Source organism: Ziziphus jujuba, chromosome 5 (assembly GCF_031755915.1).
Source record: "Ziziphus jujuba cultivar Dongzao chromosome 5, ASM3175591v1".
NCBI classification, from domain to species: Eukaryota; Viridiplantae; Streptophyta; class Magnoliopsida; order Rosales; family Rhamnaceae; genus Ziziphus; species Ziziphus jujuba.
The window spans coordinates 2,551,850-2,691,712 of NC_083383.1; the positions used below are offsets into that span (position 1 = coordinate 2,551,850).

At 36.0% G+C, this 139,863-nt stretch overlaps 19 protein-coding genes and 1 pseudogene across 31 annotated transcripts; 12 read left to right on the top strand and 8 right to left on the bottom strand.

Annotated features, from left to right (window-relative positions):
* Positions 1-11,214: 11,214 nt before the first annotated feature.
* LOC107420901 (patatin-like protein 2) lies at positions 11,215-13,560 on the bottom strand. The gene is made up of 7 exons (XM_048476028.2): positions 13,232-13,560; positions 12,964-13,145; positions 12,636-12,840; positions 12,361-12,522; positions 11,959-12,261; positions 11,604-11,779; positions 11,215-11,472 (listed from the first exon to the last, which is right to left on the bottom strand). Exons 1-7 carry the CDS (start codon positions 13,361-13,363, stop codon positions 11,367-11,369), a joined length of 1,266 nt encoding a protein of 421 aa, XP_048331985.1. The 5' UTR covers positions 13,364-13,560; the 3' UTR covers positions 11,215-11,366.
* A 4,148-nt stretch (positions 13,561-17,708) lies between these two features.
* On the top strand, positions 17,709-20,723 carry LOC107420890 (patatin-like protein 2). Its single transcript, XM_016029956.4, has 7 exons — positions 17,709-18,243; positions 18,398-18,579; positions 18,737-18,926; positions 19,055-19,216; positions 19,553-19,855; positions 20,033-20,205; positions 20,323-20,723. The coding sequence occupies exons 1-7, from the start codon at positions 18,106-18,108 to the stop codon at positions 20,390-20,392; spliced, it is 1,218 nt and encodes a 405-aa protein (XP_015885442.2). The 5' UTR covers positions 17,709-18,105; the 3' UTR covers positions 20,393-20,723.
* Positions 20,724-23,374: 2,651 nt separating this feature from the next.
* On the bottom strand, positions 23,375-28,804 carry LOC125423093 (patatin-like protein 2). 2 transcript variants are annotated; one of them, XM_060816920.1, is made up of 7 exons: positions 28,673-28,804; positions 25,339-25,464; positions 25,036-25,220; positions 24,710-24,899; positions 24,429-24,590; positions 23,826-24,301; positions 23,375-23,722 (listed from the first exon to the last, which is right to left on the bottom strand). In XM_060816920.1, the coding sequence occupies exons 3-7, from the start codon at positions 25,137-25,139 to the stop codon at positions 23,632-23,634; spliced, it is 1,023 nt and encodes a 340-aa protein (XP_060672903.1). In that variant the 5' UTR covers positions 25,140-25,220; positions 25,339-25,464; positions 28,673-28,804; the 3' UTR covers positions 23,375-23,631. The 2 variants fall into 2 exon arrangements, with proteins under 2 accessions (XP_060672903.1, XP_048332404.2); XM_048476447.2 differs by lacking the exon at positions 28,673-28,804 and having other exon boundaries at positions 25,339-25,609.
* On the top strand, positions 26,967-29,688 carry LOC107420897 (patatin-like protein 2). Its single transcript, XM_060816921.1, is given in 8 exon segments — positions 26,967-27,227; positions 27,382-27,563; positions 27,758-27,947; positions 28,083-28,244; positions 28,528-28,830; positions 29,007-29,019; positions 29,022-29,178; positions 29,296-29,688. Coding segments are annotated over 8 exon segments (1,215 nt in total). The 5' UTR covers positions 26,967-27,089; the 3' UTR covers positions 29,366-29,688.
* A 5,815-nt stretch (positions 29,689-35,503) lies between these two features.
* LOC107408274 (patatin-like protein 2) lies at positions 35,504-37,739 on the bottom strand. The gene is made up of 6 exons (XM_016015652.4): positions 37,477-37,739; positions 37,175-37,359; positions 36,849-37,038; positions 36,568-36,729; positions 35,968-36,443; positions 35,504-35,852 (listed from the first exon to the last, which is right to left on the bottom strand). The coding sequence occupies exons 1-6, from the start codon at positions 37,606-37,608 to the stop codon at positions 35,762-35,764; spliced, it is 1,236 nt and encodes a 411-aa protein (XP_015871138.3). The 5' UTR covers positions 37,609-37,739; the 3' UTR covers positions 35,504-35,761.
* Positions 37,740-42,773: 5,034 nt separating this feature from the next.
* Positions 42,774-45,448, top strand: LOC107420882 (26S proteasome non-ATPase regulatory subunit 14 homolog). Its single transcript, XM_016029942.4, has 6 exons — positions 42,774-43,028; positions 43,336-43,513; positions 43,681-43,762; positions 44,065-44,241; positions 44,322-44,489; positions 45,133-45,448. Exons 1-6 carry the CDS (start codon positions 42,887-42,889, stop codon positions 45,322-45,324), a joined length of 939 nt encoding a protein of 312 aa, XP_015885428.1. The 5' UTR covers positions 42,774-42,886; the 3' UTR covers positions 45,325-45,448.
* A 1,193-nt stretch (positions 45,449-46,641) lies between these two features.
* Positions 46,642-48,077, bottom strand: LOC107420886 (probable carboxylesterase 2). The gene has a single exon (XM_016029950.4). It carries the CDS (start codon positions 47,816-47,818, stop codon positions 46,838-46,840), a length of 981 nt encoding a protein of 326 aa, XP_015885436.2. The 5' UTR covers positions 47,819-48,077; the 3' UTR covers positions 46,642-46,837.
* A 1,713-nt stretch (positions 48,078-49,790) lies between these two features.
* Positions 49,791-51,178, bottom strand: LOC107420888 (probable carboxylesterase 2). The gene has a single exon (XM_016029953.4). The coding sequence runs from the start codon at positions 50,917-50,919 to the stop codon at positions 49,936-49,938; it is 984 nt and encodes a 327-aa protein (XP_015885439.3). The 5' UTR covers positions 50,920-51,178; the 3' UTR covers positions 49,791-49,935.
* Positions 51,179-52,000: 822 nt separating this feature from the next.
* LOC107420938 (succinate dehydrogenase subunit 5, mitochondrial) lies at positions 52,001-54,338 on the top strand. Its single transcript, XM_016030030.4, has 4 exons — positions 52,001-52,318; positions 53,141-53,451; positions 53,535-53,720; positions 54,028-54,338. The coding sequence occupies exons 1-4, from the start codon at positions 52,144-52,146 to the stop codon at positions 54,082-54,084; spliced, it is 729 nt and encodes a 242-aa protein (XP_015885516.3). The 5' UTR covers positions 52,001-52,143; the 3' UTR covers positions 54,085-54,338.
* Positions 54,339-55,126: 788 nt separating this feature from the next.
* On the bottom strand, positions 55,127-56,218 carry LOC107420939 (uncharacterized). Its single transcript, XM_016030031.4, has 2 exons — positions 55,924-56,218; positions 55,127-55,781 (listed from the first exon to the last, which is right to left on the bottom strand). Exons 1-2 carry the CDS (start codon positions 56,089-56,091, stop codon positions 55,347-55,349), a joined length of 603 nt encoding a protein of 200 aa, XP_015885517.2. The 5' UTR covers positions 56,092-56,218; the 3' UTR covers positions 55,127-55,346.
* Positions 56,219-56,981: 763 nt separating this feature from the next.
* On the bottom strand, positions 56,982-58,641 carry LOC107420894 (uncharacterized). Its single transcript, XM_060817408.1, has 2 exons — positions 58,179-58,641; positions 56,982-57,759 (listed from the first exon to the last, which is right to left on the bottom strand). The coding sequence occupies exons 1-2, from the start codon at positions 58,245-58,247 to the stop codon at positions 57,490-57,492; spliced, it is 339 nt and encodes a 112-aa protein (XP_060673391.1). The 5' UTR covers positions 58,248-58,641; the 3' UTR covers positions 56,982-57,489.
* Positions 58,642-60,070: 1,429 nt separating this feature from the next.
* On the bottom strand, positions 60,071-64,050 carry LOC107420931 (uncharacterized). The gene is made up of 7 exons (XM_016030015.4): positions 63,351-64,050; positions 62,988-63,076; positions 62,738-62,876; positions 61,555-61,650; positions 61,285-61,407; positions 60,805-61,067; positions 60,071-60,662 (listed from the first exon to the last, which is right to left on the bottom strand). Exons 1-7 carry the CDS (start codon positions 63,511-63,513, stop codon positions 60,552-60,554), a joined length of 984 nt encoding a protein of 327 aa, XP_015885501.1. The 5' UTR covers positions 63,514-64,050; the 3' UTR covers positions 60,071-60,551.
* A 1,361-nt stretch (positions 64,051-65,411) lies between these two features.
* Positions 65,412-68,085, top strand: LOC107420877 (origin of replication complex subunit 2). Its single transcript, XM_048475375.2, has 6 exons — positions 65,412-65,707; positions 65,811-65,917; positions 66,366-66,498; positions 66,791-67,085; positions 67,367-67,594; positions 67,707-68,085. The coding sequence occupies exons 1-6, from the start codon at positions 65,576-65,578 to the stop codon at positions 67,904-67,906; spliced, it is 1,095 nt and encodes a 364-aa protein (XP_048331332.2). The 5' UTR covers positions 65,412-65,575; the 3' UTR covers positions 67,907-68,085.
* Positions 68,086-70,408: 2,323 nt separating this feature from the next.
* On the top strand, positions 70,409-74,779 carry LOC107420926 (uncharacterized). Its single transcript, XM_016030000.4, has 7 exons — positions 70,409-70,846; positions 71,953-72,010; positions 72,302-72,382; positions 72,482-72,517; positions 72,972-73,211; positions 73,329-73,470; positions 73,897-74,779. The coding sequence occupies exons 1-7, from the start codon at positions 70,668-70,670 to the stop codon at positions 74,385-74,387; spliced, it is 1,227 nt and encodes a 408-aa protein (XP_015885486.3). The 5' UTR covers positions 70,409-70,667; the 3' UTR covers positions 74,388-74,779.
* Positions 74,780-75,046: 267 nt separating this feature from the next.
* LOC107420927 (uncharacterized) lies at positions 75,047-77,521 on the top strand. Of its 2 annotated transcripts, XM_016030002.4 has the most exons (5): positions 75,053-75,629; positions 75,848-75,976; positions 76,099-76,263; positions 76,676-76,981; positions 77,100-77,521. In XM_016030002.4, the coding sequence occupies exons 1-5, from the start codon at positions 75,345-75,347 to the stop codon at positions 77,238-77,240; spliced, it is 1,026 nt and encodes a 341-aa protein (XP_015885488.2). In that variant the 5' UTR covers positions 75,053-75,344; the 3' UTR covers positions 77,241-77,521. The 2 variants fall into 2 exon arrangements, with proteins under 2 accessions (XP_048331333.2, XP_015885488.2); XM_048475376.2 differs by lacking the exon at positions 75,848-75,976 and having other exon boundaries at positions 75,047-75,629.
* A 359-nt stretch (positions 77,522-77,880) lies between these two features.
* Positions 77,881-80,616, top strand: LOC107420903 (B3 domain-containing protein At5g42700). 2 transcript variants are annotated; one of them, XM_025074623.3, is made up of 7 exons: positions 77,881-78,385; positions 78,487-78,585; positions 78,688-78,719; positions 78,836-78,998; positions 79,462-79,668; positions 79,846-79,936; positions 80,441-80,616. In XM_025074623.3, the coding sequence occupies exons 1-6, from the start codon at positions 78,245-78,247 to the stop codon at positions 79,891-79,893; spliced, it is 690 nt and encodes a 229-aa protein (XP_024930391.2). In that variant the 5' UTR covers positions 77,881-78,244; the 3' UTR covers positions 79,894-79,936; positions 80,441-80,616. The 2 variants fall into 2 exon arrangements, with proteins under 2 accessions (XP_024930391.2, XP_015885454.2); XM_016029968.4 differs by having other exon boundaries at positions 77,912-78,385; positions 80,444-80,615.
* Positions 80,617-82,992: 2,376 nt separating this feature from the next.
* On the top strand, positions 82,993-88,805 carry LOC107420934 (probable protein phosphatase 2C 12). Of its 6 annotated transcripts, none has more exons than XM_016030027.4 (11): positions 82,993-83,259; positions 83,608-83,647; positions 83,819-84,113; positions 84,804-84,975; positions 85,698-85,851; positions 85,934-85,997; positions 86,347-86,454; positions 87,137-87,262; positions 87,393-87,628; positions 87,853-87,953; positions 88,050-88,805. In XM_016030027.4, exons 3-11 carry the CDS (start codon positions 83,916-83,918, stop codon positions 88,097-88,099), a joined length of 1,209 nt encoding a protein of 402 aa, XP_015885513.3. In that variant the 5' UTR covers positions 82,993-83,259; positions 83,608-83,647; positions 83,819-83,915; the 3' UTR covers positions 88,100-88,805. The 6 variants fall into 6 exon arrangements, with proteins under 6 accessions (XP_015885513.3, XP_024930176.3, XP_015885510.3 ...); XM_025074408.3 differs by having other exon boundaries at positions 82,997-83,259; positions 88,046-88,805; XM_016030024.4 differs by having other exon boundaries at positions 83,004-83,259; positions 83,571-83,647; positions 87,751-87,953.
* A 2,912-nt stretch (positions 88,806-91,717) lies between these two features.
* On the top strand, positions 91,718-93,153 carry LOC107420895 (BRI1 kinase inhibitor 1). Its single transcript, XM_016029961.4, has one exon. The coding sequence runs from the start codon at positions 91,923-91,925 to the stop codon at positions 92,997-92,999; it is 1,077 nt and encodes a 358-aa protein (XP_015885447.2). The 5' UTR covers positions 91,718-91,922; the 3' UTR covers positions 93,000-93,153.
* Positions 93,154-97,391: 4,238 nt separating this feature from the next.
* On the top strand, positions 97,392-104,690 carry LOC107420928 (phosphatidate phosphatase PAH2). Of its 5 annotated transcripts, none has more exons than XM_016030003.4 (13): positions 97,392-97,547; positions 98,132-99,617; positions 99,859-100,774; positions 101,389-101,708; positions 101,834-101,907; positions 102,371-102,455; positions 102,907-102,993; positions 103,090-103,162; positions 103,291-103,334; positions 103,685-103,813; positions 103,926-104,024; positions 104,115-104,251; positions 104,385-104,690. In XM_016030003.4, exons 2-12 carry the CDS (start codon positions 98,340-98,342, stop codon positions 104,169-104,171), a joined length of 3,162 nt encoding a protein of 1,053 aa, XP_015885489.3. In that variant the 5' UTR covers positions 97,392-97,547; positions 98,132-98,339; the 3' UTR covers positions 104,172-104,251; positions 104,385-104,690. The 5 variants fall into 5 exon arrangements, with proteins under 5 accessions (XP_015885489.3, XP_015885490.3, XP_024930422.3 ...); XM_016030004.4 differs by having other exon boundaries at positions 97,426-97,547; positions 98,048-99,617; XM_025074654.3 differs by lacking the exon at positions 97,392-97,547 and having other exon boundaries at positions 97,571-99,617; positions 104,382-104,690.
* A 20,051-nt stretch (positions 104,691-124,741) lies between these two features.
* Positions 124,742-129,136, top strand: LOC125422865 (thiol-disulfide oxidoreductase LTO1-like; annotated as a pseudogene).
* The last annotated feature ends 10,727 nt before the right edge of the window (positions 129,137-139,863 follow it).

Consider the following 139,863-nt stretch of genomic DNA (forward strand, 5'->3'; position numbering starts at 1 on the left):
AGATCGATGCAAACCAAATAAAAAACCCACATCCAATGCCTACCACTACCATGTTTAATGTGGTCATAAGAAGCATGATTGATTCCATTAAAAGCAACCTTGAAAGCTTTAAGCAGAGGAGTCTAAATACGTAGTATACTCCAGGGCTTCTTGAAATAACCCTTTGATCTTCTCTGTTTAGTTTGTTGTCTAAACATTGTAACTTGGTCATGGTAAAGAAGCCAGACAAACCCAAAAAAACAAAGCTCCAACTCATGGAAACCCCATCACCATATTCAACATTGATGGAGGTGGAATAAGAGGGATTATTCCGATTAGAATTGGCTTCTTAGAGTCTGAGGTACAGGTTACTTAACAACAGCTTACCAATTTCCAGTTTCTTTTCGAATCATAGACTTCCTGTCTTTTAACCAATGGTTTTATATATAGATTAGTAATTTTTGAGGTGGTGCGTGCAGAAATTGTTAGAAATTTTTAAATTTATATTAGTGAATTTTTCATTTTTAAATAGAAATTTTAAAAGGTGTCTTTTCACAATTTAGAAGTTGCTTCATTTTACATTACTAAAAAAATCAGTGTGTATTAAAACTAAGTATCATACAAAATTATACTATATATATATATTCGAAATCGATAAAACTTTATTCAATAGCTATATATAAAATATAAAATTAATAAGAAAGATTAAAAAGTTACATATGAAACTAAATATAAATAAGTTAAAAATTACATGTGAAAGTCAATATATATACAATATAGAGAGATTATAGAAAAAAAATTAGAAAGTAAATCGAGTCTAGAATTAAATTCTATTTTTTTAATACCACCATTGGTCCTGGACACTTAATTTGAGTCCTTACAGACGGAGATGTATACATAAATTAGGGTATACACTTGACGTTTCCCCCCAAAAAAATAAATAAAATAAAAAAATAAAAAACTAAAGGAATTCCTATAAAAACAAAGCTAGATCTTATCAAGTAGCAGATATATACGACATTCTCATATTTTAATGTAGTGGATGTTTGTTTTCTCGTACAAAATTAGTGTATATATATATGGTGGAAATATATTGCAAGTGGTGGGCATCTTTGAATTGAATTTAATTTATTAACACCAGGATACCTCGATCTGACGTGTTATTCTTCTACCAGTCAATCTAATTAGATTGTGACTTCTATCAACGAGTCCACATGGTCACGAGTGTATGACCCTTTGAAGCTTTTTGCTTTCAACCCTGTCAACCAAACACATGCCCAGCTGTATATTTAGTAGGGATGTCAATAGCCGGAATGTCAGGATCCGTTCAAGATCTCTTACCGGAATTTTAAACAAGTTCTGATGCTAGAAAAATCCTACCAAACTTTTCAATGGAAAATCCGGCAGAACCTCTCCTAAGGGTTGGACTTACCACAAATTTCCTGTACTGAAAACACATTTCTATATACATCCCCTTATTCCTCCCACATTACTACAATTTAATTCCACAAATTTACAGCATTCCAAAATAATAATAGGAAATTAATACAGTATTTGATAAAATGTGTCCAATGCAGTATACAGAGCATTATGCAAGTAAATATGAAATTAATATAATGTTAGATAAAGAAGCAATACAAGATGGAGAGGAAAAAGGGAAGAAATACTTCTTGGACTTTCGGCAATAAACTGAGACGTCGAGTTCGCCCCCGGACAATTAACGTCGACTAACCTGGACCTAAGGGAATGAAATTTAAAAATATGAGATGCTAATCATCTCAGTGAGTAACTCAATCTACTATACAATTATAATAGTAATAATAATTATAGTACACTTGATTAATTAATAATAAATAAATAAATAAATAATAATTAGTCGGAAATAATATTTTCTCTCAAAATCCTCACAATTCACTCCGTTGGAAAAGTTCTCCTTTTAAAACATTTTCGCAAAACTCAATATTTTATGCCCCAAAAATCAAGGAATAATTAGTCAAATAAAATACAAGAATTTAAGGATCCAAATTTATAATGGAAATATAGAATAAGACATCATTGGAAAAAATAAATAAAATCATAAATAAACTTGTATTAAAGAAATTTGGCATAAAAACCAAAATAAACCCAATATATAAATTATAAAATTTATTAATTAAATCAATAAAAAAAAAACAAAGAAACATTTTAAACCAATTTAAACATCTATATAAAACGAATGATAAAAATATAATAGAATTTATCTTAAAATACCAAATCGATTTAAATGATAAAATTAAGGCAAATAACTTTTAAACATTAACAAGAATAGGTAATAAATTCATGATAACAATTTCATAAAATTTGTGTAAAACTTTAAATTTAAATAAATAATAAAAACACATTAAATATATTCTTAATTTAAATACAATTTCAAATATTTATTTTGAAATCCATGTTCTGAAAATCATTTGATGCACCCACCATATACCAGTGGTGCCAACGGTACCCAGCGTCCCAAGATACCGCTAGATAGGAGGTTATAGAGAGAAATCGGCATACAGTCACGTGGCGTTCCACTGCGCCGCTGCAAACAGGCATCCTGGCCATGGAGGGGCGGCCTATCCTCATCCAATGGAAACCACAGGACAACCCATAAATCATCTGCATGCTACTCACACCCACTTGCGCGCTAATCATATCCATGTACGCATCAATCACATCCATATACACAAAACACCAGTACATGTATGGTGCATCTAAAAACTCATAAATCATAAATCAATATTTTTCAAAATCTCAAAATTTCATAAATATCATCGGGTTTATTCCATCCAATTAAACCCATAATTTTCCACATTCTCTTTTAAATCATCATTATAAATACATCAAGTTTAAATTCATCAATTTGAATATACAAAATTTTCAATGGCATAAGGTCAAACCATTAATATTTCAATGCATAAATATTTTTGAAACATAATAATTTAAATCCATATTTTTCTCAAATTCTCAAACATCAATTTAAATCAATAATATGAAAACCATATAAATTTCATATATAATTAATTCATATAATTGTGCACAATAATTGAATAATAACCCTAGCAATAATTAAAACAAATCAAAACCACAATTTCTTTAAATTCCCAAATATATTCTTTTGGCACCAAAACATATATTAAAAACATTATAAATTGGCAATACAATTCTAGATAGAAATTCTCATAATATCGAACATATAAACATATTTTGGAAATATTCAATTATGAAATATTCCAACAAATTAACTTACTAATTAATAATTCCAATTTCAATTTCATAAAATTTTTTAGATCAAAATATTTTTTAATATATAAATATTTTGAATCACTCAATTGGGCATCAAATTTCCACATATAAATTCACTAAATATTTGACACATAAAATATAAATTTCAAATATTCAGTTCACACAAAATATTCACAATTTTAATTCTCGAAATTAATTTGAAGGTGGATCACTCACCTCGAGCACACAATTAACCCAAGATCCTCTATGAAATCAATTCTACGATGCACACGTGCTCCTAGAACAACAATAATGCACAACTCAGATAAATTAATATTTTATTCGGATAAATAATACCCGGTACCCGGGGGGTTTAACATAAACGTTAACCAAAATTTGAGAGTAGTATACTGAATCGAAGCTTATGGAACGAGGATCGCATTATCGGCCTTCATTGACCTCAATTCTGCTAGTGGTGGTCGGAATTTGCCCGGGAAGTACCGGCCGAACTTCACCTCCTCATAACTCGCAAATCACTTCGAATTTAAACAATTGGAGATCATATTGAACTCAGAGGACCCAAAATAGGGGAAAAGAGGTGGAAAATTGGACTGGGCTAGCCGGAAACGGCGAGAATCGAGGGAAAACTCAAACCCACCGCCGCCGACTTCACCGGCCCGATCTGGGCATGTCCGGCGGTGTTTAGACGGGAAATTTGGAAGGTGGCATCACCGGGGAATGGGCTTCTTCCCTGGCCAGCGCGTGTGGTCGTCCGGTGACCGGAATTTGAGAAACGGCAAGGACCCAAGGGGAGGAAAAGGAAAGGAAAAGAAAGAAGAAGAAGAAGAAGAAAGGCTCGGGGGGGCTGGGGGGTTCTTTTTCCCACGTGGGGTAAGGAAAAAAAAAAAAGAAAAGAAAAGAAAAAGAAAAAGAAAAGAAAAGAAAATAAAAGAAAATAATTAAATAATATTAAAATAATATTACCGTATAGAATAATAATAAAATAATATGGTATTTAATCATGGTTGACATGTGGCATCTCACTGTTGTGACACATGGCACACTGTTGTCAGGACCCGTCCAGAATTCCTTCCCCGGAACCCTAGACAGCCCTGATCCCAGGGAAACCCTACCGAACCTTCCAACGGAAAATCCGGCAGAGCCTCCCCTAAGGGATTTACTTACCACAAAATTCCCTGCACTGAAAACACACTTCTAAAATTATCCCCTTATTCCTCCCACAGTACTACAAATCGATTCCACAAATTGCAGCACTTAAAAAAATAAATACAGTAATCCAGTGCAAAATAAATACAACAAGAGTGAAAGAAATATTACAACTGCAATAAAAGAATAATAGGGTACTGCCGAACTAAAACAGCAAGGAAGATCAAGTCCGCTCCGAGTGAACACCGACAACCTGGTACCTAGAGGAACGGAATTTAAGAGTGTGAGATGCTAATCATCTCAGTGAGCGACCCTACTACTATACCATATAATATCACAGTAATAAGTATAAATAATAATTATTTGGAAATAATATTTTCTCTCAAAACCCTTACAATTCTCTCAGTTGGAAAGGTTCCCCTTTTAAAACAATTTCACAAAACCCTTTATCCATATTCCCCGAAAACCAAGACATCAATTAAATACCAGAAGCGGTAACAATTATATTTTTAATTCCAATTCAGTTTCCAAACATTTTATTTTTAAAACACAGTTCTGAAAATCATTTGATGCACCCACTATATACCAGTGGCGCCAACAGTACCCAGCGTCCCAAGGTACCGCCAGACAGGAGGTTATAGAAAGAAACCGGCATACGGTCGCGTGGCGTCCCACTGCGCCGCTGCTAACCTGGTGTCCCGGCCATGGGGGGTGGCCGCCCTCTCCGATGGCATGCACAGGACACCCTCATAATATCAACCGCGCGCTACTCACACCCACCTGCGCGCTAATCACAACCGTGTGCACACTAACCATATCACATATACCATATCACATAATCAGAACACCAGTACGTGCACGGTGCATCTAAAAATTATAAAATCCATAAATTTAAATCATAAAACAAATTTCACATTTTTCATAAGCATAGCGGGCATAATCCATCCGCTTGAACCGGGAATTTTCCCACAATTTCTTTGTAATCAATGCCATAAATTCCATGATTTTCAAATCCACCAACTCCCAAATCCATCAATTCAAATATCCACATTTTTTCCAAGCATAAATAATTTCTCGAAATATCATAATCAAATCCCATAATATTTTATGGGCATATTTCATAAAAATTGAAATCACCAACATAACCAAATATTTTCCTTGAAATATTTGAAAATCGAATCGTGCCCAATTTACCATTAAAACCACACCAATTTCAAAATCCTCAAAACCATAAAATAATTCCACATGGCATAAATTGGTGAAATACACATTTTCTTAAATCCGATAAATTCACAAATAATTCCACAATAATTCAAATAAATATTTGGCACATAGAAATTAAATTCCAATTATTTAAATCACACATTATATATTCACCAATTAAATTCCCAAAATTAATTTGAAGGTGGGTCACTCACCTGGAGCACGCAATTAACCCATGATCCACTACGGGATCAATTCTACGACTCACCGGTGCTCCTAGAACAAAATTCACAGACAGTCAAATAAATTAATATTTTATTCGGGTAAATAATACCCGGTACCCGGGGGGTCAAAACACAAACGATATCTAGAATTTACGAGTTATATACCGAATCGAAGCTCGAGTGATGCTAATCACAGATCCGGTCTTAATTTTCGATGATCGTACCCGACGGAGTTTGAATTTCGTCGGGAAGCTTTTCGGGTTTCGGCTCCGCAATTCTCCCAAACCGTCGCGAATTGGCGGAAACGGAAGTCGGATTTGGGTTCAGGAGGTCGAACACTGCGGACTGGAGCTGGCCGGAATTTTCGGGTACTCGCCGGAACAGTATTTTCCGGCGGTGGCCGTTTGCTGTGAAATTTTGCAGATTTGTAGATCGTGAGGAGAGCAATCCAACGGGACCGACGGTGAGCAAAACGGAGGTCGGACGGCGGAGAAATCACCGTTTGAAGATTTTCGACCCCTCGCCGGAAAACGCTCCGATCCCGGCGCGTCGGTGGTCCGATGGCCGTGATTTTTGGTGGGTAGGCCGGACTTGAGGAGAGGATGATGGGTGTATGGCGCGTGTACTGTATATCGGCCGGAATAGTGCCGATTCGCGGTGGCCGGCGGTGGAGGGGGAAAAATCGCCGCCAAACTTCGGACGTCCGATCCGGGCGCGTCCGGCGGCCGTTCGCCTTGAAATTTGGAGGTTTTGCCGGAAATGAGGTGGGCAATCTGGCTGGCCGGCGCGTGTACAGTAACTAGGCCGGAAAAACATGAAAATGACCGGCGGGTCCTCTCTCTTTCTTTCTCTCTCCTCTCTCTCTTTCTCTCTCTTCTCTCTCTTTCTCTCTCTTCCCCGAGAGTTTTTTCAAAATTAAAACCCTGCATGACACTGTTCATGCCACGTGGACCACTCAGAATCTGACACGTGGCATTTCACTGTTCAATAACCCAAAAACATTAAAATAATACGGTATCCGGTAAACTTCAAACGTCCATAACTTTTTAACCGGATGTCCGTTTTGAGCGTGCCGCTAGTCTGTGAACTCGTATCGACGAGCACTTCACAACCATGCATGAGTCAAAGCTCAATTCCCCATAAACAAAAAGTCAACTCCGGCACCCCTTGGACAGTTTGGACCGCAACTTGTTTCGTCCATAACTTTCAAACCGTAGCTCCATTTTCGACGTGCTACCAGTTTACGAACTCGTGGCATCGTGCACTTTGCCACGGTACCCTAGTCAACTCAAAATTCTCACCGAGTCAAAATTCTCACCGAGTCAAAATTCTCCCCCTTCGGTCAACGGTCAACGGTCAACCTCGGTCAACGTGCACGGATTCCGGTGCGATTTGGGACGGGGTGTTACACTGTTCACATATTTAGAAATAATATTAAAATAATACTGTATTTGAAAAATTCTACAGGTCCATAACTTTTAAATCACATGTCCAAATCGGACGTACCGCTAGTCCGTGAACTCGTATCGACAAGTACATCACAACCATGCATGAGTCAAAGCTTAACTTTGCATGAACAAAAAGTCAACTCCGGCACCCCTTGGACAGTTTGGACCTCGACTTGTTTTGCTCATAACTTTCAAACATAGCTCCGTTTTTTATGTGCTACTAGTCTATGAATTCGTGAAAATGTGTACTTTTTAACGGTACCTCGGTCAATGTGAAATTCCATCAGGAATAAAAAGTCAACATTTGACCCCTTCTCGGTCAACTTTGGTCAAATTTTTGAAATTCCGATATACTTCGGGACGGGATGTTACATGGGATGAGGCCGATTTTTAAAATTTCATCCTCATTTCCGTAGAAAATTTTTCATCCCATCCTCATAGTTTTTTCCCTTTTTTTAAAAGCTGGGCAGGACAGGACGGTTTTCCCTCTTTTTTTTTTTTTTTTTTTTTATAATTGATATAATTTTTTTTGAAAAATTTATATGAATTTTTTTTAATAAATAAAATGTAAATAAAGTGATTAAAATGCAATAAAAGTACAATAAAATACATTAAGGTTCAAATTTACAATTATAATAAAATATATCATTAAAAAATACGATAGTCTAAATATATAAAACATATAAATAAAAAAAAAGTAAATATATACGGGCCAATTTGGGGCCAGATTCTTTATTCCTAGGTCCCGGCCGATCCTGATTTGGGCCTTATTGATTTATCCCGAACCTGTCATGTAACACCCCGTCTCGAACCATGTCGGAAATTTTTGCACGTTGACCGAGGTTGACTGTTGACTGTTGACCGAAGGGGTCAAAAGTTGACTTTTTGACCCGGTTGGAATTCTAGGTTGATTGAGGTACCGTTACAAAGTACACGTTGGCACGAGTTCGTAGATTGGTAGCACGTTGAAAACGGAGCTATGGTTTGAAAGTTATGAGCAAAACAAGTTGAGGTCCAAACTGTCCAAGGGGTGCCGGGATTGATTTTTTATTCATGCAAGGTTGAGCGTTGACTCATGCATGGTTGTGAAGTGCTCGTCGATACGAGTCCGTAGACTAGCGGCATGTCCGATTTGGACATCTGGTTTGAAAGTTATGGACCTGTAGAGTATTTCAAATACCGTATTATTTTAATATTATTTTTAAAACGCGTAACGATGTGCCACGTGTGACTTACTGAAGGTGACCATGTGTCACCATGGTGAAATGCCACATGTCAACCATGTGTAAAATCAAATTATTTTTATTATTATTTTAAATAATAATATTATTATTTGATTATTTAATTATTTTTATTTTTATTTCTTTTATTTTCCTTTTTCTTTTCTTTTTCTTTTCTTTTCCCCACGTGGGAAAACACCATTTCTTTCTTTTTTTTCTTTTTTCCTTTTTTTCCTTCTTCTTCCCCGAGCTCAACCAAAACACGCACAGTTGCTTTCGTTCTCCCACCGGCCGTCCCTCTCTCTCTCCTTGCTGCACTTTTTCCGGCCACCCATACAGTACACGCGCCGGCCACCATCCAAGCCCATCACCTCGCGACCTCGGCCACCAAATTTCCCGGTCAGCCGTCGCCGGACGCGCCCAGATCGGGCCGGCGAAGTTGCGGCGGCGAGGTGAAATTTTTCCGGCAATTCTCGCCGTTTCCAACCAACCCAGCCCGTCCCATACCTCTATCCTACCATTTTCGACCCCTATGAGTCCATTTCCGGGGTTAGTTTGCCCAAAATCCCCACCGTTTGGAAGATCCATCAAGTTTAAAACCGGTCGAAGCTTCCCGACCAAATTCCGGCCACCTCCGGCGGAATTGGGGTCGATGGAGACCGGATTGGTAATCCTCATCGCTCAAGCTTCGATTCGGTATATCATTCGCCTATTTTGGTTAAAGTTTGTGTTTGACCCCCCGGGTACCGGGTATTATTTACCTGATTAAAATATTAATTTATTTGATTGTCTGTGAATTTTGTTCTAGGAGCACCGGTGAGTCGTAGAATTGATCCCGTAGTGGATCATGGTTTAATTGGGTGCTCCAGGTGAGTGACCCACCTTTAAAAATATTTTTGGGATAATTAATTGTATTTATGTGGTATTAATTTGATATCTGTAATTGGTGCTCATGTGGCGTGTTTTAAATACAATCGGGAAAAATATTATTTTATATATATATTTACCCATTGGTGTTAAATGAAATTTTGGGGTCATTAAGAAATTCCCGATTATTATTTTATTGTGATTAAATGGTATTTGTTACACATGAGCAAGTATTTTCAGTAATTAATTGCGTCTGGATTTTATATCATTTTTGGACAATTAATTATGTTTAAATTGGTATTTAAATTATGCTCATGTGGTGTGATTTAATTGTGGTTTTATTTATTCATTATGCATGAGCAAAGTATGTTTCGGTATTAATTGTACGTGATTTTCAGTATTAATTTTTCAGGCATAATTGGGTTAAATATTTTACGAAAATATTTGGTTAAATTTTATAAATTATGCCCGCGGTATTTTTATGGTTGCATCTCGTACTTCGAGGAAATTATGGTTTGTTGGTTATCAATGTTTCGTATTGGGTTATTGAATAAAAATATGTGGGATGGTAAGTGTGAGAATTTAATGTATTTCCCACGGTGGTTTTTGGAAAGACGGTACGGTTGGTTATTATTGTTTATTTTTAGACGCACTCATACAGTATTGGTGTTCTGGTGTATAGTGTATGGACACGTGGTAGCACGCGGTTATTATGTGGTTTAGTGTGCGGTTATTACTTCACCCGTGAGTTGCCATTGGACCGTGGGCAGGCAAGGTTATTGTTGTGCACAGCCGCCCCCCTCCTTGGCCGGGTTGATGGTTTTAGCAGCGGTACTGTCGGGACGCCGAAGTGACCGTTGCAGGTTTCTCTCTTTAACCCCCCCGCCAGTCGGTGCTCAGGACGCTGGGTATCGGAGGGCATCACCGGTATATGGTGTGGTGCGTCGGTGTAAATTGCAAATAAAGTTTAAAATCCCAAAGGTGTTCAAAAATTATTTATTATAATTTATTGCAGTTTATTTATATTTGGGGTATTTATTTATTTATTTATTTATTTGTTTATTTGTTGTTTATTAATTTGTTTGGTTCCTTGGTTTTTGGGAAGTACGTACAAGGATTTTGTGAAAATGTTTTAAAAGGGGAACTTTTCCAACGGAGTGACTAGTGAGGGTTTTGAGAGAAATTATTACTTCAATTGTTTATTTATTTATTTATTTAATTGTTCGGTACTGGTTAGTTAAATTCCTTTATTTTTATATTATTAATATTAAAGGTGTACAGTAGATAAGGTCACTCACTGAGATGATTAGCATCTCACACTCTTAAATTCCGTTCCCCTAGGTTCAGGTTGGAGACGTTGATTGTCCGGGGCGAGCCCAACGTCTCAGTTCGTTGCCGAAGGTTCAAGAAGTTTTTCTTCCCTTTTTCCTCTCTATCCTATATTGTTTTCTTATCTGTCATTTTATAAATTTCACATGTTTCTGTATAATGCTCGGTATACTATATTGGACGTGTAGTTGTTTTTATGCACTGGGTTGCTACTGTTGTTTTATTTTGAAGTGCAGCAATTTGTGGAACCAATTTGTAGTTTGTGGGAGGAATAAGGGGATGTTTTTAGAAGTGTGTTTTCAGTGCAGGTAATTTGTGGTAAGTAAATCCCTTAGGGGAGGCTCTGCCAGATTTTCCGTTGAAGGGTCCGGTAGGGTTTCCCTGGGATCAGAGTTTGTCTAGAGTTCAGGGGAAAGAATTCTGGACGGGTCCTGACATGTCATGCGGCCTTGATTTTTTGGGGAAACGAGACAGTGCACGGCGATTTTTGGGATATATTACCATTTCTAATTGTTAGTTCAAGACCATAAATTAAATCTATAATAAATTTCTCATAGAAGGACAAAGAAATATTCAAGAACGACGTTTTAACTAAATTAAATTACATAAGAAAAATAAATAATTGGCATCCCTTTTTGGAAGCACAACACAAATTAATGATTGTCTTTTTTGGGGATTAACTATTAAACGGAATCAATGGTGTCCAGTTTGGGAGTTGCAGATTTTGATTTTCCATATGGTGATCTAGCTTCGCGAGCCCTTCTCTCTTTGCAAAGTATGTTAGCAAATCTGCATATATATATATATATATATATATAACATAGATATATTATAATAAGAGAAATTAAAGGAGAAAACTTTAAAGTATAATATAAACAAATTATATTTAATACGAATTAGCATATTAAAAACAGCAATACCTTACGAGAGCCTCTTCATTTGTATCTTCGTGACAAGGCTCATAAATACCAGTCTCTAAGTTCACCATTGACACTGGTTTCTTCAACAATTTATGTCCAACTTCTACGAGATTGTTCAAATTTTCAGTAGTAGAAATATCCACCGAAGGGAGTGTTGTTCCATCGAGTGTATCATCCTGCATATAAATATATATATATATATATATATATGTACAGACAATTTTTTTTTTTAATTTCAAAAATCAAATTTATAAGATAAAAATTAAAGCCAGAGTTAGGTAAGTTACAAAATTATCCACACCATTAAGCATATTAAAACATATATATGGATATATACAAATATATATAAATTAACCTGAATTCGAAGGTAATATTTATGGGAGTGGAGAGCTTGAAAGACGGTAGAAAGGTGGAAATCAACGAGGTCACTACTAGCTTGAGTAAATATATCCACCAAGGGATTGGAATTGTGGGCGTGCAACCATCCCAAAAAACCCCACTTTGCAGCTTCATGAGCACTGTACTTCTGCTCTGATTTTGGTGATCCACATCCCAACGACACTACCAGAAACCGACCGTATTCCGTTGGCTTTATTGGAAAGAAGTCAGGATTCCCCCTGTGGATTTCCTTCGACACTTCGTTCATAGCAACCAAAGCCTGAAAATTAACGTTAATTAGTTTTATTTCATTATATATAAATATATATATATATATATATATATATGGCCAAATTAATTTTAATTTAATTAAAAGTACCGGGTTATTGGCAACAACACCTCCATCAATGAGATGGAATTGTCTGACACGGCCATCGGGAGTGGTGGTTTCAAACTGGTGAGCTGGAAGATATGTTGGCGCTGCTGAAGTTCCTATGCATATATCTGAGAGCAAAGCGTCTAGGCTGGGGTTCCTTCTCACCTAAACATACATATATAATTCAATTACTAGCTAGGCGCAACTTTAAAAAAATACATATATATATATGTATTAATAAGAAAGTTATATATATATTTATATATATATATATGTACCTCATAGCTGGAGAAGATAGTTGGGTGGAGTAGTTTGATGTCAAAAGTTGGGATCACAACTTTGGTCAATGTCTGGTTAAGTCGTAGATCTCCTAATTTTTCCTCGAGTACTTTACGTAAATACTTTCCATCATATTTGGGACCTGTTAGGGCTTTAATCGTTTGGGCTGCGCTAGCAAACGGAAGGATGCCGCTCAAACAACTTCTTTATATATATATATATATATATATATATACATACATATTAAAAGTCAGAAAACATATACGCATAGGCAAATGACAATGACAAACTTAATATTCAGCCAATCACAAACATATTATCCATCACCTATCTTGAGGGAATATTTTAGGACAGTGTTGAAGATAGAAGCTGTTGATATCTTTGGCAGCAAACAGCGGGCGATTATTTTCGTCAGGGGCAGTAAGCATGGCTGTTACAAGTCCACCTGTGCTGGTCCCGGCTATCACATCGAAGTAATCTGCAATTCTTGCTTCCTCGCCATCCAGTTTCTACGTCAATTTGCATGTAATTAACTCAAACATACAAATTTCAAATATATACAAATAATTCTTAAGGAGAAATTTCAAGCTAATACCTGGAGCTCAGATTCCAAGAACGCAAGAATAGTTCCTGGAATAATTCCTCTGACTCCACCACCATCAATGCTAAGAATAGTGATGAGGTTTCCATATGTTGGAGACTGTAAGAAAGATCTTGCTCTATTCATGCTAGTTAGCCTATATTCAATTGCAACAAACTCAAAGGGCAAAACTAATTGAAGTGCTGGAAGGAAGGTAGGATGGAATTAAAATGATGAGAGAAACTTATATAAGATTTTTATAAGCACCTAAAAAAGTATAAGAGGCGGAGACGGAATGAAGTACTCCAAGAATGTTCTTAACTTGTTCTGCTATATCATAAATAATCAAAGCTTGTAATGTTTTTATCATCGAAATGGATTTAATTAACAATTGGTTTGACTTTTATGCTTGTTATATCTTTATATGTGCATTTACAACGACAGCTCATTTCCACAACTGATCGTCTAATATTTTCGTATCATGATAGCTTAAAAGATACGACCTAACAGTATATATCTGAATAGAAATGTAGAAAAATCAGACCTTTCCTGGGTGGGTTTCAATTAACTTGAAATCTGATATGCAAGTTGCTAGCCGGAAATTTCGAATTATTATGCACAAGTTGTTGGAATTTCACTTGTTAGGTAATTTAGGTTTATCTATACACATTAATATTACTCGGGGAATACTTCTAAGTATAAAGTTTTCTAATCAATAAATCTTAGCAAATGCTAATTAAGGTTCTTACATTCCATTTAAAATTTTAGATTTGAACTCAAATATTAATTATCCATTTATATCATTGATTCAAAAGAATTTTGGCTGTTGTTCAATTAGCCTAAATATATATTTATAGAGACTAATTTAGGAATTTACTAAGATCTTTGATCTTTAATTTCTCTCATTAATTCTTTGACTTTTAATTTGTGGACCATTGTTAATGGAATTCTATCTAATCTTTTAGCAAATGATTCCTTGTTTATTCCTACCAAACGGTTCGTTAGTGGGGGTGTTTGTCTTGGCTGATATATCTGCCAGCCCTTCGTTGCCCTTACCCTTGCAGGTTGTATTGACTTTCCAACTAATCTCCGATACCTTGTTATATCTTTATCCCTAAATGCAAAAGTGTCTTTGGACGCTCAGAATTATAGTTAATTAAAAAATAAAATACTAAAATTGTATGAGTTCTCTCAATTAATCTTCTCGCATTAATTTAATTTTATATTACAATAATATTTATTTTCTCAATATATTGTCCCGATGCCCAAACAAATTCATAGCACTAAGTTTTTTTTTTTTTTTTTTTTTGAAATAATCACAGGTCTTCCTCTGGATCTTCGTATACTAGCTGCTATATCCATAAATTTTCAGTATATTAAACACTTTTCAAACTTTTTTCATTTTTGCACTTTACTTCCTAATATATTTTTTGTTTTTATGTAAAAGTCCTCTAAACTTCATAAATGATGTAAGTTATACATACTTATTATTATTATTTATTTTCTAAAATTCATAATCCTTATTTGCGTTCGTTTGAAGGCGTTTCTTTTAATGTGAGGGGATATACTGGGAGCGCCTGAAAGAAAAAATTAGTGCGAGTGATTAGAAATTTAGAACCTTACAACATGCAATTTTTGAATGCCTCCAAACAATTAAAATAAAGGATTATTTTGAATATTTTTTGACTGTGAAAAACAAATTAATAATCAAAATAATTTTCTCTTGCTAGTGTCCTCTGTACATCATCATACGGTCAGCATGGTTATCTCCAGTTTTTATTTATTTATTTATTTTTTTGCCTCCAGCGTGGTTATCTGGTTAATTAGCACCAGAGTTTGGAGTAGATTACTTTCTTTCAGTTTCACTTCATGTAATCTTTCGTTTATTCGGTATTTATTATATATATATATATATATATAGTTGTACTATTATTGTAAATATACAGATCAAACTACATATAATCTAGATTATATAATCTATAATAATATATGAAATGGAATAATATATTTCACAAATTAGCATGCACTCATACAATAATGTTATATGTATATATTAACGTTTCATCCATAATACAATTGAATAACATAAATTATCCAACATCATCTTATAAAATATTATTTTATATATATAATTATGCTCTAATGAATATATATAAACGCTCAGGTTATTGTTTACATGTACGTTAGATTGTATGTAATTTATGGACGTTGCTTGTACGTTTGCTGTAATAAAATTATGTATATTAGCTTTCCAATTATTATTAAAGACTTATGCTGATAATAAAAAAAACAAGACAATTATTATATATAAATATATATATATGATCCGTACGTGCATAAAATGATTATCCAGGATTGAAAGTCAGCAATATGATGATGACTTGACCTTTTCGAAGTGACATATTTTTTTCTAAATAATTCAAGTAACATCCTTTCAGCAAAAAAAAAAAAAAAAAAAAAAAAAAAAAAAAAAAATTCAAGTAACATCCGCCCGGCTACCCATTTATTTTAAAATATTTATGTAATCTATTAAACACACTTATAGTGTACCTTTCCTGTTTAAAGTGAGTATTTGAATTTGTGACGCAATTTTATCTTTTTTCCTTTTATTGATTGTATATTCTTCCTTCTTAATATTATACACATTATTAGAAAGTTGCCTTTTTAAAAAAAAAAAAAAAAATAGTTTCTGCTATATTTGGATAAAACACACCAAAAAATTAGTGAAAACGACCTTGCGTGCATATGCTACCATTCAAATGTAGCCCAAAATGACATCGTCATTTTCGATTTATTCGCAAACGCTGCCAATTCAATTCCTTTTACCACCTAATCACAATAAACGTCATTATTAATTTCTATCTTTGGTTTATCTAAGAGTTCCATTAAACTAATAACAATAAGAAAAAGTTTTATTTAAGAAGAGTATTGATCACTTGAAACACTCAACATTATTAGCTTCTCAAACACTCCAAAAGCTCAACACCGGTCCTGTTCCGTTGGATTATATATATATATATATAGCCGGATGATCAGGTTACTTCTTCAAGAGATAAATAATAATATGAATCAACCTGACCAATAATATGCTCATTCACTTTGCTGACCAAAAAAAGTTTTAAACACAATGACTATAAACGTTACGATATGTCTAAGAAATATGTATTAATCTTTCAAACTTTATTTCATGGGATTAATCCTCACATGGTAAACGTGTTCACCACCATGCTTATGGATATATCATATACTGCTTTTTTCGGCCGGTGGGACTTTCTGACCCTTGGCTGCAAAACCTTTTAGCTAGTGGTGGAAAAACACATATAAGTTGGCTTATAGTACTGGAATTGGATTGTATACCATAGGCTCTGAAACATATAATAATTCTCAATCCCAGATACGTGCCCGCCACCCTCTCTACCTTTTTTCACAAGCTAATGCTTACAATTATAATAATTAATTACTTTAATTTAATAATACTAGACTAGAGTTCTGCATTAATCTTTTTTAGGAATACAAAATGAGGATATCAAGTAATGTAACAAAAAATCTTATCTGTCAACAATAAACAAGCTTTGCTTATGAGAGAAAATATAATTCGTCAAAAATAAATTGGGAGCATATATATCTATAGTTTATAATTGTATATTAATTACTTGGAATTGTAAACATGCTATTTCCATGGGGCATATTTCAAGCTAAGGTTGTAATATATATCATATCTTTTAGCAAAAAAAAAAAAAATATATATATATATATATATATATCATGCATCATGAAGTCGTTAATTTGCAGTGCATACAATACATCGAATCAATGGTACTATACCATTGAATTTTCAATTTCTCACCAACAACTCAAAATTTGAAAACTACAGTTTATAAATCTAGGTATTAACATTGCCCTAATATTTGACCAAACAGTGAAAATTTGGAACTTGTATGCAATCATATCCTCTGGTTCCTCTCCTTGACCAATTGTATTCTTTTTTTCTTTTTGTTCATAAAACGCCGCTTTTTACGAACAAAATTTAAGACGTTTAATAATTTTTTATGTAATTCTTCCATGATTTTTTCAAAAGAAAAAAAGAAGAAAGATTAAAATTAGAAATCCAATCACGTCTCCTTCAATGCATGTATCCCATTAATAAACATTTGATTATTAATAATTTAATCAAGTAAATAACATCTTGATAAGACTTTCCAATACACAAAAACTAAGGAGGTTTGGTCTAATTAGCGAGCCATGGTAATGCGATTGTTGGTCTAAGTGGATTCACCTAATTAGTCCTACCTACAATTCTACAAAGCTGGAGTCTCAACTACAATTCTAACAGATACTGTTTGCGCTTGGGACGATTCAAATCCTGTATGAAAGGTCATATATAATATCCTTGTCCTAGTAATTAACAGGCACTATTACTTTTCTTTTTGGTAATAAGAGGTACTATAACTTTTGGTGATAACATAATATTAAAGATTCGCACGTACGGAAATTATATATTGAACTTTTCAACGTTTAACAAGAATGTTGAATGTGCAGTCCAACTTGAACAATGTCCCGGAAACAACATACAAATAAGTTTGGTCAACCCGATCTGAATGATCAAAAGACGACATTCTTCCTAGCTAGCTAGTTTAATTGTTTAAAGAAGTTTGCCTTATGCCTTGTTGGAATTTTGAAGATGCAATCACGATCGAGAAGTCTATAAATACCCCCATATACTTGAAGAGAAACACAAAGTTGAGAAACTCTCTATTTTACATCAAAGATAGCTGTGAAAACGTTTTGATATATACAGAGTCTCTTAAAAGCCTCCCTCCCTTTGCTCTCTCTATATATCTAGATCAACACCCTAGCTCCATTAATTAATTTATTGCCAAATATCAGTTATGGCCTCTGAAGGAACCAATGTTCAGTTACAGCCTCCAACCTATGGAAATTTAATCACCATTCTCAGCATTGATGGGGGTGGCATAAGAGGGCTTATTCCTGGCACTATCCTCGCCTTCTTAGAGTCTGAGCTTCAGGTGGAGTATATAATATACATCAACGCCAAAATTAATATATTTTGAATAGATGTTTGCCATCAGTCTTATATTTCTCCCCAATAGATGTTCTAATTTGATATTGATAAGTTAGTAATTAGTGTAGAAAATTTTGCTTTGCTTTTTTATGTTACAGAAACTGGACGGTGAGAACGCAAGACTCGCTGACTATTTTGACGTGATTTCTGGAACAAGCACCGGTGGTCTTGTCACTGCCATGCTAACTGCTCCAAACGAAAAGAATCGCCCTTTGTTCGCTGCCAAGGATATTAAGGACTTTTACCTTAATCATGGCCCTAAAATTTTTCCCCAAAATAGGTAACTTTATATATATATATATATATATATAAATATGTATGTATATGCCTTAATGTTAATTAAATACCAATCTCGATTAATCTCTACAAATAAATAAAATGTCTAGTAAGAATTTAACTCCTTTTTTTTTTCTTTTTTTTTTTTTTGTAAATAACAGGTGTCCATTATTCCCTCACATGACCAAGATCATAAAAGCTTTAGGTGGACCTAAATACGATGGCAAATATCTGCATCAAATTGTCAAGGAAAAACTAGGCAATACAAAACTACACGAGACTCTGACTAACACTGTCATTCCTGCATTTGACATCAAGCGTCTGCAACCAACAATATTTTCCACCTATGAGGTACTTCATCATTCTTAATTAATTCTTCTCTTTCACCTTCCTATAAAAGTAATATTAATTACATGTTGTTAATGATCACCATCTATATATATATACGTATGATAAATTTCTTTCTTTTGTGAGTACAGTTAAAAAAAAATCCTTCAATGGATGCCCTACTTTCAGACATATGCATTTCAACCTCCGCAGCACCAACTTATTTTCCAGCTCATTACTTCGAAACTGAGGATGTTCATGGGAGCGTCAGACAATTTAATCTTATAGATGGAGGTGTTACTGCAAACAATCCGGTATATATATATATATATATATAGAAAACATAAATATATTGATGATGTCCAAAATATATATATATATATAGTTTTAATTTATTAGGAAAATAGTTTCCACTTTATATTAGACACATAATAATGTAACAAGTGAAATATTTAAAATTATTATTTTTCTAACTAGAATTTTAATTATTAATTGATGTGGCATTCTAAATACTAGGTGGTAATACTTTTATATTCCCAATAGAACATTATATATATATATATATATATATATATATATATATATATTATATTTTGAATTTATAAAAAATATTAAATACTTGTTTTTTCCAACATTTTTTTTTTCTCCAGACTCTAGTTGCTATGAGTGAAGTGACAAAGGAGATAATCAAAGGGAGTCAAGATTTCTTTCCCTTTTCACCATTGGACTACACACGATTTCTAGTTATATCGTTAGGAACTGGTTCATCAAAAGATGAAATGAAATATAAAGCACCTGAAGCTGCTAAGTGGGGGATTTTGAGTTGGTTAACACACGGCGGTTCCACACCTATTATTGATGTGTTTTCCCAAGGAAGTGCCGACATGGTCGATCTTCATCTTTCTGTGGTTTTCCAAGCCCTAAACTCTGAAAAGAATTATCTCCGAATTACGGTACTTTATTAGCCACTAATTTTAAGATAAAATTTAAAATTAATGTCCATAAATTTGACTTTTATTCCTCAATATTATTTCATTATAAAAAAAAAATATATACACCTATTATTAATATAGACATGTATTCATTTAAATAATATTGGGTAGTGGAAATTAATATTTAGTAAAATGCAGGACGATACATTGAGTGGAGATGTATCCTCAGTGGATGTAGCGACAAATAAGAATTTGGAACAACTTGTGAAAGTTGGTGAAGGGCTATTGAAGAAACCAGTTTCAAGGGTTAATTTGGAAACTGGACGCTTCGAGGCTGCTAATCACGAGACTAATGAAGAGGCTCTTAGAAGGTTCCAAATAACATATATTACCTTTATCTAATTTTATTTTATATGGTAATATATGCTTAACATAATTAAATATATAATGAAAATTATTAATTAACCTTGTGATTACTAATTTTGCAGATTTGCGAAAATCCTCTCAGATGAGAAGCGGCTTCGTGATATGAAATCACCCCATGGAAAAAAATTATAAATGCTTGCTTCAGTTTCCAAAGGATATATATATATATATATTGTCAAAGACTTGTGATTCTTTAGATATTTTGTCAAAGACTTTTGAATCTTTCGAAATAATAGTATCTATATTGCGTTTTGGTCGTGTTCTAATTAGTTGAGGTGGAGGGCTAGCAATCAATTCAATCCACCATTAGTTTGAATATTCGTTATTGTTTTCACTGTATTCAAATAAATCCCCAGCTGTATAATGTACAATTAATATAACAATTTAAGTGATCACTAAGACCATTCTCATATTACAAATATATGTTGTGCAAAACATTTTATTGAAATGGCTCATTCATATATCTGTTGGGGGTGAATCCATGACAAAAATGTCCTTTTAAGTTGATATTGACTCTTTCACCAAATATATCCACAACGAGCTTCAATTAAAATAATCAAGATACCGAAATAGGAGAAGTCCATTAAAATAAGAAGAAAAATGCAGAACACGGTCTGTAAAAGACATACCATGACGCATGTATGTTGTCATCTCCGAGCTAAAGACTTAACTAGAAAAGTATAGTATTACACAAAATTCAACCTTTGAATAACCTTTTTCAAAAGGAATTTAATTATTTAGGACTAGTTTTCCTATCTACAGTTAACTTGTATTAGATTATATTATTTTAAATATAATTTAATCATGTTTAAGTTTAATTCAATTTGATTGGATTATAATTAAATAATTTAAATTAATCAAATCAAATCCTATATAAAAAATGCGTGCTTACTTGTGCAAACTAAAAAGACGATCATTTGTTTTATTTCCATATTGGACATTGTCATAGTTTTTTATATGACTTAGTCAATTTGGTCCATTTGAATTGTCAATCTAGACCCTAAACGTGACTGCTATCCTTAAGTCAACTTAGTTTGCAAAATTAACTATATATATGTTCGAAAACCAAAGCAAGAATTTTGTATTTAAAAAAAAAAAATTGCATATATGTCATTACTGAAAGATACAGGAAATTGAGACAATTTCAAGATTAATTTTCAGGGCCTCATAACTAGTGTACAGAAAGCCTCCATGCATTTTGACGGAACTTCTCGTATTTTAAAAAGAGAAAAAAAAAATGCAAATTGAATAATTAATGTGTGTGGATTTGCATTAATTGGACAATGATCTGTGTGTATTAAGCACTGGAAGGAATGAATATTGAGCATTGACGTGTTTGTGTTTTGATGTTTGAACCCAAGAAATAAACTTCCCTGACTCGAAGAGTAAAATTACATAACAAATTCGGTTGTGTATATATAGGAAGCTCTACACATATAATTTTTTTTTTTTGCTACAGCTTTTTCTTTTTAGCTACAATATTAATATTTAATAATAAATCATTCCGTACATTACAAACGCACGGCTTTGGGGGGCTTTTTTCTCTGGCTAGCTAACCCCTAGCCTTGCATTGCCTTAATGAAATTACCTAATTAGTCTTACCTACAATTCTCGTCAAATCTCATGTGGTATATTACTAATTGTTGGCCTAATTAGAGGCCAAGCCGCAGCCGCACCAATTATCTTTGCACTCCACATTCAATGTTCTAAAGTTTCATCAAATTGGTAATCAACATTAATATAGAGTGATTCAGTAATTTGAATGGAAAAGAAAGAAAGAATGATATACATATAATTGATAGAGATCTCCTGTTTAACTAATAATAAAATATCATTCTATTTGGAAAAATAATTACTTTTTCATTCGGTTTATTTTATTTTTTTAATAAACATATCAAATGGGATGACATAATATTAATAATGGATAAGATGAAAAAATCGGATGAACTTATAATCGTACTCTTTTTTTTTTTTTTTTTCCATTCTAATTTTTTCTGAACTTTTTCTTTCCTTATTCTTCTTCTTCTTCCTTTTTTTTTTTGGGGTAGATATGAGTTTACTATTTTTCATAGTAAATGTGAGTTTGCGTTGCAAGAATATTAGAAGGGAAGACTCGATCATTTTTCTAATTTTTTTTTAAAAAAAAAAATATATATATATATATATATATATATATGTATATGTATATCATAATAGGAAGACTCGGTCAAAGGAATATGCTAGAGGGCCCTCATTTAGGCAACTGTAAATAATAAGAATAATAGTAAATAAATAATAAAGATGCAAGCAATCCTCGCCGCCGATCCAAAGTAGAAGAAAGGGATAATTATGCAAAATGTAAACCATTTTATAAATCTGGCATTTACAACTAAAGATGTTGCTTTCATATTATTAGAAATATCCATCCCAAAATGTCTCCTAATCATAATATTAGACACAGCAAAATTTAAACTATTGTTTGATATATCCAGCATCACATGACAAAAATACCACTTAAAAAGATTTTTGCTATGTCTCTCATGGAATACCTTAGAAGCAGTGGCCACCTTTCCAATACCAAGAGAACAATGGTTTAATGCAAACCCAATGAAATACATATATATATATATATATATATATATATATATATATATTGTTATGACTTTTAGTTTCTAAAAGTTCAAAGAAACTAAAAAGTTTAAACCGAGTTTTTATTTGCAAAATCAGTAATTAAGTTTTAATTTTTTTAGCTGATTCCCATTTAATATTAGAAGAACTGAATACAATTACGTAGGAAAAATATGTAGATTTTTCGCATATTTGACAATTTGGTCAAATTTCATTAGAAAGATGACTTAGACTTAGATCTTAGACCATTAATTTGCATATATATATATATATATATAGAGGAAAAGTTATACTAGACAATTTGATTAGATTGTGATGGCAACCAACAAGTCAAAACGGCTAGTAAGTTTTGTCTTTTAGATATTTTAGTACTATTCCAGGCCGAATGATCGGGTCAACTCACCACACGTTTCCAATCGCATAGTTCTGAATGTAAAAGAAATTAAATAAATAAACCATTGGGTACTAATTACAAATAAATACGACAATTAATTGCTCAAAAAAAAATGATAGGGGAAAGAAGAACAAATTTATTAGAGCTATATATTACAACAGATCGCTTTTACCAATGATCCATAAAAGAATACAAATATTTTTTTAATAAATAAAAGAATACAGATATGAACCAAAAGATATGTCATTAACTAGCTAGAACATCTAAAACAGATATATTGAACGGCATATGTGTAATTAGAAGGTATTTGATTATTACCAATTAAATGAAATTAACTAAAATATTATCACTATAAGAGGAGCTATTTAAATTATATGACTCTGGCAGTGACGGAAATGTTTGCGGTACTTGGTGATCTGGCTTCACGAGTCCTTCTCTCCCTAGAAAGTATTCCCGCTAACCTGCATACATCAAAATGAAGTAATTATCAACTTCTAAGCATTTTTTATATAACAATATGATATTATAAAAAAAAAATATATATATATATATATATATATATACCTTCTAAGAGCTTCTTCATTTGTATCCTTATGAGAAGGCTCACAGACACCGGTCTCCAAATTCACCATTGAAACAGGTTTCTTCAACAAATTCTCCCCAACTTCCACAAGACTGTCCAAGTTTTTCTTGGTGGCAATATCCACCGAAGATACTTTCCCACTCAGCGTGTCGTCCTGAATTCGAAGGTAATGCTTATCGGAGTGCAGGACTTGAAACACGGTGGAGAGGTGGAAATCAACCATGTCGCTACTTGCATGTGTAAATATATCCACCAATGGAGTGGAGTTGTGGCTGTGCAACCACCCCAATATACCCCACCTGGCTGCTTCGTTTGCATCGTACTTCTCATCTGCTTTTGGCGTACCAGTTCCCAACGATATTACCAGAAACCGACCGTACTCTGTTGGCTTGATTAGGAAAAAGTCCGGATTTCCCTGGTGGATTTCTCTGCTCACTTCATTCATTGCTACCAAAGCCTGAAATATACATATATATATATATATATATATATATAAATTAATATTTCTCCAATTAATCAAAAAAAAACAATCGATGAAACGGAATAACTCTCTCATATTTAATTAATTAATCATACGTAATTACCGGGTTGTTAGCGACAACACCACCGTCAATGAGATGGAACTCTCTGACTTTGCCATCAGGGGTTGTGGTTTCAAATTGGTGTGCTGGAAGATAGGTTGGAGCAGCTGAAGTTCCAATGCAGATATCTGAGAGTAAGGCATCCATGCTGGGGTTCTTTTTCACCTACACATTAAAAAACCAGTAGGAAATAAAAGTTAGTTATGTCAAGGAGACAATTAATTATTAAACCTCATCATAGTAGTAGTATTTGAGAGAATACTTATATATGCATGTGTATATACCTCATAGCTGGAGAAAATGGTTGGCTGGAGGCGTTTGACATCAAAAGTTGGGATGACAACGTTTGTGAGAGTCTCATGAAGCCGTCTGTCTCCTAATTTTTCCTTAACCAGTTTGTGTAAATATTTGCCATCATATTTGGGTCCTGTTAGAGCTTTAATCACCTCTGCGGCTCCACTAGCAAGTGGAAAGCTGATTGCATGAAGTAAAAAATAAATAAATAAAAATAATAATAATAAAAACGTTGGTGGTGTTAATAGAGCCATTAAAAAAATAAAAATAAAAAGCATACATGAGAATAGATGTGGAAAATTCCATCTATACCCACCTTTCTTGAGGAAAGATCTTAGGGCAGTGCTCGAGGTAGAAATCCTTGATATCTTTGGCGGCGAACAGAGGACGATTGTTTTCATGATCTGGGACTGTGAGCATGGCGGTCACAAGGCCACCAGTGCTAGTCCCAGTTATCACATCAAAGTAATCAGCAATTCTTGCTTGTTCACCATCCAGCTTCTGCATGTTCATGAAGCCATTCACACTTAAAATTGATGTTCATGAAACAACAAAAAAAATAATAATAAAAATAAAAAAAGAAAAAAAGAAAAACTAATATGAAATGTTGATCGTTTACCTGAAGCTCAGCCTCTAGGAACGCAAGGATGGTTCCTGGAATGAGGCCCCTTATGCCACCACCATCAATGCTAAGAATAGTGATGAGGTTTCCATAGGTTGGAGACTGTAGGAATGATCTTGCTCTCTCCATGAGGAAAATGCAACAGAGACCAAAAAAAAAAGCAAGCAGGGAATTAGCTAGGGAACTGAAAATACAAGACAGACTCAGAGGTTTTGTGAAGCAAACGAGAGAACACAGGCTTGAGAGGAATATGAACTACTCAACAAGGCTCGAGTTGTCCTTTATATAGAGATTATTTTTTCCTACTTTCTGGTCAAACGTTGACTCTGATCTTGTACTTTTCCAAATTTTGAGTTTAAGTTGGACCCGGTTTTTATTTTTACTCAAATGAAAATGATCAATAATACTGCAGTTATCATCCACAAGTTTCCTAGATATGATTTACCAAAACAAGTTTTCCTATATATGATTTTAACTTAGACCACATATAATATTTTATCCTAAAAGAAAAAAACGCTTTACGAGACAATACTCCAGAGTCTCCGAATATGTGGTGGCAAGTGGCGGCTGAACCTGCTATTGGTTAATTCATTAACTTAAAAAAAAAAAAAAGAAAAAGGGCCAGTTTTTTGAATTAGTCAAATTAAGTATAACTCGAAATTATCTAACTCATCGTTTAAAAAAGGTTTGCTATTTATATTACCAATGAAATATATTTCTAATATAACAAATATTAATTTTTTATCGCTGATATAACAAATAATGATAAAACAAAATAGTAAAAAAGTAAACATTTTATTGCCACTTGACATACCATAGATTATGGCTACAAGTGGCGATAAATATTACCTATTCAATTGAACATGCAAATTTAATTTCTTCCTTGTAATGAGGCAGCAAATTCATACCAGCATAATAATGTGCTAAATTTATGGCATATATGATCATATAATATTAATTGGTGCCAAATAAAATACAATATCAATTAGACATTATAAGCAGCAAAACATAAGTGTAACTAGCTACATTAGCAAGCAATGAACTTGGAGACTGAGTCAGGAATATGAAACAAGAAACCGAGTTTCCAAGAAATACGGTTTAACTTGAAAAATAGGGCAAAGGCAATGACCATGGGGTCGAAATATATTTAAGTAGGTGGGGAACAGTAAATTTTCAAAGTGAGACTTTTTGTAATGATGAAGCAATGATAAGAGGACAAGTACTAGGCCTAATTCCACGGAAGTTAGATGGATCTGGAGTTTATTGATTGGTACAAGTGAAAATGAAAGTAGTGTTCGGATACAATCCAAATCTTATATTTGTGTTATTTGCAACACAGACGCGTGCGTAGGTCGTGCATTGAATTTTCTCCGGAACGAGCCAAACAGATTTCTAGCAGATTATGTCTGTGTCTATGGAGACTTGAATTATCAATTTGATCTTTTCAACAAAGAAATTTCTCCTGCCACTAACGTATTTTCCCTCTTCTCTCTCACTGTTTACATTGACTATCTCCTCACCCGGAAACTGATGTCAAATTGACGTCCTTGTTCCTTATGCCTTGTTGGAATTTTGAAGATGCAATCTCGATCGAGAAGTCTATAAATACCCCCATATACTTGAAGAGAAACACAAAGTTGAGAAACTCTCTATTTTACATCAAAGATCGCTGTTAAAACGTTTGCTCTCTCTATATATCTAGATCAGCACCCTAGCTCCATTAATTAATTTATTGCCAAATATCAGTTATGGCCGCTGAAGGAACCAATGTTCAGTTACAGCCTCCAACCTATGGAAATTTAATCACCATTCTCAGCATTGATGGGGGTGGCATAAGAGGGCTTATTCCTGGCACTATCCTCGCCTTCTTAGAGTCTGAGCTTCAGGTGGAGTATATAATATACATCAACGCCAAAATTAATATATTTTGAATAGATGTTTGCCATCAGTCTTATATTTCTCCCCAATAGATGTTCTAATTTGATATTGATAAGTTAGTAATTAGTGTAGAAAATTTTGCTTTGCTTTTCTATGTTACAGAAACTGGACGGTGAGAACGCAAGACTCGCCGACTATTTTGACGTGATTTCTGGAACAAGCACCGGTGGTCTTGTCACTGCCATGCTAACTGCTCCAAACGAAAAGAATCGCCCTTTGTTCGCTGCCAAGGATATTAAGGACTTCTACCTTAATCATTGCCCTAAAATTTTTCCCCAAAATAGGTAACTTTATATATATATATATATATATATATATATATATATATGTATGTATATGCGTTAATGTTAATTAAATACCAATCTCGATTAATCTCTACAAATAAATAAAATGTCTAGTAAGAATTTAACTCCTTTTTTTTTTCTTTTTTTTTTCCTTTTCTTTTTTTTTTTTGTTTTTGTTTTTTTGTAAATAACAGGTGTCCATTATTCCCTCACATGACTAAGATCATAAAAGCTTTAGGTGGACCTAAATACGATGGCAAATATCTGCATCAAATTGTCAAGGAAAAACTAGGCAATACAAAACTACACGAGACTCTTACTAACATTGTCATTCCTACATTTGACATCAAGCGTCTGCAACCAACAATATTTTCCACCTATGAGGTACTTCATCATTCTTAATTAATTCTTCTCTTTCACCTTCCTATTAAAAGTAATATTAATTACATGTTGTTAATGATCACCATCTATATATATATATATATATATATGATAAATTTCTTTCTTTTGTGAGTACAGTTAAAAAAAAATCTTTCAATGGATGCCCTACTCTCAGACATATGCATTTCAACCTCCGCAGCACCAACTTATCTTCCAGCTCATTACTTCGAAACTGAGGATGTTCATGGGAGCGTCAGACAATTTAATCTTATAGATGGAGGTGTTACTGCAAACAATCCGGTATATATATGTAGAAAACATAAATATATTGATGATGTCCAAAATATATATATATATATATAGTTTTAATTTATTAGAAAAATAGTTTCCACTTTATATTAGACACATAATAATATAAACTAGAATTTTAATCATTAATTGATGTGGTATTCTAAATACTACGTGTCAATACTTTTATATTCCTAATGAAACATTATATATATCCATTATATATATGTATTATATTTTGAATTTATAAAAAATATTAAATACTTGTTTTTTCCAACATTGTTTTTTTCTCCAGACTCTAGTTGCTATGGGTGAAGTGACAAAGGAGATAATCAAAGGGAGTCAAGATTTCTTTCCCTTTTCACCATTGGACTATACACGATTTCTAGTTATATCGTTAGGAACTGGTTCATCAAAAGATGAAATGAAATATAAAGCACCTGAAGCTGCTAAGTGGGGGATTTTGAGTTGGTTAACACACGGCGGTTCCACACCTATTATTGATGTGTTTTCCCAAGGAAGTGCCGACATGGTCGATCTTCATCTTTCTGTGGTTTTCCAAGCCCTAAACTCTGAAAAGAATTATCTCCGAATTGCGGTACTTTATTAGCCACTAATTTTAAGATAAAATTTAAAATTAATGTCCATAAATTTGACTTTTATTCCTCAATATTATTTCATTATAAAAAAAAAAATATACACCTATTATTAATATAGACATGTATTCATTTAAATAACATTGGGTAGTGGAAATTAATATTTAATAAAATGCAGGACGACACATTGAGTGAGATGTATCCTCAGTGGATGTAGCGACAAATAAGAATTTGGAACAACTTGTGAAAGTTGGTGAAGGGCTATTGAAGAAACCAGTTTCAAGGGTTAATTTGGAAACTGGACGCTTCGAGGCTGCTAATCACGAGACTAATGAAGAGGCTCTCAGAAGGTTCCAAATAACATATGTTACCTTTATCTAATTTTATTTTATATGGTAATATATGCTTAACATAATTAAATATATAATGAAAATTATTAATTAAACTTGTGATTACTACTTTTGCAGATTTGCGAAAATCCTCTCAGATGAGAAGCGGCTTCGTGATATGAAATCACCCCATGGAAAAAAATTATAAATGCCTGCTTCAGTTTCCAAAGGATATATATATATATATATATATATATATATATATTTTGTCAAAGACTTGTGATTCTTTAGATATTTTATCAAAGACTTTTGAATCTTTCTAAATAATAGTATCTATATTGCGTGTTGGTCGTGTTCTAATTAGTTGAGGTGGAGGGCTAGCAATCAATTCAATCCACCAATTAGTTTGAATATTCGTTATTGTTTTCACTGTATTCAAATAAATCCCCAGTTGTATAATGTACAATTAATGTAACAATTTAGGTGATCACTAAGATCATTCTCATATTACAAATATATGTTGTGCAAAACATTTTATTGAGATGGCTCATTCACATATCTGTTGGGGTGAATCCATGACAAAAATGTCCTTTTAAGTTGATATTGACTCTTTCACCAAATATATCCACAACGAGCTTCAATTAAAATAATCAAGATACCGAAATAGGAGAAGTCCATTAAAATAAGAAGAAAAACGCAGAACACGGTCTGTAAAAGACATACCATGACGCATGTATGTTGTCATCTCCGAGCTAAAGACTTAACTAGAAAAGTATAGTATTACACAAAATTCAACCTTTGAATAACCTTTTTCAAAAGGAATTTAATTATTTAGGACTAGTTTTCATATCTACAGTTAACTTGTATTAGATTGTATTATTTTAAATATAATTTAATCATGTTTAAGTTTAATTCAATTTGATTGGATTATAATTAAATAATTTAAATTAATCAAACCAAATCCTATATAAAAAAATGCGTGCTTAGTTGTGCAAACTAAAAAGACGATCATTTGTTTTATTTCCATATTGGACATTGTCATAATTTTTTATATGACTTAGTCAATTTGGTCCATTTGAATTGTCAATCTAGACCCTAAACGTGACTGCTATCCTTAAGTCAACTTAGTTTGCAAAATTAATTATATATATGTTCGAAAACCAAAGCAAGAATTTTGTATTTTAAAAAAAAAAGAAAATTGCATATATGTCATTACTGAAAGATACAGGAAATTGAGACAATTTCAAGATTAATGTAACACCCCGTTCCAAATCGCACCGGAATCCGTACGCGTTGACCGTTGACCAAAAGGGGTCAAAAGTTGACTTTTTGATTCGGTGAGAATTTCGAGTTGACCAGGGTACCGTGGCGAAGAGCACGATGCCCCGAGTTCGTAGACTGGTAGCACGTCGAAAACAGAGCTACGGTTTGAAAGTTATGGACGAAACAAGTTGCGGTCCAAACTGTCCAGGGGGTGCCGTAGTTGACTTTTTGTTTATGGGGAATTGAGCTTTGACTCGTGCATGGTTGTGAAGTGCTCGTCGATACGAGTTCACAGACTAGCGGCACGCTCAAAACGGACATCCGGTTAAAAAGTTATGGACGTTTGAAGTTTACCGGATACCGTATTATTTTAATGTTTTTGGTCGGTGAACGGTGAAATGCCACGTGTCAGCTTCTGATTGGTCCACGTGGCATGAACAGTGTCACACCGGGGTTTTTATTTGTTAAAAGTCTCGGGGAAGAGAGAGAAAGAGAGAGAGAGAGCCACCGCCGGCCACCGGAGTTTTCCACTGTTCCGGCCGATATACAGTGCACGCGCCGGCCAGCAACGTTGCTCTCCTCATTTCCGGAAAAAACTCCAAATTTCACGGCGAACGGCCACCCGACGCGCGCGGATCGGACCTCCGAAGTTTGGCGGCGAGTTTTCCCCTCCACCGCCGGCCACCGCGAATCGACCCTGTTCCTGCCTATATACAGTACACGCGCCAGCTAGCCTTGATCCTCTCCTCAAGTCCGGCCGACCCACCAAAAATCACGGCCATCGGACCACCGACGCGCCGGGATCGGAGCGTTTTCCGGCGAGGGGCCGGAAATCTTCAAACGGTGATTTCTCCGCCGTCCGACCTCCGTTTTGCTCACCGCCGGTCCCGTTGGATTGCTCTCCTCAAGATCTACAAGTCTGAAAAATTTCACGACCAACGGCCACCGCACGCGCCGCCGCCGGCGACGGTTGCCGGTGACCGCGACGGCTCGCCGGAAAATACTGTTCCGGCGAGTACCCAAAATTTCGGCCAGCTCCAGTCCGCAGTGTTCGACCTCCTGAACCCGAATCCGGCTTCCGTTTCCGCCAATTCATGACAGTTTGGGAGAATTGCAGAGCCAAAACTCGAAAAGCTTTCCGGCAAGATTCCGACCCCGTCGGGTCCGATCACCGGAAAGTAAGACCGAATCCGTGATCCTCATCACGCGAGCTTCGATTCGGTATATAACTCGTAACCCTTTAGATGTCATTTGCTGTTCGTTCCCCGGGTATCCATTTGGAAATTATCCGAATAAAATATTAATATTTTTAGTTTGTGCACTGTGGTTGTTTAGGTGCACGTGCGAGTAGTAGAGTTGATCCCGAGGAGGATCTTAGTTGATTTGCGTGCTCCAGGTGAGTGACCCACCTTCAAAAATTATTTTGGGTAATTAATTATATTTAATTGGTATTTAATTTAGTATCTAAATTATGCTCATGTGGTGTGGTTGAATTATGGTTTTAATGCGGTTTAATTTAATTTATTTGTTATGCATGAGCAAGGTATGTTTCGGTATTAATTTTACGTGGTTTCAAATGTGATTTCTCGGGCATAATTGGGTTAAATATTTTATGAAAATATTTGGTTAAATTTTACAAATTATGCCCGCGGTATTTTTATGGTTGCATCTCGTATTTAGAGGAAAATTGTGGTTTGTTGATTATCGCTGTTTCGTACCGGGTTGTTTAAATAAAAATATGTGGGATGGTGTTTTGTGAAAATATGGTATACTTCCCACGGTGGTTTTTGGAAAAACGGTACGGTTGGTTGTTATTGTTTATTTTTAGACGCACTCATACAGTATTGGTGTTCTGGTGTATGGTGTATGGACACGTGGTTTAGCACGCGGTTATTATATGGTTTAGCGTGCGGTTTTTACTTCACCCGTGAGTTGCCATTGGACCGTGGGCAGGCAAGTTGTTATTGGCCACAGCCGCCCCCCTCCTTGGCCGGGTGATGGTTTTTAGCAGTCGGTACTGTCGGGACGCCGAAGTGACCACTGCAGGTTTCTCTCTTTAATCCCCCGCCAGTCGGTGCTCGGGACGCTGGGTATCGGAGGGCATCACCGGTATATGGTGTGGTGCGTCGGTGTAATTGCAAATAATGGTTTAAACCCCAAAGGTGTTCAAAATTTATTTACTATAATTATTATATTTTTAATATATATTTGGGGTATGTATTTATTTAATTCTTGTTTATCAAATGGTTTAATCCCTTGGTTTTTGGGAGGTATGTACATTGGGTTTTGCGAAAAGGTTTTAAAAAGGGAACATTTCAAACGGAGCGATTGGTGAGAGTTTTGAGGGAAATTATTATTTTCCAACAGTTATTATTATTTATTTATTAATTGTTGGTATTTGTTCCACTCCTAAATTGTTAGTATTTTATTATTATTATTAAAAGGTGTTCAATAGTTCGGGTTACTCACGGAGATGATTAGCATCTCACACTCTTAAATTCCGTTTCCTTAGGTGCAAGTGGTGGTAGATGTTCTTCCGGAGCGAACCAAGTTTTCCGCTGCTGTTGTGTTTCGAGAAGCATCTTTGTACTCTTTCATTTCAGTGTATTATTTCTTTTCAGCCTTGTTGTATTTATGTTGTTTAGCACTTCTTAAAGCTCTGTATACTATTGGGATACTTCTGTTTTATTTATGCACTGGACTGTTGTTGCTTTTGAGAAGTGCTGGAATTTGTAGAACAGTTTGTAGTTTGTGGGAGGAATAAGGGGATGTTTTTAGAAGTGTGTTTTCAGTGCAGGTAGTTTGTGGTAATTAAATCCCTTGGAGAAGGCTCTGTCGGATTTTCCGTTGGAGGGTCCGGTAGGGTTTCCCTAGGATCAGGGCTGTCTAGGATTCCGGGGAAGGAATTCTGGACGGGTCCTGACATTAATTTTTAGGGCCTCATAACTAGTGTACAGAAAGCCTCCATGCATTTTGACGGAACTTCTCGTATTTTAAAAAGAGAAAAAAAAATGCAAATTGAATAATTAATGTGTGTGGATTTGCATTAATTGGACAATGATCTGTGTGTATTAGGCACTGGAAGGAATGAATATTGAGCATTGACGTTTTTGTGTTTTGAAGTTTGAACCCAAGAAATAAACTTCCCTGACTCGAAGAGTAAAATTACATAACAAATTCGGTAGTGTATATATAGGAAGCTCTAAACAATGATTTTTAAGAAGAAATTAATGATTATTGTACATGGGTTATATAGAAGCCATTGTTAAACAGGCACTAAAACAAGGACATTGTACGAAAAATGACATATCGGGGTTAATGTTTATGTGGAAGTGTAAGTATATCCGTTTGTTTTGCTGATTGAATTATATATGGACACGTTTTAATCAGTTCTCTTTGTCTAATATGATCAAATTCCTAAGATTGACGCAGCCATTGCCATTTCATCTCTTCTTTTCTGTCCTCTCCTGTTACAAGGAAAAGAAAAGAAAAAAATTAGGAATATTACGATCATGTTTGTTTCCATTAAATCTGCTGGAAAACTTTTAGGTAAAACATATAATTTTTTTTTTTTTTTTGCTACAACTTTTTCTTTTTAGCTACAATATTAATATTTAATAATAAATCATTCCGTACATTACAAACGCACGGCTTTGGGGGGCTTTTTTCTCTGGCTAGCTAACCCCTAGCCTTGCGTTGCCTTAATGAAATTACCTAATTAGTCTTACCTACAATTCTCGTCAAATCTCATGTGGTATATTACTAATTGTTGGCCTAATTATAGGCCAAGCCGCAGCCGCACCAATTATCTTTGCACTCCACATTCAATGTTCTAAAGTTTTCATCAAATTGGTAATCAACATTAATATAGATTGATTCATTAATTTGAATGGAAAAGAAAGAAAGAATGATACACATATAATTGATGGAGATCTCCTGTTTAACTAATAATAAAATATCATTCTATTTGGAAAAAAATTACTTTTTCACTCAGTTTATTTTATTTTCTTAATAAACATATCAAATGGGATGACATAATATTAATAATGGATAAGATGAAAAAATCGGATGACCTTATAATCGTACTCTTTTTTTTTTTTTTTTCTTTCCATTTTAATTTTTTCTGAACTTTTTTTTTCTTCTTCTTCTTCTTTCTTTTTTTTTTTTTTTTTTTTTTGGGGGGGGCGGGGGGGCGCGGTAGATATAAGTTTACTATTTTTCATAGTAAATGTGAGTTCGCGTTGCAAGAATATTAGAAGGGAAGACTCGATCATTTTTCTAATTTTTTTTTTTTGAATATATATATATGTATACGTATATCATAATAGGAATACTCGGTCAAAGGAATGTGCTAGAGGGCCGTCATTTAGACAACTGTAAATAATAAGAATAATAGTACATAAATAATAAAGATGCAAGCGATCCTCGCCGCCGATCAAAAGTAGAAGAAAGGGATAATTATGCAAAATGTAAACCATTTTATAAATCTGGCATTTACAACTAAAGATGTTGCTTTCATATTATTAGAAATATCCATCCCAAAATGGTTTAATGCAAACCCAATGAAATACATATATATATATATATATATATATATATATATTGTTATGACTTTTAGTTTCTAAAAGTTCAAAGAAACTAAAAAGTTTAAACCGAGTTTTTATTTGCAAAATCAGTAATTAAGTTTTAATTTTTTTTAGCTGATTTCCATTTAATATTAGAAGAATTGAATACGATTACATAGGAAAAATATGTAGATTTTTCGCATATTTGACAATTTGGTCAAATTTCATTAGAAAGATGACTTAGACTTAGATTTAGACCATTAATTTGCATATATATATATATATATATAGAGGAAAAGTTATACTAGTCAATTTGATTAGATTGTGATGGCAACCAACAAGTCAAAACGGCTAGTAAGTTTTGTCTTTTAGATATTTTAGTACTATTCCAGGCCGAATGATCGGGTCAACTCACCACACGTTTCCAATCGCATAGTTTTGAATGTAAAAGAAATTAAATAAATAAACCATTGGGTACTAATTACAAATAATTACGACAATTAATTGCTCAAAAAAAATGATAGGGGAAAGAAGAACAAATTTATTAGAGCTATATATTACAACAGGTCGCTTTTACCAATGATCGATAAAAGAATACAAGTATTTTTTTAATAAGTAAAAGAATACAGATATGAACCAAAAGAGATGTCATTAACTAGCTAGAACATCTAAAACACGTATATTGAACGGCATATGTGTAATTAGAAGGTTATTTGATTATTACCAATTAAATGAAATTAACTAAAATATTATCAGTATAACAGGAGCTATTTAAATTATATGACTCTGGCAGTGACGGAAATGTTTGCGGAACTTGGTGATCTGGCTTCACGAGTCCTTCTCTCCCTAGAAAGTATTCCCGCTAACCTGCATACATGAAAATGAAGTAATTATCAACTTCTAAGCATTTTTTATACAGCAATATGATATTATAAAAAAAATAAAATTATATATATATATATATATATATATATATATATACCTTCTAAGAGCTTCTTCATTTGTATCCTTATGAGAAGGCTCACAGACACCGGTCTCCAAATTCACCATTGAAACAGGTTTCTTCAACAAATTCTCCCCAACTTCCACAAGACTGTCCAAGTTTTTCTTGGTGGCAATATCCACCGAAGATACTTTCCCACTCAGCGTGTCGTCCTGAATTCGAAGGTAATGCTTATCGGAGTGCAGGGCTTGAAACACGGTGGAGAGGTGGAAATCAACCATGTCGCTACTTGCTTGTGTAAATATATCCACCAATGGAGTGGAGTTGTGGCTGTGCAACCACCCCAATATACCCCACCTGGCTGCTTCGTTTGCATCGTACTTCTCATCTGCTTTTGGCGTACCAGTTCCCAACGATATTACCAGAAACCGACCATACTCTGTTGGCTTGATTAGGAAAAAGTCCGGATTTCCGTGGTGGATTTCTCTGCTCACTTCATTCATTGCTACCAAAGCCTGAAATATATATATATATATACATATACATATAAATTAATATTTCTCCAATTAATAAAAAAAAAAACAATCGATGAAATGGAATAACTCTCTCATATTTAATTAATTAATCATATGTAATTACCGGGTTGTTAGCCACAACACCACCGTCAATGAGATGGAACTCTCTGACTTTGCCATCAGGGGTTGTGGTTTCAAATTGGTGTGCTGGAAGATAGGTTGGAGCAGCTGAAGTTCCAATGCAGATATCTGAGAGTAAGGCATCCATGCTGGGGTTCTTTTTCACCTACACATTAAAAAACCAGTAGGAAATAAAAGTTAGTTATGTCAAGGAGACAATTAATTATTAAACCTCATCATAGTAGTAGTATTTGAGAGAGTACTTATATATGCATGTGTATATACCTCATAGCTGGAGAAAATGGTTGGCTGGAGGCGTTTGACATCAAAAGTTGGGATGACAACGTTTGTGAGAGTCTCATGAAGCCGTCTGTCTCCTAATTTTTCCTTAACCAGTTTGTGTAAATATTTGCCATCATATTTTGGTCCTGCTAGAGCTTTAATCACCTCTGCGGCTCCACTAGCAAGTGGAAAGCTGATTGCATGAAGTAAAAAATAAATAAATAAAAATAATAATAATAAAAACGTTGGTGGTGTTAATAGAGCCATTAAAAAAATAAAAATAAAAAGCATACATGAGAATAGATGTGGAAAATTCCATCTATACCCACCTCTCTTGAGGAAAGATCTTAGGGCAGTGCTCGAGGTAGAAATCCTTGATATCTTTGGCGGCGAACAGAGGACGATTGTTTTCATGATCTGGGACTGTGAGCATGGCGGTCACAAGGCCACCAGTGCTAGTCCCAGTTATCACATCAAAGTAATCTGCAATTCTTGCTTGTTCACCATCCAGCTTCTGCATGTTCATGAAGCCATTCACACTTAAAATTGATGTTCATGAAAAAAAAAAAAAAAGAAAAAAAAAGAAGCGCAAATCAAAATGAAAAACTAATATGAAATGTTGATCGTTTACCTGAAGCTCAGCCTCTAGGAACGCAAGGATGGTTCCTGGAATAACGCCCCTTATGCCACCACCATCAATGCTAAGAATAGTGATGAGGTTTCCATAGGTTGGAGACTGTAGGAATGATCTTGCTCTCTCCATGAGGAAAATGCAACAGAGACCAAAAAAAAAAGCAAGCAGGGAATTAGCTAGGGAACTGAAAATACAAGAGAGACTCAGAGGTTTTGTGAAGCAAACGAGAGAACACAGGCTTGAGAGGAATATGAACTACTCAACAAGGCTCGAGTTGTCCTTTATATAGAGATTATTTTTTCCTACTTTCTGGTCAAACGTTGACTCTGATCTTGTACTTTTCCAAATTTTGAGTTTAAGTTGGACCCGATTTTTATTTTTACTCAAATAAAAATAATCAATAATACTGCAGTTATCATCCACCAAGTTTCCTAGATATGATTTACCAAAACAAGTTTTCCTATATATGATTTTAACTTAGACCACATATAATATTTTATCCCAGAAGAAAAAAACGCTTTACGAGACAATACTCCAGAATCTCCGAATATGTGGTTAATTCATTAACTTAAAAAAAAAAAAAAAAAAAAAGACCAGTTTTTTGAATTAGTCAAATTAAGTATAACTCGAAATTATCTAACTCATCATTTAAAAAAGTTTTGCTATTTATATTACCAATGAAATCTATTTCTAATATAACAAATACTAATTTTTTATCGCTGATATAACAAATAATGATAAAACAAAATAGTAAAAAAGTAAACATTTTATTGCCACTTGACACATCATAGATTATGGTTACAAATGGCGATAAATATTACTTATTCAATTGAACATGCAAATTTAATTTCTTCCTTGTAATGAGGCAGCAAATTCATACCAGCATAATAATGTGTTAAATTTATGGCACATATGATCATATAATATTAATAAATCCTACATAATTTTTGTCAGGACCCGTCCAGAATTCCTTCCCCGGAACCCTAGACAGCCCTGATCCCAGGGAAACCCTACCGAACCCTCCAACGGAAAATCCGACAGAGCCTCCCCTAAGGGATTTACTTACCACAATTTACCTGCACTGAAAACACACTTCTAAAATATCCCCTTATTCCTCCCACAAACTACAAATTGGTTCCACAAATTGCAGTACTTAAAAAAAATAAATACAGTAATCCAGTGCAAAATAAATACAACAAGAGTGAAAGAAATATTACAACTGCAATAAAAGAATAACAGGGTACTGCCGAACTAAAACAGCGAGGAAGATCAAGTCCGCTCCGAGTGAACACCGACAACCTGGTACCTAGAGGAACGGAATTTAAGAGTGTGAGATGCTAATCATCTCAGTGAGCGACCCTACTACTATACCATATAATATCACAGTAATAAGTATAAATAATAATTATTTGGAAATAATATTTTCTCTCAAAACCCTTACAATTCTCTCAGTTGGAAAGGTTCCCCTTTTAAAACAATTTCACAAAACCCTTTATTCATATTCCTCGAAAACCAAGACATCAATTAAATACCAGAAGCGGTAACAATTATATTTTTCATTAACATTTTATTTTTAAAACACAGTTTTGAAAATCATTTGATGCACCCACTATATACCAGTGGCGCCAACAGTACCCAGCGTCCCAAGGTACCGCCAGACAGGAGGTTATAGAGAGAAACCGGCATACGGTCGCGTGGCGTCCCACAGCGCCGCTGCTAACCTGGTGTCCCGGCCAAAGGGGGGTGGCCGCCCTCTCCGATGGCATCCACATGACACCCTCATAATATCAACCGCGCGCTACTCACACCCACCTGCGCGCTAATCACATCACCTGCGCGCTAATCACACCCACCTGCACGCTAATCACAACCGTGTGCACACTAACCATCTCACATATACCATATCGCATAATCAGAACACCAGTACGTGCACGGTGCATCTAAAAATCATAAAATCCATAAATTTAAATCATAAAACAAATTTCACATTTTTCATAAATATAGCGGGCATAATCCATCCGCTTGAACCGGGAAATTCTCCACAATTTCTTTATAATCAATGCCATAAATCCCATGATTTCCAAATCCACCAACTCCCAAATCCATCAATTCAAATATCCACATTTTTTTTTCCAAGCATAAATAATTCTCGAATATAATAATCAAATCTCAAAATATTCCATGGGCATATTTTATAAAAATTGAAATCACCAACATAACCAAATATTTTCCTTGAAATATTTGAAATTCAAATCGTGCCCAATTTAATATTAAAACCACACCAATTTCAAAATCCTCAAAACCATAAATTAATTTCACATGGCATAAATTTGTAGAATTCGCATTTTTTTAAATCCAATAAATTCATAAATAATTCTACAATAATCCAATAAATATTTGGCACATAGAAATTAAATTCCAAATATTTAATTCACACATAATATATTCATCAATTAAATTCCCCAAAATTAATTTGAAGGTGGGTCACTCACCTGGAGCACGCAATTAACCCATGATCCACTACGGGATCAATTCTACGACTCACCGGTGCTCCTAGAACAAAATTCACAGACAGTCAAATAAATTAATATTTTATTCGGGTAAATAATACCCGGTACCCGGGGGGTCAAAACACAACGATAACTAAAATTTACGAATCATATACCGAATCGAAGCTCGAGTGATGCTAATCACAGATCCGGTCTTAATTTCCGATGATCGTACCCGACGGGGTTTGAATTTTATCGGGAAGCTTTTCGGGTTTCGGCTCCGCAATTCTCCCAAACCGTCGCGAATTGGTGGAAACGGAAGTCGGATTTGGGTTCAGGAGGTCGAACACTGCAGACTGGAGCTGGCCGGAATTTTCGGGTACTCGCCGGAACAGTAATTTCCGGCGGGCCGCCACGTCACCGGCAACCGTCGCCGGAACAGTAATTTCCGACGGTGGCCGTTTGCTGTGAAATTTTGCAGATTTGTAGATCGTGAGGAGAGCAATCCAACGGGACCGACGGTGAGCAAAACGGAGGTCGGACGGCGGAGAAATCACCGTTTGAAGATTTTCGACCCCTCGCCGGAAAACGCTCCGATCCCGGCGCGTCGGTGGTCCGATGGCCGTGATTTTTGGTGGGTAGGCCGGACTTGAGGAGAGGATGCTGGGTGTATGGCGCGTGTACTGTTTATCGGCCGGAATAGTGCCGATTCGCGGTGGCCGGCGGTGGAGGGGGAAAAATCGCCGCCAAACTTCGGACGTCCGATCCGGGCGCGTCCGGCGGCCGTTCGCCGTGAAATTTGGAGGTTTTGCCGGAAATGAGGTGGGAAATCTGGCTGGCCGGCGCGTGTACAGTAACTAGGCCGGAAAAACGTGAAAATGACCGGCGGCCGGCGGGTCCTCTCTCTCTCTTTCTCTCTCCTCTCTCTCTTTCTCTCTCTTCTCTCTCTTTCTCTCTCTTCCCCGAGAGTTTTTCAAAATTAAAACCCTGCGTGACACTGTTCATGCCACGTGGACCAATCAGAAACTGACACGTGGCATTTCACTGTTCACGACCCAAAAACATTAAAATAATACGGTATCCGATAAACTTCAAACGTCCATAACTTTTTAACCACATGTCCGATTTAAGCGTGCTGCTAGTCTATGAACTCGTATCGACGAGTACTTTACAACCATACAAGAGTCAACTCACAATTACATCACAAGAAAAAGTCAACTCCCGGCACCTTTTAGACAGTTTACACTTCAACTTGTTTTGCCCATAACTTTCAAACCGTAGCTCCGTTTTCGACGTGCTACTAGTCTACGAACTCAGGGCGTCATGCACTTCGCCACCGTACCCTAGTCAACTCAAAATTCTCACCGAGTCAAAAAGTCAACTTTTGACCCCCTTCGGTCAACGGTCAACGGTCAACCTCGGTCAACGTGCACGGATTCCGGTGCGATTTGGGACGGGGTGTTACAATTTTGGTGCCAAATAAAATACAATATCAATTAGACATTATAAGCTGCTAAACATAAGTGTAACTAGCTACATTAGCAAGCAATGAACTTGGAGACTGAGTCAGGAATATGAAACAAGAAACGGAGTTTCCAAGAAATTCGGCTTAACTTGAAAAATACGGCAAAGGAAATGACCATGGGGTCGAAATATATTTAAGTAGGTGGGGAACAGTAAATTTTCAAAGTGAGACTTTTTGTAATGACGAAGCAACGATAAGAGGACGAGTACTAGGCCTAATTCCACGGAAGTTTGATGGATCTGGAGTTTATTGATTGGTACAAGTGAAAATGAAAGTAGTGTTCGGAGACAATCCAAATCTTATATTTGTGTTATTTGCAACACAGACGCGTGCGTAGGTCGTGCATTGAATTTTCTCCGGAACGAGCCAAACAGATTTCTAGCAGATTATGTCTGTGTCTATGGAGACTTGAATTATCAATTTGATCTTTTCAACAAAGAAATTTCTCCTGCCACTAACGTATTTTCCCTCTTCTCTCTCACTGTTTACATTGACTATCTCCTCACCTGGAAACTGATGTCAAATTGACGTCCTTGTCTATGGGATTCTTCATCTTCTTCTTTGTTTATTTTTTATTTTTTATTTTTTTTAACCCAGAAAAAAGGTTCCGCAATTTTTTTTTTCCGATTAAAAAAAAGTCTCCAAATGCAAGCACCTTTTTCTCTTTTATATTTAATATTGTACATAATAAATAAATAAATAATATATTTAGCATGTTTAAACATACTTGGACATGTAGCTTTTTTCTTTCTTTTTTTTTTTCGTTTCTTAGATAAATACCTGAACACGTATGTTAATTTATAATTAATGAACATATTTTAGGCAATAGCATGTCCGTACATAAAAAAACATTTTATGGTACCATTCACTTTGCAAATTAAGGAAAATAAACTTAGCGAGATTAATATAAGAGTACTAGTACAGACACGTGTACATGAGATATCTGCAATTATTATGTCCAAATTGAGCCCATCGGATAGGTGATTAGAAATGGGCCACAGATTGAGACGGAAATAAGGGCCCACGACAGCAACTCTAGGGCCCTTCTGGAATGTGGCCCAGATGTGGGCACACGTACCGTTATCTCCCGATTGTGAGCAACACAAAGGGTTTCTTCGGACTAGCCCAACAAAAGAATTCCGTAAAGCCCATTTAAATATGCCTCTAGTTCAAAATCTAATTGCATAAAGAAATTGGCATACTTTACAAATATTAGAAGTCAGTGGGTATAATTGCAAAATTATCCAGCTATTTATAATAAATGGAAATTATCTTAGCAGACAATTAAACAAAAAAAAAAAAAAAAAGAGGTTCTGAGGTAGTACAGAGAAGCAAGAAACCATCAAAAGCAGTCTTGTTTCCAAAGAAAGCAGAGATCTGGTGCGAGAGGAGTATGTCAGGAATGGAAAGGCTTCAGAGGATGTTCGCCGGTGCCGGAGGAGCTTTGGGCCACCCTCCGCCCGATTCCCCAACTCTGGATTCTTCCGAGCAGGTCTATATATCCTCCCTCGCCCTCCTCAAAATGCTCAAGCACGGTACGCCTTTTAACTCTATTTTATCTCCTCCTGCTTGTTTTGTTTTATTTCTGCACATTCTTCGATTCTAAACCCTAATTGGGTTTTAAGGTTTTCTCTGTTCCTTGAATGAATTTTGGTTAATGTTTGGATTTCCAACCCCTAATTAGGGTTTTTATGAATCGCTATTTGAGATTACATATTCAAAAGCCTATATAGGACTTTTTTTTTTCTTAATATTGCGAGACTTTTTTGTGGATTTGAGGGTTAGAGTATATGTTTCAAAATTATTTTCTGACTGAGTTCTATGGGATTTGATTATTTAAAGGAAGAGCTGGGGTTCCCATGGAGGTTATGGGTTTGATGCTGGGAGAGTTTGTGGATGAGTACACTGTTCGTGTTGTCGACGTCTTTGCAATGCCGCAGAGTGGTACTGGTGTTAGTGTAGAAGCCGTTGATCATGTTTTCCAAACCAACATGCTTGATATGCTTAAACAAACTGGACGGTATGTCTGCTTCTTTAGTTTACTAGATGCCTAAAGCTGCCATGGTTAACATGCATGTGCATCTTGTAGAGTTGACTTGTTTTGTAATCTCATTATAGCTATGGCAATACATAGAATTCTTGCTTCCTTGGTCTGCCTAATTTTATTTCTTTTCATTGATGTTGTAGACCGGAGATGGTTGTAGGTTGGTACCATTCTCATCCTGGATTTGGCTGTTGGCTCTCTGGTGTGGACATTAATACACAGCAGGTTGTATATTATTTTTATTCTTATTGTTTCAGAATCGAGACTTTATTTTGTCTATTTTTATACTAATCCAACCGAATAAACTGATTGGTGTATTGCTTGCTCAAGAATCTGATGAGTTTTTTTTTCAGAGAATTTGAGAGAAAATTTTTAATTTGTTTATAGTTTTGGACCTTTCTTTTTAACTAGCTTTGTTCTCCTGGTTTTTAAAAGCAAGAATTTCTTGGGGGCATGGAGGTTTATGCTTAATTATATGCAACATAATCAAGTTGGGATAATTTCTTATGTTTGTTACAACTTTGTAGAGTTTTGAAGCTCTAAATCAGCGAGCTGTTGCTGTGGTGGTGGATCCAATTCAGAGTGTTAAAGGAAAGGTGGTGATTGATGCCTTTCGCCTTATCAACCCACAGACCATGATGCTTGGCCAAGAACCCCGACAGACTACATCCAACCTCGGCCATCTTAATAAACCATCCATTCAAGTGAGTGCTGAAGAAGCAGTTTCCTAATGACATTGTTTTGCTCTTGTTACTTTTTGACTTCTCACAATTTCTCCTTTCAGGCACTGATCCATGGTTTGAACCGGCATTATTACTCAATAGCTATTAATTACAGAAAGAATGAACTTGAGGAGAAGATGTTACTTAACCTTCATAAGAAGAAATGGACTGATGGGCTCACACTTAGGCGATTTGACACCCATTCTAAAACAAATGAGCAGACAGTTCAGGTAAGTGACGGGTTTGTGAATTTAAAAATAGTGTTTTGGCCACCTTGAAAAAATTGGTCATGTTAGTCATCGTTCAATATTAACACATGGTTCTTGATATGGTCAAAAATGAAAAAGAAAATAATATATGAAAATATGATAGTGAAAAGTGACTAGCAGAGTAATTTGCAAATATGCCTCTTTCTCCACCAGGTAATAACTGCCTGGTGGGCAACATCCATGGGAACCGTGTTTAGCAGTAGGTTATTCATGGCTATTGGATAACCTGTAAGCATCTCATTGCAATGTGGCTTGCCTAGTTATTACTATATATATGAAAGCAATGGTATTTTTTAATTTTTTTCTGCATTCACAATGCTATTCTGAATTTGATAGGGGTCCATGGATATTTCTTATATACTCATCCATGCGGTCATGAGATTATGGCTTAGATGCCCTGTTAATATTGTTTCCTTATAATTCTCTCTTTTTGTCTGTTTCTCAAGCAGGGAGCAACTGTTATCCTTGTACCCATTAGTCCACCTTTTTTATCACACTTGACCATCAGAATATTTCTTCCAAGCTTAAACATTTGTGTGTTTAGGCCGTTTGTTTTTGCCTTTTAGAAGTTTTATTGATTATTGGTCTCTATGGGGGTGTGCAGGAGATGCTTAACTTAGCTATCAAGTACAACAAGGCAGTACAGGAGGAAGATGAGTTACCACCAGAGAAGCTTGCAATCGCAAATGTTGGAAGGCAAGATGCGAAAAAGCACTTAGAAGAACATGTTTCCAACTTGATGTCTTCGAACATTATTCAAACATTGGGAACCATGCTGGATACGGTTGTATTCTAGATTTTTTTTTTTTTGGGAAATTCAAGATGATGTCTTTACGTTAAGATGAGACAATATGGACACTGTTCTTCGCTGTTGTTTTATGAGACTAAAAATGGATTATGAAAGGTTAATTGCGTCGGTATGGGTTGTTCTGTCCATTTATATATTTCGCTTCTAGTTAAATAAAATCGCAGTTGTTCCAATTATGTGGTTAAAGTAAAAAGTTTTATGAGATATTTCTATTGACATGTTAACCTATACTACATATACCGACACTATACCACATTTCAGAATATTTTTTGCAATGCTACAACTAAAGTCCTTTTGAGGATTTCCATGAACTTTCAATTTTTTGTGTTTTGGGCAATATATAATTGTAACTAATTTAATTATGTATGATCTCAATTTATTTATTTATTTTTTTAATAAACCAAAGTAATTAAATGTATAAAACTAGCTTCTTTATTTTCTTCTATTTTTTCCTTTTGTTTTTCATTGAATCTACAATGCATTTGATTTATTTTCTGTTGGCTATCTTCTTCATTTGGTAAAAAACTATTGAGAATACTAATCTTGGGTTAAATATCCTACTTTTAGGTTAGAATTTATGAAAATCTTGGTAATTTTTTATTTATTTTTATATAAAAAAAGAAGCTTAAATAGCTCATGAAAAAATAATGCTCGATTTAGCCGTGTTCTAGTCATTGTTCAAAAGTTTACCATTATGATTAGACAATATGGGCACTATTCTTGAAACTTTTCTGCAAACATTCGCCCCTCTCCTCCCTTTTTTCTTTATATATATATATATATATATATATATATATATATATATATTGTTTTATGGTAATTGAAAAAGGTTTGTGAAAGTTTCATTAATGCATGGTTTCTTGAATAGTTCAAAATTTTATGAGTTATATCCTTCGACTTGGTAATGATAGGTACTTGATAAATGAATACCATCAAATGTACTAAGAGATCTTCAATAATCAGTACAGATTGTTGTTTACGTGGCCACATAAACATTGTACAATTAATTTTAAAATTGTTTTTCAATGTACATAAAATAGTTTATTTTTTTATTTTTTTAAAAATTAACTTTTTAAAATAATTTTACATTTTAAAATATCTTACACATTCTTCTAAAGTAGATTACTATTTTCACACAGAATATTTAGACAAAGTCATTGAATGGATAGTTTTTTTTAATGTTTGTTTATTTTTCCATTGTACCTAAAAAAAAAAATTCCAACGATAGAGAACCATTGCTTGATGGAGTTCCGAAGTCAATATTTAATTTGTTCGGTTCATAATTAACAAATCTAAAAATTGAAATTATTTCTTTAACTAGCGAACTTTGTATTCAATCAAGCAAACCAAAAAGTTGAAAAAGAGAAGCGACATAAAGGTACTACATATACCCCACACCAATTCCACATTCCAGAATATTTATTGGAATACTACAACGACAAAGATAAAAGTCTCCTTTTCCACCCATAACGCAATCCTGTGAAGAATAAACTAAGTAGCTTCAATAGTTTATGAAAGAAGACAAGCGCTTAATCAACGACTTAGCTTTTTCACTATGTGGGTTGAAGATATGGAAAACATGATCCTCTCCTTCCGTTTCCACAATCTCCGCTTTTCCTTTCCACGTGCTCTTCACCAAATTCTCGAAGTAAAGCTTCCCTCTTTCCCTCAATATGTCTTTCTCTGCGACAAAAACGATAAGCTTTCCACACGCCAAGCCCGCAAGACTCGGACTTCCATCTACAAAAGGGTTGATGAGAGGATCGTCGTTGCCTTTGTCTGATGGGCACACGTACGTCCACCACGTGTCCACCATTGCCTTCCGAAAATTATCTTGGGCCTCAAACCCAATAGGGTCTTTTCCCCAGAAGTAAGGATGGATCATTGCAATGCCAACAATCTTCAGTTTCGGAGTTGGGTTTGATTCGGTGAGGCGCAGGGCCAAGTGGTGTGAGATATTAGCACCTGCGCTATCTCCAGCCAAGAACACACGGTCAAAGTCCACGTGATCTCTGACCCAAGGCGCTAGATCTCGGCCGCCGTCTTCTAGAGCTCCTCCTTGTACAGAGTGTGAAGCAACCCATCGGAGGGCTTGCCAGGAGTCTTCATAGGCCGCCGGAAGAGGATGCTCCGGAGCTCTACGATAGTCCACCGAAACCACGATGACGTTGGCCTCTGCCACCAGCAAGTTGAGGCTGTTGTGGTAAACTGGGTCAGCGATCGATGATATGCAAAAAGCTCCGCCGTGGAAGTAAACAACCAAGGGAAGCTTTTGGTCGGCTTTTACCGTGTCGGGACGGTAGACTCTGGCTGAGACACCGGTCTCCGGGATGATGACGATATCTTTGGATAAAACTCCGGTTTGAGCATCCAAACAGGGCGGGGCGATTTCGGTCCCAGCGGTTCTCTGGAACGTTCCATCTTTGTACACTCGAACGTAGGGGAAAACGTCGAGAGAGACTTCACGTTCGCTCAGATCCATGCCTCAAATAAAGAGAAATGATAACAAAAAAAAAAAAAGGAGTTGATGGGAGAGAGAATTTGGAAGTCAAAATAAAGAAAAGAAACGCACGCAGAGGCAGTGTAAATGCGAATTGAATGGGACGAACAGAGGATTTATTGATTATGTAGTAGTAGAAGACAAGCAAGGCTCTTGTTTTTCTATGGTGTTTTAAATGGTATCTAACTGCGCTGGACCCCACATAGATAGCCAGGCCTGGCATTCCATCTTTCATTCATGAAAATAAAATTTGGCTTATTTCGTTGACAATGTTTTCACTTGCACGAAATGGACATGTTTGAATCAAAATTTAATTCATATTATTATATTATTATTATTATTTCTCCTTATGGAAATACATAATAAATATATATATATATATATATTTTTTTTTTTCTAATAAAGTTCGAATCTGCTCATAGACTAAAATATTGGTGTCTCCGCCCATCAAGGCTACATACGACCTCTCCATAATAAACATGAACTGTCTTTCAAGCCGCCAACATATATATTTAATACGATTTGCATTTTAGAATACTTCGAAGTCACCTAAGGGAGGGAGTTAGGTAACTGATAACAAAAAGGCCTTAATTGCCATCAAATTTTACATAATTTATTAGTTCGTTCCAACCCCCTAAAAGTTGTATTATATATATATATATATATATATATATGTATGTATTTTTTGTAAATAAGCTGTATCTTATATGCTCTTGTAGATATATACCAACTTCTAAGATAAGAACAAAAACAAACAAGACATGTAAATTAAGAAGAAAGCAGAGGAGGTTCTAGTTTATTATTTATAAAATAACAAATTTAAAAAAATGTAGATTTCAGATAAAGTTATCATTTAAAGCGACTATATTGTTTGTACTTGCACCCAACAAGCCACTAGGCAGCTGAGAATCTTGGCTTCTTATGCTGGCTTTTTCAACGAGCGAGAATGTTATAATATTTTTCATGTGTTTACAGCTCTGGTCTATTAATTTCTGCGTAACATGCGTGCTTGCACGTAATATAATGCAACAAAGTGATTTATTTGATATCAAATTTTGATGTTTGGGTATTGTTGTAAATGAGCATCCCCGTTAACCCATAAGTATGAATAAAAAAAATAATCCTTGAGTGAATGACAAAAAACATTCTAAATTAATTAAATAAAAGTAGGTCTCTAATTATAAGAAAATTAAAAATTGTAACACCTACCCCTTGTGCCTCTTCTGCCTTCGTCTAGTGATTGGTACTTGATGATGAGACACGTCCGACGAGCAACACTTGCACAGACATGGGAACACATTTCTCTATTTTTTATTCAGGGTCTCTACCATAATTGTGATTCACGATTTTGACTTTTCATATTTTTAACTATTTTCAGGGTTTAGTTAAAATTACCATCATATTCATATATGTAAAAAAGAAAGAAAAAGAAAAAAGCATCCATCATGCTTATTCGGATTTGATTTTCCTTAAATTTTAAAAGAGAGATCAATTTTATCAAAAAATTCCTCTTACATCACACTTATTCTACTAATATTTTATCATTAAACATTTTATAATTTTGTTTGACGATATCATATGATTCGCACATCATTGTGGAGGGGATTATCTTATTATAACATATGTGTTTATCCCGCAAAATGTGTTTGAGAATTTGAAGACCAAAGTGACAGTAACGTAAATATGAATTATTTATTGAAAGAGGCAAATATTATTGCTTTGCTTGCAATTGTTAACAAATATGGTACATTTAATAAAAACTATATGCACCTAGCCAAAAATATATTAAAAAAAAAAAAAAGGAAAAGTAAAGCAATATAAATTGATACCAAGAATCAAAATCCAATAAATGTCAAACTTGCGTAACCAATTATATATATTATTTTTCTTATCTCGTTTCGTTTTTAGTCGTAGATCGTTAGTCAATTTTTGTTTTCGTTGTAGAATCGGCAGATTTTTTATTGAAAGATAATCTTTTAATTAAAAGAAAAAGGTTATATAGTCAAAATTGATACAGAGAGTAAAACGATAAGCCGATGATTGTTTAAAACTTGACTGAATAGAATAGCGGTCCCTTTAATAAAAGAAAATAATAAAAATCAAAAAACAGGAGGCAAGTCTCTATTAAAGAAAGCGGCCAAGCGGTTGATCAGATCCTTTGAATTCTGACCCTCCAAATCATACGAAAAAAACACGTGATCCTCACCTTCCGTCTCATCTATCTCCACCACTCCCATCCATCCACTCCGACTCAACGCCTCGTAATAAAACCGCCCTCTATCCTTCAACACGTCCTTCTCAGCCACACAAATCAGCACTCTCCTACACCCAACCCCAGCCAAGCTAGGTGCACCCTCCGCAACCGGGTTGATCCGAGGGTCATCATTGTCCGGCACGGACGGGCACACCAACGGCCAAATCCGATCTACGAACGCCTTCTTTTCTGGTTGCAATGCCTCCGACCCGACAGGAACCGACCCCCAGAAATACGGGTGGATCAAAGCAACGCCCAAGAGCTCCACGCTAAGTCCAAAGTCAGGGTCTCCAGCAACCAGAGCCAAGTTATGAACTACGTTAGCACCAGCACTGGCTCCGCCCAAGAACACCCTTTGGAAATCCGCATGCTCATTCAACCAAGCCTCAGGCCCGCCATGATCGCAGTGAGAAATAATCCACTGCAACACAGCCCAGGAATCTTCGTATGCCGTGGGAATAGGATGCTCAGGGGCTTTCCTGTAATTTACGGAGACCGCTATGACTTTGGCTTCGGCGACAAGGGCGTTGAGAAATCTGTGGGATTCGGAAGAAAATGGAGAAACGACGCAGAAGTAGCTTCCGGGAAAGTAAACGAGTAGAGGGAGTTTGTGGTGCGGATTTTGAATTGCGAGCGTTGGGAGGTAGAGGCGGGCAGATATCTGTGATTCGGGTAAGATGGTTACATCTTTGGAGGTGACGCCGGTTGTGGGATCGGTGGATGGAGGGACTGTGTCCGTGCCGACGAGCCTTTCAACGCTGCCGTCCTTGTACACTCGGAGGAAGGGTTGCAGTTCATAGACTATTTCTGGTTTGCTTGAGCTATCCATATTGGATAAGCACAATGGGTCTTGGAGGGTTGTGACTAATTTACTCTCAAGATATTTAATGGCCTCCTCTTGTTTGTCCCTCTTAATCTGTAGATGGACATGACTGCATGGCTAAGATAGTATAAACCATGCGCTGAAAAAAAGTAGAAATAAATGATGGCAAAAGATGTTGTTTATGTTAACCTTGGAGAAGATAAATAATGGACCATATACATTTTTCTTTTTTTCTGATCCATACAGTGGTTTTGTTTTTTTTTTTTTTTTGATATGAGGGTGGGAAGGTAGTTTTATATACAAATAACTAGGGGTGGGCTCGGTTCGGTTTTGTGATCTTTTTTAAACCGAACCGACCGGTTCGGTTTGGGTTGGGTACAAAACCGAACCGAACCGACCGTTACATTCAACCCAAACCAAACCGAACCGAATGAATATTTTTCGGTTTGGGTTGGGTTCACGGGTTGGGCTGGGTTGGGCTTTTTGATGGGCTTCGGCCCAAATTTTTTTATTTTTGGTTTAGGCCGGTTTGGGCCTTATGATGAGCTTCACTTTCAGCCCAATTTTTTGTATTTTTGATTTGGGCCAGTTTGGACCTCATGCATATTTCATGACTAAACCTTCACCTTTGGATTATTATGGGTCGGTTCGGTTTGGGTTGGGTAAATTTTCTACCCACCCGTAACCCGAACCGAAAACCACGGATTCAATACATATGTAACTGAACCGACCCGTTTAACAGTTAAAAACCAACCCAAACCGACCCAAATAGTTCGGTTCGGGCGGGTTGGTCGGTTTGGGTCGGGTTTTGCCCAGCCCTACAAATAACGAAACAATATAATTCAATTTTTCAGTAATTGCTATGTTAGGTGTATGAAGCTATTCGTGAATGCATATAGTACACTATGAGGGTTAAAAGTTGCCCAGTCTCCCTAGCCCTATTTTGGCCCAGCCCACCTTTTGGTATGTTGAACAACCGAAGGCCCAATTAAAAGCATCCATCCTTGATGACATTATTAATAAAAAAATTTTAAAAAAAAATCGAAAGTAGAAAAAGAAAATAAATAAACAAAACGAGGCTGGCACCGGCCATGTCGAAGTGTCAGCGTCTGATTCGATGAGCCGCAGCAAAATACCAAAACTCCTGCGCAGCTGGGCTCGTCACATAACACCAAGACTCACGAATTCACCGTTGTTTCGCGAAGAGAAGGAAGAAGGTCGTAGAGAAAGATGGAGAAGATGATGGCTATGAGATCACTGTACCGCTCCCTCAGCTCCAGATCTTATGCGATGGCTGCCGTCAACCACCAGCTGCTCCGCCATTACTGCGGTGGTCGGAGCCTCTTCAATCTCTCATCCCCACCTGCCTCTTCTACCTCACCCAACCACACCCTTGCTTCTTCCGGTACCTTTATTTTTTTTCTTCTCTAATTTCTGCTTCCTCTTTTGGTACATCGACTTGAATTTCGATTTTTTTTTTTTTTTGGGTCTATGAAATTATTTTATTTTCCTACTTGTTTGGTAATCAGATTTTTATAAATGCTTGCAAGTTTTAAAATTTGCAGTTAATTAAGCGGGCTTTGCTACGAAGGGATTCAATTAATTTTTAATTTTTAATTTTTAATTTTTCAATATTGTATTGGTTTCTCCGTTTTTCAAGTACGATTTATTTGGGTTTAAACCGTATTATTTCCTATATTTTCTTCCGTGGCTGTTCATTTTCTCACCCGTGGTGAATTGATTCTTTAGTCATACTAAAACTAACTTGAAGAAAGCAACAATAAATAATGCCGCTATTATTATTCGATTATTCTTATTAGTTTTGCCTAAGGGAAAAAAGAAAAGTTTGAAACTGATAGTTAACAAAGTGTGGGGTTGATTTCATGTTTATGTGGTAATTATATGATCAGTGATTGCTTGAGCCCATGGCATTCTTCTTATATATTCTAGAGAGTCAGATTCTAAATGACAGAACTTAATTGATTATTATCATCATACAATAATAAAAGATTTAAACACCGTGAGCAAAAAAATGAGGTTGTTTCCTTTATAATTTTATCATAGTTTGACAAAATCTGATGTAAGATGCTAATCATGGTGCTTGTGCACCCCGCTTGAAAGGTTACATTTGGGGAGACCCTGTAGCAGCACTATGGTGCATTATTTCCATTATCTGTTCACGTTCGTGTTCAATTCTTTGAATGCTATTTTAATATGCAAATTGCAGACTGCAGGTCTCCTTTTTCAATGGGGTTGGGAAGTAGGCGTTTTTACAGTGAAGACCATGTTCCCATGCCTTCCATAGCCGACCCTGATCTAGAAAGAGCTTTCAAGGATTTGATGGCTACCAGTTGGGACCATCTCCCTAATCATGTCATACATGATGCAAAGGCTGCATTATCAAAAAATACCGAAGACAAGGCTGGCAAGGAGGTTGTAGAGAATGTTTTTCGTGCAGCCGAGGCAGTTGAGGAATTTTCTGGGATGCTCTTGAATTTGAAGATGGAACTTGATGACACAATTGGAATGAGTGGCGAGGTACTGCCTCTGTGGATTGAGAACTATTGTTTCTCTTAAATCTTCATGGTCCTTAAGGTTTGATATTTTGAATATGTATGCAGAATGTAAAACCCCTGTCAGATGACCATGTGAAGGCACTTCGCACTATTTTTGATCGCTACAATACCTATTTGGGTGCATTTGGACCTAATGAGGCTTATTTGCAAAAGAAAGTAGAGACAGAGGTGGGGTCAAAGATGATATACTTGAAGATGAGATGCAGTGGCATGGGCTCTGAGTGGGGAAAGGTATTAAGAAATCTTTGCACTGTATCTGAGCCCTTTTTGTTTGCTATTTTGTTGCTAGATGGTGTTCGCCACATACCTGCCTATATCTGTGAGATAAAACATAAGTGACTTTTTTTTTTTAAAAGAAAAATCAAGTGGCTTCTAGGAAAACATTTGGGCAAAAGCTAAAGTGCCTTGTTCTCGTAATTATTTTTCATGTGAATTGTTAACGAAACTCGCTATTAAATGGATACTTCAACCTCTAGTTTTTCATTCCTGCAAAGCTGTTGCTTTAATTCTGACACTGATTTTATTTTTCTGAGTGCAGGTTACACTTCTGGGAACTTCTGGGCTTTCTGGGTCATACATCGAGCACAGAGCTTAGCCCCACAGTTATGCATATTCTTATTGTATTTGCGAGCTTTCCTGTGTTTGGAGTCCTGTTTCTTAGTGTTTGAAGACAAGCTGACATATCCTCTCCTCCAAAACCATATTGTTTGGGTTTTGATGTTATTTAATAAGAGCTTAACTTTGTCAACTACAATGAGCGGAAAAATGTACACCTTTTTTTTCTTGATTATAACCCATAATGCTATAACTTCTACTTTCCTGCAGAATAAGCAAGGTCTTGTTCATTTTCATTGTGCATGTGCTGACAAAAATGCCGGAGCTTTTCTTCTTCTTTTTGTACAATAGAGTATTTTATAGCAGAGTTAGTTCTCTGGATAGTAAAATTGTATCGATGCTTTATATCAATGTCTGTGTCGTTTATGCCATCTGCAAAATGACAATAAGATATTTTGTCAAAACCAAAATGGATATAAAATGTGTCACCACCAGTCTTTCACTGGCTGAAACAGTAAAAAGGGGTGGTCCTTTATCCTCATAAGTTGTTTATTTGACCTAGTTGTGGCATGGTGCGCTTGATTCTAATTATTGGTTAATCATCTTCATCGTTTTGCTGTATCTTCTTGCAGTTTTAGACTGACGGGCTCGTTGTTTAAACCATTAGGTACTCGGTACTTAACATTTGGTTGGTTATCCAACTGATGCTTAGGATGATAACCTTGTCTACGAGTTAATAAGCTTGGAAAGCCTGGAACTGGAAGCCCGTTGCATTACTTTTCTATTTCCGAAGCCTAGAAGCATAGGTTTCAGTCGAAGTTGCGTGACTTAATGGCTGAGGCCGACTGACTAGTGCGCATGGTGGAATTGGTGCGTCCCATTTGTAGGTCAGTCCCATTTGTAGGTCAAACTATGCACGCCTTGGGCACCTTGGGTGGCTTATTAGCATGGGCAACGTAGGGTCCGCCGTCCACCATGAATCACAGAATCAGAGGCAAATCTTGTTGGAAAAAGATCACTTTGGTGGAAACCATCAAGGAAAAAGTAATATAAAATTTTAGGGCGAAGATTGGTAGAAAATATTACTCTAGAAAAAAGAAAAGAATTACCCGGATTCCATTTTAATCTAGCTCCTCTTTTTACAATTTGCTATAAAGGGGAGGAAAGAAGTCTAATTGCACTTCTTTATTTGCTATTAAGGAAAGAACACAACACTACTAATTGCAGTTCTTATTCAGTTTAGTTTTGCATTCATTACTAAAAGAGGGGAAATTTTAAAAGATAGAAAAGAACATTTAAACATTAAATCCTAATAATTTTAGTGCTTTTACTCCATGACCAGGATTCAGAAGGGGACTTGGGCAGAGGAGGAAGCAACACAGCCTTACGGCAGAGACCAAAAGGCCAACCTTCGCAATGGCACAACTCTTGAATTATCGAACGCCTCTGGAAATCTATAAACTCAAGCCCATTGAGGCTTGGAGTACGAGAAAAGCTTGTCTTAACAGAAAGAAATGCATCCCTGCTTGCAGCACTTGAACAACATGAGCAAGAGAAGCAGCTTTTAACAGACACGAACTCTTCTCCTCCATCATCTTCTTTTTGCTCAACTCCTTTTGGGGTTATGTACAATTCTCTTGTTATCGGAGAGTAAATCCACGAAAAGCTGTCCGTCAAATTGTTTGGCTTCTTTCTTAACTTCTCCATTGCACGGCTTCTAATTGCTGAAACAACCACCTGTTGCAAAGAAAAAGAGATTGGAAAATAAAAAAAATAAAAAAATGGATAAGAGCAACCAAGAGAGAAAACCCATTCTGGCATAGACAATGAAAAACTTAAAAGTTGTATGTTTTAGTTGGGAATGGTGATCAGTAAGTACTTCCTGTTCATCATCGAAGTCACTAGGTGGAAGGTCCTCGTCAGGGATTGAAGTAGAAACCCGATTTCCAAAGGTGTGGCAGTTGGAAAATACATCCTTCAAACATGCTGCAAGAAATTTGCATCGCTTGGATGGAATTGGTGACTCTTCATGATAGAAGATGCTCATATTGGAGTTGTTGGATCTTGTAGATAAAATGCAATTGATTTTTTAAGGCAGAGAAAAAAACATATATACAAAACTCGTGTAGATAATTCCACCTCGTTTTTTTATTCTGAGATTGAGAGGATATTTTGATAGTGGCTTTGCAGCTTATTCGAAAATGTTTTGTGTCCATTCTTTGGGGTAAAGACAAAGTTAAAATAGAACAATAAGACGTTTTAACAAATAACTCTAATCTTTATTTAAGATTCAACAATTGAATCATATTTTTAATAGGCGTAATGGACCTTTTAGATGTGTTGGTTTCTTTACTTTACTGCATTTAGTGCTCGTTTCTGTAGTTTTCACTGCTCACTTTAAGTTAAAGTCATGGTGAAGTAGGACATATGACCAAACCATGACTTGTATTTTATACTACAATTTTGACGAAAACCACTGAAAACAATATTCCACCCATTGTAAGTTATTTTGGTGGAAAATATGCAGAATAAAAATTCAGCCATTAAGGATATTGGTCCCGTTAAATGGGGACCAATGTTTAATATTATAATGAAATTCGCTCAGATAAAAGTTGGATAACAATGGCCTCTATAGGAAAATTGGAGCATTGTTTTTATTGATTTTTGGTTATTTTTTAGCATGAAGTTTCATTTCTTCAAAACTTCAACCTGAAACACGTCCAATCCAGAAACAAGAGGAAAAGAATCTTCTTATCAGACAACGATAACCCAAAATCAAATCCTAATGGTCCACACGTTAAATTGCATATTTTTTCCCTTTCGATTTTCAGAATTTTATGATATTAATACCAATAAGAATGTTATGTCCCAAAGGGAGGGAATCAAAGTTACAGCAGAGATCCAATTTAGATCCAAGCATTCTTATGATAAAGAATATATAAACAAGTGGTCAATATTTCGAGATAACATAACGAAGCATCCTTACAAGTAACAATTATTGTACTTTGGGTGCATCCTAAAATACAAACTTCTCCAATTCCTTGTAAGTTTCCGTTTTCTAACTTTCTACGAAAAAAACCAAGATTACAAGAGTCATGGCAAAGAAAAAGCACGATTTTGTAATGGATGGCACTCGTTTTTTACCATTTATTGATAAGCAAGCAGTATCACCAATCAATTGGATCAATATAATCAGTTCAGCTCAGCTCAGAGACATTTTCTGTGCAAACCCCCAAGCTACCCTTAATGAATCACAGAAAGATTGCAGTCTAGAAGTAGAAATGGAGCCATAGATTGAGTTGGTAAATTTCTGGAGAGGAGACAGTGCAGCTGATCAGCAGCAAGAGCAGAGTAGAGGTCTTATCAGGTAGTCAAGAAATGTTAAAAAAGGAGGTGAACATACTCAATCAAGCTTTGGCTAATTGCCGCAGCCAATGCTTGCACATTAATCTGCCTTGTATGCTCCATCAGAGCTCTTATTATTGTCTAAGAGGGAATCAGATAAAGAATCAAGGAAAGCAGTTGCACGGGCATACTCAAGATTAGAAATGGCATTATTAATCTCTGCCATTAGTGTTTCTGGGGACATTGGTAAGGTTTTCAGACCATTAAAAATGCTCAAACCGCGGCTTCCTTCAGTCATCTGCCTTTTTACCTGCCCTCGTAAATCTGGTCCTGAACTACTGCTTTTCCACATTATCCCTGCCTGCCTTCCCTGCACAATTTACTCATTCCAGTTCAGTCACACACAACAATTAAATAGTCCCAACTCTCAAATAATAATTACTACTAAAATTTTAGCTTCCAAAATCTAATGGCAAATTAACTTCTTTTCCTCATTTTCTATCCTCTTCTTCCGGTGAAATGGATTCAACCAGATATTATCAACAACTAATACAAGATTAAAAATCGAAAAAATAGGGAAGATGAACTAAAACACTTTGTGGATGCATAGACCGATGAAGAAAAATGAGAGGGGGGAAAAAAAAAAAAAATCCTAATTTGACAAAAAGAAAAAAAGAAAAATATTCCACACAAGATTCTCAAGAAAGAAGAAAGACCGATGGAAAAGAACCCAAATCTAGTTATGGTCATATCCGGAATCAACAAAAGAAGCAGCTAAGAAAGCCATACCTGGTAAGAGCTACTCTTTAGCAAATCCCGATTGGCTGACTGACTGGTATTCCCTCGGAATTTTATCATTCATTAACGGAAGACCACCAAAGTTTGAGTCTTGGAGCTTTTAAGAAGTTGGAGGTTGAAGACCACACATATTTTGACTGACTCTCTCTCTGACTTTGAGAGAATCGAGAGAAGGTCCTCACTCACTCCTATCCTAAACCTCTACAGCTGCCCTTTTTGTCAGCCCAATCCAGTACATGGAAATTGATAGATCATCGAAATATATATATATATATATATATATGTATATATGGTGAAAAACTGATTTTGGTTGAATTGTTTAAAATGGTACTGTTTCACTTAGAGGAGTGTGTGTAACTTTCTCAACAATACCTGAAACAGAAGAAGAATAGAAGAAACTATAAAGGACAAGGAAGCAGAAAATTTTAAGAGAGAGTTTCAAGAGATAATATTGGTGTTAATATTTGAATATTTTACACCTCTAATTTTATAAGGATGCTAACTCAATTTTCAACTATTTACCAAAAAAAAAAAAACTCAATTTTCAACTCCCAACAAACTTCAACTCCTTCAATTATTATAAATCTCTTATTCTTAAAATTGTCCCAATTCCTACTCTCTGCTCATTGATTGTCATCCACATTTTAGAAAATAAATCACTTTTTCTTCCATCAACTGTTTAAAAAATCAACTCCAAAAAGGATAAAGAAAGATATGATCTTACACCGCAATCAATATAACCTAATTGATAAATACTATAGATTTTATAAGTTCAATTTCTTTTCCGCTTTTTTCAACCATTAATTTATAAGAAAAGTGGCCGAGACCGTAAATTTGCTGAGTATTTCCAATGTCTTATATGCCTTGAACAATCTATGCCCATAACTCATTTTGAAAATTATCTAGGGCTTGCAAGAATTTCTTCATTAGTTGCATCTTCTTTCAGCTTACTAGTTCTAGCATTTTCATTCATTTACCCTTATTTCACACAATAAGCAACAAATGAGCGTGTATTATCACTTATTAGTAAATCATGAAGTCACGTAGTCATGTCAACTAGATTAATAAAGAGATATTGCGATTTGTGCCATCAACCAAATTGTGATATTATTTTATTTTTTTAAATATTAAAATGTTTACTAAATTTATTTATTAAATAATACATTAAATTATTATTTATTGATAAATTTATATCATTTAAATATAAAAATATTAAATAAATTAATCAAATATTACCATATTATTTAATAAATAATTTTGATAAATCGAACATTATTAATAATATTATTATTATTATTTTATGAAATTCCAAAATGCAATTATATTTTAAAGAAACTGTAAGGAAGAAATCATAATTTAACATTGAATATGCTTCAACCTCCAACCTACCGTGACAATGAGGGGCCTCCTTCCAATTCCCAAGGCCCATGTCCCTTCTCGTCTTGTGATGTCTACACTCTTTTTACTAAACAAACAGACACTTTATGTTATCGGGCTGGGCCTCCAAGAAGTCGCACTGTACGCTTTTCTTATCGATTACCACCGATTACCGGTTAGGTTAATAATATAAAAATGACAGAATTGCCAATCGTTTATTTTAAAGTTTCTGCATTTCGGGTATGCTCCATTAGAGCTAGATAAGCAATCCGACAACATCTCTGTAGCTGGTGCTCAAGAGTCAAGCACCAGTGGGGGAGTAGGACCTGTAGGACCAGTAGGCGTGGGTCACGAATTCACGGGTTAAGTTACTTTTATAAGCATCAATGTTGTACGGTTTTCTTGGGTCATCATTTACTGTACAAATTTATTATCTACCATAATTATACTGGGTCTGAAGTTTCATAAATAAATTATTTATAGGTAAAAAGAGTCATTCAATACGATGGTGAAAAATGCAGTGACAATAACCATTGAAATTCATTTGAGAGAGCATTAAAGTGCTCAAGAATTCAAACACACCCTTATAATGAACAAATTTTGACCCAACAATAATCAACGGACAAAATGCTTTTTCCCTTCCAAGTAACGAATGGCCGCCATGCCATACCCGCATTGCAGAAAATTACTTTGCCTTGTCAATCAAACAAACATGGATGCTTAGTCTTACGACTCACTTCCTCCTCCCCCGCCACAAACCCCCTCTCTATATCTATTTTTCCGAAAAAAGAAAAAAAAAATGTGAACCAAAAAACAGAAAAAAAAGAATCTCCCTGTGTCTATAATGAAAAAGAAAACATGTTAATGAACCCAAGGAGAATGATACATATTCCAGTGGAGTTAGCTTCCTGCGTGTTGTGTAATAGTTCCGCAACCTGATAGAGTTTGCAGTGGGAAAATGTTCCCAATTTGTTGGCTAAAACTCAATTACCCACTGACAACACCTGAGACCCATGGAACAACCAATGGTGCAGTCGGATGGGAGTTTCTGTATGAGTCTGGATACTTGTCCTTGAAATTCCGTCTTGGCTTTTCATCCTGAATTTTTCATATTGTAAAACAGGAAATAAGACCCGGGTGAATCCGGATAAAAATTAAATGAAACCAGTAAGAAACTCCAAATAGATGGAAAGAAAACAATAGATTAGCCAAAAAGATCACGGGCAGGGTTGATTCTTACATATTTGAGCCAGCACTCTTGATGTTTATGTTGATAGATATCTGGGGAGTGGCACCCTGTCTCAGATGGGCAATAAACCCATATATTACATTTCCTTTCACCTGGCTTTGCATGTCGAGCCTGATCCAAACAAGCCTGACAGCAGTCTGCTGCACTCTCTTTGTGGTGGCTAAGCCCCCATTTAACAGCAGCACCAGCATAATCTGTATGAAGTTCAGTATGGCATTCGGGTGGAAGTGGCCTGCCAGGCAAAATTTGATCCTCTGTACAGGAAAAAGTATTAATCAATAAATAGAATAAACATCTGCCAGCCAAAAGAATTGCATACATCTCTCAGTTTTAGCTAACCAGTATAATAATGATCTTTAACTTCCAAAAAGATACTTCAAAGTGAATATAGGTTTACAATTTTACTCTACTTGAGAAGTGGGTTTATGAGAGAGAGATAGAGGGAAGTTCCAGTAGAAATCTATAAATTACCTATTTCCTCTTCACCGTCAGGTTTATCATCATGTTCTGTATTATTAATTTCAGGTGGTATCCAAAGGCCAATCTCTTCTGACAGCACTGCCCAATTGGACTCCAGAGCTCTTATCAGCACCTCTACAAAAAATGTTATTCATATTATCAAAAGACATGGTTCAGTAATAGCATAGATATTCACTCCAGCCCCTGAGAGAACTAGAGTATCATAGACAAACATAATTTAAAAAACACAAAAGCATAAGAGTTTAAAGGCAAATTACACACCTGCTTCCTCATGCTCAATGGAATCAAAAGTCCCTTTCCCAACGGTTAACCGCTTAGTTTCATTTAGTTTTTCCTTGCGCCAGTTTTCAACAGCTTCTGTTATTAAAACAAACAGCAACAACAAGATAACTAGCAAGAACGAGCCAGAAGCAGACAGAATTACAACTTATACCAATAAATAAAACAAAATTTTTTTGGAATTGGTTGAAGAATCAAGTAGCTTATTGCAACAGCATAATTGCCTATTTACATTAACAATAGCTGATAATCCTTCCTGGAACATTATGAATGCATTAACTAAATTCGTTTTCTTCCTTTTAACAAGTACCAGAAGAAATTACCCAAAAAGATCAACCCTAGATCCCTAATGCTTCCTCTGATTTTCTCCCATAAATCACTTACTATCTCTTATCTTTAGCAGCAATCTTGGACTTGCTTCCACTGCTTGCAGGATTTCAGTTATCCCTTTCAATTTCCTCATTCTGTGGTAGATTCCATATCTATTTCTGCTTTTCTGTCACATCCTATTGTGGCCAAGCTCTCTTGAAAATCCAAGCACAGAAAATTTCCTCCATTCCCAAAACCTTTAAATATATTAGGAGTCCATTTAGTCGACTTAACTCCATAAGCAAAAAGCCATATTGTGTCCAAATAGGAAACAAATGGACCTCATCTTCACAGTTAACATTCTTTTCCATCAAATTTAGAGAATATTATTCAAATCACCATGATATATGAGAAAGGTAATCTCAAGGCTATATGAAGTCAGCATGAAAAACAACCAAAAACCTTCTTTGATCATCCTATACATAAATCTGCATTAGCCAAACCATCAAATTCATTTTCATCTTTATTCGCCTAACCTTTACACTATCTCTTACCAATAATTTCACCATACCACGTTGGCTATGACTAATAGTATGCAATTTTGCATAATAGACCAATCGTTTTTGGCAGAACAGGATTGCAAAATATTATTCATAATGTAGGTTGTACATCTTTTCTACCTTCATGCACAATCATTTAATAATTCACTAAACTAAATTGGCTAAAATGTTTCAGCCAGCTGCAAAATGAAAAATGTAATGGAAATTGGGAAACACTATTACTTTGGAATGCGAATGAAGAATTAAACATGCTATCATTCACAAGGATCACGTAAAAATTGAGAAACACCAGTCACCTCTCTGCTCACTGATATTAGCATTGGCACTCAAGGTTTTCAACCTCTGAATAATCTCATCCATTATTTTCTGTTTGACATGCTGCTGCAATTCAATCACTGTTACGTCTCTGGAAAACTCGTTTTCGAGCTTCTTCACCTGTCGACATGAATGATAGCAAGCTTCATTTAGTCAACTTAGAGCAAAACACTGGGAACTAATGGCTCAAGCTATGCATCATCAAAATAAGTCCTATCAACCAGATCTTACCAATTTAGCAAGCTCTACTGGTTCGGCTGCTCTACGAATCCGAACTGATTCTTCCATTTTCCTAATCTGATCTGGGGTGTACTTAACAACTGAAAAATAAATAAATAAATAAATAAACAAATCCCTTCATCAACAAGCATTTAAAATTGAAGAACACCATAAATTCCAAGTGGGCACAACAGAAGACAAGTGGGTAATTAAAGACATCAAAAACTAATATCGAAATTTGCCTCAAAATTATAAAGAAAATTATGAGGTTACAAAAAAACAAAAAACAAAAAAAGTTCGGAGATCCCCAGAACTCAACAAACCCAAGAAAATAACAATAACAATAGTAGTAAAGAAAAGAATAGAAAGATATACCGGCACGCGAATCGTTATCGGAGTAGACGTATAAAGAAGCGTAGAGGGAGCGCAGAACGTAAAGAGCAACAACAATGTTAATGGAGCAAACGATGAGAGTGGTCCTCTTGTACGAACATCCCCATTTCCCTCTCCCTTGATTTCCCCATTCTACCCTCGCCATCTTCTTCTCCTTTCTCCTTCACCTTCATCCCGCCATATCCCTCAAAACCCTCTCTCTCTCTCACACACACACACACACACAAACACTTAACTCTTCGTTCCTCTTATCAGATCGGCCACCACGTAGATCACAACAAACCCAAGACAGACTTAGCTTCTACTTAAAAACACCCGACACCAGCCGTTATCGCTTCTGCTTTCCAAAAACAGAAGGTGAAAGTGTTTTCGGCTTTTCCCTTACTTTTATTTTGCTGTGTGTGGGGATTTTTTTCCTTTTTTGTTGTCGACGAGACGATTTGCACTAAGCTGGCTTGGCTTCTACAATTAGGAGGAGGATTAGAGTTAAAAAGAATAAATATACCAAAATTAGAGGGTGTACTTTGATAATTGTGGAAATTTGCCTATAGCCTGGTGAGAATTATTAGAGGATCGGCCGATTATTTTCGATGATTCCTTGATTGTTGGTAGGGGTGGTGGTGGAGTCGAGTGTTTTTTTTTTTTTTTTTTTTTTTTTCCTGCCTTGTGCGAGTGCTAGCGTGCGCTTGGGGTTGCAGTGTCTCATTTATTAAAAACCTCCCATATTTTATTACTAATTAAATAAATAAATAAAAATTAGTTTGTTTAGAGGTCAAAAACTCGAAAGCTATTTGATATTAGTTGATACCTTTGCTCGTTAGCCATGTCACTGCTATTTATTCATGTCTGAAGCAAATACCTATCATCTGCTTAATCCCCTTTTTTTTTTTTTCCCTTCTTTTTGGTAGAATTTTTGTACTAAAAACATTGTTTGGAATTTTCCTATTTATTTATTTACTCAACTTATGATTGGCTATCTATCATAATCATCCTGGAATTAACTTAAATTTATTTTATTTATTATAAAATGTAGCTTCCTATATATATTTTATTTCTTATATTTAAATTATCTATAACTAAAATGTAAGTTTTATGTAATAAAATATAAAGATGTAATTAATTAAGTTTAAAATTCATAAACCATGTCTTTAAAACAATAATTTAATCGAACGAGTGCAAGCATCGTAATCACAGCTTAAAAATAAATAAATAAACAAATGGTGAACTGCCTGAGTTATCCCAGTCCGAAAATCGAGTGGTAGTTTAAGCTTCGACAAATTAAATTTGATGAAAAAATATCTTTATAATTTTAATATTATTTCTTATGCTATTTGACTTTCATTTTTATTCATTTTAAGCTTGAGGTGATCAATTGAAATTGACTTATTGAAATGTCCTTGGTTCTAGTCTATATTTATATATTCTTATGAAAAAAATGTTATAATTCATTTAATCTCTAGATTTATAACTGAGTTTTTAAAATTAATTTAACATACTTGCCACGTTTTCTAAAAAGGTTGATGATGATGAATAATGATAGGTCCCCAGTAATAAAACCACATGGTAATGATGTTGATAATTATGATGATACTTGTTAATTAAGATGTATACATGGATTGCTTTCTAAATTGGCATTTGGCAGTAATGTTATCTTTTTTCTGAAATTACAAATCTCAGTCCCCTATGATGTTATATTATAACGTTGAAAAAGAAATAAAAAGAAAGTAAGTTGCAGTCCTCATTATTTTCTTTTCTAGAATTACAAGTCTCCAAATTTTGTTAGAATTAGAATCATGATTCATGATTGATGAATAGTATATATATATATATATATAAATAAAAAAAAGGTGTCCCTTTCTATTCTCCATAGCAATACTCCATAGCGGAAACATTGGACAATTAAACTAAAGCCCAACCAGGAGGATGTAGTATCAATAGACAGGCCGTTTGACTAATAAAACTAAGAGTGATTGGGCTTAGAAGGATCAACCCAAACTCATAATCGATCCGTATATTCAGCCCAGAAGGGAAAATCGCGGGAAAAGTGGAAGACTGTAGGGCAGGAATTGTCATTTTGCAGATGGGTTTGGGAGGCCAGGAGGTTGGAGCAGGACGATGACTGTGGTCTGTAATTGAATGCTGGCAGTCTGTAATTGGTAAAGGCTGAAGGGGTGGAATTTTCCCTGATTCAATTAAGGATTGTAGTAATGGAGATGAACGGAGGAAGTGATGAAGAAGAGTTCGGGTTTTCCAGAAACTACTTTCTGGCAAAGGAGTTGGGCGGCTCTGGAAAGAAATCCACTCATAAGCTCTCAGATATCAACATCGTCGATGAACAGGTAGGTTGAAGTTGAAAACCTCTGGGTGGTTTTTGAATACTCGCATTTTTCTTATTTAGTTTAATTTAATCTAAATTAGTGCTTAAAAATGTCATATGTGCAGGAACTGAGAGCAGCGGCAGATAACATTGAGCCGAAGCATGAGAAAGAGATCGAGGACTTAATGAAGAGTTATAAGAGTTTGTACCCCAGATGGGTTTTCGAGCTCAGGTATACCAACATTAGCAGATTTCAATTTTTGCGTGGTTGTTTATTTTTATTTTTATTTTTTTTATGCTTTGCCCCTTGTATTAGGTGCTTTGGATAAATTAGGTGGCTGCCTTATTTGTACTTCTTAAAGACTGTGAGGCTGTTTTTTTTGTGCTATATATATTTTCTTATTTAGATTTCCATGTGAAAACTCGATGAAGACCTTTATGTTTCTAATTTCAAGTGCATATTACTTGCTTTTACTTTTGAGTGATGATGAATCTGCAACAGTTTCTATGACAAGTGACAAGGTTTCTTCGAGTATAACTTTGTAATTTCTGTCATGTCTCATGCAATGAGTTGATTTCTTTTGAGTGTTGGTCTCTTAGCCTGTATTGAGTCGATTATAGCTAATTCTGGTACGCCTCTTTACATATATATATATATATATATATGTATTTATATCTAGGTGTGGATTTGGCCTTCTAATGTATGGATTTGGATCTAAAAAGGCATTGTTGGAGGATTTTGCTTCATCAGCACTTACAGAGTATTCTGTACTTGTAATCAATGGCTATCTCCAGTCAATTAATATAAAACAGGTACATACACTGAAATGCGATTCATGGGTAATAGGTCATTGTGTTATCTTTCCCTACTCTTTGGCGCTATCTTATTTGCAAAAAAATGAATATAACAAGGAGAAAATGAAAACCCTCTCCCTTGAATAAATGCCTGTTGAGCAAACAAGCAGGGACAGGGCATAGGTCATCTTTCTTGTCTGCAAACATGTTAATATCCAGGAGAAATGGAACAGCATACTAATTAAAAGTAAGAGGCTTAGAGGCCAAGTTGTGAGAACCGAGATACTGATTTCCTTTGTTTAAAATGTAGGTGCTGATAGCCTTAGCTGAAATTCTATGTGATCAATTGAAGACCAAACGAAAGACTTCTTCAGAAAACTTATCGAAAGTTCGACAGTCTTTTAATTCAAAATCCATGGATGATCTTCTTGCATTCTTGAATGGTCCACATGTGGACGAAAATGATTGTTTCATATGCATTTTGGTTCACAACATTGATGGGCCTGGTTTAAGAGACACTGAAACTCAACAATATCTTGCACGCTTAGCCTCGTGTTCCCATATCCGGGTGATTGCATCTATAGACCATGTCAATGCCCCACTTTGTAGGTTTACTTTTTCTGTAATTTATTTTACAGTTTGAGAATGCTAAAACTAACTGTTGGCATATTTACTATTTTCACCCTATTCCTTATCATCTCTTTATTCAATAGCTTTATCCATTATGATGTTGGTCTTGAAAATTACCTCCATATCTGTAAATGCACAGAGTACAAACCTATACCTCTTGATTATACAGCAGTAGTGTTACTTCAACATTATGTTATGTTTAATTGTATTCAATCAATTTTGATCTGATTGTTTACATACTCTATTCTGTTGATAGTGTGGGACAAGAAGATGGTGCACACCCAGTTCAATTGGTCTTGGTATCATGTTCCAACTTTTGCAGCGTACAAGGTTGAAGGAATGTTCTTCCCTCTGATCCTTGCTCATGGCAATACCACCCAAACTGCCAAAACCGCTGCGATAGTTTTACAGAGTTTGACACCAAATGCTCAGAGTGTTTTCAAAGTTCTTGCAGAATATCAGCTGTCTCATCCTGATGAAGAAGGTAAGCAGATGTGGATTCTGGAACATATGGATGTTTTGGTTTAACATGCATATTATATCCTGGAGCCTAGCAAATTAGTACTTACCATTTTCAACTACATATTTTACTTCAGGGATGCAGCTTAATGATTTGTACACCGTCTGTCGAGAACGCTTCCTAGTGAGTAGCCAGGTTACACTTAACGCTCATCTGACAGAATTCAAAGATCATGAGCTGGTTAAGACCAAAAGGCATTCTGATGGACAGGATTGCTTCTACATCCCTCTCACATCTGAGGCGCTTCAGAAACTATTACTGGAGATAAGTCAGTAGTCTTTCTTTGAGAGGTTGGGTTGCCTCTTACATTGCTTTGTATCAGAAAGTGTGGATTTTAACCAAAAAAAGAAAAAAGAAAATTGGGATTTAGTTAAAATGAAAGCAAAAGATAAAGAGGCCTTTGAAGGATATTTGATAAGTGCAATTTGACCAGGTGGGCTGTCTATTTATCCAAAGTGTGGTTATTATCAGCTAGTCGTATACATCTACTAAAAGACCTTTCTACACATTTTCGTTTCACTTTCTTTAATTACTATTAAAACATTACATCCGCATGACTTCGATAAATCTTATCCTCATCCACTCGAAGACTAGATGACTTTGATAATATCTGGGAAGCGCGTACGTATAAAGGAAATAAAAAACAGAGGAGAACAAAGTCAATCTAAAAAATTATAAAATATTGGAGTGGAACTTGTCAACGCAATTGCATTGAAGACCCATTCTTTAGGGAAGCCGGCCGAGAGTTACGTAACGGTGAAGCTAGTAAAATAAAATATTAAATAATAATAATTAATATATTAAAAGAGTATAGGGGTATGAAAGGGTTCGGTTAGCATGTTGAATGGCTGGCAATGTGAAGGTGGTGGAGGTTTTTATGCGTGGTTGAACAACCTTGTGTGATTTCCGAACTCGGAAGGAAGGTTTGTAACGTGACGCTGACTGGGTAGGTATGGGTAAATAATAATAACATTTTATGCTTATTTTTTTAACACTTTGAAATACATATTAATACATATTTTATTTAAATTTAATTCATTTTTAAAATTTTTTTATTATGAAATAGTGTCATATTATCTATGGAATTAACAATTAAGTGTAAACAAAACACAATCAAAGACCCAAAAAAAAAAAAAAATGAATCCTAATTCAGTAATACATATACATACCTAGATTTAAAAACGATAAGATAGTCACGTATGCTTAACTCATAATCACCTGTCTGCTAACTCAACTATCGTCTAATATATCGTACTATACCAAATATTGATGAAGAGGAAAAAAGGAAATTGCTTGATAGCGTAAAAAGAGTCTGGTAGTCAATTATCATCTGTAACCAAAATCATATACGCCTATACATCGACTAGACTCCTAATTGCTCTAGTGTTTCATCTTCAGCTTGGATAAAACCCGATTGCTTGTTCTTGGATTATGACTATTCTATTGGAGTTTCTGTTTATAGTCCATTGAAGGAAAGCCTAAAAAAAGCATTAGCCTTTTAAAGTCTTGACGGTAAAAGTGGGTGGTCATGAATTTACACTGTGTTGCCGTTTACGTCAACGAAGCAGAATAACTACGCCATTGAACGTATACCTGACAATTCGGGTTGGTGGGTCGTGTTCGTGTCAACCCGTTTAATAATCGTGTCAAAAATGCCTAATCTGAATACGACCCATTTATTACTCGTGTCAAATACTTAAAACACTAACCCGACCTGTTTATAAACAGGTCAACACGACACGACCCGTTTAACACGATTATTTTAACGGGTCGTGTTGACCTATTAACCCGTTAACCTGAAATTGACCTATTAACCCGAAAACTAACCTATTAACCCGTTAACCCGAAAATTAACCTATTAACCCAAAATTTTTTTTATTTTTTTTTTATTTTTATGTTTTTGTTTTATTAAAAATGTATTTTTTGTTTTTAAAAAATTAGTAATAGAAAATTATTTTTATAAAATTTTTAATTTATAATATTTTTTAGTTATTAAATATTATATTAGTGATAAAATATTAATTTAAAATTAAATTTAAATGGGTTGTAATAGGTATATAATCGTGTCGGGTTGAAACTGACACGTTTAATAAATGGGTCGTAACGGGTCAATTTCGAGTTAAACAGGTCAACCCGAAAATGACACGATTATTAATCGTGTTAAACGGGTTGACCCGATTATGATCCGAACCCATTTATAACAAACCCAAACCCATTTATTTCGTATCGTTTTCGAATCGTATTGCCGTGTCATGATCCAAATTGCCAGATCTAATTGGACACGGATGTGGCTTTCCATGGAATGATAACCACGATAATGTCTCCACCCTAAACACGGAAAAACGGAAAAAAAGAAAAAAAAAAATTTGTTTTTTTTTTTTTTTTTCTTTTCAAAGTTATTTATTTATTTTTTTAATTTCTTCTTGGGATTGGGGATTGGATAAAGAGCGCCATCATGCTATTCTACTCACGGTCGTATATTCGTTCCAAGTGCTTTTTTTTTTTTTTTTTTTTTTTTTCCACTGGGATTTTGTTTAAAAATCTTTTGGTTGACTCAATCCGATATAGACATTCACCAATAAGGTACTGACAAGACCAGGGGAGTAGGGGTATTTCTGTAATGTGAATGCCCACTTAACACATCTTATAGAGGACGTGGCACGGTTTTTGTGGCGAATAGAAGCCAAGTGCAAGAATCTAAGGCTACCCAGTTGCAGGAGATCTAAAACCTTCAAGATTACAACTCCTCCTCCTATCTGCTTTATGAAAAAAAAATACACTGCAAATAAGAAGGCTGCACAATAATTTAACTTATTGAAGACAAAATACGGTGGAGCGAATATCCTGCCCAGTGCCTCTCTCTCTCTCTTTCTCTCTCTTTTCGTCTCTTCCAACGATTCAAGCCTAGTTTTCTGCAAATTTCCGGATAGCTAGCGAGGAGAATATCGTCAAGAAAGTAAACGATTTTTCAGTTCCAGGCTGTTATTGGAGAAAATATTGAAGAAAATTTTTGAATTTTAGAAGAACGGAGGAGAAAATGTGGGGATTTGGGGGTAGGTATTACTGGGGAAGAAAGGAGGTCGGAGAGAAAGTTGAAGGGATAGTGGTATTATTCGCATGGATGTCGAGCCAAGAAAGGCACCTGAACAGTTATGTGCAGCTCTACTCGTCTCTGGGATGGAATTCACTCGTCTGCCACTCCCAATTTCTCAATATGTGAGCTCAATTTTGCCGATTTTATTTTATTTCTTTTTCTTAAAGATTTTGTCTCATCTTCAATTCGGTCAAGGACTTTTAGCATGGTCGCTGTCTAACTTTCTGGTTTTTAGTTTTTAAAGTCAGGCTGGTTGATTGATAGAGTTTGTGGGTTATTTGAGTGCTTTGTTGCACAACTGTTTGATGAGAATGTTTGTCTACTGCGATTGTCTGGAATATCTGTGCTTGTTTACGGCTAGTTGCTATATTATGAATTAAGTGGGTTTTTGTTACGGTTGGTATATTCGGATTGGAGCGGCATGTTATTGGTCATTAATAGTTGTTACTTGGATTGGATATTAGCTTTGCAGGGTAGAGTGGATCTCTCTATCTTATTTCCTTGTTGAGATTAATGGTTATGCTGATTGCTACTTCCGATCTGTTCTTTCTTTTTTGCACTAAAATACCTGTTGGCCAAAAGTCAGATGTTGGGTCAGTTGTTGACTATTTCTTTATCATTTTTTACCCCAAATCAAGAGAGCGTCTTTTATTTTATTCTTGAAGGTTTGACGATACATTTTTCCTGAACTCGAGTTGCAAATAGCTGCCCCATCTATCATTGTTTCCTATGGGCGCTTTTCTGCTGCCTATAGCTAGGCATTTTGAATGTGTTGTAGAAATTAATTAAACTGAAAATCATTATTGGAGAACGGAAATCATGTTATAATTCATTAAAACTTGAAGAGGTACAAGCATTTGCTGCATCAATAACTTCATTAGGCTGTAGTCGTATGTATATATATAGTTGATTTTCTGTTTTTGATAGCTTATGGCTTTATTAAGCTATTGTGCAATCGTAACTCAGAATCTGAATAGAGTTGTTTTCCTTTTTGTCATATTTGCTATTACATAACATTCTCTGTATCACGTTGACTGATTATTTGATTTTCTTGTAAACCAATCTTCCATAGTTTAAGATCAAAATTAACAACTGGAAAACTAGGAACCGATGCTTGGATAAATTGCACTCTTCTAATTACATTTGCAAAGTTTAGAACTTTAGTTTGTCCTTTAGCTAATTTACTAACAGTGTAGTGACTTGAGTTTGACGTCTTTGATATTTGCAGGTTCTTCCCAGAGAAGGCTACAAATTTGGCAATTGGCATCCTAAATGAACTTGTGGAGGTCAGTCACTAATGTTTTAATTCTTTAAAAGTGTGAAGGAAACTTTTATTTGGATTTACTTAATTAAACCATCTAAATAACATTTCGTGATGTTTTTAATGTGGTGGAATCCCTACTTGCATTCAAATCCGTTCATTACAGTCTTTACAGAAAGTAAATTGAGAATGAAAGAAGTAATGTCTATTTGCCTCATAAAATTAGCTTATGATATTCAGCTAGACTCTTTTGAGATTTGAATTATGATAACTCTGAAAAATGACTGACATATTTTGTACTTTAAATTAAATATAGGCGCTAAAAGTTAAGCCATGCCCAGTAGTCTTGGCATCTTTTTCTGGCGGTCCAAAGGCTTGTATGTACAGGCTTCTTCAGGTAAACTTCTCCATACAGTTCTATATTATGGACTTACGTTGTTGCCTTCAGTGATTGGGGAATGCAATGACTAGTTGAATACATTTTCTTCTGTCTCAGATAATTGATGGGAACTGCGAAGCACTACCATATCTGGTAACTTTTTTTTTTTTTTTTTTTCTTTTGCTATTTAATAAATTGAGAATGAAAGATGTAGTGTCTATCTGCCTCAAAAAATTTACTCATGAAATATTCGGCTAGACTCTTTTGAGATTTGAATTATGATAACTCTGAAAAAATAACTGGTGAGATTTGAATTATGATAATGAATTATTATTAATATCTTTTTTCCTTTGCTATTTAACTTATATGATGTATCCAAAATGTTTTCTGAAGACACTTTAAAGTAATCAGATAATAGCTAATAGCATATGAAGGCCAAACTCATTGTTTTTTACTTCGGAACACTTCGTATGGAGTTGACTATATTAAGGAGAATTCAGACAGTTGTCTTATTTTTGCTAGTACTTATATGGTTTGATATTTTCTCAGTACTATTAACTACTTTTAATTTGTTTCTCTCTCTCTCTCTCTCTCTCTCTCTATGAAGGGTGATTACCAACTGGTTAGAGATTGTATTTCTGGCTATATCTATGATTCCAGTCCAGTGGATTTTACCAGTGATTTGGGTACAAAATTTGTTCTTCACCCAACTGTCCTAAAAATTTCCCAGCCACCAAGAATAGTATCATGGATAGCCCATGGCATTGCTTCTAGCCTTGATGCCCTCTTCCTTAGTAAGTTTGAACAACAGCGTGCAGATTATTGGCAGACTCTATACTCCTCTGTGGTAAGTAATTAAGTACATATTTAGTGTTTTTTAAAAGTCTCTATCTCTATATATGTAATGCATATATATATATATATATATATATATTTTCCAGTTTTCACCATTCTTCTTTTGCAGAGAATGAAGGCCCCATATCTCATTTTGTGCTCAGAAGATGATGACCTTGCTCCTTACCAGATTATTTGCAATTTTGCTCAACGGCTACAAGAACTTGGGGCTGATATTAAATTAGTAAAGTGGAATGGCTCTCCTCACGTAGGTCTGCTCCTAAAGTTCATAGAAATTTTTTTTTGCCTTGACTATTACTATTAGTCTTTGTAAAACACATAATGAATGTGCAGACAGTTGTGATTCTTTTACTGCATGGTGCACACCGGTTCAAGTTGATGTTTTAATTGAATAACTAATGCTTTTTCTTATAAAGTTTTTATGGTATCTCTGCACTGGTCTCGTTTTTCTACCTCAGTACATATGTAAAAGTATTTTGTAACAATGAAACAATTAGTTTTCATACTGTCTGTCTGAGTACAAAACTGAGTTTGAGAAAGAATTTACATCATCCTGTTTTTTAAGTGCTGTGTTTTCTATCTTTGCAACTTAAATTTTCTTTTCCTTTCCTATTTTTTAAAATTTTGGAGCATGGCATGACTTTGAACTTATTCGATATGTTGGTTTGTGGTTGCAGGCCACTACAGGCATTATCCTATCGACTACAGGGCTGCTGTGACAGAGCTCCTTGGTAAAGCATCTGTAGTTCATTATCGGAGACTTAAAAGAGTTGACGGAGAAAGACTGGGTGCAGAAGCAAGGGATGATGAGATAATTGAGCCTCTGCGTAATCTCAGGAAAGCAGCAGCCAGTTCAAATGGATATAAGGGAACTTCTCTAGTACTTGGAAATCAATCCTCGTTGCCCAGTTCAATGGAGTACTATGAAGGTAGGGATGTTGGGACGCTGCAAAATGAACGCAGAGAAGGTGTGATCCACTTTCCTAACCCACCAAGCATCAATGCTCATGGGGTTCTTGGTCAAATCTTATTCGATGTCTGTGTACCCAAGAACGTTGAAGGCTGGGATATCGGCTTATCAGGTTCCTTAAAAGGTCGCCCGTTTACTTCTACAAGGAGGCACACGCCCTTTAATCCGATAAAATGTATACGTCGATCTAGATTATAAACACAATACCACTGACAAAATATAGGTGGAGATATTGATGAAGTTGTGGGGTCTAATATTTTGGTTCGAAGTACTAGGGGTTTGAACTTTTGTGGGGCGGAGACAATGAGACATAACGAGGAATGGATAAGGGGAATGAAATTTGTAGTTGGCTGGTGTAGCCATCAGTATGGATATGGAATGGGCTTGAGCTATTTGACCTCTCAATCTACGACTTCAGAAAATGTATAGCGAGCCAACTGAAGGAGCTTAAGTTTTGCGGGGAACGTCGTAATGAAAAAATAAGAGGATCCTGTAAATGCAGTATCCTTAACTCCTTAATTGTAAAATTCTCATTTTGTGATGACTATTTATATATATATATATATATATATATAGAATATTAAGGCTTATCCCAAATAAAATGCGGAAACAATTTACTTGGCAGCTGCTGATGGTACTGTCATGAACATCGAGAAATTATGTGGCCAAAGCATGCATGATTTTGTTCTCAACTAGTTTATATCGTTGGATTCCATCGGTTACCTTCTTACTAAATTATAAAAACAAGTATTTAAACTTCAAAAATTCTAGACCAACAAGTCAAAAAAAAAAAAAAAAAAGCTTCTTTTTGGGAATGGCTAAACCCTAAAATCGAGTAATTAATATTTACTCTTTCTCCATCCAAAAAAAAAAAAAAAAAAAAAAAAAAAAAAAGAACAAAAAGAAGAAAAGAAGTCTACGGGACAAAGTGGTTCCGAGTGTCAACTTTTGGTTCAAGCTTGAAGTGTGCAAATGTACAGGCCCAAATTGGTTATGAGAGCTTCATCGGTAGCCACTGCAAAAGAAGAATAAATTGATCAAGCTCAAGCTCTGTGAATATGATCGACAATTAGTATTGTGCTAAGAGAGCAAGATAACACCTTAACACCTTATTTATTTACATCGGAAAAGGGAAAGAGAGAGACTTGGGAGAAGATGAAGATAGTGGTGACCGGCGCGTCTGGATATTTGGGGGGCAGATTGTGCCACGCTCTCCTGCGAGAGGGCCACTATGTTCGCGCCTTGGTACGGCCCACCAGCGATCTCTCCGCCCTCCCTCCACTCTCCACTGCCGGAGCTGATGGTGCTTCCCTAGAAATCGTCTACGGTGATATCACCGACTATCCCTCGCTCCTCTCTGCCTTCTCCAGTTGCCACGTTATCTTCCATTCAGCCGCCGTTGTCGAGCCCTGGCTTCCCGACCCTTCCAAGTTCTTCTCCGTAAGCACATCTCCATAGTCCATATTATTGCTGCAAAATCCAATTTTGAATTTCATTTTTCAATTGTTTGATAGGCGAGAATACCCACGAAAATGAACAGAAAATTTTGAACTTCAATTTTGAGGGTTTTTTTTTTTTTTTTTTGTTCTTTTGTAAAATTCTTTGCGAACAGAAATAAGTGGGAGAAACTAGAACAATATGTGTTGATTTCGTTTTAGGTCAACGTAGGGGGATTAAAGAACGTGTTGCAAGCTGTTAGAGAGACGAAGACGGTAGAGAAGGTTGTATATACGTCGTCGTTTTTTGCTCTGGGACCAACGGATGGATATGTTGCCGATGAGAGTCAAGTACAGAGATTCTACAATTACGAACTGCTTCCTTTTTCCTTTTTTTCTTGCAAAAGAAGAAAGATGTTTTCTTTTCTGATTATCTGCTTCGTGTTCCTCAGACCACATATTTGTGATGACAGGTCCATCAGGAGAAGTATTTCTGCACAGAGTACGAGAAATCGAAGGTTGCTGCTGATAAGATTGCATTAGGAGCAGCTGCGGAAGGGCTGCCAATAACAGTTGTATATCCGGGAGTCATTTACGGTCCAGGCAAGGTCACTACGGGGAATATAGTTGCTCGCCTGGTACTTGTGCTTCTCACTTTAATTCTTCATAAAAGGAGCATTGTAATTGGAAACCGGAAAATCTTTTAAGTTGTTTATAGTAGTCATTAGCAATAAGATTAGGTAATAAGACTGAGTAATAGTCCCATTCTAAATCTCTGAAAAATTGTTGATACCTGCGACTTCATAATATGATAACTATGATATAAAGTGACATGTTTAGCTGGTTTTTCGTACATGAATTTATTATTGTGTTGTGTGTTTAATGTAATGCCAATGGTAGGTCAGTCAACAAATCTTTTAGTAATGGTCTTCTATTGAGTAAAGGTTTTAATTCATTGCTGAACTGCTAATATGCATCTTACTCCAAAAGATATGCATATCATTGAGTTTTCTCTGTTAATATTTCAATGGAAGTTGATTTTCCTGCCAGCTTGTTGAACGATTTAATGGACGGCTACCTGGTTATATAGGATCTGGATTTGATAGATATTCGTTTAGCCATGTAGATGATGTAGTAGAGGGGCATATTTCAGCAATGAACAAAGGTCGAGCTGGTGAAAGATATCTACTAACAGGAGAAAATGCATCATTCAAGCATGTTTTTGATATGGCTGCTATAATCACCGAAACGAAGAAGCCCATATTTAACATCCCCTTATGGTTGATTGAGGTATATGGATGGGTATCAGTTCTTTTCTCTCGACTTCTGGGAAAGCTTCCTCTAATCAGCCCCCCGGTATGCTTCATTTGATGTTTTGCAATTTCCTTCTGGTCTTCAAACACCATAGCAATAGATTTTCCTTTGCCTTATATTCTTGTTGTCTAATAATTTTCTTTTGCCCATCTGGGAGCAGACAGTCTATGTTTTAAGACATCAATGGGCATATTCCTGTGAGAAGGCCAAAGCAGAGCTGGATTATAATCCTAGAAGCTTGAAAGAAGGACTGGAAGAGGTGCTACCCTGGTTGAAGAACTTGGGGTTGATAAAATACTAAGGATAGTCCCTAATCTTCATGAAGCAACTTTACACCTCAATTTGGGGGGAAATTTGCCAAATGCTCTTGGCAATCCACATAGAAAAGCTGAGAAATGAACGAGGAGTTGAGAAAATGTATGTGTTGTCAACCTTTGTTGAGCACAGAGTTGATTGCATGAAAAAGTCATTCAATATGTGGTAATGTGTTTACATGATAAACTTAACCTGAGTCGACTTATACGGAAGAATTTGCCGGACAAATTAATGTACTTTGCATGGCCCAAGTGCCTCTCTACTTTACCTAATTATTGCAACTTCTAAAACCCTTTAGTGCACCAGGTTTATGAGTTCTTCATTTAGGGTTACCCTGGATTTGATCTGAAACTTGAATCATGACTGTGAACTCTGGACCAGATTAATTTGGGAGCCAATTATTCAAGTCGTGAATGAATCTGTGTCCCTTTCACTGCCTATAAAGCGTTAGCCGGTTGAACTGGTTTTTGCTAACAAAAAGATAAAAATTAATCGCTCTTTTTGTTCTTTATTTGGTAAACCTCTTTGTATTGAAATTGCTAGCTGAAAGACTAGAAAATCAAGTTAAAAAAAAAAAAATTAAAATTAAAAAAAAACTTGCAAAACCATACGATTTTTTGAAATGGATAACGTCACATATCAAATTTACAATTTTGAATCTACACCGTCGAATTTGATTTGACTCTTATCGATTTAGCTGTACGGCAAGGTGAGAAGGGTAATAATAAAAATGGAAACAACAGTGTACCACGCATTTAAAATTTAAAATGGTAACCAAAAGATATTTGCTTCTGTCCAATGATGATCATATTCCAGAGTGGGAACCCAACGGTCGACTGTCGAGATTTTCAAATTTAGTGCCTTTTTCCCTCACTCAGACTCTCTCTCTCCATTCCAAGTCTCAGTCTCAGGCCTCACTTCCAGACTTCCGGTGGTTGGCCGTCGAAAAAACAAAAAAAAAAAAAAAAAAAAAGAGAAAAAACGCACACAATGGTGGTGGCTAAACCTAAGGTATCCTACGAGGAATGCCGTCGCAAGAGATTGGAGGAAAACAAGAAGAGGATGGAGGCCCTCAATCTCCCCAAGATTGCTCAATCTCTTCGAAACTCCTTAACTCCCAAGCCCTCCCCTGTAAATCTCACACCCACCTCTCCTCCCTCCCCCTCTCTCTTTGTATTACTTCTCTGACTCCATTAGAGGGGCTAAACTCTGCTATCTCATTAAATGCGCAGATGAAGAGCGTAAAGAAACCTCGCACGTTAGAGAAAGAGGTGGTTGTGGTCAGAAGGTCAAGTCGCGTGGCAAACTTGCCCGCCCCTGTTTATAAAGAAGTGAGTCAATTTTCGTCTTTGGCGCTTTTGTTATAAAACATCGAATAAATTTGATAAGGATTTTTTTTTTTTTTTGGGGCAATTCGTTAATATTTGTGGCAGGTTGTTATTGATCGCGTGCTGATACCTAGAAGGTATGGTTTAGATTGAAATGATTTAGTTCTTTGGATGTGGGATATTATGATGTTACAATTCCTTGGTGTTTTGGAGGTTGTGAAGTAAGTTCGTAAGCTACATGGGATGTATACAGGATTTCTAAGCACAGGGATTTGTCGAACCGTGTTTATGCTTCGGATGAAGCGAGGGCGGCCGCCATAGAGATTGCAGAGAAACTACAATCGGGTTTGGAACCTCAGTATCCTAACTTTATAAAATCAATGCTCCCATCACATGTCACAGGAGGTTTCTGGCTGGTAAGTAAGCAGGTCCTTAAATCTAGCCACAAAGGTTTCTTATTATTATCACAATTTGTTTTGACCACAAAAAGTCATTTCATTTTTTATTTGTGTTCTACTCGTTGAGTAGAATGATGTAGATTTTCAAAGTTTGCTGATATTTTTGGGTATTTAGAGGGTGTTTTTTTGTGACATTGGGAATCAATAAAATAAAAATATGATGCACTCAACAATTTATCTGTTATGTTCTCACCATTGAGATGGAGAAATTAATTAAAAGCTTAGCACATGTATTTTTGCTCTCCCAATAAATTTTAGGATATGATGAAACAATACCCATTATCTGATTAAGGGTTATTGGAATTCTATATGATACCATTTTCCTTGCAGCATACTTTATTATTTTCTGTCGAAAAGGATTGAATTTGAATTATCTTATGGAGTATGCCCATGATTTTTCTATTATTTTGTGTATATATAGGGCCTTCCGGTACATTTCTGCAAAGTGAACCTCCCAAAGAGAGATGAAGTTATGACATTGATAGATGAAGATGGTAATGAATACCCAACTATTTACTTGGCCCGAAAAACTGGACTAAGTGGTGGATGGAAAGGATTTTCAGTTGCTCATGAATTGATGGATGGGGATGCATTAATTTTCCAATTAGTCCGGCCTTCAGCATTCAAGGTGATTGAAATTTAAACCACTTTCCACATTATTCACATTATTATACAATAACGTTTAAGAAAAGAATTATATCCGTTACTCTCATCTTTCTTTCAGTACTCCATCTGTTTTTAATTTCTCTTCCACTTTCCTGGCATTTTCTTTTAATCCTTTCATTGGCTTGAATTCTCTTTTCAGGTATACATTGTTAGGGTTAATGGTGATGGACAGGATAACCAGTCTTGAGTCTTATGCATTTGCATGTTAAAGCTATCTTACTCAATTTTAGGTAATTACTTTAGAATAGTTATTGCTGTGTTTCCATTCCATACAAATAACTATAATTTTATGATTTATGATATGCAGTTCCTTCTTATGCTAATGTAAAGGCTTTTTTGCTCTTTTAATAACGTGTATGATGCTGTTGGTCAACATCATCCAATCCATTAACTTTATTCAACAAAAATGAAATCTGATAAAAAAAATATAAGATCGTTTGGAGTGGGGAGGAGTCTGAGGATTTAGTGATTAAAGACTTGAATATTTTGTTGTGGGACCCCTCATCTTTTCAGCATAATGATTAAAAGCTTAGAAAAGACCAGAATATGCAATAATAATATACGTAATCATCGCATATGAGAGCGGAAGTAAATGGAGGTTACCTAAAAATCATTTGTGTTTTTTTTCATAGCAAAAAGGAAAAAAATATAATTTTTCTTTTTTTGGGGAGGAGGGGGGTTGCTAACACATCATTGCTTGGCATCTTTTTGCATTGATAATGACCACACACAAGGAGTTATGGGAATGCATCTCGACTGTTTATTCAGAAACCATGTGGGCTTTCTGATGCTCTGATTGACTGCTTATATGGAAAGCCTGTGGATGGCCGTCTTGCCTTTAATTGAAATAGCTGTGGCCCTTGTTCATTGGGTCTCAAATTTCCTAGTATTTTTCTTTTTTTGGGGAGGAGGGGGGTTGCTAACACATCATTGCTTGGCATCTTTTTGCATTGATTATGACCACACACAAGGAGTTATGGGAATGCATCTCGACTGTTTATTCAGAAACCATGTGGGCTTTCTGATGCTCTGATTGACTGCTTATATGGAAAGCCTGTGGATGGCCGTCTTGCCTTTAATTGAAATAGCTGTGGCCCTTGTTCATTGGGTCTCAAATTTCCTAGTATTATGTAAGTTTTTTTTTTTTTGGGTAATTTATGTATCTTGTTTTTTAGCTTTTTAGATGATTCTACTCTGCCTTATTTGTCTTTGTTTGAGCCTCTTTCAAGTTTTTATTTTATTTTATTTTTTCAGTTGAAAAAAAAAAAAAAAAAATTCCAAGTACCTTATTTATCTTGCCATGAGATTTATCATTTTCACAGTAAAATGTTACTTTTGTTGGTCTTCAATAGAGATGTCAAATTCCAATTGTAAACTTAGTAATATTGGCAAGCGCTGCTTGGACATTGATTGGAGCCTCTATTTAGAACTTTTTTATCTCTAAGTAAATTTGAAGTTAAGGGAGATCCAAAGAACTTTTCTTTTCCTTATTAATATTTTTTAATAATCCTCGTTGAAATTGTGTTATTCTAATCATTTCACTTTCTTTATCAAGAAAAGGAAGAAACTTAAATACAGGCGGTGTGGGATGTAAGGGATTGAATTAGAAACAGCTGGGTTGATTCTTCCACCACAAGGGTCATCACCCATGTGCCTTTCAAAGCCCAACACTAGCCGTGAGAATCGTATTAGCTTTCATTGTTCATTAAAAAAAAAAAAAAATCTTTGTTCCACATTACTCTGTTTTACCTCTGCAGCCTATTTTCAAAAGAAAAAATAATTTTTTTTTTTGACGTTTTCTAAAATTTATATCCTGCTTGGGACGCATGGACTATACCACCCTCCCTGGTAATGTGAAATATAGTGAGCTGTTGTTCTTATAGGTGGTTATGTTTTTTCTTGTTTGTTTTTAATATACATTTAATTTTGAATATTTATTTGTTGGAGCAAATGGGCAACAAGTTGTTATAAGTTGATAGGATCATAGGAACACTTCCATGACTAGCTGGAGGTTTTTTCCAGCTTGCATCGGCAAATTAATAGAACATGCTTCCAAGTCCTTGCTTTACCATGGAACATGGATGTGCTCTGCTTTGTCCACCGCAGCACCTGGATTTTTTATATTATTTTAAAAAAAGTGTCTCCTTTTTGTATGGTTTTCTGGGGCCCAACTTTGTTCCACAAAATTAAAAGCCCAAACCCAGCCACCTGCACCGAGCTGTTGATCCAATGCTCTGATAAATATTTCAACAATTTTAGCCTTTGATAATTGGACTGATTAAATTGACTTCTTTTACGCGGAGTTTTCCCATTGAACCAATTTTCATGATGGATTCTAAGCTCATACGCGCCTCAATGATTCGTGACTTTTAGGATGCAATCGTGATGACCCAGTCGATATCCTTTTAATCTGATGCTGTCCTTGATTCGGCAACGAAGTTCACGCGCGTTTGTTCCATGTTGGGCTAGCTTGCTTAGTCATGTGACACATAACTGGCGCCGAGAATTTCGGGCCCTCCAAGTGGAGGTCAAAGGATTAGGTTGCATGAAAATGTAGTGCCCACTGTGCGGGATCAGTGGGTCCCACCAACCTACGAACCCCGGGTCCCACGCCGCAACCAGAAAGCGCCCTTCTACGTGACATTAACGACGAATTATTATCTGTCCCTTCACCTACGTCTGATATCAAACTTGATGACTTTTTATAGCGGTAACAATATTATATTGGATAAAAATATATATATATATATATATATACAAAACTTCCCCTCAATTCGCTGGCATTAGTGAACATAATTAACGAGTTTAAATTTGGGTTATTTGTAATTAGCATTATTTTGTTCATAAATAATAAATAGAATAAAAACGTAAAATGCAATTTTGCATGCCTTCCCAATCCTGTGACTTAGTCCAGCCCTCCAGATACGTTACATTCATAAGGCACCTCGTAATTTCCCTTGACCGGCGCCAGCCCATATTTAGACAATAACGTTTTTTAATGGTAATAAAAAAATTATTTAAAAAAAAAAACAAATATCAAATCACCTCCAATCAAAACCCATTTTGTCCCAACTGCCCGACCAATTCCAATCCTTACATTAGGGTATGGTGGGGTCCGGTGAGTGGGCCATATGAATCGACAAAGACGAAAAAGCCCATTAGGAGTGATTTTATGCAAGTGATTAGATTAATATCGAACGGTTGAGAATAGCCTCAAGCGGCTGGAGCTCCCAAAAAAAAAAACAAAGGAGGAAAAAAGATAGAAACGGCTTGGAGCGCCGAATGAAGAGAACGGTGCGTTGCTGCCATGTCAGCTCATAACAAAAAGAGTTAAAAATAAATAAATAAATAAGAGGGAAAGAAAGAGAAAGAAAAGGAGAACAGCTGCATTTGCGCTTTTCTTTGTTTTTTGGTATCTGGTTTAGTTGGTTTTTTGTTTATCGGCAATGGAATTTTTGCAGGGCTCCGGGATCCGCGTTTCTCGATCACAGCGTTTTATCTAACTCTTCTTCTACTCTCTTCGCGCCTAATAATCAACCATTTTTCTCTTCCTGTAATTTTCCTTTTCCTTTTTTATTTTTTATTTTTATTTGTTTTAATTATTATTATCGCAAATTCCATCGATTTCCCTTGTCATCTTCGTTGATTAGTACTCATGTCGTAATCGTAAAGTTAGTACTATTATCCACATTGACATTGTATTTTGCAATGGTTTTACGCTACGCGGTTTTTTATTTTTTTATTTTTTATTTTTATTTTTACTTTATGTTTTCCACGATATGTTTACAAATCAATCTGCGATTGATGATTTTATTCAAAGTTCTCTGTATTTTCGTGTAATTGTTGTATGCATTTGTGTAATAGGTGCTCATAATAATCTCGTTATTGATATGTTCCGCAGTTTCTTCTATTTCTCTTGAAGATCTCAGTAATTTGGCCTGGTATGTGGATTATTCGTCCCTGGCTAGAAATCGAAACTTTTGATTTATCATCTGCTTGGTTGTATGTGCCTTGTATTGTATGGGAAAATTTATAATTTGAATTATTGAGTTTAGAAAAGGTGGGAAGTTGGTGTTATTTATGGAAGCGAATGCTGGTGGTGTTTTTGGCAGGATTTTTGCTCAATTTTTTAGCGGATGGACGATTGAAAGGTAGTAGTCAAATTCATAGAGGAGAGGGGTGTAAAAGGATTTTCTGTTTCTGAGAACAATGTCCGCAAAGACTGAACATCACACGGTGCCACTTTCGGTTCTGCTGAAGCGTGAATTGGCAAACGAGAAGATTGAGAATCCGGAAATTATATACGGTCTGGCGAATCAGAGCAAGAAAGGGGAGGATTTCACTTTGCTTAAAACCGAATGTCAAAGGATGGTCGGAGATGGCGTTTCTACTTTTTCCGTTTTTGGGGTATGCTTCCCGCGTTATTATTATTATTATTATTATTTATATCAATTCTTGTTTGTAATGAAGAAATCATGGTTTTTATAAAAATTTTATAAGTATGAAAAGATTTCTACTTTATCGTCCAAAAGAAAAAAAAAAAAAAAAGAAAAGAAAAATGGTTGACAACACATGGTTGACTATTCCCTTTTGTAAATTAAGAGTTGGATAGAATGAAAAATTTGGTGCTTGATGTTTAGCAATTTGAATCATGTAAAATTCAATACAATTGCACCCGAATATATCTGCAGTTTAGAATTTTACATGTTTGAGGTGGAAGGGATTTTTTTATTTTTTTATTTTTTTTCTTTGGTGGGTCAACGAAGTAGAAGCGACTAAAAGACATATTTTTGTTCATCAACATCAAAATGGCTTCAAGTTGACATGCTTAAGTATGCTGCTGATTAAGTTATTAATAATGATAATAATAATAATAATAAAGAAGTATGCTGACTAGGTGGTTGTGTTACATGATCATTAACTTTTTTTTCTTGGGAGGTGGTGACTGGTGAGGGGAGCCACACAACATGCTTATTGCTTGATCACTCTTGGTTTTACTTGTATATAACATAAATTACCATGATTAAAGCATCAGTGTCTTTGCTACTTGTATGGATAACAATCATATTCCTAGTCTAATAGTTGTATGTGTTGCAGCTGTTTGATGGACATAATGGGTCAGCTGCTGCAATTTACTCAAAGGAGAATCTCCTGAATAATGTTTTAAGTGCTCTCCCATCTGATCTTAATAGAGATGAATGGCTATTAGCACTTCCAAGAGCTTTGGTTGCTGCTTTTGTCAAGACAGACATAGAATTTCAAGAGAAAGGTATACGCATCGTTCCTTTAATTTTTAATTGCATCTCTATGTGGTAACCTTTTGTTCAAAATGGTCATTTCTGTAACCCAAATTTGAATGAGTATTGATGATTTTACTCTTGATAAGATTCCTAGCACATAGCTGTATAAACTTTGTTGGTGATTTTTATTAGTAGTGTTCTTTTTTCTTTTCTTTTTTTTTCTTGTTAAAAACAAGATTGATCTCTAACATTGCATGAAGCCAGAATTATAGTTGTTTAGTTTTCATACAATATCCCTTTATTGCATGTTGTTCTGGTATCGTGATATGTAATTCATTTTTTTCTAATTAATTTAGCCTGGCTTGACAACTTTTATACTAAGTTTTCTTGTACTCGTGTAAGTCCTCACACACTTATCAGTACCAGTTATGTAACTTTTGGGAGCTTTTTATTTGGCATTCTAATAAATTATATATGAGTTTACATTGGAGTGTGCAATGATAACGTTTAACTAACAGTCTTCATAGATTTGTTGGGCAATTGTTCTTGCTAACCGGTTTCACTACACTTAGGAATGTCCAACAGTGCCAACTTAATATCAGTTCTTGCCATTTATGACACTTTATTTTGTAGCTTTTCTGAGCGTCATTGTTGAAGTATGCAGATTCTTAGTTTTTTTGTTTGGTTTTTTTTTTTTTTTTTTTTTCCCTGTATATATGGTTTTTAAATATTGCTGTGGTCAAATTTTCAGCACAAACGTCAGGAACAACTGTCACCTTTGTCATTATTGAAGGATGGATCATAACTGTTGCATCTGTTGGTGATTCCCGTGGTATGCTTGAATCAACTGAAGGCGAATTTCTTTACTTGTCTGCAGATCATAGGCTTGAATGCAATGAAGAGGAGTAAGTTATAAATATAATATATCTGCTGTAGCAGCCAAAAATTATCAATTTTACAATTTTATTGACTGCCCCTCTCTTGTAGGAGGATACGTATCACTGAAAGTGGGGGTGAGGTGGGTCGTCTTAATACTGGTGGTGGTGCAGAGGTATTTTTTCTTTACACAAGATTGTATTAAATGTTACCCTTTGTTTTGCTTTTAAATTGTCCAGTACCTTTCCAATCTTTTGTAGCCAAGCTTACTCTTTTCCCATTTTCAAACCTTACATGTAGTCATATTTTGGGTCGAGTACCTTTTTATTTATTTATTTGTTTATTGTTATTATTATTATTATGGGACCACATTGGTGAATAAGATTTGATGCCTACATGAAAATTAAGTTTAGCTTATGCTATTCTGCCCATAAATATAATGGATTGGTTTCCGCTCATGAACTTTTGAATTTAAGAAATTTTAGGCTATTGACATGCATCATGATTTTTCATTTCTCTTGTAGATTGGTCCTCTCAGGTGTTGGCCAGGTGGCCTGTGTCTTTCACGATCAATTGGAGATATGGATGTTGGCCCGTTCATAGTGCCTGTTCCTCATGTAAAGCAAGTGAAGGTTAACTAATGTTCTTATCTCACTTACAATGTTCAATTTTGTTTCATTACCCTGCCGTTATTTACATCTCTTTGTATGTGTTTGTTCTTTATTTGTCGTGTGGGTGACACTAAGCTGTTCAATATGGTTTGTTGCGCCTTTCTGATTATGTAATTTCTTAAATGCTTACTCTTGTGCCTGGATATGGGCCAAGAGAATTGTATTTATAATGGTTTTTCTTGCTTTAACATATTTAAAAAAAAAAAAATCTATTTAGCATGCATTTATTATTATATAGTTTATATCCGTCTTTAGATATTTTTACTGGATCTCATTCAAGATAGAAGTAGACTTCTTTGAAAGCTATTCGTTTGCACTGGATATTTTAATCAAATTTGAAGTTTTATTCTTGAAGAAATACCAATTAAACCTGTGGGATCTAATCTTATGCTCTGGTAGGATCTTGCATGTTGAATAACATGGATAGTTGGTTATGCTGGAATCTTGGTCTATTTTAGAAATGTATCTGTCGAGCCATTTATTGCACTCTGGACAATTTTCAACTGTGCATTGGAGCTGTTCAATTCTCTTCTCTTATAGTTTTCTGCTTTTAAGTTCTCACAGATTCTACCATAATCCAATAATGAATTGTACTGTTTTAAGAATTCCTACTCACTAGCTTTCTGAAAATTATTTTCTACAGTTGTCTTCTAGTGGTGGTAGGGTTATCATCTCTAGCGATGGTGTGTGGGATGCTTTAAGTGCCGAAGTTGCTTACGATTGTTGCCGTGGGATGCCACCAGATGCTGCAGCTGAACAAATTGTTAAGGTAAATTGACAACTGAAATTTCTGCTTTCCATAAATTATATATGTTTATACCCAGTCATGCATCTAGACAGTTTGTCAGATATAGATTTTCTTTTTATTTACTTATTCACACTTTCTATTGCACTTCCAGGAAGCTGTCCAGGCAAAGGGACTTCGAGATGATACAACGTGCATTGTTATTGATATGTTACCCGTGGAAAAGCCACCTGCTCCTTTGCCTCCACCAAAGAGGCAGGGCAGAGGAGTGTTTAAGTCCATGTTTCGCAAGAAGTCCGCAGAATCATCTTCTAATATTGATAAAGATTATTTAGAGCCAGATGTGGTGGAGGAACTATTTGAGGAGGGATCTGCGCTGCTTTCAGAAAGGTTTGAAGTTGCTTTTGTTCTTCGTTAATTTCTTTGTGTTGATCATGGGTGGTCCTATGAACAAGCAGTGCTTGTGCTGATGATGTCTTTATTGACATGGTAAATGTTTGTGTCAACTGCAGGTTAGACTCAAAATATCCACTCTGTAACATGTTTAAGTTGTTTATCTGTGCTATTTGTCAAGTAGAATTGAAACCAGGAGAGGGTATTTCTATACATGCTAGCTCATCAAATTTAGGAAAGTTGCGTCCATGGGATGGCCCCTTCCTTTGCCCAAGTTGCCATGAGAAGAAAGAGGCCATGGAAGGGAAAAGACGGTCTGGAGGTATACCTCTCTCTCTCTCTCTCTCTCTCTCTCAGCAAATTTCTTCCGGGTTTATGACATGAAATAGACTAACCGTCGATCTTTGGTTTCAGATAGATACAGTAGTGGAAGTGACTAGGCAGCCCTCAGCCGTTTTTGCATTTTGAGAGCACTAACAATCATTTTGTAGTTGATTGTGGGAAGCTGGATGTTTCTCACTATATAAATTCCTTTCAATTCGTCATGGGAGATTTTCAGCATTAAAATTCTTTTTTGTCGTTCCACTTTGGACTCGATGAGGATCTCCATTTCTTCTTTCTATATTCCAAGTCAGAAGATCCTGTTGGAGCTGCTTGCTTTTTGAGATATCTGTTTTGACTTCAGAGTGATGTAAACAGTGCCTGGTTGCCTGAAAAGAAGGGGTTGTGGAAAGGTTGGATAAACTTGGTTGTGCATAAATGATGTGACAGACGTTATCATTTTTTCTATCTGGATCCATACAATTCCACTTTATAGAGCTAACATCGAATGAAAGCACTCTTCCCTGTAATATTATACATAGGAGGTTCCATGAAACATTATTCACGTTCATTTCAAACTAGGAATACTGTGGTCGGCTTTCCCAAAGAATACGTTTATGTAGCATAGTATTTGATCCTTCCTTGACAAGTCCGAAGGAAAACCATCGAAGTAGGCAATCAATTTTTTCATCTCCTAGATAGCCTGTAACCAACTTTTTAATTTTTTTTTTTTTTTTTTTGTTGGTGTTATGATGATGTACTAATCAGTTCTTTGATTGGATGTCTGCCCAGTTCTTGTTGTAACTTGTAAGTATGTTTTTGGATCTGCATAATATTTTGCTATTGTTGTTTTTTTTTTTTTTCTGGGATCCAGCTTAACTTAGTGCTGACAAAATTATAACCAAAATATGAAGAAATAAAAAAAATATATTTGTTATATAGGTTTTTCAACTGGAGATTTTTGCAAGGTAATTACAAACTGAATTTCTCTCTCTCTCTCTCACTCTCTCTCTGTGGTTAATTATATCCTTTAGTTGTACCAAGTTTGTGTTATTAGAGTTGGCGTGTTGTAGAGGTGGTGCGCTGGATCACGGCTATGGTTGTCAATGGAATAGCTGGGACCAGGCAAGAAGTAGCACAGATTGTCTTTGGTTTTTAGCAGCCTGACTTACAAGTGCACTAGCTATTTCGCTTAATGTGACTTTTCTCTGACATATCTAAAATTTTCTGGATCCCTGATATCTACTAGAACAGGATGGATGTATCCCATGAAAGAAAATAAAAATAAAAATAAAAATCAGTCTAGCCGTTTTTCTTGAAACTTTGGACAAAGAATCAGACCTTTGAGAAGATGCATGAACAAGGAAGGATGAGGAAAATTTTGGTCCCAGTGGAGAAATTCTGTTTCAGAATGAAGACAAGATTGTCGCTACATTTCACAAGAAATGTTTCACACACTAGGTGAATTAGCCTGGAAGGAATTTCTTCGAGATCAGTGTTTTAGGTTTTGATTCCTTCACTTTAACCAAATTGTTGAATTGGCAAAGAGCTAACTTCTGTTTCTTTGTACCTTTGAAAGAAAAAAAAAAAAAAAAAACTTCTGTTTTGTGGTTGATTATAATAAGATGGCGAGGATTATGTAGAACCTGACTTTTTGCATTATGTGAGATTTTCTCTTGTGGGAAAGCAAACAAGGCAACTGACTGGATTGCTAAACAGCTCAGACAGAGATGCTTTGGCTCCGGATTGGGTTTCTGGTCCACCCTTTGGATAGGATTTCAGGCATTTTAATTATAAAATAAAAAATAAAAAATAAATCGTAATTTAAAGGGTAAAAAATATATGAATTTTAAAATCCAATCTCCGCACCCGTTACAAAATAGCTGAAAGGACGGGAGAACTAAACAGTAAATAGCTTCCTTTTTTTTTTTTTTTTTTTTTTTTTTTTTTTAAATAAATAAATAAACAGAGCCTGGCATAATTGGTTCTTGGAAGTAGGCCCAAAAATGTACTAGCCAATTCACCGCATAGGCTTTGAGGTAAAAAAAGGATAAAAAGAAACTAGATGGTCGATTCATGTCCCCAATGTCTTAAGACTATACACAGCTTAGGGTAAATACTCCCATGATTTAAAACCTCCTTCCGACGCCCAATTCGGAAGAGGAAAAAAAAAAAAAAAAAAAAAATCTAACATTAAACTAGACAGGCACAGATATATAGTGAGAGAAAGTTTGGTCGTTGGGTAACGTGTTGCAATGAGTCGGGAAATGGGAGTGGCCTTGGGACTTGGAAGTGAGAATTAGAATTATGAGTGGGCTTCTCACTTTTCTTTTTTTTTTTTTTTTTTTTCTCTCCTGGGTAAATTGAATTATGAGTGGGCTGGTAGTAGTGGTGGGAAAAGCAGAAAAAGGGAAAGAAAGGATACACACACACCCCCCAAAGATAGGATTTTCCCATGAGGAACTTGAGTGGGAGATTTTTGTTTTATGCTCTGTTTGCTTTGTGTTTCTCTCTCTTCTTATCTTTAAGAGAAATTAGAATATGATTTTTGAATGGTTAAGTGGTGAAGATGACTCAGTCCACAACAATAATGCCTTCATGATTGAGATGTTGACCTTAACTATACAAACAAAATTCCTCTACGCTGGACTGGACTGGACCACTGTCTACACGTGTGTGTGGGTCTCCAACTCACCCCCACCCAAACGGTAAAAGAACAAATTTGAAAAAAAAAATTTGCAGTGTGCCCCCTATCTTTTTAATAATTTTCACTTTTAATCCCCGTTCACCACCGTCTGATGATGATGATGGGAATGTTCCAAGTTGGGACTAATTTAGTCACATTATCTTGTGTAGACCTCACTTGACCTGTGTTTTCTTGATTTTTCTATTCCGTTGTTTCGCTCTTTCAAAATTGATTGATGGGAGAAGGATATGAATCCCAAGATTGGCTACTGCATGTCATGTTTTGAGGTTATTCTTGCTGATACCTTTGTGACAAAAATCATGATGGGCCATATATTCCTCTCTCTCTCTCTCTCTCTCTCTCTCTCTCTCTCTCTAACCATGAAATATCATTTGCATTTAATTAGGCACCATACCCCAAAAGTATATTTGGGGTCCTGTGTAAGAGTCTCATCATCTTTCACATCTAAACAACACCGTTAACTCATTAGACGTTCATATATAGATCTAGGGAGTGAGTTTGATTATGAAAGGAAGAGTGGCCTAAATACCACAAAAATGTTTTTTTTTTTTTTTAAAATGGTAAAAATACAACGATCTTATAAATTATTCAACTATATATATATATATATGTACCATTCAAATTCTCATTGGGAATACATAGTATATGGTAAAAGCGAAAGGAACATTAAAAATACAAAGATTCCTCTGGGAGATGGGGTTGCATATTTCTGTGTGTACGTGTACATAACCTTTCCCCTCGGGGACCCTTCTCATTTGGCAAAAATTAAAACGAAGACACATACCCAAAGATAAAGTCTCTGCCTCGCCAATCCCATCTACCTTTTACGAGCAATTTTGGATCTTAGCCATCTCCATTTCCCAAATCAGTCCCCCCACTTTAGCTGTTAGATTTGACAAGGACCCACCGACCTATTAAAATACAGCTAAATTTATCGTTTCCATTCCAATTCTATTGGTGACCACAAGCCCCTTCCTCAATGACACAATCATAATAATAATAATAATAATAATAATAAAGAAGTAAATAAATTAAACACTTGCATATGTAAGTTATGCTTTTGCATTTCTTTTGCACAAAAGACATTCCAACCCCAACTGCTGACTGACAAGACTCTCTCTCTCTCCACTGCTTCTTAATCCTCTTATCTTTCCCCAAAGCTTTTGGTTGTATCCTTAGAACCAAACACATTTCAAAAAAAAAAAGGTGAGAGAGAAAATTTCAGATCCTTATTATTAGACTTCCAACCAATCCTTTTGAGTTATGGACTCCAATCATCTCCAACACATCACCAGCGTAGACAAAGCTTCTGTAGACAAGAAGCAGCATGAAGATGGGAAGAAGCTGTTAAAACAACTTCATCATCAAGGTAACAAAGAAAGCCAAAGCCAAAGCCAAAGCCAACCAGTTTCATTTTCCCCTGCCTCACCACCTTCAGCTTCTTCCTCTCCTTCTCATGAATTCTCTTTCACAATCTCCCTCCACCACTCTTCCTCCAACATCAACACCACTACCACCACAACTACCCCAGCTGACAAAGCAACCAATAGTAATAAACCTCCACCTTCACTCGCCATCGATTTATCTCCCGCCGACGACATTTTCTTCCATGGCCATTTGCTTCCTCTCCACCTTCTCTCTCACCTCCCTGTCTCTCCTCGCACCTCTACCAATTCCATGGACAGCTTCACCCTCCCCGTCAAAGACTTATCAGACAATCAAAAACCAACCAAAGAAAGCAACATCAATTGCAACACCACCACCTCCACCATCAGCCATAATAATAGCAACAAGAAGATCAGCAACAGCAAAAAAAGCCAAATCAGCAGCAATAAGAATATTAATAATAGTGATGAGACGATGAACGGGGGAAGAAGCAATAAGTGCAAGTCTTCATTTTCATTGCTGGGTTTTACAAGATGGCGAAAAGGGTGTGAAGAGGTGAGAGAGATTGGAGAAGATAAGGAAGAGAAGCAAAAGAGGAAGCTATTAAGGTTCGACCTGAGCCAAGTGGTAAAGAGGTATATGAGAATGGTCCAGCCTCTTTTGTTCTTCAAAGGGAGGAGAGACAATATGCGATTAAATAGACAGGCTTATTCATTTTCAGGTAATTTAGCTGTGAGGAATAATAAACCGGCTGATTTGAGAGGAAGGAGAGGTGAGTTTTCAGCACCTGCTTCGATGAGGACGTCGCCGTCTAATAGTGGCCTCCTTGTTGCCACTGCAACTCTTCCTTCTTCTACAAGTGACAGCACCATGGAAGAGTTGCAGGCTGCAATTCAAGCTGCCATTGCTCATTGCAAGAATTCCATTGCTTCAGATGACAAACTCAAATGCTGAGTGTGTGTTCAACCAAATTCAAACCTATCATAATTAATTTTGTATATTTTTGTAATCTTTTTGTTTTTCCTTATCAAATGCATATATAGTATTATATTGTATTTTCCGTGTATAGAGAATTCTTATATATATTATTATGAAAATTTTTTATTAACTTATTTGAATTTAATTGAAGGAAGACTGGTTTGATGGAGTAGTCCAGGGTTTAGAAATTGATAATATTGTTTTGAATCTTCTTAACTCTTTTCTTTCTTGAGTTGAAGTACAACTAGAATTATATATTTCATGATTTATATTTGTTTTTGGTAATTAATATATTGCCAAACTTTATTTGGCAAATCTCTGTTCGGTCGTTTTCACGGACTGCTTAAAAGTTTTTGAGAATTTAAAACTATTCCATTGCATCTTCGACAGGATATTTTTTTATAAGTTAGTTGTTTGTTACTTTATTGTCACACTTCTATAAATCTAGATTCTTCTCTTATCCCCTCTTTCCCCATATTCTCCCTCAAAAGCCAAGAAAAAGAAAAGCAAAAAAACAAAAGGAAAAAAAAAAAAAGAAGAAAAAGTTTTCCAACAAGTTTTCTCACTACAAACTGTCATATATGTAAAAATTATATGTAAAAATAATTCCGACCTTATGAAAGCTGTTAAATTGTTGACGAAAAGTCCAGAATGCCCCTATGAGAAAAGCGATACGAGGACAAAAACAATACCAAATGGTGATTAGGCTGGAACCTTCGTTCTATTTAGCACCACCTCGCAATTGAGGGAACAACATATATAAGTATACAGTTGGTCTATAATGCAGACGATTTTCATGCGAACTATAATATTGGTGATAGTTTTTTATAATATTAGTGACGATTTTTTAAAAAATCATCATTAATATTATGAAAAATCATCTCTAATATTGTAATTTTCATACAGACCGTACTATCATAAAATTTCTATATACGTGTGTGTATATATATTCCTACCATATCCGTAGGTTGGCTAGTTATTGTGATTAAACTAGCTAGCATCTGTCAAAACTCTAGTATACAGAGGCTAGCTAGCAGCTAGTTAACTAGCTAGCACTTCCATAATATATACGCCTTCTCTAATTCCCTGCTAGGCTGCTACGTATCGTAGTATCCCCTAGCCTTTTCAAACATTCTAGGGACAGCCCTAGGGCCCAGTCAAAGGGTACATAACTGTTTTCAGCAAGTACCAATTAAACGGATGAGAGACAAGGTTCATCGTTCACTAGCTTATTATTTTTTCATGGGCAATTGACTTTTAAGATTTTATAATTTACATTTTTATCTTATAAAAGTAGATGTTTAAATTTTTAGTTTTTGATTTGTTGTTGATTAGTTTAATTTTTGATAAAATAAATCGGTACAAATTCTGTCCATGTTGCTACTTTTTTTTTTCTTCCTTTAACTAACATTATATATTTAATCCATTATGGAAAAAAAAAATTTAACAAAATTGTTATTAATTTGGTTAACTAAATCGAGAATTGAATCAATATGCAATCAACTGAATATTTAACCAAAATGTAATTAATCTTTATATTACGTAAAAAAAAAAAAAAAACCAAATGGTTATATATATATAAAATCGTTATTATAAGTGAAGTTAGACAGTATACCACGGATGACAGCTATTAGATTTACAAAATTTGCACAATCTTATAGTTATGGATAGCTGTCAACCACCATTTAGTAGGCAACTTTTCCAACAATAGTATTTTCACACGCACTCATAAGCATAACCAATTTTTTTTTCTAAAAATGATTTAAAATTTTCACATAAATTATACGTAATCAAGGCTCGCATCCATTATAGCATAACCATCCATATATATAAATTCTCTATAAAAAACATGCGTGCTTATGTTATCAAGAATATACTTAATCAAATTATATATAATTTATATTTATATGTAATTAGATAATATATGCGATAAATTACATGTAATATAATTATATATCTTATAATCAGACATACATTTATTATCAAGGGCACGAACACATTTTGTCGCAATTAAAATTCTATATATATATATATATATATATATATACATATATCTAATTTTGTTATAAAATGCGAGCATAACCACATAACCAAGAGCATGTCCGATAATATTATATGTAATCAATCGGATATATACAGTGTTTATATATAACAAATCATATATATGATGAATTGTGTAATATAATTGAACTATATTTAATATAATCAGATACATCATCGTTAGCAAAAGAGTGCACGCTTTTTGTAGCAAATCTACATATATAACATAAGTTGGGATTCATAAACGGCAGGTGCATAACCAAGGGTCTTAAGAATAAAGATAAAGCAAATAAAGGATCAGAAAAGGCAAATGGAAAAAGGAATTGAAAACCAGCACTGATGGGGATAAAGTGTCGAAGAGAGTACAGTAAGGTGGGTTTGAAAGGAGATCTGTACCAACCGAAAATATAAATGGAGTGGGTCTAATGAGCGGATAGCCGCAGAATCCATAAAAGGTAGAAAAGTACCACAATTATTTGTGATAACAATTAATAATGCAGAAAGAGGGGACGAGCAAGAGGAGAACTGGAGGAGGTACTACTAGATTGGTCAAGTATCATAGATTGACACATGAAAGATAAAAAAGACGCTCATGTCAGGTGTCATGGGGTTTTTGGTTAAAACCATGAATATTAATGATGAGGCGGAAGTTGTGAGCTAGCAAGTTGACCGACTCTTGAGTCCGAGTGCCTGCTTTTCTCTTTTGATGATAAGGACCACCTCTATGCTCATTTACATCGAAAATTAACCCCACCAAAACCCATCCACATTAAAAGTGCAGCCAATGTTTTTTTCTTTCTTCCATTTTTCTTTTGTTAAAAAGCTTTACATAAAAAACACACCAATGCAAAGTCTTCTCCACTGAGAAGATGCAGTAGAAGTGGATTTGCTATAAGATAATTAGTGGGATGAGTTTCAGACTACAAGGGGATTGGCAATTGCATCTATTTACTTGCTCCTTTTTCCCTACCATTGAGATCCAAGCGATGAAAAAGACTATCAAAAGGTAATGGCTGTTGGCTCAAGGTTAGAAGACTAGTCTCTCATCTCATCATTAAATTTACATGGGAAATCACGTTAAACCATATAACTTTGTACGCATCACTTTCTTTTACTATCTTTTTGATGTAATTTCCTATTTACTTTTTTGTTTTGCCTCTTTTGGGCCGTATAAAACTAGATTTCGACTTTCGGGCCAGAGGAAGCATCGAAACGCGTGTAGTTAATGTTGCTATCTGCAACGTAAAATGGGCCTTTCAAAGCCCAAAGATTCTGTCTGAACTGGACTTAGCGCAAGCCCATCAAGAAGACTTTTTTTTTTTTTTTTTTTTTTGGGGGGGTAATAAATTCGTGGAAGATAAAAATTGTGGTCGATTAGGCCCCCAGGCTTTCAATAAATTCAATAGTAAATAATGAATTTATTCTTGCTTAATTACTATTTTTAATGTTTGAAAAAGTTATTCTTGCTTTGATCGCAATCCATAAGGTGTCATTCCATTTTTTTTTTCCTATAATTAAAATAAACATCTTTTCATTTTTTTTTTTCTTCCACTGAACATCTTTTCAATTAAACATACAATGATATGGTCTTTATTCTTCTTTCTTGTTTTGTCACATACCAAAGTCATCTATTTAGATCAGATGGTATCTTTGATCTACTTTGGGCTTCATTTTGGATCTCTAGTAAAAAAAATACTTTTGGATGGATTTTTTTTTTTTTTATGATAAATAAATTTTGGATGGAGTTTGTGAAATACAGATTGACGAAAAATTATTTTAATTATTCAGTTAGTGGAAAGAAACTTTATATAATTCATGGGGAGGATCCACCAGTCAAGAAATATGCGGTTTTGCAATGAATTACCAAAATACGGTCACGTGCTTCCGGATTATTAAAATAACTGCTGGTCAATCCAACAGAAAGTCAGACCTAAACAAGGAAAAGAAAAAGAGAAAGACTTTTTGCTTACACCTGAGAATAACAAAGCAAGGATTGTTCTTGTTGAGCAGAACGAAGAATAGTCTGTCCAAAAAATAAAGAATGGAGAATAATGGTGGATATTTTATAGCCATTGGATTTTAAAAGAGAGAGAAAAATAATTAATTAAAATTAATTAGCTTCAACGGCCGGTCCACGTGGCCTTTTCTAGAGATCCACCCTGTCACGCTTCCTTCCTCGCATTAAAAGCGTAGAAGTATTTGCAATTTCGCAATTTGCTTTTGCACGAATAGGATGCCAGCTGGCAAATTGAAATGCCAAATGGGGTCCCACCCACGTGATCGCTGTCAATGTAATTAGCTGAATTACAAGGCAGTGCAACCTTACATGTCACCCCATGGCATGCCACGTCATTACTATATCTCTTACGCCTCCACGTTTCCAACAACAAAAACAACCGTCCCCTCCCTTCTCTTTCCTTTGCTCTGCAGATTTGCAAATTGCTGCGACCCTCTGTAGGCCCTTCTACGACTTCTTCTTTCCAGGTCTGTCTGCTTCATCTTTCTCTCATATCCTCCTATTTCTTTTATTTACGCTCCATTCTTTTTTCTATTTGTTTATTTTATTTTCTTTTTCTTCTTAATTTCTGGATTTCCAATATGGTAAGAAAATCTTAAAAAAAAAAAAAAAAGAAAAAAAATAAAAGGAAAAAAAAAAAAAAGGCTTTTAATAAGTTGAATGGGACTTATTGACGAATGGTTTGGCACATTCCAATTATAGAGACCGAATATGCTTTCATTGCGCCAACCTCTGTTATTTTCTGGCGGGTTCTGTTTTATAATTGGCAATTGGGTTTTGTTGCTCATCAATAAGGTTGTCTTTCAGAGTTAAAAGAGAGTTAAGAGACACGCGAGCTTCTCGTACCTGACTTCTGGTCTCTGATTAATGCGTTTCTCTTTGTTTCTTATTAATCAGTTGTTGGGTATTTAATTAACTCGTCTGTTTTGGAGATTTCCTCATTACATATTCGGATTTTGTTGAGCAGAATATATAGTCTGTTTCATCGGTTAATAAATTTGTTAAGAGTTATAAAAGGTTTAATGCATCGGGGTCTGTCTTATTTAATCAGAACATGCAAATTCTGAAGGATTGGTGATCTGGGTCGTTGAATTGAGTTTGTCAGGGTGTTGTTGGTGGTTGTTTGCACGTGCCTAATTCGCGGGTTTTAATAAAGGCTTGCGATTTCGTGTAGCAATCCCAACAAACGTTGCAAAATTATGCTAGGATTTTGACAAATTTAGTGAACTGGGCGGTCGGAGCAATCCAGATATTGGAGGATGCAAGCCGTTGGGAGGTTCGGAAGCTACATCTCTGGCCCTTTCCATCCTTTTGGTGGTGCTGTGGATATTATTGTAGTCGAACAGCCAGATGGAAGCATCAAATCTTCTCCTTGGTATGTTCGGTTTGGGAAGTTTCAAGGGGTTTTGAGGGCAAAAGAGAAGGTAATTAACATAAGTGTAAATGGTGTGGAAGCTAGTTTCAACATGTATCTGGATAATAAAGGGGAAGCTTACTTTCTTAGTGAGGTAGATGTGGAAGAGGGGGAATCTGTATCATATCCTTTTTCTTCTGGTGATGAGACAGACAGGAAACCAGAGGATAATCGGATGCCATTGACGTCGAAAAGTTGCAATTTTCCTGCTGATGACTTGAAAAAAGTTGATCAAATTGATGTGAGCAATGAGAAGATACTTCGCCGGACCAATTCACGCCGGTCACGGATATTTGGGCTTGTTTTCGGAAGGAGGTCAATGAAGGAGAATAATTATAAAGGAGAGAATGATGGCAGAACAGTTGAAAGAAATGATTCTTTGGAACGTGCAGAGTATGCTGCGAACCTTATGGAAGTGAAGTGGTCTACCAATCTGAACAAAAATAAATCCAGGAAAGATAATGCTTCACCATTTACTGCTTCTCATATGTTAGATGGTAAGGCTCATAAAGATACCGATGCTGTGCAAAGCCAGGTGACCTCATCTATGCCTGATAAATGGGGAAAAAAATCAGGCAAGGAGACTTGTTCCCGCAATGATCAACTGGGCGATAGTTCTCAATCTGGGTTAGAGACTTATGCTGAGGAAACCACTTTGGATATTTCATGTTTAAGCCCCCCAGAAGAACTTGTTGAGACTTACACATTAGATGATGTTCCAGAAGGTGAATGTGAGGTAATGTCCGAAGTATCTAGATATGTCAATGAATCTGTTATGAGGGTTACTGAGGAGGATGCAAATGTAAACAGAGCACTCTCTAGTATCAGTGATCCTGATTCTCATTTAGTGGAGCTTCAAGCATGTCCTAGCAGGCATTTTGATGAAGAACAGTTTTTCAATAATACAGATGTTATGTCACCAGGCTGTGACATTTCCCAGAAGGAGTTGGAAACAGATAGAGTAAAAACCTTTATCTATTATGAATCATTGGAGAGCTCAATGGTGCGAAAGGATGATACCAGCAGCCAAACTCATGAGATGCTGTACATTGCAAGTGGAAAATATGGTGAAGTCCATGTTTGTGCTGAAACGCTGCATGCAAGAACTGAACTGATATCTGAGGTAACATAACCTCTACCATAATCTGTCATAGAAGTAACAATCCCTTAAGCATCTGTTTATTTTTCTTTTTTTCTTTTTTTAAATATGGATTCTAAGGTCTTATTTATTGATGTAAATTACTTGGTGGTTTGGACAACTCAATAATTACTAAGAAATAAAAACCTTGGCTTAATGTGTTCAATTGATATTTGCTTCATTTTCAATATCTTTTTAGACTAAGGTATACAAAATTTTTAACCAGGACATGGTTACTGAGCAACTTCCGGAGGTTATTGAATTGGAGGAACAACCAGTGGATGGACCGGAGAATTACTCTGAACTAACACATTCCTTTCGTTCTTGCACGAATAACTATAATGTGGTTAGTGAAGAGCCAACCACGGCTCCAAAATCCTGCACGCAAATGAATCTTGTGAATGCTTTACCTAATCCAGTTGAAAAATTCCTATCACAGACCATGCACAACAATTCCAGTGACAGCAACTTAGGTCATCGAGTTCAAGACGGGAAAACTATGGAGGATGAAAATTTCACAATCAATTCGCCATCTCCTTCTGGTTCTGTTGATGACTCTGTAATGACAGATGTAGAGAATGTTAAGGAAGAGCAATTCCTTTTCAGCGACATTGATGAGTCAAAAGTCATGGTGATTCAGACTATGGAGTCAAAATTTCCAGGAAATATGGATAGAGAAACTTCTTCCATGTGTTGTCAAGAAGGCATTAAAGAGTTGAATGAGTCAGCTATCGAAAAGAAGAAATCATACTCGTGTTCAGAGATATCTGATCAAGAAAATCTAACATCTGATTTTGAAAACTCAGTAGGAATTACGAGGGCATCATCAAATTCCCTATGTATTCCAAAATGTCATAGCATTTCTGGTAACGAAGTGAGGCCCCTGGCAAAATCATTACCGAATATGAGGTCTTACACTGACAACTGTGGTACATATGATGTTCATCTTCTAAGTCGTTCTCTGGATTCAAATTCCATATCATCAAAATGGACATTACAAAGCAAAGATGACTCGACCTCTAGAAAGTCAAATGAAGACATAGAGCCCCAGTTATCACTGGAACTGTTGGATATCAAGGATGCCCCGGTTCTAGGAGAGCTTGAACTTGAACATGAACATGAACATGCTAATCCTGCAGTTGGTAAGAAAACCTGGATACCAACTCAAAAGTATTTTTATCTTAAGGGCTTGCACCACTTTCTGGAGCTGTTTGATATTTGCTTCCATATCTGTTTCTCATATTTTTTAGATGTCCATATCATGATACTTAAGAAAGTATATGATTATATTTTTGTTCTTTTACTGAAACAGCATATCATTTCCTCTGTAATCCTGATATGCTTACTCGCTTATTATTTGCTCATAACTTTGTTCTTAGTACATATCCTGTATTTGCAATGCGAAGCAGAACGAACATGCTAAGTTTGTTTTGAGTGTATAAAAGCTCCATAGGAAGTAAATTGTAGAAAATTATATAAATTGTACTCTATGCAGAAATTTCTCTTTGCAAATACCTGTTTAAGGGATGGAAGTGGAAGATGCTTCTCAATCATGGATGCCGAAAAATTCGATCTTCATAAATTTACTTCAGTCTTGTGGTTGGCAAAGAGGATAGACGTGTCAAATTTAATGGTTTTTATTTGCAGTAGGTTGCAGCTGATGCTATTGTTTTAGGGATGGTTTCATTACAGAAGTGCACTGTATATGAATTGAAAGTCGTTAGAACTGTTAACCACGTTGAGAAAACTATTGCAGGAGATTCATCAAAATCAAATGTTGCCTCAAGCGGACGCTGGAGACTCTGGTCTGTTCCCTTCAGGAGATCAACTTCTAGGAAGTCTATGGAGCCAGCTCTCAGTGATGCTGGAAATTCTGATACTGATGATGCTTCAGAGAGCAAAATAGGCATGCAAGGAGATGAAAATATTCTTAGATCCAAGGTAGTGAAGAAGACGGTGAAGAAAGTGGTGAGGGCTATAAGTCCGACATCTGAGCAGTTGGCATCCCTAAATTTGAAGGAAGGGAGGAATACAGTAACATTCACATTCTCCACTTCAATGCTGGGGAAACAGCAGGTATTTTATCGTGATCTTATAAAATATAATATATGTAATTTCTTTTGTCTCTTTTCCTAGATGGATACTCCTAACTATTATTATTATATATTTTATCATCTCTTGTTTTCTAATGTTGTTAACAGGTTGATGCCAGCATTTTTCTGTGGAAATGGAACACTCGTATCGTAATCTCAGATGTGGATGGGACAATTACAAAGTAACCTATTTGTGTTCCTTTTTGGTTCAGTATAGAAATTTCTGATAAACTGAACTATAAAATATGATAATATGTTTATATTGCATTGTAATGTTAGTTTAGGAGGGAGAAAACTATCTTAGCGAAAAAGAAGTTACAGAGCAGTATATATTTCTTTTCCAATTCATCAGAACTAAACAGATTTAGGAGATTATTTTGAGGTATTAATCAAATAAATTCTAACCATATAAGCAAATGTTTTTGAGATGTTTCTGGTGTTGAACATAGGCATGCATCCTGGAAGGTTGGATTTAATGTTTTTCTTCATTTTGTTTATAACTGGGTCTTAGAATTAGCTTGTTAACTTCACAAGGAAGAATCATAAACAATAGGTTTCTTCTTTGAACAATTTCTTCTTTTTCCATTACTCTCAAGGTATTTCTTCATTTGTCTCATAGAACTTTTTTTGTTGCTATTATTACAGATCCGATGTTCTAGGTCAATTCATGCCTTTGGTAGGAGTAGATTGGTCACAAACAGGTGTTGCGCATTTGTTTTCAGCTATTAAGGTTTGTTGCATTCCATCTTATGCATTTGAAGTCCTTTGGTTTTTAAGGTTTTTATTTCATCCTTCTCACTGCAATTCAGAAAAAAGAAAAGAACTTTGCTGATGTGGCAAAACTTTGGGTGGCCAACTTTAGCCTATTTCCTCAGTCAAAAATATTCTTTATTGCCTCAAGTAATATGACTGGTTGGCCCTATACAAGTATACATTAGCCCACTTTTTCAGTCATATGCTGTCACTGCCTTATGAATGCAAGTCATATGATTGGTTGTGAAGTTTTTTTTTTTTTTTTTTTTGGGTCTCGTTTTCCTTGTTTATTTGTTTGTTAGTTGTCATCCAAACATTTTGTGTTTTCTGCATGGGATATTACTCTTAATTTGCAAGGAGCCAAATCTTTGTTCCTAGCAGCCAAAAAAAATTGAATCCATTGTTTTTTTGTCTATGTGTTTCTTCAGGAAAATGGATATCAATTGCTTTTCCTGAGTGCGCGTTCAATTTCACAGGCCTATCGCACTAGACAATTTCTACTCAACCTTAAGCAGGTGATGTATAAAGAGTTAATTTTATTAGGTTTTGAGAAATGCAATAGGGGAAACTATTCAAGTTTTGTTTATTGAATTCTTTGTTCCATATTCCAGGATGGGAAGGCTTTACCAGATGGACCTATGGTAATTTCCCCCGATGGACTCTTTCCTTCTCTTTTTCGAGAAGGTATTGTAGTTAAAGAACTTTGATGTGCTTTTTTTTTAGCATTTCATCTATCATCTTGGATTTTGTTCAGCATTTCTCTATATTTTGGTCATAATTCCTTTTAAACTTATCCTTTTCTTTTCCCTCAGTTATTAGAAGGACTCCTCATGAGTTCAAGATTGCATGCTTAGAGGTCAGTTTCCTATTATTTGGCATTATTGCGACATAATTAATTTCTTTTCAGTGCTTTAAATCTTATTCATTTTTTATATGAACTCTTAATATCCTATGATGGCTGGTAGATCTATTTGAGTGTTTTGACTGTCCCATATAAATTGGGTTTATTGTATTCACCACATGGTGTTTCAAGGAGCCTAACCTTTTTATTGATCTAATTTAGAGCATGGATATTCTAGAGCTTAGGAGCTGTAACAGATTAAACAATTAGGCTTTGGTACATTGTAAATGTAATTTTTATCTGCTAATTTGATATAGTCGTTAAAGGATATTCCTTTTAAAATCATTACTTCTACTGTTTCCCAGGGTATCAAGGCATTGTTTCCTTCAGATTGCCAACCTTTCTACGCTGGTTTTGGAAACAGAGATACTGATGAAATCAGCTACCTTAAAGTTGGAATCCCAAAAGGAAAAATTTTCACAATTAACCCCAAGGTAAAAAGAAAAGAAAAGGAATAGATTACAGCAATTCAAATATCTCCAATTTTGGGTTATTATATTTATATATGTAACAAAACTTTCTTTCTGACATTTTAAACTTCTATAGGGTGAGGTTGCTGTGAACCGGCGGATTGACACCAAATCATACAAATCCCTGCATGCTCTTGTGAATGGCATGTTCCCACCGACGGTCTCGTCTGAGCAGGTTTTGTTTCTGTAATCCTTTTCCAATTCAAATTTTATTTAGCTGTGGAGCAGGTAATTCTAAAACGAAGGAATTTACTGTCTATTTCAGCAGGACTTCAATTCGTGGAATTACTGGAGACTGCCGCCTCCTACTATTGATTGTTGAAGTTTTGAATGAGAATTTGTTGCCCATCTCTTTTAAGATAGAGAAGGATGGCTCGTCATGCTTGTTATCGAATTATTCAGGTAAGTACTGACTGCAACTCTCTCTAATAGTTTTAATGAATTCTAGGAAAGCCATTTTTCCATGATAATTGAAGTACCATCTTAATCTTGTATATATATATATATATTTATTTATTTATTTTTTTTCTAGTAGATCATAGTTCAGGTGTGGCTAAGGCTATCGCCCAAATTTTCAGTGTACGTATTAATGAGCATGCCGGTCAAGTTATTGGCAGGCTGAAAGTAATTTATGGAAGATATACAAGGAAGAGTTGGATCCGCCTGGTCGGTATCTTTGATCGGTCTAAAATTTTGTGTAGTCTGTTTCATGCGGTCCCGTGCATGAGAGCTTGAGCGGTGTAAGTACTTATTAGAAGTCACATGGTATATATTAGGCATGGAATTTCAACTTTTGATGTACAAATTTTTGGTTAAATTTCAAAATGTAAAATCATTTCCATGTGGGTAGGCCCTATTCTCTCTGATAACCCAATCCTTCCAATTCAAAGCCGACAAGTTATATTGCAATCCATTCCAGTAGTTTGGCACTAAATAAGCGAACGAAGCTTTTGAGTTCTAAAAAGTAAACAATTTTTCTAGTAGAAAAATAATATATATAATTCTAGAAATGTGGTTATAACATATTACATATTTATGTTTGTTTTATATCAAAATGATATTCTATCGACTAAGAAAACAAAAATGTGACATTCGAGTTTATGCAGTTGTAACAATTTCATCTTTTATGGTTTACTTACTGATATTCTGTCGACTGAAAGAACAAAAAAGTGACATTCGAGCTTTTCTTATGTGCGTACAAAAAAAAGTTATGCTTTTGTGACATGATATTTTATAAGGTTTGAATAAAATATGGAGTAGAAAGTAACGGAAAAAGACAATGGAAAAGAAGTAACTCGCTTTGGGAGGTGCTTGTCACCAATTGAGACTTAAGCGGGTGGTATTCTCGTGTTTTTTTTCTGTAAGGAAAACAATAAATGCCGACCAATAACAAAACCTAACATCGCCATCTGATCCAAATTCCCAAGTTTACAATCTAGCGAAAGAAAGAAGAAAGGAGCGGTCCTCCATTATCCCCATTTGTTCCAAATAAAGCGTTGGATTTGATAGTGCATGTCATTGATTCGTTGGGTTCTCGACTCTTTAGCAAATCGAAACCAAAAAATCCCAACCTTTTCAAGTATTTTATGTGAGAGGAAGCTTTTTTTTTTTTTTTTTTTTTTTTTTTCAATGAACATGATAGAAATAGCTCATACGTTAATTTTTATTTTTATTTTTTATTTTTTATACACACACACACACACACACAGAGTGAGATTTAAATTAGATATTTAATATAAAAACTAATATGAAAATTATTTTTTTTCAATTTTTGAATTGAACTATGTATAAATACGTAAATGCCCTTTTTGTAATTATCGTTTTTTATCCTTACTAATGATTGATCTGACATCGTTTATTGAAATTTTAAATCTTTAATATTAATTTGTGAGATTTATCTAATATTACAAGAATGATATATATATATATATATATATATATATATATATGTGAGATTTGTCTAATATTACAAGAATGACATTTGAGTATTTATACGATAATTTAATATCAAAAAATAAAGACAAAGAACGTTTTTGAAATTACAGGAGTGGGGGTGTTAAATGGAATTTCAAGTAGAACGTGTTTTCTGAAACAGAAGAAAGATAAGGAGGGTGGGTTATAGTTATAGCAAGGAAAGAGAGAAAGAGATCAGTTAAAAGCGCACTACTTTGAGATCGAAATGCTTGTTTGCAAACTCAATGAGGCCGGTGATTTCGGATTGGTCAACGAAGCCATCGCCATTGGAATCGACAGAGCGAATGATGCGCTTGCTCTTCCAGGAGGCGAAGTGGTGGCCTGTGAAATGGATGATGTTCCGGAGTTCTTGTTGGCTTATGCGCCCATCTTTGTTTGCATCAAATTCGTTCAACAGCCACTGCTTGAACTCCTCCACCGTCATTACTCGTTTCCCATCTCTTGATCTGCCACAGCTCTTTATTGCCATCGATTTCGATATCTCTATTTCTTAATTTCGGCTTCCGTATTTGATTTTATACTGATAAGCTACCTTGATAGATAGACTGATAAATTTATATATATATCTACCAAAGCTTATTAATTGCATAAAAACTGCTCTCACGGCTGCTCATATTTATACTCTCTACTAGTTGTCTCCTCTCTTCTCACTTCGGATAATTGCTTTTAGATTTCTAATAACTTGCTAGCTAGCTAGCTACCTACCTACATCTGCGAATCTTATCAGTGGACTTCTAAATCCTAATTAATAAAACGTGAATTTGGAAGATCTTTTTTAACTAATTTAAATGTGTATTAATTTGGAAGATCTGTTGAACCTAATTAAACGCGTATTTCCAGAAGGAAAATCAATTACTGAAATACCTAGAAGAATCTTGCTGAATTAGTCAAATATCACTATTACTTTTTCTGTTTTTGGCAAGTCTAACTCCACATGTTCATGTTGCTATATATTCTGTGCATGTACCTGTTCCTGTTCCTGTTCTCTCTCTCTCTAGTTGGGTTCATGTATGGCTTTCACCGCAGATTTTATTTTAGTCTGAGAAAAAAAAATATTTGTCATTATGGTTGTTTCAACAATGATAGAGGAAATGGTCAAAATATATTGTGATTAATTAGGTACAGATTACCGCCAACCGCAAAATATTTATTTTAGTTGTTTCTTTTTTGTTTATTTAATTATTAACTAATCGAAGGAGTTGCTGCTTCTCAAGTGTGAGCTCAAGTTATTAATTCGTAGCAAACTGGAGGCGAGAACAAGCTGATTCATTATATTCTTCATGTGGATTTCCAAATTAATTATATATTCATTAGCCTACTTTCTATAATTAATTTAATGTATTGACTATAGATATGCTATATACACTATAAAGCTATACTTTGCCTCTACTTCCTAAAATACATGCACTTGGGTTTTAAAAATGACAAGGTTACATAAGGTTAGGTGGATTACCTATTAAGAAACGAGGACTGATCAACATTCCATGCATCGAATCTCTACAATTAAATATAAGTGTATATTTAAATAAAATCAGGAACACTTTGGCCAGATTTATTTATTTATTTATTTTTTTGTGGGGCAAAAAACAATTTTCCCCGTTTGGTTATGAGATATATAGTCCAAATTTTCTATTTATATGCATGTGCAAGTAAAACATAGTTTTAAATTTCTGGTATTTAAGTTTCAAAATATACTCATGCAGTTTTTCCAGTTTTTTTAAATTATTAAAATGACATTTATACTGTCATGTGTTTTCTTTTTTTTTTTTTGGGTAAAAGTTTACTTTCTTGTGTTAATATATACATATTGGATGGGTTTTTAATAAATTGCGTCTTATGTAGAAAAATGAACGTCATAAATGCCCCTAAGATTATTAATTCAAAATCTAAAATGAAAATTGTCTATAAGCTAGCTGAAGTAGCGCAGGTATTGTTTTAGTCTCATAATTAGAAGAAATTATTTAATAGGAAAAGAATAATTAAATTGTCCTCCTTAATTAGGACAAGAAGTAAGAATGGTGATTGGTAGTTTTTCTCAGAATAATAATCCTTTAGAATTTCGATAGAGGTGTTTCTATTTCGTCCTCCTTATCATATGGTAAAACATATATATGCATGCGATCGCTTTAAGCTTATCATTTCAAGGTTTATACTCTCTATCTTTTAGGGAAAAAAAAAAAAAAAGGAAAGGTTTAAACTCTAGTTAATTACAAAAAAAATTGTCATCAAATAATTCCTTCTTTATCAATAATATATGGAATTACGCATCCTCTTTTGCTTTCCTCAACTATTAGAAGGGCTAGCTTCTCCTGAGTTTAAGTTTGTGCATGTTTAGAGATTTCGTTTTCTTGTTATAGATTTGGCATTATATATATATATATATATATATATAAAATTAAATCAACATAATTTATTTTCAGCGCTTCAAGTTGATTTTCTTCTTGTATTTAATGCATTCTAGATCATCATATATATTCTCTATAATTCTTTGGGTTAGATCTATTTGAATGTTTGATCAATTCCGATATTCATCACTAATGAAAAACATACATTCTAAGAAACTGTTGTTACTGATTTCAAGAGAATTGATTCCTATAGTAATCTTAACAAAATTAATATTAACTTCATATTCAAGTTTTAATTTGCTTCTGTGACATAATAGTATATTGTTTGAACAAAGTAAGGATAGAGATGAAAAGAATAAAACTTTTGTCCACCACATTCCTGGTTGGTGGTTTTGCACCGTGGAAAGAATGGAAAGAAATTAAAAAGAATCACGAATTACTCAGTTTTGGATGGGCATGCGGGCAATTAAGCGGGCATTATAATTGCTTTTGGAATCAGTGGGGTCTTTGCTTCACTAAATTTGGATTCCAACGAGGTTGGGTACCTTAAATTTTTGCCCTGTACTTGGCCTGCAATTCCCAGCAACACCTTCAGAGACAAATGGATATGGAATATGGATTCTTGGGAAAAATTAAAACTATGGTACTATATCAATCTTTTTATTTTTTATTTTTTATATAATTATAACAAGAAGATCAACAATTATTCATGATCTAATTAATTAGCTCTAGCTACGAATGTACAAGATTTATTTTCTTTACTAAATAATATTTAAGCATTTTCTGATTATGTGCATAGCTTGTTGCTTTGTATTCATTAAAAAGAAAAAGAAAAGAAAAAAAAAAACAAAAACAAAAACGACAAAAACAACAACAACATCAACAATAACTCGTTAGTAACTTGAATTATTAAGGGATTGAAAAACATAAAACATGATGGTGGTTTGGGTTTTAATTAGGTGGAAAGGAAATTAGAGTGAAGAGAGATGATGGAAATAGCTAGTTAAATATGTACAACTTTGACACCTAGATGCTTCTTTGCAAACTCAATGAGATTGATGATTTCGGATTCGTCGATGAAACCATTTCCGTTGCAATCCACAGAGCGAATGGCACGCTTGCTTTTCCAACTGGCGAAGTGTCCACCGTTGGAACGGATGGCCTCCCGGAGTTCTTCTTTGCTTATACGCCCATCCTTGTCTGCATCAAATCTCTTCATTAGCCATTGCTTGAACTCCTCCACCGTCACTACTTTTTTTCCATCACTAGACACTCCACGGCTTTTTATCGCCATTAATTAAATATATAGCTAGCTCTAATTCTTTGCTTGATTGCTAGCTACGTTCTAATTTCTATATCTATATGTCAACTGGCCACTTCCTTTGGCATATGATTAAATTGTTGTGAAGTAATCTCCTCTTATTTATAATCTGTTTCATTATGTCTCTCCTCACTGTTTGTCTCTACCTAATCTCTTTTTTCCAAGTGTAAACATCAACTAAAAAAAAGGTTATATCGTTGCTTAGAGAATCTTATATCTGCAGGGTCATAAGCATTTCCCTGACTTTCTTTCCCAAGAGGAAATCGACTAATATTGTTGATCTTGTCTAGTGGAAAGATTATGAGAATTCATTGCAGTGAAATTTGGCACATGTAATTATTCTGCCCAACCATCATGTCTACATCAACTTTTTTTCTTCTTTATTTGGGAATAAGAGCTGGGCTTGCTTGCTTGTAAATTGTAATACGTGTGAACAACTTTTTTTTTTTTTCATTCAAATTCATATTATTATCTAATTAGAAAATAATGATTTTTAGATTATTTTTGCGAAAACTAATATTTGTGAAGTTAGGCAATATAATTAATAAATTTAAATTATTTTTCTTTTATCTACATAAGTTGTACTATCATATGAGGTTTTTGTTATTTTATTTTATTTTTTGACCAGAGTTGGGAATTTGAGATAGATAGTTTATAATTATATTGATATATGAAGATTTATTTTTATGTGCTTAAAGTCATATAAAATGATTTATTATTGATTTTCAAGATCAAAGAAATTAAACTTTAAAAGATATGGCAGGATTCTAAAAATGCAGAAAATGTGGATTTATCTGGATTAATTACATAAAATATATATATATTTTGGATCGTGGGCCTGTGTTGAACTCAGACTCTAGTATAGGAAAATGGCAGCTGCCACTTAAGTTTAATGATTAGCCTGTCATAATTTTTTTTTAAAAAAATTGTTCATATTTTATTAAAATTAATTATATATATATATATATATATTTATATGTATATATATAAATATTTATTATATGATAAGGATATATCTAATGTTTATTAGAGTGAAGGAATATTCAAAAAATGAAATGCATTTGGTATACTTCTCTATACATTAGTATTTATTGGGTATCTACGTCAAAATATGGATTGGTGATAAGCTTGAATTTTAACCACAAAGGCAGAATTGCAAATACCACTTTTTAGTTATGCCTATGAAACTATAAACATAGATACAAACAAATTGCTTGGCATTTGCAGAGGTACATCAATATCTTTTCTTCAAGCCTTTTTTTATTTTACCAAAAACAAAAGAAAGTATATATTGGATTCTAATATGCTGTTGCAATGTTTAAGTGGATTAGCGATTAAGTATTATTGTTTAATGGATCGGATCCCTGCAAATATATTTAAATCTGTAAAAGGTTTAAAGAGAATAAAGAAAAACTTTCAAGAAGATTTATGCTAGCTGTTACTGAGAAAACATAATTAGAACGTTTTATATGTGCAACACGTACACTTTTAACTGTTGATATAATTTTTAATGTGACTATTGTTTTTTTTATTATTTCATCTTTTCTTCGGTAATTGAGGATGTGATTATGACACTAGCTTTTTCTTATCAGAATATAAAAAATAGCCATCAGTACGTGAGACACAAGCGTAATATATAAAATAAATTTATATTTTAATAGTTTAAATTTTTTATATAAATAATAATTTAATTCGATATCAAAATAGATACATTAAAGTTTAAAATAACATATAAGTGATAGACAATATTACACACAAACTTTGATTTATATAATAAATTTACTTTCCAACAGCTTACTGGGCAGCTTAATTGAGATCAAAATATAGATCCAAAATCCAGATTTGAAGCCCAAACCACTTCGTTATGGGCTTTAGAATTAGATCTCTAATCCAGCCCAACCTCAGTGGCAAGTTAAGATCGTTCGAAATGGAGAATTTAGCCCAATGCCCTTATTTTAAAGGGCTTAATGAAAAATACCCTTTTTTCTTTAAACTTTTTTTGTCTACCCACGTTTTATTCAATATTCCAACTCTGCCCTTACCCTATAAATCACTTACAATTTCTTTCTTCCTCTTTCCAGTATCCCACCTATCATATTTCGTATCTAATTTCCCTCCCCTCCCCCTCTCTCTCTCTCTCTCTCTCTCTCTCTCTTTCTCTCTCTATTTCTTATCTGTTTTTTTTGTTATTTTATTTGATATTTCTTTTGCTCCATTCCATTTCCTTTTCCTTCTTCTCCACATGATTCTTTTCCCTCTCACTCTCTCTTTCTCTAGGATCCATTTCCCTCTTACAATAGGAGCTCTTAAATTCTTCCAGCAACTTCTTTCCTCTCCCGGCGACTTTTCTTTCTCATCTTCACGGCTTCGGTTATCTACAGAACTTATTAGTAGGGCAAACGGTGGTCAGAACCTATGCCATGTCAACACAACCCCTTTTTGCAATCTTCCCTCAAACCTATCCTCACTCACGATACGTGTTCTTAGGGAAGATAACAAACCAACCATAGCAAGTAAGCATTGCCCTTTCTCCTTTCCTCCCTTTTCGACTTTTTTCGATTTAGAAATTCTGGTCTAGTTTATACTTTGAATGCATCAATAAGGAGATAGTATTATGTTTTAGAATTCCATCATTATCATTAAGCTGTTAAGTAGAACATGTTTTTTGCCAATGGTTATATGGAAAGCTTTGGTGCGGCAGAGGTGAAGATTTTTCTTCTGGAAGTTTAGCATGTCATTCTTTACAATGACCCACTAACAAATTTTTTCATCAAATGTTAAAAAGTTAACCAAGTCTTTTTTCATTAGTTTTCATTACATTATCACTTTGGACCTGGACTTCCAATTAATTTATGCTTGCCCTTCGGACCTGGACTTCGTCAGTGGATATGTTTCATAACAGGGTCCTATAGATTTGGTGGCTAATTTTCTTCTGTTCTAGTGTTTAATTGGCCAAATTTCATATTCATTATGTGCTCTTTTTTATATATTTTTTTTAATGCTCATTCTTGATGTGATTTCTTGAACAAGCTATTGGTACTTCAAAGAGGCATAATGAATTAAAGAAATTGTTTTCCCTATAAAGTGGATACACTAGTCAAACAGAAGAAGAATTTGTGAAAGAACTAAAACCCTAAGCAGCCTTACAAGAAAATACATTTTTCATTATTGTTATTATGATAATAAGTGCTATTTATTAAATCTGATTTCCATGTTCTATGAGGTTTTTGTGTTCCTCAAAAGGTGTCATTTACATATATTCTATACAGGGGAAAGATGGGCGCATCACTTCACAGGTCTTAAAAAAGACAGGCAATACAGTTAAAACCTCCATACCTTATGGTAAAATTTGTTTTCAAAATCTTTTTATTTTGCTTTTATCTTATGAATACACTTATTTATATGGTGAAAACTAATACTAACTTTTGTAGCTTGTGCATGTATGTTTCATTCTAATATAAAGAGAAATCTACCTCTTATTTTGTACATGTACTTTATCTTATTTTCTGTTTCTCTTGGTTATTTATTAACGTGCATTTCTTCCTCCATATTCGAAGTACAATTTGTTTGTAAGTTATGTCCTGTGTCCACTATCTTCTTAATGTTTACTTGTTGAAATTTATCTTTTAAGCATATCTTGATTTTGCAGCCCTTTTTTGACATGTTTGGATATGGAGGACCTATTGTGTAACACCCCGTCCCGAACCATGTCGGAATTTTTACACGTCGATCGAGGTTGACTGTTGACTTTGACCGTTGATCGAATGGGTCAAAAGTTGACTTTTTGACCCGGTTGGAATTCTAGGTTGACTGAGGTACCGTTACGAAGTACACGTTGACACGAGTTCGTAGACTAGTAGCACGTTGAAAACGGAGTTACGGTTTGGAAGTTATGAGCAAAACAAATTGAGGTCCAAACTGTCTAAGGGGTGCCGGAGTTGACTTTTTATTCATGCAAATTTGAGCTTTGACTCATGCATGGTTGTAAAATGTTCATCGATATGAGTCCATAGACTAGCGGCACGTCCGATTTGGACATGTGGTTTGAAAGTTATGGACCTGTAAAGTTTTTCAAACACCGTATTATTTTAATATTATTTTTGAACGTGTAACGATGTGCCACGTGTGACTTAATGAAGGTGACCATGTGTCACCATGTTGAGAAGCCACATGTCAACCATGTGTAATATCAATTTTTTTTTATTATTATTTTAAATAATAATAATATTATTTAATTTTTTTTAATTATTTTTATTTTCCTTTTTCTTTTTCTTTTTCTTTTCCTTTTTCTTTTCTTTTTCTTTTTCTTTTCTTTTCCCCACGTGGGAAAACAACCTCTCTTTGCTTTTCCTTTTCTTCCCTTCTTCTTCCCCTAGCCCGTCAAAAAACCAGAGGAATTTTTCTCCCTCTCTCTCTCCTTTGACTCTCTCCCTCTCCCTGTTTGACCAACCTCTTGGTCGGATTTCAGTCGCCGGAATGCCACACGCGCCGGCCACCGGTGTAGCCCATCTACTCGCGACCTCAGCCACTAAATTTCCCGGTCAGTCACCGCCGGACGCGCCCAGATCGGGCCGATGAAGTCCGCAGCGACGACTTGAAATTTTCCCGTGATTCTTGCCGTTTCCGACCAACCCAGCCTTACCCATACCCATATTCCACCATTTTCAACCCCTCTGATCCAAATATGGCCTCCAATCTCAAAAATTCGAAGCGGTTTGCGAGATACGAGGAATTGAAAACTGGCCGAAGCTTTCCGGCCAAATTCCGGCCACCTCCGGCGGAATTGGGTCGATGGAGACCGGATTTGTAATCCTCGTCGCTCAAGCTTCGATTCGGTATATTATTCGACTATTTTGGATAACGTTTGTGTTTGACCCCCTGGGTACCGGGTATTATTTACCCGAATAAAATATTAATTTATTTGACTGTCTGTGAATTGTGTTCTAGGAGCACCGGTGAGTCGTGGAATTGATCCCATGGTGGATCATGGTTTAATTGCGTGCTTCAGGTGAGTGACCCACCTTTGAAAATGTTTTTGGGGTAATTAATTGTATTTATGTGGTGTTAAATTGATATCTGTAATTGGTGCTCATGTGGCGTATTTTAAATATAATCGGGAAAAATATTATTTTATATATATAATTACCCATTGGTGCTAAATGGAATTTTGGGATCATTAAGAAATTCCTGATTCTTATTTTATGGTGATTAAATGATATTTATTACACATGAGCAAGTATTTTCAGTAATAATCGTACATGGTTTTAATTGTTATTTTTCGGGCATAATTAGGTTAAATATTTTATGAAAATATTTGTTTAAGTTGGTGGTTTAATTTTATAAATTATGCCTGCGGTATTTCAATTGTTGAATCTCGTATTACGAGAAAATGTATGGTTTATTTGTTATCGATGTTTTCGTACCGGTTTGTTAAATAAAAATATGTGGGATGGTAAGTGAGAAAATTTGGTATATCTCCCACGGTAATTTTGGAAAACGATACGGTTGGTTTAATAATTATTTTAGACGCATTCACACAGTATTGGTGTTCTGGTATATGTATATGTGGTTCAGCGCGCAAGTATTATTATTTCACCCGTGAGTTGCCATTGGACCGTGGGCAGGCAAGTCTTATATAGTGCACACAGCCGCCCCCCTCCTTGGCCGGGATGATGGTTTCAGCAGCGGTACTGTCGGGACGCCGAAGTGCTGTTTGCAAGTTTCTCTCTTTAATCTTCCCGCCAGTCGGTGCTCAGGACGCTGGGTATCGGAGGCTATCACTGGTATATGGTGTGGTGCGTCAAGTACAAACTTTTCGGATAGAAATTTCAAACCCCAAAGAGTACAAATTATTTATTATAATTTATTGCAGTTTATTTATATTTGGGGTATTTAATTATTTATTTGTTGTTTATTAAATTATTTGGTCCCTTGGTTTTCGGGAAGTACGAATATCGGGTTTTGTGAAAATGTTTTAAAATGGAAACTTTTCCAACGGAGTGAATAGTGAGGGTTTTGAGAGAAATTGTTACCTTCAAATGTTTATTTATTTATTTATGTAATTGTTCGGTATGGATTAATTAAATTCCTTTATTTTTTTATATTATTAATATTAAAGGTGTACAGTAGATAGGGTCACTCACTGAGATGATTAGCATCTCACGCTCTTAAATTCCGTTCCCCTAGGTCCATGTCAGGACCCGTCCAGAATTCCTTCCCCGGAACCCTAGACAGCCCTGATCCCAGGGAAACCCTACCGAACCTTCCAACGGAAAATCTGGCAGAGCCTCCCCTAAGGGATTTACTTACCACAAAATTCCCTGCACTGAAAACACACTTCTAAAATTATCCCCTTATTCCTCCCACAGTACTACAAATCGATTCCACAAATTGCAGCACTTAAAAAAAAATAAATACAGTAATCCAGTGCAAAATAAATACAACAAGAGTGAAAGAAATATTACAACTGCCATAACAGAATAACAGGGTACTGCCGAACTAAAACAGCGAGGAAGATCAAGTCCGCTCCGAGTGAACACCGACAACCTGGTACCTAGAGGAACGAAATTTAAGAGTGTGAGATGCTAATCATCTCAGTGAGCGACCCTACTACTATACCATATAATATCACAGTAATAAGTATAAATAATAATTATTTGGAAATAATATTTTCTCTCAAAACCCTTACAATTCTCTCAGTTGGAAAGGTTCCCCTTTTAAAACAATTTCACAAAACCCTTTATCCATATTCCCCGAAAACCAAGACATCAATTAAATACCAGAAGCGGTAACAATTATATTTTTAATTCCAATTCAGTTTCCAAACATTTTATTTTTAAAACACAGTTCTGAAAATCATTTGATGCACCCACTATATACCAGTGGCGCCAACAGTACCCAGCGTCCCAAGGTACCGCCAGACAGGAGGTTATAGAGAGAAACCGGCATACGGTCGCGTGGCGTCCCACAGCGCCGCTGCTAACCTGGTGTCCCGGCCAAAGGGGGGTGGCCGCCCTCTCCGATGGCATCCACAGGACACCCTCATAATATCAACCGCGCGCTACTCACACCCACCTGCGCGCTAATCACATCACCTGCGCGCTAATCACACCCACCTGCGCGCTAATCACAACCGTGTGCACACTAACCATATCACATATACCATATCACATAATCAGAACACCAGTACGTGCACGGTGCATCTAAAAATTATAAAATCCATAAATTTAAATCATAAAACAAATTTCACATTTTTCATAAGCATAGCGGGCATAATCCATCCGCTTGAACCGGGAAATTCTCCACAATTTCCTTATAATCCATACCATAAATTCCATGATTTTCAAATCCACCAACTCCCAAATCCATCAATTCAAATATCCACATTTTTTCGAAGCATAAATAATTTCTCGAAATATCATAATCAAATCCCATAATATTTTATGGGCATATTTCATAAAAATTGAAATCACCAACATAACCAAATATTTTCCTTGAAATATTTGAAAATCAAATCGTGCCCAATTTACCATTAAAACCACACCAATTTCAAAATCCTCAAAACCATAAAATAATTCCACACGGCATAAATTTGTAGAATTCGCATTTTCTTAAATCCAATAAATTCATAAATAATTCTACAATAAATCCAATAAATATTTGGCACATAGAAATTAAATTCCAAATATTTAATTCACACATAATATATTCATCAATTAAATTCCCCAAAATTAATTTGAAGGTGGGTCACTCACCTGGAGCACGCAATTAACCCATGATCCACTACGGGATCAATTCTACGACTCACCGGTGCTCCTAGAACAAAATTCACAGACAGTCAAATAAATTAATATTTTATTCGGGTAAATAATACCCGGTACCCGGGGGGTCAAAACACAAACGATAACTAAAATTTACGAATTATATACCGAATCGAAGCTCGAGTGATGCTAATCACAGATCCGGTCTTAATTTCCGATGATCGTACCCGACGGGGTCGGAATTTTATCGGGAAGCTTTTCGGGTTTCGGCTCTGCAATTCTCCCAAACCGTCGCGAATTGGTGGAAACGGAAGTCGGATTTGGGTTCAGGAGGTCGAACACTGCAGACTGGAGCTGGCCGGAATTTTCGGGTACTCGCCGGAACAGTAATTTCCGGCGGGCCGCCACGTCACCGGCAACCGTCGCCGGAACAGTAATTTCCGACGGTGGCCGTTTGCTGTGAAATTTTGCAGATTTGTAGATCGTGAGGAGAGCAATCCAACGGGACCGACGGTGAGCAAAACGGAGGTCGGACGGCGGAGAAATCACCGTTTGAAGATTTTCGACCCCTCGCCGGAAAACGCTCCGATCCCGGCGCGTCGGTGGTCCGATGGCCGTGATTTTTGGTGGGTAGGCCGGACTTGAGGAGAGGATGCTGGGTGTATGGCGCGTGTACTGTATATCGGCCAGAATAGTGCCGATTCGCGGTGGCCGGCGGTGGAGGGGGAAAAATCGCCGCCAAACTTCGGACGTCCGATCCGGGCGCGTCCGGCGGCCGTTCGCCGTGAAATTTGGAGGTTTTGCCGGAAATGAGGTGGGCAATCTGGCTGGCCGGCGCGTGTACAGTAACTAGGCCGGAAAAACGTGAAAATGACCGGCGGCCGGCGGGTCCTCTCTCTCTCTTTCTCTCTCCTCTCTCTCTTTCTCTCTCTTTCTCTCTCTTCCCCGAGAGTTTTTCAAAATTAAAACCCTGCATGACACTGTTCATGCCACGTGGACCACTCAGAAGCTGACACGTGGCATTTCACTGTTCACGACCCAAAAACATTAAAATAATACGGTATCCGGTAAACTTCAAACGTCCATAACTTTTTAACCACATGTCCGATTTAAGCGTGCCGCTAGTCTATGAACTCGTATCGACGAGTACTTTACAACCATACAAGAGTCAACTCACAATTACATCACAAGAAAAAGTCAACTCCCGGCACCTTTTAGACAGTTTACACTTCAACTTGTTTTGCCCATAACTTTCAAACCGTAGCTCCGTTTTCGACGTGCTACTAGTCTACGAACTCAGGGCGTCATGCACTTCGCCACGGTACCCTGGTCAACTCAAAATTCTCACCGAGTCAAAAAGTCAACTTTTGACCCCCTTCGGTCAACGGTCAACGGTCAACCTCGGTCAACGTGCACGGATTCCGGTGCGATTTGGGACGGGGTGTTACATCCAGGTTGGAGACGTTGATTATCCGGGGCGAGCCCAACGTCTCAGTTCGTTGCCGAAAGTCCAAGAAGTATTTCTTCCCTTTTTCCTCTCCATCCTGTATTACTTCTTATCTGTATAATGCTCTGTATACTGTATTGGACGTGTAGTTATCATTTATGCACTGGGTTGCTGCTGTTATTATTTGAAGTGCTGTAAATTTATGGAATCAATTTGTAGTATTGTGGGAGGAATAAGGGGATGTTTATAGAAGTGTGTTTTCAGTGCAGGTAATTTTTGGTAAGTCCTACCCTTAGGGGAGGTGCTGCCGAATTTTCCGTTGGAAGGTTCGGTAGTATTTCCCTGGGATCAGGGCTTGTCTAGGGTTCCGGGAAGGAATTCTGGACGGGTCCTGACATATTGCATCTCTGCATTTAGGTAGGTATGAGTTGCTTAATTTGTGTCCTCATTCTGATTGAATATTTCTAAATATTTAGTTTTACCTTTTTTCATTTCTTTGCCCTATTCTAGGCATGTACTTGTTTCTTCAAAGACAAAGACTGCCAAGTAGAATGCTTGATGCAATGTCTTGAAGTAACACATCAGAATACATTTTTCTAGTTGAGTTGTTGAAGAACCTTTTATTTTTCCTTTTTTACTTAATCATGCTTTTCTATTGTCTGATAATATTAATTTTAAAAGTCAAGATGATCATCCTTTTTGTTGATTGATAATTTAAGTTTCTTCCAATGAGTTATGGGTGCATTGCACTTTATGTGATTAAAAATAACCTCAATACGTTGTCTTCCGAGGTTCCTACACGAGCTACTATAATTGGCTACTGCACAAAATATCATATGCATCATTGTGGTATATATTCATACAAGTTCTTTGACATTAGCAGGAAGGTTGAGTGAAATCCTTTAATGAGTACATAGAAGAAGGAATTAAGCAGATAACCTTGAAGAACTATACAAGAAAATTTATGTTGTTGTCTGTGTTGATCCCACGATGAAGAAGTCTGATAAGGAACCACCCAAGGGCACTATAAATGTTTATGGTACACTTCCCTATCACCTTTTTGATTAAAAATTCAAAACCCACCACTTATTGGTGGAACATTTTCTCAAGACTTTACAATTTTTTATTCCTATTTCATTTTTTGGTTGCAAACCCCATTTTAGGTCATTTCCTTGTTTTTTTTTTTTTTTGTTTTTTTTATTGTGAGCAAAGACTAAAAGAACCATAATAATGGTAGTGAACATAGAAATGATAAAAATAAACAATAAGCATCCCACTTACTATTTCATTCTTGTTAAAACTATATGTTTTCTTAAAGCTTAAATTTTTGATGTTGATAATTATTTAATGTTAACTGGTCTTATGTTTGAATGTGCTTAACCTTATATAATGTTGTCTAGCAAAGAAAATATTTAGTTTAAATCCTAAGCCAATATCTACATATGTAATTTTGTCTAACACATATGTTGTACTTGGGAAGTGGAGTGAGAAAATGGAAGTGAGGAAAGTTGAAGCTAAAAAGTTGAAGCTCTGAAATTTGGCTTCTCATTCTAAAGGGGAACAGGAGAAGTAATAGAACTCGACTACAAAAACTATTGTCAAATATTTGTTAAGGCTGTTGAGTGTTTGCACTGATGCCTTTTAATGTTTTCTCCAAAATAGTTTTGTCCTACAAACAATTGGAATTCTGAAGCTGTTGTTAATTAGATTTTCTATATCTATTCTTCAAGTTTTTGAGTCCACTTTTAGCTGTTCCTTTGGTAGCTTTAGTTGGATTTGGGCTCTACGAGTTAAGTTTTCCTCAGGTAGTGTTATTCTGCAGCATTAATCATGGTTTACGAAGTTAATTGTTTAGTGATATTGTTTTCAGTGCCTTTCTTTGAGTTCTATGAATGAGTTTTTCGATTTAAAGTATTTGCATTCATACCGCTTCATAACACTTAATATCCAATGTAAATGCACTTTGTTTTTCCTTTATTTTTTTGTATCAGCATGCATTTTTCTTTCTATTTTTATTTATATTATTATTATTACTTTAATATCTTTTATTCAAGTAAATTATTCTTGTGTCAAAGAGATACTTCACAAATATTGTTCTCCATTTTCTTTGTTGATATTTTTTGTATTTATCCCCTTCTAATTTAGTCATTTCTCATACATGTTTATTGATTTAAACAGTCCATTGGGGCTTTCATTTATTGATTTAACTCAAACTCCAGTTATGATGTTGTGGAATCATTTCCCTCTGCACTTCATGTTAAAAGATGCAATGATAGGTTAACGTATGGTAATAATAGAAAACTATGGGAGCTGTGCAAGGAAGACATTTTATATGAGTTCCTCGGTTTGGCTGCAATCAATTATGCTTTTTGGAAGTTAGCCACCACTATATTATCTATTGTATTGACAAATACACACACATTAAGGGGAAAAAAGCCAAGAAAAGATATTAGAAAACAGGCAAAATCATAATGAATGTAAAATAAGGTGTTCATATGAAAAAACGAGTAAACCAATTGAAATTGCACAAATAGATATCAACATTTACATGCACTTCAAAATTTAGATGTTGCTTTTCCTCATTTCATCATTAGCCAGACTAAAAAATTTAGATGTTCTGAATTTTGGAGGTTCATTTGGTTCCTATATTGGTCAAAGTAGTGCAATAGTATTATTACCTATATTCTTCTTGTTCAGTTCATATTTGCTGACCTTCAAATTAAGGTAAACATTGAGTTCCTTTCATTGTTGTATATTTGTACATTCTACACACAGGGAGTTGGCATTTTGATCTCTGACTTGGTTGGAACTATTAATGGATCCTCATTATCTGTATAACAATGTTCAAATTAATATCCATGCTTTAGCTTTCTACTTTATTTTACCAAACCACAGAATTTCCACCTTTATCTAAGAACCTTTTTTCTCCTGTGCACTTAATAACTAGTTTTTAGGATTTTAAAAATTAAGCAATTTATTTGTCACATGTTCTAAAACATTGTTAATTTTTAAGAAATGCTCAATCCTCCCTGCTATTTGTTATGTGGGATGAACTTTTTTCTCTTTAGGGTGAAAGGAACTGGTGGAAGATTATTCACTCAATTGTATTTGTGTTGTCAGCATATTATGATATCATGAAGCTCTTTCACTTTGGATTATTGGTAGGTCCATGGTAGGAGCCGCATTTGATGATTATTATCTTCTTGGGGACATATTAAATATTTTATATGAGAAGTCTACTTGCTGTTGATGTTTTATGATATCTAAATATCCATAGTTATAGTCTTTAGTTAACTTTTAATGCTTCTATTATGTGATTACTGTGTTTAATATTATATTGGTTGATATTATATTGGTCTTGTTATAATTTAACAGTTTTTTTTTCCTTGCGTTAGAAGGCATGGTCTGCTATAATTATCATGAGGAGGAAGGGCAATACTAGAGTTTGTAATGTTTTTGAGCTGTTTTGTTTGCAGACATGATTGAAGAATTAATCAACAAGGGGTATGAACGTCGAAATAACGCAGCTGCAATGCAAACTCTTGTTACTAATTGGTTGGAAAATATCATGCAAGTTTCAAATAATGGCAGAGGCTTACGTGTTATTCCATTGAACTTATACAAGTTTCAAATTGTTGGCTATGGCATGTTCGTTGGAATAGTCAACTTAGAAAATAAGACATGCTCATGCAAGGAATTCGACATTGATGGATTTCCTTGTGTCCATGCAATTGAAGCATGTAAGCATCGACATATTTCTCCATATATCCTTTGCTCGGTGCATTACTAAGTTGACTCACTCTGTGACGCATATTCGGAAACCATATATCCACTTGGAGATAAATGTTAGTGGCATGCTCGAGATGATGTCATAAACCAGCTTGTACTTCCACCTAAGATTGGCAAGCAGTCAGGAAGACCAAGAAAGAAGAGGATTCAATCTCAAGGAGAGGAGCATCTTCAATATAGATGCAGGGGATGCAAACAGATTGGTCACAGCAGCCGATCATGCTCGGCCGCCGTACCTCTTGATCGCACTACCAACCAACAGCACCATTCAACTGAAGGACCATAAATTGCTCTACGCTATATTAAGCCAATGGGGGCATGTTATGCGGTATTCATGTGTTATGCAATGTAGTAGGGAATGCAATTAGTAGCTCAACCACTAACATGTGTTTTGGCATAATAGATGTTGGTTTTATGTGTTCTTTTGTTGTCAAATTCATCTATCGTATTGTTTTGATAACATATCATTCCGTGTTCAGTTTTTGGTTTAGTTGTTTGTATGTTTCTTACTATTGCACGGATGATATTACTGCCCAATGGTAATGACCGATGCATCGTTGGTAATTGACATTGGTACACCGTCGTAAAAGAATCACCACAATTCCATCCGACAACTTCAATCATGTGTGTTCCAACCAATAACATGCTAAATGTAGCATTATTTATTATAAATTCTGACAAAGTAAGAGATCAAACAGCATTAAAAAATGAAAACGTTCAATTTGTTTTTGCTTCAAAAATTACCGTAGGTTTCGTCGGTAATTACCGAAACCCTTATGGTAATCACATTTTACCAATTTTTTGGGCCCCATAAGTCCCCTTACATGTGTTAAATGAAAAAACATGCAACATATGGATTATCAAATGATCGTAATGAGAGAAAACCCCAAAATTGCTTAAAAAGTTCTTAATTTGGCCAAAAAAATACGATTACCGTAGACCTTTGGTAATTCCCGATGAAACCTTCGGTAACCAACATATACTCTCTAGAAAAATTACCGTAGGTGTCATCGGTAATTACCGAAACCCCTATGGTAATCACATTTTACCAATTTTTTGGCCCCACAAGTCCCCTTACGTGTGTTAAGTGCAAAAGCATGCAAAATATGGATTCTAAAATTATCCTAAGGAGGAAAAATCCCAAAATTGCTTAAAAAGTTCGCAAATTGGCCAAAAATATACGATGACTGTAGACTTTCGGTAATTGCGGATGAAACCTTCGGTACTCAACATATACCCTCTGGAAAAATTACCGTAGGTTTTATCGGTAATTACCGAAATCCCAGTGGTAATCACATTTTACCAATGTTATGGCCCCTACAAGTCCCATAATGTGTGTTAAATGCAAAAACATGCAAAATATGGATTCTAAAATTATCCTAAGGAGGGAAAACCCCAAAATCTCTGAAAAAGTTCTCAAATTGGCTAAAAAAATACGATGACTGTAGACCTTCGGTAATTACCGATGAAACCTTCGGTAACCAACATATACCCTCTGGAAAAATTACCATAGGTTTCGTCGGTAATTACCGAAACCCCTATGGTAATCACATTTTACCAATTTTTTGGGCCCCACAGGTCCCCTTACGTGTGTTAAATGCAAAAATATGCAAAATATGGATTCTGAAATGATCGTAATGAGATAAAATCCCAAAATTGCTTAAAAAGTTTGCAAATTGGCCAAACAAATACGATGACTGTAGACCTTCGGTAATTCCCCATGAAACCTACGGTAATTAAATATTTTTTCCAATTGGAGAACGTTTTCGGAACATTTGGGGTTTTGATGTTTGGGGGCATTGATGAATGTATAATTTGCATGTTGTTGCCGGAAACACTCCATTAGCTGAGTATTTGGAGGAAAAAAAAATTGTTAATTCATATTACCGAAAGCATTTCGGTAATTACCGATGGTGAATCGGGAATTATCGAAGCACCATCAGTAATCATCTTTGCTTTAATTTTTATCACAACCGAGGGTCTTCTTTTCTCTTTTTTTTTTTTTTTTTTTCAACGGTTATCATTACTAATGATAGGTTCAGCATATTAAGATAACATTAGTATAGAGTGTCATAACATTAAACATACGATCTACATTGAAAGTTTATTAAAGTACAAATCAACAACATATTTTTTTCTAAAAAACATAATGTCCTGCGGGCCAAATGAAGGATTCTCCTCACTACTCTTGTATTCAATAAATTTCAAAGCGTAGACGCCACAATCACCCCTGAGGAATAGCATTAATTTACGACCTCCATGGCTGCTTCAAGTGCGTATTTCCTATACATTTTAAGCACTAAATTTACGGGAGCGTCATGCTCTTACTCTTTATTATCTGCTCTCCTATCATTCAGCTTATTTTTCATCACTCAAAAGGTAAACTATTTGTTCGGTGTATTCATATTTTCTTATCTTTGTATATACCAAAAACTTACAAAACAAAGCGTTTATGTTGTAGTAAAAATAACTATGTACTCCTTTGATGTTTGTATTATAGGATTTTGGGTTGCAACAGATACAAAAAGTGGTGGGTTTACAGCTGTTTATAGCTAGTTTGGTGGTTCTTGCTCTCAATTCATCATATAGCTCTTCACAACGTGTGCTTTCAAGGTAATTACTCTCTCTCTCTCTCTACTCAGTGATTTTTTTCTATTTGAATCTGCAATATAGGGGTTTAGTTACTTTATTCATCAGGGTGTGTGTCAGGACCCGTCCAGAATTCCTTTCCCGGAACCCTAGACAAGCCCTGATCCTAGCGAAACCCTACCGGACCCTCCAATGGAAAATCCGACAGAGCCTCCCCTAAGGGATTTACTTACCACAAATTACCTGCACTGAAAACACACTTCTATACTCATCCCCTTATTCCTCCCGCAAACTACAATTTGTTCCACAAATTTCAGCACTTCTCAAAAACAACAACAGTCCAGTGCATAATTAAACATAAATATCCCAATAGTATACAGAGCTTTAAGAAGTGCTAAACAACAGAAATACAACAAGGCTGAAAGAAATAATACACTGAAATAAAAGAGTACAGGAGTACTTCTCGAAACACAATTGCAGCGGAAAACTTGGTTCGCTCCGGAAGAACGTCTACCACCACTTGCACCTAAGGGAACGGAATTTAAGAGTGTGAGATGCTAATCATCTCCGTGAGTGACCCTAACTACTGAACACCTTTAGTAATAATAAAATAATATTAATAACAATTAAGGAATAGAACGAATGCCAACAATTAATAAATATATAATAATAATAACTGTTGGAAAAATAATAATTTCCCTCAAAACTCTTACCAATCGCTTCGTTTGAAATGTTCCATTTTTAAAACCTTTTCACAAAACCCGATGTACATACCTCCCGAAAACCAAGGGATTAAACCATTTGATAAACAATAATTAAATAAATACATACCCCAAATATATATAATTAAAATGTAATAAATTATAATAAATAATTTTGAACACCTTTGGGGTTTAAAACATTATTTGCAATTTACACCGACGCACCACACCATATACCGGTGATGCCCTCCGATACCCAGCGTCCCGAGCACCGACTGGCGGGGGGGTTAAAGAGAGAAACCTGCAACGGTCACTTCGGCGTCCCGACAGTACCGCTGCTAAAACCATCAACCCGGCCAAGGAGGGGGGCGGCTGTGCACAACAATAATCTTGCCTGCCCACGGTCCAATGGCAACTCACAGGTGAAGTAATAACCACGCGCTAAACCACATAATAACCGCGCGCTACCACGTGTCCATACACCATACACCAGAACACCAATACTGTATGAGTGCGTCTAAAAATAAACATTAATAACCAACCGTACCTTTTTCCAAAATTACTGTGGGAAATACATTAAATTCTCAAACTTACCATCCCACATATTTTTATTAAATAAACCGGTACGAAACACTGATAGCCAACAAACCACAATTTTCTCGAAGTACGAGATGCAACCATAAAAATATCGCGGGCATAATTTATAAAATTAAACAACCAACTTAAACAAATATTTTCATAAAATATTTAACCCAATTATGCCCGAAAAATTAATACTGAAAACCACGTACAAATACTGCCGAAATACACCTTGCTCATGCATAATAAATTAAACCACAATATAATTTATAATTAAATCACACCACATGAGCATAATTTAAATATCAATTTAAATACCACATAAACATAATTAATTGTCCAAAATAATTTTTGAAGGTGGGTCACTCACCTTGAGCACGCAAATCAACTAAGATCCTCCTCGGGATCAACTCCACCACTCGTACGCGCACCTACACAACCACAGTGTACCAACCAAAAATATTAATATTTTATTCGGATAATTCCCAAATGGGTACCCGAGGAGCGAACACCAAACGATACCTAAAGGTTGTGAGTTATATACCGAATCGAAACTCGCGTGATGAGTATCACGGATTCGGTCTTACTTTCCGGTGATCGGACTCGACGGGGTCGGAATCTCGCCGGAAAGCTTTTCGGGTTTCGGCTCTGCAATTCTCCTAAACCGTCGCGAATTGGCGAAAACGGATGCCAGATTCGGGTTCAGGAGGTCGAACACAGCGGACTGGAGCCGGTCGGAAAACTAGGTACTCGCCGGAACAGTATTTTCCGGCGAGCCGCCGCGGTCACCGGCAACCGTCGCCGGTGGCGGCGCGTGCGGTGGCCGTTGGTCATGAAATTTTGTAGACTTGTAGATCGTGAGGAGAGCAATCCAACGGGACCGGCGGTGAGCAAAACGGAGGCCGGACGGTGGAGAAATCACGGTTTGAAGTTTTCCGGCCCCTCGCCGGAAAACGCTCCGATCCCGGCTCGTCGGTGGTCCGATGGCCGTGATTTTTGATGGGTCGGCCGGACTTGAGGAGAGGATGAAGGGTGTATGGCCCGTGTGGCCAGAAAATGGCCGGAAGTGGCTCGATCGGCGGTGGCCGGTGGTGGAGGGAAAAACTCACCGCCGATCTTCGGATGTCCGATCCGGGCGCGTCCGGAGGCCGATCGCCGTGAAATGTGGAGGTTTTGCCGGAAATGGGGAAGGGAAACTTTCTGGCCGGTGCGTGTACTGTAGATTGGCCGGAAAAGTTGAAAAAGTCCGGCGGCCGGCGGACTCTCTCTCTCTTTCTCTCTCCTCTCTCTCTTTCTCTCTCTTCCCCGAGAATTTTATCCAATAAAAACCCCTGTGTGACACTGTTCATGCCACGTGGACCAATCAGAAGCTGACACGTGGTGTTTCACTGTTCACCGACTCAAAAACATTAAAATATTACGGTATCGGGCAAACTTCAAACGTCCATAACTTTTTAACCGGATGTCCGTTTTAAGCGTGCCGCTAGTCTGTGAACTCGTATCGACGAGTACTTTACAACCATACAAGAGTCAACTCAAAATTACATATCAAGAAAAAGTCAACTCGGGTACCCCTTGGACAGTTTGGACCGCAACTTGTTTTGCTCATAACTTTCAAAACGTAGCTCCGTTTTCGACGTGCTACCAGTCTACGAACTCGTGGCATTGTGCACTTCGCCACGGTACTCTGTTCAACTCGAAATTCCTATCGGGTCAAAAAGTCAACTTTTGACCCCTTCGGTCAATGGTCAACAGTCAACCTCGGTCAACGTGCACGGATTCCGGTGCGATTTGGGACGGGGTGTTACAGTGTGACTTGAAGCTAGCATAATGGCAGGCTATTCAACTCTGTCCACTCATAACATTGCTTTTCTTGTTTCCCTAATCCTAAGATGTCAAGAATCCAATTTTTTATTTTAAAGAGTTTTATAAATTTCAACTGAAATAAAACATCATAGATAATAGAAATGTAAACTGTACAAGAATGCTGACAGATTAGAGAAAATTGGTGATTGTTATGCTGTCATTAATGTTTAAAATTATAATTTTAAATATGGTTATAATGTATAAGACATTTTCAGTGACTTATTTCCTTTGTTTCATTTCTTGGTCAGCCTGTCTAAAATTGAATTGCCATATTTTACGACTGAGATAACATCACCATCAAGTCCTTTTGCTCTTTCTCTTGCAAAGCATCTGCAATCAATTGGTGCTAAAATGTATGGGGCTTTCTGGTGTTCACAGTACCTAGAACAAAAACAGGTAACTCTGCGCTCTGTAACTTTTGTTTTAGAAGCTGATTTGAACCATGAGGTTAATACAATTGAAAAATTGGTAACTATATTCACAGTCATCTCTTGTGCGTTTTGTTTTCAAAAAATGAATTACTTGCTACATTATGGTAGTTGCATGGTGACATTGAATGCAGATGTTTGGAAGTGAGGCGGCTAAACTGTTGAATTATGTTGAATGCTTCCCTGATGGTTATAAGAAAGGAACCAAAATTTTAAAGGCATGCGCAGATGCTGGAATTGAAGGTTTCCCAACATGAGTGATAAACGGTCAGGTGAGAAAGCGTTAAAATTCATTCATTGGATTTTACTGATTACTCAATTTAGAGAAGATGAGATTGCCATTGGAGTTTCTCCCCTCCTGACATTTTATTTTCTCGCCCTTTGAAATTCATCCATTTCTCATCAAAGATGGGTGTTTCTTGCAGGTTTTGAGTGGTGAACAAAAGTTGTCAGATCTTGCACAAGCATCCAGTTTTGATGTAAAATGAATCTAGTCTGCCCACTGTCAGGACCCGTCCAAGATTCTTCCTCGGAACCCTGGACAAGCCCTGATCCTAGGGAAATACTACCGAACCTTCCAACGGAAAATTCGGCAGCACCTCCCCTAAGGGTAGGACTAACCAAAAATTACCTGCATTGAAAACACACTTCTATAAACATCCCCTTATTCCTCCCACAATACTACAAATTGATTCCACAAATTTCAGCACTTCAAAAGATAACAGCAACTCAATGCAATAATAACAACTACACGTCCAATACAGTATACAGAGCATTATACAATTAAATGTGGAATTAATAAAATGACAGATAAAGAAGTAATACAGGATGGAGAGAAAAAGGGAAGAAATACTTCTTGGACTTTTGGCAACGAACTGAGACGTTTGGCTCGCCCCGGACAATCAACGTTTCCCAACCTGGACCTAGGGGAACGGAATTTAAAAACTTAAGATGCTAATCATCTCAGTGAGTGACCCTATCTACTGTACACCTTTAATATTAATAATATACCAAATAAAGAGATTTAATTAATCAATACCGAACAATTAAATAAATAAATAAATAAACAATTGAGGTAACAATTTCTCTCAAAACCCTCACTATTCACTCCGTTGGAAATGTTCCCCTTTTAAAACATTTTCACAAAACCCGATATTCGTACTTCCCGAAAACCAAGGGACCAAATAATTTAATAAACAACAAATAAATAAAGAAATACCCCAAATATAAGTAAACTGCAATAAATTATAATAAATAAATTTGTACTCTTTGGGGTTTGAAATGTCAGGACCCGTCCAGAATTCCTTCCCCGGAACCCTAAACAAGCCCTGATCCAAGGGAAATACCACCGAACCTTCCAACGGAAAATCCGCCAGCACCTCCCCTAAGGGTAGGACTAACCAAAAATTACCTGCACTGAAAACACACTTAAAAAATTCATCCCCTTATTCCTCCCACATTACTACAAATTGATTCCACAAAGTTCAGCACTTCAAAATAATAACAGCAGCAACCCAGTGCATAAATACAAACTACATGTCCAATACAGTATACAGAGCATTATATAGATAAATGTGGAATTTATAAAATGACAGATAAAGAAGCAATACAAGTTCGAGAGGAAAAGGGGAAGAAAAACTTCTTGAACCTTCGGCAACGAACTGAGACGTTGGGTTCGCCCCGGACAATCAACGTCTCCAACCTGGACCTAGGGGAACGAAATTTAAGAGTGTGAGATGCTAATCATCTCAGTGAATGACCCTATCTACTATACAATATAATACCACGGTAATAAGTAGATAAATAATAATAAATTGGAAATAATAATTTCTCTCAAAACCCTTACAATTCTCTCAGTTGGAAAAGTTCCCCTTTTAAAACCTTTTCACAAAACCATTTATTCGTATTCCCCGAAAACCAAGACACCAAATAAATACCAGAAACAGTAATAATTATATTTTTAATTCTAATACAGTTTCAAAACATTTTATTTTTAAAACACAGTTCTGAAAATCATTTGATGCACCCACTATATACCAGTGGCGCCAACAGTACCCAGCGTCCCAAGGTACCGCCAGACAGGAGGTTATAAAAAGAAACCGGCATACGGTCGCATGGCGTCCCACTGCGCCGCTGCTAACCTGGTGTCCCGGCCATGGGGGGTGGCCTACCCTCATCCGATGGCAACCACAGGACAACCTCATAATATCACCTGTGCGCTATTCACACCCACCTGCGTGCTAATCACAACCGTGTGCACACTAACCATATCACATATAAACAGAACACCAGTACGTGCACGGTGCATCTAAAAATCATAAAATCCACATATTTAATTTATAAATCAAAACTCACATTTTGCATAAACATAGCGGGTATATTCCATCCGCTTGATCCCGGAAATTCTCCACAATTTCTTTATAATCAACACCATAAATTCCATGATTTTCAAATCCACCAATTCAAATATTCACATTTTCCCAATAGCATAAATAATTCTCGAAATATAATAATTAAATCTCATCATATTTCATGGGTATATTTTATAAAAATTGAAGTCACCAACATAAACAAATATTTTCCTTGAAATATTTGAAAATCAAATCATGCCCAATTTAATGTGAAAACCACCAGAATTTCAAAATTCTCGAAACCATAAAATAATTCCACATGGCATAAATTTGTAAAATGCACATTTTCTTAAATCCAATAAATTCACCAATAATTCCACAATAAATCAAATAAATATTTGGCACGTAGAAATTAAATTCCAAATATTCAGACCACACACAATAATCACAAATTTAAATTCCCAAAATTAATTTGAAGGTGGGTCACTCACCTGGAGCACGCAATCAAACCATGATCCACCATGGGATCAATTCCATGACTCACTCGTGCTCCTAAAACACAATTCACACACAGTCAAATAAATTAATATTTTAATCGGATAAATAATACCCGGTATCCGGGGGGTCAAACACAAACGTTATCAAAAATAGGCGAATAATATACCGAATCGAAGCTTGAGCGACGAGGATTACAAATCCGGTCCCCATCGACCCCAATTCCACCGGAGGTGGCCGGAATTTGGCCGGAAAGCTTCGGCTGGATTTAAACTTGAGGGATCTTTCAAACGGTGGGGATTTTGGGCAATCTAACCCTGGAAATGGACTCAGAGGGGTCAAAAATGATGGGATAGAGGTATGGGTCGGACTGTTTTGGTCGGAAACGGCGAGAATCGCCGGAAAAACATAACCGGCCGCCGCCGGCTTCACCGGCCCGATCTGGGCACGTCCGGCGGCGACAGGCAGGGAAATTTGGGGGTCGAGATCGCGGCGAGGTGGGCTTCCCCGGTGGCCGGCGCGTGTGGCATTCCGACGACTGAAATCCGGCCAAACGCCGGTCAAAGAGAGAGAGGGAGAGAGTCAAAGGAGAGAGAGAGAGAGAGAGAGAGAGAGAGAAATAACTGTTGGTGTTTTGATGGCTCGGGGAAGAAGAAGGGAAAAAAAGAAAAAAAAAGAAAAAAAAGAAAAAGAGAAGAGAAGGAGGTGTTTTTCCCATGTGGGGAAAGGAAAAGAAAAAGAAAAAGAAAAAGAAAAAGAAATAAAAGAAAATTAATTAAATAATATTAATAATAATATTATTATTTAAAATAATAATAAAAATAATTTGATTTTTACACATGGTTGACATGTGGCTTCTCAACATGGTGACACATGGTCACCTTCATTAAGTCACACGTGGCACATCGTTATACGTTTAAAAATAATATTAAAATAATACAGTATTTGAAAAACTCTACAGGTCCATAACTTTCAAACCACATATCCAAATCGGACGTGCCGCTAGTGTATGGACTCGTATCGACGAGCAGTTCACAACCATGCATGAGTCAAAGCTCAACCTTGTATGAATAAAAAGTCAACTCCGGCACCCCTTGGACAGTTTGGACCTCAACTTGTTTTGCTCATAACTTCCAAACCGTAGCTCCGTTTTCAGCGTGCTGCTAGTCTACGAACTCGTGTCAACGTGTACTTTGTAACAGTACCTCAGTCAACCTAGAATTCCAACCGGGTCAAAAAGTCAACTTTTGACCCCTTGGGTCAACGATCAACAGTCAACCTCGGTCAACGTGCAAAAATTCCGACATGGTTCGGGGCGGGGTGTTACATGAAATTTCTATCCGAAAAAAATTTGTACTTGACGCACCACACCATATATGTCAGGACCCGTCCAGAATTTCTTCCTCGGGAATTTTATCAAATATATGCCACTGTGTGACACTGTTCATGCCACGTGGACCAATTAGAAGCTGACACGTGGCATCACTGTGCACTTAAGCCAGATATAATAAAATAATACGGTATCCGGCGAATTTCAAACGTCCATAACTTTTTAACCAAACGTCCGATCCAAGCGTGCCGCTAGTTTATGAACTCGTATCGACGAGTACTTTACAACCATACAAGAGTCAACACAAAATTACATCTCAAGAAAAAGTCAACTCCCAACACCTTTTGGACTGTTTGCACTTCGACTTGTTTCGCCCATAACATTCAAACCGTAGCTCCGTTTTCGACGTGCTGCTAGTCTACGAACTCAGGGCGTCATGCACTTCGCCACGGTACCCTGGTCAACTCGAAATTCCAACTGGAGCAAAAAGTCAACTTTTGACCCGCTCGGTCAACGGTCAACCTCGATCAACGTGCACGGATTCCGGTGCGATTTGGGACGGGGTGTTACAACCTTCCCCCCTTATAAAAATTTTGTCCTCGAAATTTCCGCACGTCACTTTAATAGATACGGGTACTGCTCACGCATCTGCTCTTCGGGCTCACAGGTCGCTTCCTCGACTAAGTGGTTCCGCCATAAGAGTTTAACTAGAGGAATAGTCTTGTTGCGTAGCGTCCGTTCCTCGCGATCCAAAATCTGTACTGGCTGCTTCACATACGAAAGATCTTCCCTTAACTCTATGTCCGGACTCTCGAGTACGTGTGAGGGGTCTGCAATGTATTTCCGTAGCATCGACACATGAAACACGTTGTGTACTCGAGCTAGCTCTTCCGGTAACGCCAACCTATACGCCACAGGGCCAATCCTCTCCGTAATCTCGTAAGGCCCAATATAACGAGGACCCAACTTACCTCGTCGACCAAAACGTACTACTCCTTTCCATGGAGATAACTTTAGGAATACCCAATCTCCTACCTCGAATTCCAAATCCTTTCTACGCACATCGGCGTAACTCTTCTGTCGATCTTGGGCAACCTTCAATCGATCCCTAATGATCTTCACCTTGTCCAAGGTCATCCTTAAATACTCAGATCCGACCGCATTATTCGTTGCAAGGAGTCTCTCTTCTCCTACCTCACTCCAACACAAAGGTGTCCGACATTGCCTCCCATATAAAGCTTCATACGGGGACATCCCAATACTCGCCTGGTAACTGTTGTTGTAGACAAATTCTATCAGTGGCAATTTTTCATCCCAGCTACCGCGAAATTGCATAATGCAAGACCTTAGCATGTCTTCTAATGTCTGAATTGTGCGCTCTGCTTGTCCATCAGATTGCGGGTGAAAAGCGGTGCTGTAGTTAAGTCTTGCTCCTAGTGCATCAGCCAACTTCCGCTACAGTCGTGAAGTAAAGCGCGGATCTCGATCGGAGACGATGGCTAACGGTACCCCATGAAGACTTACAATGCGTTGTACGAACAACTGGGCTAACTTCTCGGGTGAAAAACGTTCTCGTACCGGTAGGAAGTGTGCCGACTTGGTGAGACGATCGATGATTACCCAAATGCCGTCGTACCTTCTAGGTGTGGAAGGAAGCTTGAATACGAAGTCCATGTTGAGTTCTTCCCACTTCCACACGGGAATCGGTAAGGATTGGAGTAGTCCCGAAGGCTTCTGTCTTTCTGCTTTCACCTGTTGACAAATCAAACACTTTGATACGAAGTCTGCCACTTCTCTCTTCATACCAATCCACCAATAATACTTAACAAGCGTTCGGTACATCTTGGTACTCCCAGGATGCATCGCATACATCGAGCTATGCACCTCCTCTAAAATCTCCTTCTTGAGTCCTGGGATATCCGGAACGCATAGTCGTCCTTTATACACGAGGGCTCCATCCCTCCTTATGGAAAATTCCGGATCAAGACCTTCTTGCACCTTGCCCTTAATTGTCCTCAACTTAGGATCTTCCATTTGGGTCTCTACTATACGATCCACCAACACCGGTCGTACCTGGAAACTAGCCATAAGAACTCCTGAAGGATGCATACGCATTAACACCCCCATCTTCTTCAACTCCACCATGAGAGGTAGTTGGATGACTTGGATGTGAGCAAGGGATCCACTAGCCTTCCTACTCAAAGCATCTGCCACTACATTCGCCTTGCCTGGGTGATAATCAATCACACAGTCATAATCCTTTAACAACTCCATCCATCTTCTTTGCCTCATATTTAACTCCTTCTGAGTGAAAATGTACTTGAAGCTTTTGTGGTCGGTATAAATTTGGCATGTGGCCCCATACAAGTAGTGCCTCCACTTCTTTAGAGCAAAGACTACCGCCGCCAATTCTAAGTCGTGCGTAGGGTAATTCTGTTCGTGCTGTTTCAATTGCCGTGATGCGTACGCTACCACCCTTTGATTCTGCATTAGCACGCAACCCAAACCTTGATGGGATGCATCACAATAGACTTCAAAACCTTCATTCCCATCAGGGAAAGTTAAAACAGGTGCGGATGTCAACTTTTGCTTCAACTCCTGTAAACTCTGTTCACACCTGTCCGTCCAACTAAATTCAACATTCTTTCGGGTTAAATTATGAAGCGGTCCAGCGATCTTCGAAAACCCCTCTATAAAACGACGGTAGTAACCCACTAATCCAAGAAAACTTCGTACCTCCCTCACAGTGGTAGGGCGCTCCCAACTCAACACTGCCTTTACCTTATCAGGGTCCACATAGATACCTTCGGCCGACACGACATGTCCGAGAAAACCCACTTGATTCAACCAGAATTCACACTTGTCGAACTTAGCATATAGCTGATGCTGCCTTAGAGTTTGGAGCACTCTCTTTAAATGCCTCACGTGCTCTTCTTGGCTCCTTGAATAGATCAGAATGTCATCGATAAATACAATGACAAAACGATCCAAGTACGGACGAAACACCCTATTCATCAAGTCCATAAAAGCTGCTGGGGCATTGGTGAGTCCGAACGACATCACTAGGAATTCATAATGTCCGTACCTCGTCCTAAAGGCAGTCTTAGGAATGTCCGACTCTCGGATCCTTAGCTGATGGTATCCCGATCTCAAGTCGATCTTGGAGAACACCTTGGCACCTTGGAGTTGGTCAAATAGATAATCTATCCTTGGCAACGGGTAGCGATTAGGGATGGTGACTTTATTAAGTTGTCGGTAGTCTATACACAGCCTTAGACTACCATCCTTCTTCTTTACAAACAAAACTGGAGCTCCCCACGGTGATATACTTGGTCTAATAAACCCCTTATCTACCAAATCTTGCAATTGGACCTTTAGCTCCCTTAACTCCGTTGGAGCCATCCGATACGGTGGTAGAGAAATAGGCACGGTGCCTGGAATTAATTCAATGGGAAAGTCAACTTCCCTTTCCGGAGGCAATCCTGGTAACTCCTCAGGAAACACATTCGGGAAATCCCTCACAACGGGCATGTCTTCCAACCTAACCCCACTTACTCGGGTGTCTATCACATGAGCCAAATACCCCTGGCAACCTTTATTTAGTAGCTTCTTGGCGGTAATGGTAGATATCAACCTCGGTAAGGGCCTTCCAATTCCTCCATGGAATACTACTTCTGGCAACCCTGGCCTTCTGAATGTGACTTCTTTGCTGAAACAATCTACAGATGCATGGTTCCTTGCCAACCAATCCATGCCCAAAATTACATCAAGTCCGGATAGATCCAACAGGATCAAGTCCGCCTCCATCACTTGATCTTCGATGCAGAAGAAACATTCCTTGATTAACTGGCTAGGCCACAAGGATTCTCCTGCAGGAGTGGCTATCTCTACTAGACATCCTAAAGGAGTAGGGGTCATACCGACCCGAGTGACGAATTCCTTGGAGATGAATGAATGTGTTGCTCCCGGGTCTATAAGTACCAGTGCATCATTACCGAATATATTCAATGTACCTGTCACCACGTCCGGTGTAGCTAGGCCCTCCTGCTGCGTCATCGCAAACACTCGACCTTGACCTGTCTGCTGGGGCCTCCGTCCTCTACCCCTGCTCGGCCCAACAGGCTGTGGGACTGATCCCGATGAACCTCCTACTGCATAACTCCCTCGGGAACTCTGACCCCGCGATCCACTGGCCTGTTGTGATGGTGGGCTCGCCCCTAACACTCCCGTCTCTCCATAAGGGCAATTCCTCTTAATATGTCCCGCCTGTCCACACTGAAAGCACACACCCTCATACTGGCAAATCCCATGGTGTGCTCTATTACAACGTCTGCAGAATGGCTTGGGGCTAAACCCGGAGCGCTGATATGAACTTGTGCCGTCGCTAATGGAATGGCGCGCTGGTTGGGGCATACGATAACCGCCTCTCCTCTGAAATCTGCCTCGTGGGCTGAACCCATCACTGTCTAAGCCTGAACTATGGCTCTTCTTAGCTGCCCCCTGTCGAGGTACCCCGCTATACGAACCTTCTAATGATCTGCGCCTCGAGGGTCTGCGTATCTCCGCCTGTCTCTCCGATACCCAGCGTCCTGAGCACCGACTGGCGGGGAGATTAAAGAGAGAAACTTGCAAACGGCACTTCGGCGTCCCGACAGTACCGCTGCTAAAACCATCATCCCGGCCAAGGAGGGGGGCGGCTGTGTGCACTATATAAGACTTGCCTGCCCACGGTCCAATGGCAACTCACTGGAGAAATAATAATACTTGCGCGCTGAACCACATATACATATACCAGAACACCAATACTGTGTGAATGCATCTAAAATAATTATTAAACCAACCGTACCATTTTCCAAAATTACCGTGGGAAATATACCAAAATTTTCACATTTACCATCCCACTTTTATTTAACAAATCGGTACGAAAACATCGATAACAAATAAAACCATACCTTTTCTCGTAATACGAGATTCAACAATTGAAATACTGCGGACATAATTTATAAAATTAAACCACCAACTTAAACAAATATTTTCATAAAATAATTAACCCAATTATGCCCAAAAAATAACACTTAAAACCACGTACGAGTATTACTGAAATATACTTTGCTCATGCACAATAAATAAATTAAACCTCAATAAAATAATACTTGGGAAATTCTTAGTAACCTAAAATTCCATTTAGTATCAATGGGTAAAAAAATATATATAAAATAATATTTTTTTCCGACTAAATTTAAATTCCACCACATGAGCATAATTTCAGATATCAATTTAACAGCAATTAAATATAATTAATTATCCCAAAATATTTATTAAAGGTGGGTCACTCACCTGGAACACGCAATTAAACCATGATCCACCATGGGATCAATTCCACGACTCACCGGTGCTCCTAGAATACAATTCACACACAGTCAAATAAATTAATATTTTAATCGGATAAATAATACCCGGTACCCGGGGGGTCAAACACAAACGTTATCCAAAATAGTCGAATAATATACCGAATCGAAGCTTAAGCGACGAGGATTACAAATTCGGTCTCCATCGACCCCAATTCCGCCGGAGGTGGCCGGAAAGCTTCTGCCGGATTTTCCGTTGGAAGGTTCGGTGGTATTTCCTTGGGATCAGGGCTTGTCTAGGGTTTCGGAGAGGAATCTTGGACGGGTCCTGACAGTAGGGTTCTGGGGAGTAATTCTGGACGGATCCTGACAGCCCACATAGGATGATTCTGTTCAAATTGTGTTGTTTCACATATGCATAAAGTGAATAGTGTCCTTGTGATTTACGTAGTAATCATATTCAAACTGCAATATTTGTACATCTTCTGAGTTTTTTTTTTTTTGCTTTCTCTAAAAAGATGAGGCAGCTTTACAATAATCAAATTTGAACTGCAATACTTTTACATCTTCTGAGTGTTTTATGCAATCTTTATTTTTGTTTCTTACTTGTAAAAAGATAAACTCTTCGTTGCAAGCATAAATAGAAAACCAACTAAGCAACCCATTAAAACAGCAATTGAAGATCTACCAAAACCATCAAGTGGACCAAAATTGAAATCCAGAACCAAAAGACTAATGAGGAAGCAAACCAATTCCCAGCTATGGCTCCCAAAGCCCCAAAGAGAACATTCAATTGCTTCTCCGACCTCCTCAATACAGATTTTTCAAAAGAAACCTTGGTGAGCAACGTCAAAAACTTAAAAACACCCACAAATCCTAGTAGAATCGAAACAAAACCCCCATTTGCTAAAGACCCAGATTCTTCCGATCCACCATTCAAGTATTTCTAAAGCAGCAAAGAAGAAATAACCACAGCGAGAAGGTAACCTTGTATTAGATCTGAAATAAAGGACATCCAGGTCTTTTAATTTTTTTTTAAGGGTGTAATGGATATTAAAGGGCAAAACAAAAAAGTTTACCAATGCAAGGGTATATATTGTTATGACCCTTGTAAAGAGGGCATTGGGCCAAATTCCCCTTCCGAAATTTCAAATTAATTTCGGCCAAATGGGCTGAATTTTACATCCAATATATGGGAGGAATAATAGATAATTTTAGCTTTAAAAGCTCAAAAGCTCAAAACTAGCTTGGAGCATACAATTGGTGTCCCTCCTCCGCTTGATTTCCTGCTCATTGTTCATTTATGGTCTGTTTGTTATGGTTTATTTTTGGACAATAAATATTTATTAGTTGTTATAAGCACTTTTGGTTAAAAAAAATAAATGTTTGGTTAAAAGTCAATAAATGGTTATTGACAAATATATATATATATATATACATATATATTTAAGCTAAAAATAAGAAGTCAAAATTTTTAACTCCTCCAAAAAAGCTCACTTTGAGCTTATATGAAAAGTTCAGAAAATATTAAATAAAGTTTAAAATACTTTTTAAACTAATAACTAAACATTCAATAACTTTTCAATAAAAACTTATCTTATGTAAGGTTTACAGTTAAAAATTTTTCTTACTTAGATTATACCAAACGGACTATTACTTTTGCTTGGAACATACACAAATTTTTCTTTATT

Coding starts and splice junctions, on each gene's coding strand:
- LOC107420901 (XM_048476028.2), bottom strand. CDS start 13,363: ATGAATAGAGCAAGATCTTTCTTACAGTCTCCAACATATGGAAACCTC. Junction 13,146..13,231: donor TCTTGGAATCTGAGCTCCAG/GTATTAGCTTGA, acceptor AAATTGACGTAG/AAACTGGATGGCGAGGAAGC. Junction 12,262..12,360: donor GTGTTGTTGCCAATAACCCG/GTACTTTTAATT, acceptor GTTAATTTTCAG/GCTTTGGTTGCTATGAACGA.
- LOC107420890 (XM_016029956.4), top strand. CDS start 18,106: ATGGCCTCTGAAGGAACCAATGTTCAGTTACAGCCTCCAACCTATGGA. Junction 18,244..18,397: donor TCTTAGAGTCTGAGCTTCAG/GTGGAGTATATA, acceptor TTTATGTTACAG/AAACTGGACGGTGAGAACGC. Junction 18,580..18,736: donor AAAATTTTTCCCCAAAATAG/GTAACTTTATAT, acceptor TGTAAATAACAG/GTGTCCATTATTCCCTCACA.
- LOC125423093 (XM_048476447.2), bottom strand. CDS start 25,470: ATGGAGAGAGCAAGATCATTCCTACAGTCTCCAACCTATGGAAACCTC. Junction 24,591..24,709: donor CCATTTTCTCCAGCTATGAG/GTATATACACAT, acceptor TTTAATGTGTAG/GTGAAAAAGAACCCCAGCAT. Junction 23,723..23,825: donor AATGAAGAAGCTCTTAGAAG/GTATATATATAT, acceptor TGATGTATGCAG/GTTAGCGGGAATACTTTCTA.
- LOC107408274 (XM_016015652.4), bottom strand. CDS start 37,608: ATGGAGAGAGCAAGATCATTCCTACAGTCTCCAACCTATGGAAACCTC. Junction 37,360..37,476: donor TCCTAGAGGCTGAGCTTCAG/GTAAACGATCAA, acceptor ATGAACATGCAG/AAGCTGGATGGTGAACAAGC. Junction 35,853..35,967: donor AATGAAGAAGCTCTTAGAAG/GTATATATATAT, acceptor TCATGTATGCAG/GTTAGCGGGAATACTTTCTA.
- LOC107420882 (XM_016029942.4), top strand. CDS start 42,887: ATGTCAGGAATGGAAAGGCTTCAGAGGATGTTCGCCGGTGCCGGAGGA. Junction 43,029..43,335: donor CCTCAAAATGCTCAAGCACG/GTACGCCTTTTA, acceptor GATTATTTAAAG/GAAGAGCTGGGGTTCCCATG. Junction 44,490..45,132: donor CAAATGAGCAGACAGTTCAG/GTAAGTGACGGG, acceptor GGGGGTGTGCAG/GAGATGCTTAACTTAGCTAT.
- LOC107420886 (XM_016029950.4), bottom strand. CDS start 47,818: ATGGATCTGAGCGAACGTGAAGTCTCTCTCGACGTTTTCCCCTACGTT.
- LOC107420888 (XM_016029953.4), bottom strand. CDS start 50,919: ATGGATAGCTCAAGCAAACCAGAAATAGTCTATGAACTGCAACCCTTC.
- LOC107420938 (XM_016030030.4), top strand. CDS start 52,144: ATGGAGAAGATGATGGCTATGAGATCACTGTACCGCTCCCTCAGCTCC. Junction 52,319..53,140: donor CCACACCCTTGCTTCTTCCG/GTACCTTTATTT, acceptor TGCAAATTGCAG/ACTGCAGGTCTCCTTTTTCA. Junction 53,721..54,027: donor TGGGCTCTGAGTGGGGAAAG/GTATTAAGAAAT, acceptor TTCTGAGTGCAG/GTTACACTTCTGGGAACTTC.
- LOC107420939 (XM_016030031.4), bottom strand. CDS start 56,091: ATGAGCATCTTCTATCATGAAGAGTCACCAATTCCATCCAAGCGATGC. Junction 55,782..55,923: donor ACTTCGATGATGAACAGGAA/GTACTTACTGAT, acceptor TCTTTGCAACAG/GTGGTTGTTTCAGCAATTAG.
- LOC107420894 (XM_060817408.1), bottom strand. CDS start 58,247: ATGATAAAATTCCGAGGGAATACCAGTCAGTCAGCCAATCGGGATTTG. Junction 57,760..58,178: donor TAAAGAGTAGCTCTTACCAG/GTATGGCTTTCT, acceptor TAAATTGTGCAG/GGAAGGCAGGCAGGGATAAT.
- LOC107420931 (XM_016030015.4), bottom strand. CDS start 63,513: ATGGCGAGGGTAGAATGGGGAAATCAAGGGAGAGGGAAATGGGGATGT. Junction 61,408..61,554: donor CATTGAGCATGAGGAAGCAG/GTGTGTAATTTG, acceptor CATTTTTTGTAG/AGGTGCTGATAAGAGCTCTG. Junction 60,663..60,804: donor AAGAGTGCTGGCTCAAATAT/GTAAGAATCAAC, acceptor TGAAAAATTCAG/GATGAAAAGCCAAGACGGAA.
- LOC107420877 (XM_048475375.2), top strand. CDS start 65,576: ATGGAGATGAACGGAGGAAGTGATGAAGAAGAGTTCGGGTTTTCCAGA. Junction 65,918..66,365: donor AGATGGGTTTTCGAGCTCAG/GTATACCAACAT, acceptor ATTTATATCTAG/GTGTGGATTTGGCCTTCTAA. Junction 66,499..66,790: donor AGTCAATTAATATAAAACAG/GTACATACACTG, acceptor TTTAAAATGTAG/GTGCTGATAGCCTTAGCTGA.
- LOC107420926 (XM_016030000.4), top strand. CDS start 70,668: ATGTGGGGATTTGGGGGTAGGTATTACTGGGGAAGAAAGGAGGTCGGA. Junction 72,011..72,301: donor TCCTAAATGAACTTGTGGAG/GTCAGTCACTAA, acceptor AATTAAATATAG/GCGCTAAAAGTTAAGCCATG. Junction 72,518..72,971: donor GCGAAGCACTACCATATCTG/GTAACTTTTTTT, acceptor CTCTCTATGAAG/GGTGATTACCAACTGGTTAG.
- LOC107420927 (XM_016030002.4), top strand. CDS start 75,345: ATGAAGATAGTGGTGACCGGCGCGTCTGGATATTTGGGGGGCAGATTG. Junction 76,264..76,675: donor GGAATATAGTTGCTCGCCTG/GTACTTGTGCTT, acceptor TTTTCCTGCCAG/CTTGTTGAACGATTTAATGG. Junction 76,982..77,099: donor TTCCTCTAATCAGCCCCCCG/GTATGCTTCATT, acceptor ATCTGGGAGCAG/ACAGTCTATGTTTTAAGACA.
- LOC107420903 (XM_025074623.3), top strand. CDS start 78,245: ATGGTGGTGGCTAAACCTAAGGTATCCTACGAGGAATGCCGTCGCAAG. Junction 78,386..78,486: donor TAACTCCCAAGCCCTCCCCT/GTAAATCTCACA, acceptor TTAAATGCGCAG/ATGAAGAGCGTAAAGAAACC. Junction 78,999..79,461: donor TCACAGGAGGTTTCTGGCTG/GTAAGTAAGCAG, acceptor GTGTATATATAG/GGCCTTCCGGTACATTTCTG.
- LOC107420934 (XM_016030024.4), top strand. CDS start 83,916: ATGTCCGCAAAGACTGAACATCACACGGTGCCACTTTCGGTTCTGCTG. Junction 84,114..84,803: donor CTACTTTTTCCGTTTTTGGG/GTATGCTTCCCG, acceptor TATGTGTTGCAG/CTGTTTGATGGACATAATGG. Junction 87,263..87,392: donor CAGCTGAACAAATTGTTAAG/GTAAATTGACAA, acceptor TTGCACTTCCAG/GAAGCTGTCCAGGCAAAGGG.
- LOC107420895 (XM_016029961.4), top strand. CDS start 91,923: ATGGACTCCAATCATCTCCAACACATCACCAGCGTAGACAAAGCTTCT.
- LOC107420928 (XM_016030003.4), top strand. CDS start 98,340: ATGCAAGCCGTTGGGAGGTTCGGAAGCTACATCTCTGGCCCTTTCCAT. Junction 101,908..102,370: donor GTGGATGGGACAATTACAAA/GTAACCTATTTG, acceptor CTATTATTACAG/ATCCGATGTTCTAGGTCAAT. Junction 102,456..102,906: donor ATTTGTTTTCAGCTATTAAG/GTTTGTTGCATT, acceptor GTGTTTCTTCAG/GAAAATGGATATCAATTGCT.